This window comes from Podarcis pityusensis (assembly GCF_964106645.2).
Source record: "Podarcis pityusensis genome assembly, chromosome: 7".
NCBI lineage: Eukaryota > Metazoa > Chordata > Lepidosauria > Squamata > Lacertidae > Podarcis > Podarcis pityusensis.
This window is the reverse complement of record NC_138031.1, coordinates 49,314,702-49,446,191: the sequence shown is the minus strand read 5'-3', so window position 1 is coordinate 49,446,191 and position 131,490 is coordinate 49,314,702. Positions and strand designations below refer to the sequence as shown.

The following is a 131,490-nucleotide window of genomic DNA, read 5'->3' as shown; positions in this document are numbered from 1 at the left end:
TACAAACAGAAGAGAGCAGTGAGGCCTTTTTGAAACTGGAACATGAATCAACTGACAAAGGATGGAGCAGCAAAGTAGAAACAGAGTTTGCTGAGCTCGTTCCCACATTAAACAAATCCCTGATTTGTTGTGGTCAGTTGTTCTCAGTTACCCCTAGGTCTTCAGTGCATATCTAGAGGTGGAACAGAAAACCTCAGTGGTCCCAAAGTAGACAAGCATGTTTTCTAAATAAATCCTAGTTTAATTTAAAATCACCCCTGCATTTTGTTTTCACCAAACCTTTAACAGGCTTCTTTAGCACAATCTTAATATAGCAAACGTTGGCCACAAACAAACAGAATAAATGATAAAACTAAGATGCAAACAGCAACAATAGGTCCATTTGTTACATTGGTTGATGCTCCTTTTAATATATAATACAAGTTATTAATCCTATCATCTACTGCCCTTTTAGAAAGGAACAATAAGGTGGCATCTGCTAGACTGTCCATTGTCCTGGATATGAGCATGGAAAAGGCAAAAGGTACCATAATCATTTGTGCCACAATGGAACTAAATTGGAATTGGACTTGCTTTTGTTATGGTGATTCTTCCTGCAAACACTCCCTTCTTTTATACCAAAGATCCTGATTCTTTCGAGGATGTCCATCTGGCTATTATACTCCTATGTCTTTGAAATTAGCTTGACTGCTCATTTGTCACTTTGAGGTGCAGTAGCTCAAAACATGTGTGGGACGGACAGGGCAGTGCAGGCAGATGGTACTTAAGAATAAACATGGACAGATGCATTAAATAGGCATCAGATTGCTGGGATAAAATAGTGTCTGGGAGATGATGAATTAGATTTGCCAATTATATTGTGCAAAAAGGCCAGTATCTTGAAGAGCTGCATAGCTTTTTAATACCCTCTTTGCAAAAGTCAAAACAAGTTAATTAGAAAAAGAGCAATCAATTATTTCAGAAAAGAATGTATATATTCCTGAAAACTATATATTTTCCCTTCAGGGATAGGCGTACTTTACAGAATACACTGCATGTGTATTGCACAGTCTTTCTTATCAGCTCTTGCAGTTTATTTGCTTTGAATACAGTTTTAGATTTTGGCAATACATTAAAATGGAAGGAGCCCAACTCTGAGTTGTGAGAGAGAATACAAATACTATTAAAGGGCATTATTTCACTTACAGAGTTGTATATTTGTATTACTATGATATTATTGACACATCCTGCTGTATCTAGATTTTCTAAAGATGCTCAGTGCCAGTTCTACTAAAAGCCAATTGACATTCTGAGAAGCACAGATTTAATGGGATGAGAATCTGATTTCCTGGATCTCCCTAATAAAGAGACACCTTTAAAGAGAATTGAAATTTATGGCATATGATCTGCTTGCTGGAAAACACACAGAATCAATTATAAACAGCAATATAAGCAAGAGGCAAGTTGGATGAACTAGTGTGTACATTATGTTCTCAAGATCCTTTCTACAGATTAGTTTAAACCAGACATTCCCTCCCTTTTTTTAAAGAGTAAAGCGTTGTAAAAAAAAGTGTTACAGAACAGATGCAGAGTGGATTTTATTTTCCATGTTTAGCAACTGCATTATTTGCAATTACTTATGTAATATAACATTATCCTGAGACTGATTAATGTTCAGCTGAATGCTAAGGTCACAGCAGCTGATCCCAAAAAGAACATTTCCTTGATGAAAGGTCCAGGATTCTAAGTTTAAAAAACAAGAAGCAAAGTAGATTTTCCAGGATTTCATGGGGGGGGGGGATCTAATGAGAAAGGATTCAAATATTAAGGACAATTCAAGTAGATTACAGATATGCATAAAACCAGTTTAGCAAGTTGACAATGATCAATCATCATTAAGAGGGAAAGTCCTAGTTGGCTAGCTTCATAAAGATTTTGCTGGGATTGCCTTATGCCTGCCAATTTTTAGATCATTCTTTATGCCATTGGCCTCATGGCTTGGTTTATAAGAAAACCTCATGTTGCTCTTCTGAGTGCTACTGACCAAACTAGGTGACAACACCCATCACCATACTAAAAAGACTATTCCAGAGAACAGGTAGGATATGTGATTGTTTTACTGGTGGTGACACAACCATCATTCTTTATGATTATCTGAGATGATCAATAAATGAACAGTAAAACTATTTTGCAAGAGACTGTTACGTTTATTTTCTTTTTTTATGTTTCTGCCAGCAGAAAGTGGAGAATATTTCCAATTCTCCAGCTTATAGCTAAGATGGATTTATCAAGTAACCAAAATAATAATAATATGTGAGATCCATTGTGCACCCTTTATTCATATTGGGTTATTGGGAGGAGTCTCATATAATTCAGTAGGATTTACATCTGGGCTGGGTGGCTGACTGACTGCAAGGCTGTATTCCAGTGCTGACCTTATCTACCTCAGAGTAAGCCCCATGCAACTTATTGGGAGCTACTTCCAAGCAAAAGTGAGAAGGATCAGTTATTAAAGTTACGGTCTGATGCTGCCCTCTTTCCAGGGACCTCATCACAGATTAAATGATCTCTGCTGCTTTGCTCACCCACTTCCATTTCTGTGAAAACAACATAAAATGGGCAAATGGGGGGAGGGATTTTTAATTTTATTGTGGATCCAGTTTTTGCAGAACAGCTGTATTAAAAATAAGAATAAAACAAACTGTCTGTTTCCTGGCCAAGACAGCATGAGGCGAGATAGCAAATGGCATCTCTCTCTCTCCACTCCTGCCTTTCCTTCCCAGCCTCTGCCACTTCCTGGTTATATCCTGAAGGGCCAAATTCATTATTTATTTTTAATATAGCAGATTTGTGCAAAGGAAACATTGCAAACAACTCTGTTTAAAAGCCTATATGTGCACCACGAATGCTCCTTCTGGGACAACTGGTGGAAAGAGGCATGCTGCATCCTTTGGACTGATGGGAACAAAATGAGGAGGTTGTGCTCAGGCAAGGGGCAAAGGGAAACAGTGTGTAGTGACATAATGCAACCCTCCCAAAGCTCACCACATGCATAAAGAGCTGGCCATAGAAATGTGAAGGCATAATGTGCTTCAGTGCATCCATAGTCAAGCAACATGCAATTTTCTATTGGATTTCCCCACTTTTTTCAGATTATATGTGATCCACATTAAACTGTCATGTGGATGTTCCTGAAGTATCAGTGACTGAACACCTCCCCTCAAAGTGTCCCCCAACAGCAGGGCTGGCCCACCTATGAGGCAAGGTAAGGCGACCGCCTCAGGCGGCAAGATCCACATAGGCAGCAGATCTGGCCTCCAAGAAATGCATTACCCAATGCTGCCTCTACAGTGCATAGGAGCAAATAGGAGACACGGCTTAGGGGCTTAGGAAATGGCAGGGGCTGTCCTCTGGAGTCTCCTGGTCTCTGCACCCACCTGGCGTGATTCCGAGCAGGCCCCTTCCCCACCCCCCATGACGGCCTTTGATTTCCAGTTCAACCATTGGGAAAGGTTGATTTGACACCACCCCCCTTGTTCCCAATGTTAATCCTTTTCTCCCCGTGCTATCAGTGTATATCTTTATTCCCCTCTTGTTCCCGATGTAGATCTTCACTCACCCCTGTGAGTGAACTGTGGAGGAGGCACAGTTTTGTGGTTTGCCTCAGGTGCCAAAATGTCTTGGGCTGGCCCTGCGCAACAGACATTGCAAACATTACTTGCATTTAAAAGCATAGCTACTCTCTTCTCTTCCAAGTAGAGATATCCCGCTGAGGGGATATCAGTTCAGTTGTATTGTATCAAGGCACAATTCATGACTGGCCATGCAGAAAAACCCTTTTTAAAAAAAACCTTTCAACATCTGCCATTGTTAATATAATAATGGGATGAAATATCAGGCTGGAGTTGAATTTGCATGTTTCAAATCCAAGTGCGGCTCCTTTCTCTGGAACACACATGCTTACTTCTGCATTTTAAAACAACGCATTCATATATGAGGGTGTTTCATGCACGACATACACATTTTCATTTCTCAATATGAGTTTTTGATAAAGTGCTGCATACCAAAGGCATTTGAATAAATCAGAATGCCTAAAGTAGGTTTAACTGGATAAGACATGGCAAATAAGATCTGGTAGCACTCATACAATGAAAAGGAGTGCAATGAAACAGCAGTAATGTAATCATGGTAATGTACTTTATCTTTAGCAGGGGAAATGTGCTCTGGTAGGTTCAAGGTCATCTTTAGCAACTAAGGAGCTGCCAAGGCCTATGCCTTACAGATCCTCCTACAGCTTAAGTGTCCTTCTCTTCCTGCTGACATATTCCTAGTCCTTACAGCAGCACAGAGTTGCTCAGCTTTACACAAACACTTATTTGTACACAACTTTCTTATCAGCAATGCAACCTACAGTCTCTTGTGGACACACCAGCTTCTGTGCTTCCACACCAGGAATTTCATCTTCCATAGTGATGATGATCCTAGTTGGTCCAGGCTGGGGATGATCTCCACTTTGTCCACTTGGCCATGTCAGCTGGGGCTGATGAGAATTATGATCCAAAACATCTGGAGTGTATCAAGCTGGGGAAGGCTAGCTTAAAGTAATTGCTCAGGGCCATCAAAGGGGAGAGATGCAGGGGGTGCAGCTATAATGTGCCTCAGAGTCAGCTGGAGGCTCAGGCTATGAGCTTTTGCTTTAAAAAAGAGAGATCAGGACTCTTCTATCCCTTGTAAAACAACCCTCATGCTGCCTCCCAACTCCACAGTTCTATGACTCTGTGATTCTAAGTTATGAAGCAGAATGTACAGGCATCATTTGAAGCAATTGCTTTGTGAACTGTGACCTTTCAGTTTTTTGAGCTGATGAGTGAGGCCAGTGTTGTGATGAATGAACACTGAACAGAAATATGGAGTCATAAGACAAGGGGAAGGCCCCCAAATGTCTTCAAAATCAATCAATCAGTGATGCTTATGTTGAAACACATTTACCAACAAGCCATAACGTTAAATAACTCGTGCTTATCTAACCCAATGGTGAAAATGGTAAGTGTCCACAAATTCCATGGATTCTGAGGCAATTCTGAGGTAATTTCTGAGGGGAAAGTGGTAGGATGCAAGTTGCTCTGGAAGGAAGCCTCATTTTCTTACCTTGCTCATAAATCCAAGGATGGTGACTGACAGCAGCCGCTCTCCTAAAATATTCCACAGTGTCCCATTTGTTTCCCCCAGATTTTAATCAAAATGTATTAAGGTCTAATATAACATGGACTAAATTTTTGCTCATGGTCTTTGCCATCCCTTTGCAGGCATCGCTGTCTGAACATTTTCTGCATGGGCTAGTAAAATAGATTCATCTGACATTATGCAGGCCCAGGCATTGCAAGATACTGAAGCATCACTGTGGCTTAAAACTAAACACTGCACACTGATAATAATGGCTACCAATAGGTTCAGTCTTCTGTGCCAGGTACAGAATGTCACATTGGCTGTGACAGAACAAGCAAACATACCAGTCTGGGCTACTTGTAAAAGTGATATACACTTATACATCATTTCTCTACCACCACTTTGTGCTATAAGCCTTTTCTTTCAGTGAGAACCTCATGCCAAGTATAATTTCCTTTGTCTGTCTGAAACCTAAGATGAGGTGATAGCCAAGCGATGTGGTGCACATCTCTGGGGTGGCTTCTACTTAAACTCTAGCCTAATCATAACTGTCATACCAGAGGATTGCAGTCAGATCTTTTTTAATCTTACCAAGATGTACTGGCCATCTTTTTCTTAAAATGTAAGAGGATCTTACTGCGTGAGAGCTGGTGGATGTCACCCAAGAACATAGTTCTGCAAATCCATGCCCAGTCATACAAGGCAACCAAGCCTGGGAGACATTTATTTGTTTTTCAAGCTCCATCTTCAACATTTATTTATTTATTTAAATGGCCCTCTGGCCCTTCACCATTGAACCCTATTGCAGGTTTCTGCAATAAAGCACATGAAACAATAAGCATTAAAAGACAACAATAGTTTTAACAGTTAAATTCAATACCTTAGACTAAACATCCACTGTCTGTTAGTATTGCTGCACAAGCTGGTCTCTTAAAATTCAAAAGCCAGAAGGAAAAGGCAGGGTTACAGTGGTGCCAGGTGGACCTTGGGTCTGGGTGGGTGTTCCATAACTAAGGTGATCTTGATAAGAAGGCTCTCTGTCAAGTCACAGACCTAAAATGTAGCAATTGTTCAATGTATTAGTGTTAAAATTGTTTTGGAATATGAAGTCAGAAGCTTTAATGCAATGCACCAAATGCCAGCACTTCCCATATTGCTGAGGGGCATTGCAACCCAACCTCCTACCCTTTGTGCTGGGCTGGCAGGGGGTTAAACTGGGTGGAGGTGTCTGTCTCTCTGCTTAGCACTGCCAGCCTCTGCCTGTAGACTGCTGAGAGAGTTACTGCACTGACTAGAGAATCCCTGTTCTGCCTGCTGAATGGTTGGGAAAGCAGGGTTTGGATTTCACTGTAAGCCTTTGAACCTGTGTAGCAGTCACCTAGACAGCCATCACACAGCTACTGATAAAAGAAGCACTGGGTTGAGAAGCTTTCAATGCTGATTCAAAACATTTAGCACAGGTTCATGTCTTATTCCTTCATTGCCAACAAATTGTCAGTTGACAGACTGGAGGAGACTGAGAATCTAATTCATTCAATGCATTAGCTTCAGGCATCACACCTCTTCCATGACTTGAGCTGCTAGAAATAAGAGAAATGCAGAGAAATGGATTAAACAGGACTGACAATTTGAAATTGATAATTCTTTATCTTCATGCCTGGGTTAGTTGATGTTGTGGTTTTGGCATGAAATTGGCATTCCAATGTAGTGCTTATTGTGATAACCATTTATCGAGATATTATCGTGCACTCCAGTGCTATAGGTTTCTATACATGTCCCAAACATTACCCCACCCAAGGAAAAAGTTATGAGCATGGTGTATGACTGTCTAGAAAATGTACATTAAATAAGCATACAAAAATGGAATGGATTCAGCAAAGGCTATACACTAAATGTGACTGATTTTGACATGGGCTCCAAATTCTACTGTGGAAAGAAGAGTTATCTAAAGTTATGATAAGGGAAATAGAAGGCTTGTCTGAAATTGTAAACCAGTGTTTTGGGCACATTTCAACTGAGAAATAGCACAGATTTTCACAGAAGGATATACATGCTTGTCTCTTTGAAGAAGATTAGTTCAGTTATTATAGTACCTCTATCTGGTCCCTTCTTTGTCAGAAGTAAAGAAATATAAAATATAGCAGTTAGATCATGTGCAAGTTTTAAAGCAGCAGCAGCTGTCATTTCAGGATATACTGTGTAAATCAGTTCAGATTACATTGCCCAAACCATAGTAACCTTGAGCACAGCACAGGAGAAATATTGGCAGGAATATCTTGTGCCAATAAATAATAAATGGAATAGAGGGCTGCTGGGTGATTGAAAAACAGAGCAAAGAAAATCCTTTTATAGCATATTTTTAAAAGCTCTAACAAATGGATTCCTCCCTCACAACTTTGGCGTCTCTGTGTATGTGAACCAAAAGATTTAAACTTACCACCCAGCTTGACTCTGTGCTGGAGGTGGGAAGAGAACAAGGAACTGAAATGGATGGCTTTGATAAATAAATGATACATGAGCAAGTTGGAATTTTAAGCAAGGAGGCTTCATTCCTGAATTGGCAGTGCAAATAAGAGAAGAATACAGTATCCTTTAGTTTTCTTCACTGATAACTATGCCACATACCCTGTGATTTTTCCATTACTTACACTCTCTATAGAGAGCAATGATCACATCAGCAAATTCTCTTTCTCAGTAAGTGAGCAACGTGACTCATCGCATCCATGTTACTACCTGAGCAGGGGGAGAAGAATCAATACAGTGCTTTCTGCTGCCACAGAAGTGTGCATATGAGAGCTCAAACTTAATGGATGTGCTTACCCTGCCAGCAAAATGCATTCTGCATTATTTATTACTGATAGATAATTTGCTAGAACACTTCCTAATGTGCCAGAGATGCATTTATAGCGATGCCTTTGGAGTACAGTTTAAAATGGATTATTAATACATACATCATACACACTTGCTAACCTCTTCATGTAAGTTTGAAGAGAGAGAGAGAGAAAGGAAATCTAAATTTAAATTACATCAAACAATATTTGCTACCAGGGAACAACAGTGGGTTTTTTTTGTGTGTGATGGTAAATCTTCCATTCTTGCTGGCTATGGAAATGCACAGTGCTGTCTCCTAAGATAATTAAATTACATTATTTGCTGAAAGCAAATCTAGACATCTGAGCATATGAGGTAAGACTCCCTACGGAAGCATGAGCATTTGCTCAGGGACCCAGCCTTTCTTCAAGATTTTGTATCTCTTTTGTATCAGAATAGAGACCTTTTCTTCCCCATCACTAGTTATGTACTTCCCTACTTTGACTGAATAGTAGACCTGGGTGATAGCAGAACCATTCCTACTTTTGAAGAGGTATTAACTGGGAAGGGGCCATGAGTCTGAGGGAGATATGGTGTGGACAGGTGGATGAGCCAGACACTAGTTCTAATATTATATGTATTTATTTCTTTATTTTAAAAATTTACATTTCGTCCTTCTTGTTAAATGGTGTTGGTCATGGAATCAGTTTAAATGTTTGCAGATGAAAGGCAGTGGAAGATTGGCTGGTTGGATCCTTAAGGTAGTTCATGAGTCATTGTGCCACCATCTTGAAAGAGATTAATTGGTAGCCCCTCTTTAAAAAGCCTTCTCTGGACCCACTGCTACGTGATAACTATGGGCCAGCTGCAAAACTTCCCATTTGGGGCAAGGTGCTCAAGGGAGTGATGCCTGGTCAGCTTCAGGCATTCATGGCGGAGGCCCATTTCAGGCTCCAGGTTGGTACCAAAACAGACTTGGTCGCATTGTTTTATGCACTCCTCTGGGAGACAGCAGCTTTTGATACCACCAGCACGGTATTTTACCAGTTTTGTCAGTTGAGAATGGGTGGGTGGGGGGAGGTAGAATATTGCAGTGATTTTGCTCCTACCTACAAGGCTGGTTCAGAAGGATGGCATTAGAGGACTTCTGCTTGACTCCATGATCCATAGCATATTTCAGGATTCTATTCCTCTGCCCATGCTAGTCAACATCTGTAGGGATCTACAGAGTGAGGTCCATCAGGCAATTTAGAGTTGACCACTGAATATAAAAATAACAATCTAAGCAGTTTAGAAAGTAAAGAAACACATATTATGAATAAAAATCCAGAATCAAAATACTGAACAGTGCAATCTTTAAAAAGGCCGGCTTTGACAGGCCATCATAATACGTTTTTTTCTTCAAACCACCAAATATTTACTGATGTTTTTAATTATGTTTTTATACATATTTATAGATTGATCATATTGTATTTCATATGTTGTAAGCCACCTTGTTATATTTTATGAAAGAGCAGATTATAAATGCTTAAATAAATAAATAAATACATAAATACATAAATAAATGATATCTAAAACGCATCATAGTTGACACTTCTAGGATTGAATGGGAGGGTGCTCCAGATGTTAGGTGCCAGTGCAAAAAAGGTCCATGTCTGCTTTGCTCATTATGTAGGTAGAGTTTCTGAAATAGGACCAGTTGTGTTAAAACCTGGTTTAGAAAGTGACAAAAATTCTGCCAGGTTTCTCTCCACACAGTTTACTGACTAGGGTAAATGCACTGAGCAAAAATTCAGTAGTCCTTTTTCACATTATCTTTGAAACACGTCAATCCCTCTAAAAATGTTCTTCCTAAGGCAGCTTCAGAGCACTTATGTGTCTCTTCTCTGCCTGATGGGTCTATTTCCTTTACAATACAACAAAGGCAAGGGCCTTAAGCTTTCTTACAATTCTTCGTTCACCAGAAAGAAAAGCATTGGCTTATAGCAACCACACAGTAATATCACTCAAACGGTAAGTGGTGATGGTCATTCTGTTTTGAAGTAATCCTAAAAACCTAAAAATCATTCTGTTTTGAAGTAATCCTAAAAACCATCTTTTCTTACTTATTTATTATCTCTTTAACCTTGACTATGATATGATAGCAGGAAAAGGAGAATGTTTGGAGTCTGGCCAGTGCAACAGATGCAGGATCCTATTAACCTACCTCCTCTAAAGATGGACAATCTGTCAATTCCATATTGGGTTCCTAAAAGAAAGTCTGGCCATGAGGTGTTTTTTTACATATTGATAATGGTTCATTCCTCTTCTTCCTCTTTCAGGTGTGTGTGTGTGTGTGTGTGTGTGTGTGTGTGTGTGTGTGTATCTGATACAAAAATAGCACAATCCTATGCATTCCTATGTATATCCTACTTCGTTCAATGAGGCTTACTCCCAAGTATGTATTCATAGACTTTACATCCAAAATTCACAACAAAGAAAAAAATACTACAATAGTTATTGTCTAAATTATATCTAATATTCATGGGAAAGCCAATAACTAGCAACTATCATTTCTGAAACATTTCTGTTAATTGTGTAGCATCTTTTGAATGCATATTTTCAATCAATTTGGTAATGCCAACCAACTCCCACTAAAGTTCAATTGAACTCCTTCAATGCAGGAGGTTTAAGATCACCACATTTATTTGTTATTAGTATTCTGGTACCTACCAAAAGGTTTCAAATCAATTTGTAATGTTCAAGCTGTACTGCACCTTCCAGGTATTCAAGCAGAATGTTCAATGCGTTGAAAGATAAAGTGTAATTAATTATCAATACAGTTGTGTGTGTGTGTGTGTGTGTGTTTGTGTCTGTGTGTAGTTTCAAAAATATTTTTATTTGAGACAATGATAGTGGTGATGAGAGAGCAACCAATCATTATTTTATTTCTTAGAATATATTTAATTGATAAGGTCTTAAATGTCATTTAAAAATCTTTTTTCTTTTATGCTGAATAGGGAAATAGTGCAGTGCCTTTGTAAGCATCTTTTGCGAACTTCACAATGTGCTCCTACGTAAGTCTACTCAGCATTCAGCCCCACTGAGTTCAATGAGACTTGATTCTTATGGCTTGCATGTTACACATGATATAAGCAAGGACATGCATTCACATCCTTCAAACTCCCTCTTCTCAAATCAGTGTTATGTTGGACCTGGTCAGGATGCTGTCAGCGGCTCCTGACTGCTTGCCCAGGAAAGTAGAAAGACAAGGAAAGGTTTCTTACCGTCCGTTTTTATTCAGTATTTACAGAGAAAGGCTATAGAACCCAGCCTCTTGGATAATGGCGTTGTCCTGAGTGGAATCTCCACCCTCCGTCTCTCCACATCCTCATTTGTCTTTGAGCTCTTTGCTCTCCTACTTTCAAGGCTCGCCGGGTTCTGGGAGATGGAGGGTCTGGAATGCAGTCCAATGGCACTATGTCAGTCAGCTGTCACTCCGCTGCCTCCTCCTGTCCCATTATTTTCCAGCTTTCCCCCTCATCTGCCTCTGAGCTGTGACCTCCCGCAAAACCCCTTTTGTAAATCTATACTGTCTTCCTCTTCCTCCTCCCTGGAAGGATCAGGATGGGGAGGAGGTCTCCACCATTCCTTCTCTGCCCAGTCCCTGACAGACCTCTACATATAACAGGAGCAGAGGAGCAAGTTACTCAAGGGGGAAAAGGAAAGTTTATGTCTTTTTTGTCAGTCTTCAATATCTTTTTTTGCTGGTCTCTGGATGAAACTGCCATATAGGCACAATTACTTTGAGCTATCCTCAGAATGTCAGCTCTCTGCAACAACTTAAAAAGACTGCGTATAAAGCCAACGCTTGTAGTAAGTTTTGCAATGTAAAGAAACCTGTCCTAAGTCCTGAGTATCTGAACTGGTATAGGAGGAATAGGAGAGCATCTGCTTCTAACATAACAAGACGAACCCATTTATTGAACAAGTGGGACAAAGTCCACTTCGTCAGTCACCCCATTGTGATAGATAATTAAAATGAAGTATTCAAAGCCATGACACAGTTTCCATGAACACCTCCATCTTCCACTATTCACCCAATCCCTGCTGGGTTCTGTAACGTTACCAATATATAGTAGTAGACTCCGTCTCACTAATCCATTCTAGCCCGAATGGATTACTAATTTTCCAAATTATATTACTGCATCCCTGTATTATTATTGTTTAAGAATTCTTTGTCAGCAGAAGAAACACTGCATCAAGAGTGACTGCAATCACAGGGCATAGCTTGTTAAAAGGCATCAAAGCTTAGATTCTATCTATGGTTCTGCTGCTATATTAACATATTTTCCTAAGGCATCAGAGATACCGAAGGAACCAATTTCCAGGAATTGCTTTGAAGACCTCCTTGCTGCAACACCCGACATGAAAGAGGAATAGCAGCCCCCACCCCCGGCTCCACTTTCTTTCACACTGTGATCACCATATGTCAGCATACAAAGGACGGTGTGGAAGACGTTCAATTCTGATTTTTACACAAAAAATGGAATAATAATCATGCTGAATTATGATTGGCAATGACTCTTTCAAACCAGAGGCATAAGGAAACAGAAATCTATGATGCTTCTCTGGTGAAGTGGGGAGGGGAAAGCTGTTCATGAGTAGTATAGCTCCTGGTAGAATTGTTGAAAGTAACGTATAATATCCTTTGAACTTGTGGCTATTTTATCTTTATACTTTATTACCAGTATCATTGTTGTTGTCATCGTCATCATCATCATCAGATTTCATTGGTCAACCAAATACAGGTTATAGCCAAAACCAAACGAACAAAAAACAGACAGCTCTCAAAAACCTATTATGGGAACATTATAATGCACATCACGGATATATGAAAATGGCAGGAAAGGGTGGAAAACTCAGGGCACAAGACAGGACTCTTGGGCTTTCCTGAGCTGGGATTTGCTTTTATTGCAAATACCTTTTACCAGTTTCAAAGTTCTCACTTGTTTATCCTTCAAAAAAGCAAGTAGCAATCTAGAAGGTTTATTTATTGTCAGATCCATACCATTTTGTTTCATACTATTTGTATATTTCTCTAGTTCCTCTTTGTATTTGTTGATGTAATGATCTTAGAGATTCAGAATTTCTGGATTATGGGTTAGCTTATGTCCTTTCCTTATGATATTCAATATACAGTAAGAGCTTTATTTCTCTGTTTAGATTTTCTTTGTTGTTTGATTGTATTCAGTATGAGGACCCCTCTCATATATGCTTTAGCAGCATCCCGTATAGTTGGCCACTCTTCTTCTGAAGTAATGTTATGTTGAAAGTATATTTCCAGATGTTGTTTTCCAGTTTCTCTTATTTCTCCATCTCACAAAATTAGGTTATGCAATCTTCTTAATTTATTAGTTTGATTCTCTTGTAATTGTAAAGTGATAGCTTTATTTGGTTGTATGGCCTCTTTTACTGTTAAGGTGTTCAAAGGATCTATTACATCTCAAGGTTTATTTAATATTTTAGCTGGTTTTTTGCCCCATTTCAATACCTTCTGTTGTAGGTATTCAAGGGTATAGAGTACTGGTCTAGAAGAAAAGCACAGTGTAGTATATGATTATAGTGTTGTACTGGGGCCTGGAAGACCACAGAACAAATCCCCATTCAGTCATGAAACTCACTAGGTGACCTTGATCTACTTACTGCTTTTCACCTCATTCCAGAACAATTATTTTGTTTACCTCAGAAACTACACATGGGAATCATAAACAGTAAAGACAGGCCAAACAGTAAAGTTCAAGTCCCAATTTTAAGTGACACACATACCTCTCCCCCTTTTTGCTGCATATATTTCAGCTTCTGCTGTCTTCCAAGGATGGGAAACCTGAGATCTTGCTGTGGTGCCACCATCCCTGACCATTGGACTTGCTGGCAACATTCGGAAGACCACAGGTTTCCCCATCCCTGTTTTAGTACTTAGAATTTATATCGTGTTGGAAAATCTTCTTAAAGATCCATTGTAATATTGGAATGGAAGAATATGAGGCTAGGTTGGCCGCCTCATAGCTGCCTAAGGGGTACTTCTCACTCAGCAGTTGCCAAAGTAATTTCTGTGCATAATGCATTACTCTCCATTAAAATACCTGCTTCTAGGTTGTAATCACACCACCAGCATTTCTATATGCACTAAGTCTAATAACCTTCTCTGCTAGAATTCTCTGTCACTTCTATGAGGTAATAAACTCATTGGAAGTCTGAGGTAATGAATATCAATGTTAAAAAAATGTCACAGGACATTGTCAGATGTGTGCGCAGTTGACATTTTGTAAGCTTTTACAAAAGGATCTCACTGTAATGACAGCAGATGTTTAACAACTTAATTTACTATCACGGCTAGATCAAAATGAATTTAGGCAACATTTAAAATAGCTCCCATAAGGTTTGGAGTTAAAGGAGTTTCCTTGGTATTACCTACTTTTATATCAGGATCTCCTCTCTTTTGTGGGAAATGAAAAGTGTTAAAAATCAGAGCTATGTAACACATATCTTCCTACCACACTACTATAGTGAACAGTCTTTTTAATTCCTTAGGATGCTGCTTAGGGAACCTGCTCATCATTTTCCTTGCTGCCCTTTTCTCAAGACTTTTCTGATTAGAAGAAATGATTCTACTAAATTATTTAGTTCAGCCTATGAAAGAAGCTCTAATTATTTGCTGCTTAAAAGATAAGCTACATAAGTGCCTGGGTGATTAATGCTGACATGCCATAGTGGAAAGCAGCAGTCTATGTGAATAAATAATGTGCGTTTTTGCTTCCTTGGCCTTAAGCTTAATAATTCAGGAATAATGTCACATTATTTTTTTCTACTACAAGCTAATAACTTTGACCTTGGAGATGGCAACAGCTGGTGGGTCAGTTCTTCACACCAAGAATTCAGAAAATCAGGCTGTACATGTGGCAAGTTGGCAATGATATCTGAGGTCACAACTGCATTTTCTTCAGCAGCTGTGATCAAAGAAAGACCTGCCAGCTCTTGGCACTTTGAATCACACTGCACTATACATTTAAAGCAGTATCATACCACTTTTTTATAAATAGTAATATTATATTATAACAACATGAAACAAAAACCATTATAATCAGGCCACCTTGCTTCTCATGCAGAAAAAGTAAACAAATGAAACAAAAACAAAAAAAGACAAGAAACTGACATACGTGGACTACATGGAATTGGCGGAAATGACTGGCAGGATCCGAGACCAGGGAGAAGAGTCGGTGGAAGAAGATTGGAAGAAATTTAAAGACTATTTACAGAAATATTGTAAAATTAATGAATGTTAGAATGATGTTAGAATGAAATTAAGTGGTTCTAGTAGCAATGTCATAAAGGTGTATGTAAAAATGGATGGTTAATAGGTGAGAATCTAAAGTTATAATATATTAAGTTAAAGGACTAAGACATAAACAAAGAGGGAAAGGAATTGCTGAATTAACCAATTGAACTGGAATACAAAAAAGGGAGGTGAGAGGAGGTCAGGGAAGCAAGGAAATGAAATGTAAGATACGGAAGGATTAATTTGTTTTTAAGTGTTTTTTAAATTTTTTCTCTGTACTTTGTATTTTGTATGTTTTCTCTCTTTTTTATTTATATTTTCCCTTGTTTCTTCTCTCTTTAACTATGTAATTTTTTGTTTTTGAAATTTTAATAAATATCATTAAAAAAAAGAAAAGAAACTGACATATGAAGAGGGTGGAGTGACAATGTAACTGAAACTCTATAGTACCATGAATAAATTAAAATGAAAAATAACGTTATTTACACAGTCATTCCAGAACTGTAAAAACAAGGCCCACCTCTCAATAAATTTGTTTTCTTATTATGTACTGCATTGCTTTCATAGGTAAACTTTCTCATTAAGATGGTTTGGCAAGTTTTCCTTAACCAGCCAGTTATGGTAACATCTTTATTTCTCCATTTTTGTGCAATACACTTGTCTCACTGTTCTTAGCAGTGTAGTAACCAGGCATAAATCAGTATTAATGACTTCTGAATGAAGTATCAAAAGGAGAGTTATTTAGGGTTTGTTGGGAGATCATAGCCTATACAAGAGATTTCCAGTTGGAACAGCAGCCCAAAATGATTATTATCTGCAAAACTTCAGTTGTATGTGAAAATGCTCAATCTTCACACATATCACACACAGCCACAACAACCCAACAACATCTAACTATTATCTACATCAGATTTGTAAAGAGAAAATAAAAATAAAAAACTTATTGGAGGTGAGAAATGCTATAACAAAAAAGCAAAGGGAAGCATCATACTGAAAACCTACACGAGCCTGTTTATTTCGTTCCATCTATTTCTGCTCAGTCCTTCAGTTTGTAATTCGCCAGCACAATTGCACCCAGTGGACATCAAGCTTTCATAAAGTTGAGACAGAAGTTACCTTAAATCTTTTGCAGAACATATCAATGTTGCAGAACATATCAACCATATTAACAAAGAAAATATATTTGTTAAAACAGAAAAATAAGGCTGTCATAATTAAAACGTGAAAGCCCACATGCTTTTAAAGATCTTGGGCAACATATTTGATACTGTTGTGCTCAAGGATTTGACCACAGGGAACATAACGTTACATTAATGTGGGCTTCAGATCTTTTGAAGTGCTTTCCTTATGCTTTTGGCTCCCTCTCTCCTTTTCTTTTCTGGCTCCTTGGGTTCAGCCAGCCTCTTGTATCAGTCATTCCTGCAGTTATGTAAGCAGTTTACTTGACAACCCATGGCAAGCTGCTTATCCTGACACACCTTACTATTTCAGGATGGCTAAGGACTAATCCGATGGCTTGGCTGTGTGCACTGATTTCAGAGAGCAAACATCGCTTCTGGGAGTCATTAACTAGTTATGTGTGCCTAGTTATGTGTGACTCTTTCTCTCGTTTTCTCTCTTTCTCTCTCTTAAGGAAGATTGATTATGAATATTCAAAGAAGCCCTAGGCTGCACTCCTTATAATCTGTTTTCCCATTTGTATCTTTCTATATAGGAAAAAGAGAGCTTATGTTTCTGGGGTATCAGCTTCATCTTTTTTTAACCTGAGGAAATAAAGAAATGAAATTACATCTCCTGGCCCAATGCATTGGAGTTAATTGCAGAGGAGTGATTACACCACTGCAACTAGTTCTTTCTCTTTAATCTGATTGACTATTTATTTAACAAAATGTATACACCTCAATTGTATCAAAACCTCCAGCAGATAACAATATCTATCAAAAAGACTGCACTATCCAAGGTGCTTATTTCATAATTCTCATCTGAGTTAGAATTATCAAATTACTACTGAAATTCATCAGCTGAATCAACCCGTTTCTTTTGAGATTTGGGTTTGAAAAGACTGGAAATATCTAATGGAATCAATCCTTTCTCACTTATCAAACCATCTGAGACATCTCTGGCTGTAAGATTAACAAAGTTTTCCAGTACACATTGAGATACCATTGTATTGCTGATTGGGAACATAGTGTACAGCATCATCCCTTGAGCTCAAAAAATCAAAAGAAACGTTGGTATCACAATTAAAGAATTATAAGTGTGCCTATTCACAAAAAAAGACACAGAAACTGTAAGTTAGGGCACCTCTCTTAGCTTCTGCACCAACTTAGCACTAAAGATGATCTACAGTCTTCTTGTGTTTCCTTGCAATGTAGCCTCTATACACCACATTTCCCCTTTCTCTTTCAGCCCCTATTGTCTTCCTCTTTATGTTGTCCCTAACAATTAAAAAATGTGGAATACTTGACTAGTGTGCCAAGAGGCACTGAAGGGCAAATACTCAGGAGGCCCCTTTTAAATGCTCAGAAGTTCTGATGTGGCCTCTGGGAATGCAATAGGAGGCACAGTTGAAAAATGGCTCAAGATCACACAGCACTAGTCATCCTTGCGTTGTCCTAACTGCCCATAAATGCTTTCAGAGCAAAGATACTTGTAAGAAAAGCAAACGTCTGCCAATTCTTACCTGGTATGATACAAGAATGTGTTAAATCTGGCTTTTAAGTCTGGCTTTTAAATTTTGTCTGTTTTGATAGATGGTATCAGCATATGCTCATGATCAAACACTAAATATCAAAGGAAACATAAAAAAAGAAACTGCCACCCTAGTGAACTAGATTTTTTCTTTCTTTTGCAAACAGCAAAGAACACTCCCAACATAGTTCTTCATACTCTACAAGTTCAGCTTTTTGGAGGGAGGGGGATGTACATGTCCATTTGTTCATATTCAAATTTTTCTATCTTGTTAAGGATGTTTGCTAGCATTCATGTAATAGATGGGAAACAGGTTTAGGAATATCAAGCTTCAAACAAACTCCAGCGTTTTGTAAATACTGAGGAATTTATTTCCACACCACATGGTCTCAAACAGACTCTTAAAACAAGGCCAGTTACAATTTAGTATGCCCAGAGTTCTCAGTGCTTTCCCTCAAACAAGGGAAGTTTTCAATAAACACTGTACATAATCAGTTGAACTGTTTGAACAATTATTTAAAAATTTTTTTTGTACAATCATTGCAAGAATACCAACATTAAAAGTACAGTACAGATAAATTCACAACAATATAACAGGGAAAGAAATTGAGACACGGATGTGACAGTGAGAGTACAGTAGCAGTGTGTACATGCACTAAAGTGCTAGGAACCTAATGACATGCAAATCTTTTGTGTGTGTATGTATCGTACAGCTCACTTCATTAAGACTGTCTGAGGCTCCCCCCGCCCTCTTCTAAACATTTCATTCCATATTCCCTGCATTCCCCTCTAGTTTATTTAAGACAACTCTAGTCAACTAGTTCAATGGCTTTTTCACTACTTAAAAGTTACTGCTTCAGACATGCTAAAGCACCTCTATGAATTTTCTTTTTCAAACTGATAACCAACATAATTAACTTAAAATTCTAATTTAAAAAACAAAAAAACAAAACCCAAACCTTAACGGTGCAAATATAACAGAAGGCAGTCAGTAGTCAGAGAGTGGGAAAGAGAGAACACATTCAGTTTCCCTTGAAACATAATTCATGTTTTATTTAAAACCTTATCTTTATCTGCATATCTTTTAGATCCTAATATACTGTGTGTAGAAAAGATGGAGGCAAAAATAGTTTTCTGAGCTATGAAAAAAATAAGTTATTACAGGCACATTAACTGTTTCATTCTAGAAACATCTGTTTCTCAGGTACACAAAGCTGCTGCATTCTAGAACATTCTTTAACCTCTGCAACTTGAGCTCTCCTCGCTGACAGAGACTGGCCATGGTAATGGTGCTACTATGCAAAAGACAGTGAATTATTCTGTGATAATTCATGCAGGCTTGCATCACTGGTTTGGGTTCTCCAACAGCAGTTCCATGCTTCCATATTCCTCCCCAGTTAACTGAGATAGTGAGGCAGTAGGGGAATGTGAGGCCCATCGGGAAGGTGGGCGTCGATTCGCTGGTCTCTCTGGTCGGGAGAAGCAGGATTCTAAGGATGGAGCAAGTGCGGAACAAGGTAGTTCCTTTTTTGTGAAAAAATGGAGAGGAACAAAATTACCAATTTATATATCACACAATGAAAGAAAGCTAAATCCAAAATCTAAGCATATGTAATTTGGCAAGGAAACCAAAGCAGCAAAAAACACATTTTTGTAGACAGCTCTTAAATTCTTGACTTTTGCCTGTAACCAATGAAGCAAAATATGAAAGGATGAGGCAAGTAATTTAAGTGAACTGATGTCTCTGACCAATATTCACTTACTAGGATTTTGGAAGAAAATAACTGAGATGGCAACTAGAGGAGGCCCAGAGTCCTGCCAGTCTTCTATAATACAAGGCGGCGGGGGGGGGGGGGAGACGAATTTCCAACCCACCCCATTTTTAATACCAGTTTTATCCCAGTGAGGTTTACTTCTGATCTTGGAGTCACCTCAAAGGTTACTTAACAACAACGAAGTGCACCCAGGAAGAAGACTGGTTGAATAGGGGAGAATTCTAATGCCTCAACTTGTCTACTCATGCTGCTATTCAAATTGCACCTTCCCAATGAGCTAGAGAGATTTGGACCTGATTCTACACAAAATTCTCTTGCTGTCACATGCAGTCTGGCTCAAAATGTTCACATTCAGGAGAAGTATACTGTTTAAATATGTTCATAATTATAAACACTGGCTGTAGGCATAACTAAAATACTTGATGTGAGGCAGTTCCATCGTGTGAAGTGCCCCCAAATATCTTTAATACGTTTTCAGTGACGCTGGATGTTACATTTGCTAGTGAGAGGACAATTGGTCAGGTTTGTTCAAGTAATATTCTCTATAAAATTATGATATAATCATCAACTGAAGAACACTCAGAATAGAAAGCGTGATTTCCTCTCAGTGTACTTGGATTTAAAAATAATTTGGACTAAAGAGCAATGGTAGGCAATTGCTAAACAATATTACTGACTTAAAACTGACCTAAACTGACCTTTATAACCAAACTGAAAGTAGTAAAACAGACAAGCAGCTCCAGCTAACACCATGATATCTATTTACTTGAAGTAAAAAAATGAAAATCATCCCCCAACCTCTGGCTCCACAGTTCTTAATTGGAGCACCCCTCCCCCTTTTGTAATTGCACAAAGAGATCGATCAATCCAAGTGGAAGGAAAGAGTGCCACTTTTAGAAATCAGGCACATGAGGTACTACTTCAGGATGCTTCAAGGCCTTGTCAGCCTTGGCCACAGCCCAAATTAATCTGCAACCCAGGACTACTGAAGGAGAAAAGTTAAAGACCGGAAAAGTAAACTTAATGCAAGGCCTGATTGCATTTGGAGTACACAGCCTTTAACTGTGATGTTTCACACTGACAGTTTATTTATATTTTAGGACTGATGATGGCAGCTAGTAATTACAGACTTTCCTACAGAATGGAGAATTTTGCGTACAATTTGTACAGAGGTGTAAACTTGCCAAAGCACATAATCAGGTTTCCACTGTGTACCTTTAAGAATCTAAAAGCAAAAAGTGCTAAGATTATCAACACATAGAAGAAAAAGGTCCACAATGAGGGTGTAAATCACTAAACAGGTGAGAGAGTGATATGTAAGCTATACAAAAATCCAAATCAAAATGTACCCTGGCAGTAGACAAAGCTGGAAGTTATATACCACATAGTAAGAATTATGGAATAAGTTACTGAATAAGAGCCAAAGACACATGTTAAATGGAGTGAGAGATTTACCACACCATGCTATAAAAATGGAACAAAGGCAGTAAAAGACAGGAGGATGCTGAGCCTGGTAACATGATATAAAGCAGACGTTGACAGTTAAGTATTTTGCTCCACAATCCCTAACTATGTAACTCAGAAGTAAGTCCCACAGAATTCAGGGGGGACTTATTCTCAGGTAATTGTGCACAGGATGGTTGCTTCAGAAAAGCAAGGGCAGAAGAGACAGAAACAGACTGAAACAGGATGCACAAAACACAATGTCATGGAATGAAGAGAGGTTGCACTCGTGTTATTGTCTTCAAGCTACCCTTGAAAAAGCCCTTTCTCTGTGGAGAGAAAAGGACCACAACACTTTATGGGGGAGAGTGCCTGGAAACTGAATAAAGAGATGGTATACATTGGATACATATTCTGTATGTATCAGGCCTCTAGCAAGTGCCGAATCTCTAGCTGCAGCGCTAGAGACAAAATGCTACCCTTCAAGATCCCATTAAATTGAGAATTCCTAGCATTTTAAATCAGTAATAGAGCTTTTGTACTGGAAAGCTATCAAGAAACATCCAATAATAAGGTGAAGAATACATTCATGCCCATTGGAAAGAAATTATAAGTGTCCATCTTGTTAAAATACGGTACAATACTAAAACCATGCCCAGCGTCTACCATAAGAAAAGATGGACTGAGACTATGTTTTTCTAGATGTAATTATATGCGCAGCTCAGTTGAATTTTGGTTACTCTGACTTATTCTTGCTAAATACATGGCCACATTTATTAATTTATTTCAATGAAGTTACTCCTATTTCAGACAACTTTCTATCACAGCTTTAAGAGAAAGGCAGAATTAGGCCCACATTTATTTCTGCACTCCAGTATGTAGTACACACCATTTATAGCTGCTTTCAGTGAATAAAGGACTGGCAGGTTTTGTTTTGCCATACATGGTTATGTTTAAGTCTGCTGCTTAGAGTGTCTATAATATAGAGTGTCTATAACATAACAGGATAAATAAGATGCTTCAGTGCAACCACTTTACTAGTAATGGACAGCACTGGCCTGGTTCACACACAATCCTAAATGTAAATATGCCTCAGTGTGAACAAGCAAATGGGCAGACTCTCAGAGTGGAGATCACAACTGCTTGGCTCCTCTCTAGTTGTTTTGTTGCTGTGCAAAGCTAATCTGTGGTTTGAATAAAACCAGACTTTTTGTTGTTGCTTGGTCAAAGCAATGTAATTTACGCAAGCAACAACATTTCAACATTTGTCCCGTTTCCATTTACTTCTTTCACAACACATTTCATCCCACAGGGGAAGCCCACCTTTCTCTCACAGTTGCTATGCCTTTGGCAGGCATAATAGCAAGTGGCTTGAACTGACCCAGTAATCGATCTTGCTCTTCCTATATGCTTTGTTATTTTGAAGTGTTGCATGCTTATTTAGGTCGCAATGCTAAACGTCTTTACTAGGGTAAAACTCCCACTGAAGTTAATGAGATGATGAACTCAGTGAGATATAAAAATGCATAGGATTGTGCCGATACTCAATTTGTGTCTCTTTTTTCTTTTTCTTAAAGCAGGACCCATTTTAAAACAGATGAAAAGCTGTGAGGGGGAAAACTCATGCCATCATCACTTCCAGCCAATCAGTGCTGTGCACAGCCAACTTTTGCTGCAAACACAGAGAATGGTTTTTCATGTGTTTGTGCCTGCAGAAAAGTTTGCATGTCTTGAACATGTAATGAATGTGCACTCCCAGGAGCCCTGCCTCTCAAACTATGTATGTTCAAATACATCTGTAGGACAGACTCGTTCAGTGAGGCAACCATCTCACCTTGCGAAGCTTTCTTCCCATTTCCTTTCCATCTGAGAGAAAAGGAATGACTCACCATGCAATGAAAACTTTTGCAATCACAACGCTATCATGCTGCAATGGCAAATTCCTTATTTATGAAAGTCTGAACGCAACATTAGTCTTGAAACTAGGTATGTAGAGATTCTTTCCATTTTACTCCCAGCCTTCTATGGGGCTTTTACTGACCTTATCCTGTGGATTGGTCTTCAGTTGCCACAGCACAAGCAATGGAGCATGTTACTGCATCTAAAGCATGACCCTAACAAGGCAGCTGCCTCTGCCCTATTTATCTGGAAACTGAAGAATTATATTAACAGGTGCAATAAATGGTGGAGAACGAAAGAACAACAAGTAAAAATACCTTCAAAACTGCACTGTGGGCAGAATCCTATACCTAGCAAAGCTGCGTTAAAACTAATTTGGTTCAACTTAGTTCCATGGAATGGACCTGGTTGAAGAGGAAACATGCTGGTTTGAGAGTGTTCATGACAGTGACTAATGAATAATATTTGGTGGGAAATGTTTTAGAGGACAGAGCTATATGACTCAAAAGCTTCATTCTCTATTTGGAATCCACTGTCAGCTCATGCCAGTGACAGGGAATGCTGCTGTTTCTTCGGTTTATACTTCTACACCAAGTAAAAGTTGTTGTTTTAAGTAAAGAATTTTGGAAACAAAGGTAGAAAGGACTTACAGCAGTGAGGCAGGCAGGGTTAGGGTCCCCAGGGGGCAGTTAGTAAGACAGTTTGGTTCTGGACATAGACAGACAGAGGGAAAAAAAGAGGAAGTAGGTTGGAAAGAATATTTAAACCAGAGAAATGTAGTCAGCATTGAAGAGCTCTCCATATTTCACTGCTAACATTTATTATGCCACAGCCATAACTGGAGAGGCTATGTGAAAGATGCAGTAAACTGCTAACATCACACTGAGAAAGCAAATGGGAGACACCCCCAATTTTTAGCATTGTCTTTACATGAGGGTATGGCATTAAAGACTATATCTGATTGGTAAGCATGTATTCCACTTGTTCCAAATGTATTCCAAAGTCCGAATAAGTTTTGAAATTAGAAAGTTTCTGTCTATTTTTTTTTTTTAAGGCAAGGAATGGGTTCATATAGCAAGAATCAGAAAGACTGGGTGACAAATCACATCTAGTGGATATGAATTTGCTGTTTTGTCTTTGCCTTTAAGGAAGGGGAGAAAAAGCAGAAGCAAAAAAAGAGAAAGCATTCTGATGCCATCTGTTCTAGTGCTGGAAATGGTTGTCAGCAGAGAGGGCAGTATGCAGCGAGGGCCACGCAATTAGGAACAGAATATGAAGCATGACACAGCACAGCAGCTACAGCAGCTCTCTTGCCAAATAATGTGGCCTGCTGGACTTTCTTCAGGAGCTCTTCTCTTTCCCAGCTTCTTGAATAACAGAACTATGGCGGATGTATGCAAAGTTCTTGGCAGCTCAAGGAAAAACCAGACATTTTGTTTTTTGTGTGACCTGAAGAAGTTTCATGTATATAGATGCCATGACTTCCTAATCAGATAGACGTTTGGCAGAGGTAGGGTCAGGGCAGATGTAGAGGGCATTTCGAAAACAGCATTTTGAGGATACAAAACTTATCATATTGCCCTGGGACAGAGCAATATATATATACACATATATGAAAAAACCACCAGTGTGTATTTAACATGTGTATACATAATATACATATGCATGTGAATGCACACAAATATTCTATATTTTAGCAAGTATCACAGAAGGCATCCTAAATGGAAAATTTGAAGAAAACAATTGTAAGAAGCACAAATGAAATAGCAACAAGCTTCTAACTGGCATTCCATGCGGGTATTCAAAAATCAGTGATGCATTATTCCTGCAGAGCAGAAATAAATTATTCTTTCAGTATGAGCAGATTGGCTAATTTGGAACAGATACGTAAGGCACTCCCACTGCCAGAATCAAGAAAGGAGCAATACTGACAGGATGCTTTACTTCACATGGCATGCCATTTTAAGTTCAGCCCAGCCACCAAACGAGCAAAAATGCATTTGGTAATCTGAATAGAAGCCATTAGCAAGTAACTTCCTAAACTGACTTGCTCTAAGTGATTATTCCATAAACTTTTCATCGTGCTATCACATTTTAAACGTCCATCCTTTGGACTTGAGCCTTTCAAAGTTCACCATCCCACATATTTGTGGAGCATCACTCAGGGTGCTTCTAGAAAAGCATTTGCTGTGGGAGTGGTTCTCTTCCTGCATACAACATTTTTGCAGTGTCCCCACAATGTCACCGCCATAAAAATGCCAGCCTGTATCCTCACTCCCCAAATTAATTTGGATTTACCCTCTTTGAGGAAAATCCAGTAAGTTTAAAAAATAATCATTGTTTACAACACATTTACAATATTAAGACCTGTCTGGAAGCACCCCCAACGAGACTTGTATCTTTTTGTGGAACTATGGAAGTGAGCTCAAACAACATCCAAGCAACTGAAGTCAGTTCCTGTGAAGTAATTGCCATTGTGAAAAGATGATATAACAAGAGTAGTAACACACCACACAATGGCAATATTTCTTTTTCCCTGTATGTGACATTTGGTTATAAAAGTTGCCCACACAACGTGTTTGCCTTTATGTAAAACTTCTTAATTATTACTTTATGTTAAGGGATTATAAAATGTGTATATTTAAGGTTAACTTCAGTTACTAGTTTTGGAAATTGTAGTGCAATTCTATACATGCCTACTTAGAGTTCCATGGAGCTTACTCCCAAGTAAGTAGGTACAGGATTGCAGTCTTAATGCCACAACTGGTACAGTGAACCAATTTCAAATGGTCATTATAATGAAGATCCATTTAAATAGCATATTCACACATTTTTTAAAAAAGAATATAAAATATTTAGAATGCAAATGCAAATACTGCACTTATTCAAGAATAACAAGAGTTACCATGACATGCCCCTAAGTGAATTCATTGCTGAGCTGGGATTTAAACCTTGACCCAAGCCAACTTCTATCCACAAGACCATACTTGATCAGCAATAAACATTTCCTAATCATCTTTATACATAATTTTCACACAGGAGAAAAACCATACAACCTTGGGGAAAATCACATGTCTATTGTGCTGTTCTGCTTTCAAATACATGTAACCCAAGGCGCAACCCTCACATAGTTTTCAAACATGATGGCACAGGTGAACTATCCAGAAAAATATTAACATCTGGAGCAGCTCAAAAAGCAATACGGCAATGTTGCAGGATACTTATGAAGATTGTAGAATACGTAGGGGTTCAAAGATGTAGTAGGAAGATATTTGCTGGGATGCATTATGGACACTGTATCCTTCTGTAAATCTTCTAAGACCAAAGAAAGAGGCCCTGCTGAAAGTTTCCTCCATCCAAAAAGTAAATTTGTGGGCAAATTTGTTGTAGTCAGTAGCTTCCAAAGCTGTGTCTGGAATTCATCGCTAGCTGACCTCCAGAGTGCTACCACCTTCCAGACTTTCAGAAAGGCTCTGAAAACCTATTTGTCTCAGGAGGCTTTGGATCACAAAACTGGCTAGTTTCAAAGCAATTGTGCATGGATACTCGAGTGTGGTAAATAGTGCCTTTTGTGTATATGAAATCTCCAATTCCTAAAACAAATTTTTTATGTTCTACTGCATTCAGCAGAATTTACTTTTGATAAATAAACTTGCTTAAGATTGTACTGACATACATTAAAAATTGTCATGGTGTTACTGTATGAAATACAAGTTAATTAATATTTTAAATTATACCGCATATGAAAACTGCTGTGTTATCTTTCAGATATATTACAATGAAACACCCCTCAATATGATCATCTTATGGCTGGATCCATCATCATGGTGCATTCATTTAAAGACCCATTGCTACTTATATCTTTATGATATACAAATGCCACGTCCCCCCCACAAATGTGTGTGAAGCATAGAAAAGTGTTGCATTAAAGTTCTTCCAAAATACAGTCTCAAAGAAGCATACATTATACAGTCAATTCCCTTTTGCTTAAAAATGTTTGCACATTTATATTTTAATCAACATTCACAAATAACATTAATCATCTAAAAAGGTTTACTATACAAGGACAAAACTCATTACCTCAATGGACCCTGGTTCAACTTTGTTTATTTCTCCTGTGCTGTTCTCATTGCTAAGACTGGGAGGGCTGTATGAAGCTAGCCTTTTCTCCTCCTTTAAGGCATGCTCCATAAGTTTCTTGTTGAGAATTCTGGCAGCATTTTCTGTAAGAGTATATCCCGGAGGAGCTGATAAGTCCTGCCTGATACTTGTCGTTTCAGCTCCTTCATCCTTTTGTAGCTCTGTGCCAAAACGGAGGGGACTGGGTGACCTACCACGGATACTTGTGCACATGTCTTGCATAGGACCCAGTTCTGACCTGGGTTCTGCTGACCTTGATCGGCTGCTGGACCTAGAGCATTTTTGGAGGGTGTCATGAACCACAGGGGTATGGTCAATGATATTGAATAAACTGGAGAGGCCATCATTGATAGTAGTATGAACTGGACTCTCCCTTGTGGTGGTTGATCTGGCCCAAGCAGATTCACTGAACCCTTTCTGGGGTGTGCTTGGTAATGTCCTGTTATTTGGCTGATCTGATTTGGAAAAGGCTTTCTTCTGTAATTTTGGGGAGCCATATTTGGGAGAACAACATGTGCGTTCAAATTTGGCCTGGACCTTTTCAATAGCAGGTGCCACCTGCCTGCTCCTTAAGCTTCTTGATGGTGATGAGACAGGTGTAGTACCCCCTTTTGGTGTCAGACACCTGTGTGGACTGCTTGTGATGCTACGCAAAGTTTCTGTCTGTAAGCCCACACTGATAGTTTGAGTGGTCTGTGTGCCCGTAGTTCTCAACCCATTAGTCTGACAAGCTGTGTCTTTGAACTGAAGCTCTGTCGAATTTGAACGTATTGCATTTCTGACAGAATAAGCGACCTCTTTCATGTCATCACTCATGTTTTTGGACATCTCCAGGCTGTGCAAGGAGGACGCAAAACCCAAAGTAGTGCAAATAGGACGTTCAATAGGATGAATACCACTCTCCAGGAAATCGTTGTGGTGTTTGGAGAGGTCAGAAGACCATCGCCCAAACACTTCTGAAGAAGCACCTTTTGTCTCGCCCCCATTTCCCTTAACTTTGGTCATAGGGAACAAAAAGTCTGGTTCTGACTGGCTTTTCCCTTCATTGCTAGCTACCACTGAGGTTTCAAACCTGCGAACAACTGGTGGACTATGAAAGACCTTAACTCCCATTTTTTCTGCAACAACATGACTCCTCAGTGGTTGTTTCTGGCAGTGCTCAGGGCTGGTCATGGTATTAGTTGTCATAGTAACACTGGTGGTGAGGTACCATGAAGGTGGTTGGAATGGATCTGGAACTGAATTATTGATTGCCTTCCCAATCTCTGTCCTCTCTGCCCAAGTATCTCCAGGTCTTTCGACAGCTCCACCATTTTTTCTGGTAGTGTTGTAATCCCAGGTTTTGTTGAATTCCTCAATGTATTTCAGATCATCAGGAGACAGAGGAGGTGTTATCTCCTCCTTGCTGCTGGAAGAAGGCAGAGTCTTTTCAGGAAGAAAAGGAGAAATGTCCATCAAACGCTTGAACTCTGACATAGAGGAGACAGACATTGCCCTGAAGAAGGAAGCACATAGCGTCAAATTAACAAAATTGACAGGAAGTCTGTATTGAATTTGTTGTATCATTTAGGGTAGTAGTAACCATTATAGTGTAAACGTTCTTATTTAAAGCAACTTTAACAAAGTGAAGTTAACCGTCTAGTTTAAGTAACCATACACATAAGCATCACCACCTGCCAATATCACTATTTTAAAGAAAATGCAATCTGCTTTGTTTTCACTTTATATTTGAATCTCTGTGCTGTTTTGTCCTACACTTAACCACGGCTATTGATGGGTAAACTGAGGAAGAAACTAAATGTCATGCAATATATTAACAAAGGGATTCAAAAAATAAGAAGTCATCATTAAGGGAGGAAATCACATGTGTGACTGCTCTCCATAATATTATGTTACAGAATAGTGGGGAGTTTTATTCACAATAAAATTCTAGAACTGAACCTCTGGTATCTAGTTTTAAGATCTTGAAGCCAATTTAGGGTAAGTGTGTTAATATAATTCATGTAATTCATTTTGTGCTATGTTTCACCCCACTTTACTCACCTTTGAAGATTTCCCTTGTGCATTTCTTCTTCCTGAAAGTAAAAAAACTGTTAATTTTGAGCCTGCATATATGCCTATATTGGGCGCCCGTGGGCTGTATTTGCATTAACTTTATTCAATATATCAAATTCTTGAAAACCCTTTGAAGGCATATCTGACCTCCCCCGTGCTTCCAATATTTGGATAATTAAGAAGGATTTTTTTCTTTATATGCATCTGTGTATAGTATTCCCAGTTGAACTGACTAGTATAAACAAATAACCCTCGCATTGCTAAGACCAGACACACAGATTAATTATCTCTCAATAGAGCACAACTTTTTTTAGTTCTAATGATTATAAAGACAACTAGTACATATCTCATATTATATTTGCATGTCTGAAGCTGCTTTTCTGTGCTACTCTCTTTGATATTAGTGACCTTGTAGTGCTGAGATCAGATAAAATCTACTTTTTGACATTATTTCATTATAAATTTACTAGATATCGATAATTAGCATCAACTGAAACTCATTATACCATTGCTGTTAAATGTGTGGGCAGACCATTACGTTAATCATAGGGGGAATACCATAACGATTCCTCACAACATGCAGTGTAGGAACAACCTCCCCCTAGTCATAATTTTTGTGCCCAGCTTTTAAAAACTTCTATTTTATAGAAAGAGTTTGTTCTACAATTTAAAAAGATAACTGTTTAGAGCCCTATTAAAAAGACAAATGATAAACAATGGCAAAAAATGGAAGTTCTCCATAACCAATTCTAATTTTAATAGCCTAGATCAGGGAACACAGTCCCCCACCAAACTTCTCCTTATCCATGGTAGGGATGTGAGATTGTGGCATCTATATCACAATATATGTAAGGGCTGGCCCAAGACATTCTGGCACCTGAGGTGGACCCCAAAATGGTGCCAGGGAAGAACCAGTTGAGGGAAGAGATACATCAGAAACAAGGCGGGTGGGTGGGGTGAGAAAGATCAAAATCAGCATCGGCTGCCCCGGTAGATCCTGCTGCTTGAGGTAGTCGCCTCAACTTGCCTCATGGGTGCATTGGCCCTGGCTATATGCAGCATAATATTTGAATAGAGTCACTGCAAGAAAGATCCAATGTGCATCTGGCTAAATCATACAGTCAACTCCCAGAATGAACTGATTCACCAAAAGGCCCTATATAAACAAGCAGTGGAAAGCACGCTTTGACAAAATAGCAGGGATATGGGATTACAACTGAGCTGACAATACAAAGAGCAATGGACGCACCTCATTTGCACAAGTTAAGAACCTTTCTCGTTCCAGTTTCTGAGGCTGCCGTTCATCAGAATCATCCGGAGAATCAAGGGACAGTGTTTCCAGAAAGAGGTTTTCTGTGGCAGTGCACCTGTCACTTTCCTTCAGTTTCGACAGTGATCGATCTTCAAATTGCATGGTGTCTGAATCAGAGTAGGATCTTGACCCCATTGGGTGAGGCACTTGATTTGAAAATGAATGAAGGCTAGTTTCTTTTGAGTCACAAAAAATGTTGTCTCCTCTTTGTGGACTTGCTTTCTGAAGCTGAGAAAGAAATTAACCATACATCAACTGAATACAGAGTAGCTTTCACAGTAGTTGTCTGTTTATTTCATCTTATACCACTTTAGATATAGATATATATGAAACTTAAATATCATATTGATGTTTTCAAATAAAAAGGTAGAAAGATTGATTATTTCCATAAAATCGTTTCAACTCAGATGTTTGAAGAAAAGGCAGTTCCTAGTTTGTGTTTCTGATGGCAAGAGCACGCTTACATGGAAACTTCTTGTTCAATGCCTTAGGCTTCAATCCTAAATACATTTAATAGGACAAAATGGGATTTACTTTCATGTAAACATGCACAGGATTGCTCTGTTAGGCTGCATTCAAATGGCAGTATCCTCCAGCTGCTTTAGTGCTATACTTAGGAGGGGAAGGAGATATCAGAAAAGGTTCCAACTTGTATGTACCATCTGTTCTCACCCTAATATTTTTATTTGGACTAACACAGATCAGTGCAACAACTAGTGTAGTGCCTGTGTGGATTATAGGTGTCAGGCATAATTATTTAGCTCATGCTGGGAAGAGTAGAAAGCTGTTGGGGACACAGGCACCACATTAAGTGGGATTTTAGCATCTTTCCACCTGGTAGACCCTGCTATCAGCACTTAAAATTGTGAACTTCCCCTGTCTGCTGTGCATGGGGTGAATCTGTGGTCAACACAGACACAGGAAGACTTGCAGGGGTGGCATATGCTGAATCACATTTGAAGTCTATCACTAGTCTCCAGTATATGCACATGTTCAAGGATTTGGCAATGAACTGTGTACATAAATATACTAGAACAGCAAAAGGTTCCTCTTCATAATTAAACAGCAAAAAAACAAGAGCTGTGAAATAATTAATCTGAAAACCTAAAAGCGTGCAGTCACCATCAGTACAAAATTAGGCTTGATGTTGTGTCTCAAGAGATAACACTGTAGCAGTGAACTTGAAAGAGAATATTTGGAAGCCTTGAGAAATGTAGGTCAGCATGCTTCTATTTCCACAATTATCCCAAATGATCTATTTCATGCTTCATAAATCTGGGGATGTTTTGCTTTCCTACATTATGGTTAAAGTAAACAGAAAGAAAAATGGTCAGTGATTATGGTGAATACATATTGATTATGCCACAATCCTCTATTTCTGTTTTTAGATGCTTAAGATTATTTGCCTTCTTGTTTTACGTATATATCGCTGTGATGTCTCCAAACATGCAGAGTGCCATGCAAAATACCAGAGATAAGTTAATTGCTTCCACAGAAAGTACCATCTAGCTAACTGCTAAGAAGCTATATTGATCCAAAGATGTACAAATTTCTGAAAGTTTCCTAGGTTAAAGAGGAGTGCTGCCGCCTAGGAATTAACATTATGAAAATGAATTTAAATGCAAGAACGTTGTTCTGTTTATAAATTATTTGGTTTGTGAATAGTCATTTCCTCTTCCTCAGTGAACTGAAAGTTTGCTTTATTGAAGCTGGGAGATACAATGTACAGGGTTTTCCCCCCGGTTGGTAGCCTGTCATGAAACAGCTACGCTGATACGGTTACTAAAGAGGTGACTATCTGTCTTGTGAGGTTTTCTGTTATAACAGCTGACAGTAGAATTCAGCTTTTATATGACTCAGTAGTATCCAAAAGATCAACCTGAGGTAGGATATTTCATTTGGACTATAAGTAAGGTTCAATGAGACGTAGAGTTTTCAGAGACAGCCTTGCGATTGGTTAGAGGGTTATGGCTCACACATCACAACTACTCACACTAGGAAATCATTCTTGTGAGAGGAAACCACAGGATTAAAAATGAGAAGTAGACTACAATGTGCAGATCTTGATATTTTAAGAAGGAAAAGGAATATAATTTTGTGTTCTGAGAACAAGAAAGCTTTGCATTGTAAAGGTCAGAGTGACTCTGCCTTTGTGGGAGAAGTGAAATGACAGGAAATAGCCTTTAACCTTTAACTAATTTCCTATACACTAGTGAGGCTTCTAAAATTAGTTTTGGAAGCATTCTTCCTTAGGTCCCTTGGGCTTCTGTAATTATCTGTTATGAGAACCAATGAAGCAAAGAGTGTTCACCCTGTTTGTGCAGTTTTTTGTTTTGTATACAAAGAAAGCCGTATAGTTCCTTTTTAATTTTTGTAATATAGTTGTGCAGACACATTCCATCATGACCTGACATCCGAATTACCTGCTCTAGCCTTCTCAGCAGTTCCTTCTTTTGCCTCTCCCACTCCTGCCGGTCCTTGCTGAGCTGCTCCAGAAGCTCTACCTTTTCTTTATTCCAGTTCTTCTCACTGTGCTGGATTTGCCACTGCAAGTCCATAACTACTCGGTGACTGTCAGCCAGGAGCTTCTTGTGCTCCTCCCTCTCTCTCTTGAAAGCTGCTTTTGCTTCAAGACCAGTCTCACTCTGTGCTTTTTCGCTCTTCCCTTCCAGCTATAAATGAAACAAAGGTTGTTAGTGTCAACTTCTCTTTTGATGGCAGATGTAAAGGCTGGGCTTTGCTACCCAGTTGACAAGGGGATTCTTACAAACGTGCCTTAACATTCTGAAGCACAGCTTTGCTCTAAAAGAGGCAACTATAGTACAATAGTCATACAAGGACTCCATACTTGCCTAATTGCTAGATTAAGGCTGCAAATCCAATTAGACATGTCACCAAAATTTGTAATTCTTTGGCTCTGAATACAACCTCAGCACCTCATTATATTTGTCTTCAATCTAAGGCAAGTATTACAATCCACAGCTTTTCTTGCAGTTCAAGCTATTATCTGAGCTGGAGGATAGCTGTATTATGAATCAGAGTAAGCCTGTGAAGGGAGTGGGGGTGTTCTCCTATTTCTGTATCCAATGCCCTGTTCCTTGCAAAGATGCCATATTGAAATCACAGATATGCAGCCCTTCCCAAGCCCTATAAACACATCCTGGGAGCTTCCTTGTTCATTACCAATAATTAGGATTACATTCAGCTAAAATATCTTCCAATTGAACCAAGCCGTTTCAAAGAAGTGATCTGTCTGTATCTATGCAACAAAGCTGTGAAGCAGTCATCTCTGTCTGCTGTTCTAGGCATGTGTCATGAATAGCTTGATGGAGATCTTACACAGTCTCCCTATTCTTGGTGTCTATGGTGAAGAACTTGTGCAGGGAAAGAATGAAGAATCCTCATTCACTGGCAATCACCAGTTGCAGACACAACTGCATTTCTACCTAAGCTGCAAGATTACTATTCATGCCCCCCCCCCACTTAATTTATCATTCATTACATCCAGTAGCTTTCTGACTTTTATCCTCACTGAAATTAGGTAATGCTACCAAATGAATTTTTTTTAGGATTCTTGTCATTTTTGCTCTCACCACCTGTGCCTGATGTAAAATAATAGCATCAAATAATACATTTGTTATGGCTTAGAACATGCCTGCCACAAACCATCTGCTCTAATTTGCAATACTTTACTGAATAAATGCAATAAAGCACAATTAATAAATTACTCAAACATAAATTTTTTACATCAAATTAAAAATCAAAACCACTTACAACAGGGAGACACAAAACCACACTTTCTAGGACTTAATAAGATTCTACAATTTAATAAGATTAAATACAAGCAAAATGTTAATACTGTCTACTCCCATTAAATAGCTATTCCAAACAGCATCACATCAGGGAAACCATCTAGAGAATGAGGCACTAGTTATTTGAGTAAGTGCACCTGAATCCATCCTACAATTTGATTAAACAATAATAAGAGCTGGTGGTTCACTCAAAGTTGTTGTTTCAGACATATTTGCAGCTACCTTATTTGTGTTAGACAGCTGGTCCATCTAGCTCAGTGGTCTACACCCACTGGCAGCAGGTCTCCAGGATTTGAAAATATGGCCTTTCCCTGCCCTACCTGCAAATGCCAAATATTGGACCTAGGGCCTTCTGCATGCAGAGCAGATCTTGTGCTGCTGAGCTACTGCCCTTCCCCAATGGGAACTGTACCTGCTCCAGCTGACACTTCAGTTTAGTCCATTCCACTTCCCAAGCAGCTTTGTCAGTGGCATACTGCTGCTGGAGGCCATGACGTTCTCGTTCATCATCCCGGAGCTCAGATCGGAAGTCATCCAACAGTATTTTTAGGGCATGTAGAAGCCTGCGGTTTTCTCGTGCCTGCAGAAGCAAAAGCTATTTGTAATTTTAATACATTAAACTGTATTTTCAAACATCTCGGGATAAATAAGGGGTGGTTGGTTTTTTGTTGTTCTTGTTTTCTACGTTCTTGTCAAGGTGATTAGCTGCATGAAAAACACCCCGAATGCTAGCTTCCTACCAAAGAAATAGGAGGAAAAAAGCCTCAGAAGCCTGGCTTGTCTATAGTGCGATTTCCTGGTTTATAAAATAAACAAAACGATTCAGCCCACAACTTTAAGATACCAAGTCAAAGATGTCCATAATATCAAACTCAGCTGCATCCAAAGTGTATTGGTGCCTGGCACATCCAGAGTGGGAACCCACACCCTTATTACTATGTTTTCAAAACCTTTTCATCTCATCTTCTCTGGAATGCCTAACCCAGTGATTGCAAATCCAGCACCTAAAATGAGAAATTACCCTGCTGTACTGTTTAAGTGTTTTCATTTGCCCCTCACTGACCACCCCCCAAATCCTGTTAGCCCATGACAGTGTGAGAAGGAGAGGCGTACTTGGATAGAGAGAGTGTGTTCATGGGGAGAAATGTTTATATGAAGTGTGTGTGTGTGTAAAATCAATACTGTGATCTCCACCATCAGGACCTGCAAGATGTAGCTGACTTGAGGTTATCTGGGGCCAGGGGGAGCAGCAATGACTCTAAAGCCTCTAATTTTGTATTATGTCACCACCACTGCCCGCCATGGCAGTCATGTTGTGTTATGGCAAGTCTCCACGACAATCATTTTGTGACTGAGGCCCACGGCACTCTCTCAAAATTCAAAATATGCCTGCTGGTTCAAACAGGTTGCTGACCCCTGGATTAAAGGAAGCCTGCACCATAGCTCAGAAGAGAGATGAAAAGAAAGCATAAAAGGATGCTGCTTAACTCCTATGCCTGTGAAAAAATGTTATGGAAGAAAGTACATTTCTATGAAAAGCCATGAAATAGAGTCTATCATTGTGTGTAACAGTACTATGATGACTGAGAGGCAATTCTCAGTGTGATCAAAAATCCAGGTTCCTAGTTCAAAAGTCAAATAGGACCTTTGTTTTGCTTCTCTCATGAAGCGGGGCTATTACTAGATCTTGCCTCTACAGAGTCACAGAATGATAGAATTGTAGAGTTAGAAGGGATCCTGAGGATTATTTGGCCCAACCCCCTGCAATGCAGGAATATGCTGCTGTCCCATGTGGGGATTGAAGCTTGTATTTATCAACACCATGCTCTAAACAACTGAGCTATCCAGTAGTCACTGCAAGAATACATTCCTCTGAAGGTAAGGACAACTCTGAGGAAAAACAATGATATGTGCCCTGGTGCTTTGCACTGCGGTGACGCCCTACAAGATAGGCAGAGTGAAAATACACCAAGGCTAGCATCCATGGACACGGGTGGCACTGTGCGTTAAACCACAGAGCCTAGGACTTGCTGATCAGAAGGTCGGCGGTTCGAATCTCCCCGCGATGGGATAAGCTCCCGTTGCTCAGTCCCTGCTCCTGCCAACCTAGCAGTTCAAAAGCACGTCAAATTGCAAGTAGATAAATAGGTACCGCTACGGCGGGAAGGTAAACGGCGTTTCCGTGCGCTGCTCTGGTTCGCCAGAAGCAGCTTAGTCATGCTGGCCACATGACCCGGAAGCTGTACGCTGGCTCCCTTGGCCAGTAAAGCGAGATGAGCGCCACAACCCCAGAATCAGCCACGACTGGACCTAATGGACAGGGGTCCCTTTACCTTTACCTAGCATCCATGTTTACGTTTTTCTACTTTTGTTGTTTATCCTTTCCATTCACAATGAAACATTCAGCACGGTAGCGGTATGTGAATGAATAAAAAGCAAAAGTGGAAGCCAGGACTACCCTGCACTGTGCAGGACTATATAGCTTGATGTTTCTTCTGCTTATTAATTTGGACCAATAGGGGTGGTGGTAGGTTCTTCCTGAGGTCAAATGATATGGCTTATTTCAAGTCCTGATGAGTCAAAACTTAATGTGTCTGGGCAACCACTGTTGCTCCCCCATCCCTCCCTTCTCTCAAATTGATTCTAAAGAAAATGCCCTTTGTGGGCCAGAAGAAGAGAAGCTTCTGCAGATGTTGAAAGTGTCAGACAGCCTATAAAAAACAACACATGGGCTACTCTAGAGTGGCAGTTACATCCTTTCTTGTTTTTGACCTACTTTCACAGAAATATCATATACTGTAGTCCATTTGTTCAGGAATGCTATTCTGTGTCTTAATAGTCGCTGGATTACTACTGTCAGGACGTCCTTTCTATAGGCAGAGGTTCTAGAGACAATGAGTCAGGGAAGTATTGCCCAATTTTATTTCCATAATTAAAAATTGCATTAAAGGACCCCTGACCATTAGGTCCAGTTGTGACCGACTCTGGGGTTCCTGCGCTCATCTCGCTTTACTGGCCGAGGGAGCTGGCGTACAGCTTCCGGTCATGTGGCCAGCATGACTAAGCCGCTTCTGGCGAACCAGAGCAGCGCACGGAAACGCCGTTTACCTTCCTGCCGGAGCGGTACCTATTTAGCTACTTGCACTTCGTGCTTTCGAACTGCTAGGTTGGCAGGAGCAGGGACTGAGCAACGGGAGGTCACTCCATCGCGGGGATTCAAACCGCTGACCTTCTGATTGGCAAGTCCTAGGCTCTGTGGTTTAATGCAGTGCATTCTGAGTAAATAAAGCAACAGCTGCCAATTTTACTAAAAATGATGTTACACCTAAAGCAGTCCAAGAATGGGGAATGGTGACTACTCATTAGGATGCCTGAGAAGGCCTTTTTCATTACAGCCACAAAATTGCAGACCATCTCCCACAAGAAATCCACCAGTTCTGAAAGTATGATCTTTTTATTTTTAACTTTTTTCCAAATTAGCATTTGGTTGCTAAATATATCAGTGCTGTAATTGCTGCTTGTCACTGCTGTTTAAAATAGTTATTTGATTGTCATTATTGTTTGTTTTTATTTGAGTGCTTTATTGAATTGTATTAGTGTCATTGTATTGATAGTATTTTTTTTTTTACTGCCTTTGGAATATCTTATTAAACAGTGAGTTACTTCCCCTCTAAATACATAATTCTGACTCGTATATTCATCCTGAAATAGAGCCTTTTCAAAGACTTTATATCAAAGAGCACTGGATAAACAGCCAATGATTTTTAAAGGCTCTGCATTGCACCCCAAGTCACTGCTGCTATTTTGGAAACCACACTGCTGATTTAATGTATCTATTGGTATTTCCTGAGGCCAAAATGCTGCATATGAATCTAGGTCAAGCTCAAAATAGGTAAACCTCTCAATCCACTTGGGGTGGGGGAGAAGATATTAACATTAAGTAGCTTGTTTTAAAAGCACCCACTGCAGTAAAAGGGTTTTCTTGCACCATATCTATCTTTCATTAAATAAATTAAAGCATATGTCTCCTTCTTTAATTATTTATATGAAATAAAAAGCCCCACACACAAATGGTTATGGTACATTGCTATGATGCTTAGGTGGTGAGCCTGTAGATATTGCAAACCATCAGACAAATATATATGTTTCTGAGCAATAAGCCATGATAGGAAATGGAATATTTCATTTAAAGTATCAGTCAGAAAGGCACCAGCAATCATATCATTCCTTTTTATCCTGATTAATATAAACATAATAAGTGAAACACATTAACATCACTATGTAATTAGGATCACTGGCATGCTGTGATTAAATGAGTTTTACATATTGCAGAACATGAGGGATTATAACCAACCAAGTTCTACTCAGAGCAAACCCATTGAAATTAATGAACCTAAGTGAGCAGTGTCCATTAACCTGAGTGGGTCTACACTGAGTATGGTTAATGTTGAATACAATCCAAGGAAAGTAAGTATCAGACACAGTAAGCACCTGCCTTGGTACCTGCTTTTGATGCTGCAACAATTCTGCAGTCTGCAGTGGTGGTCCATGGTCCATTATCTCCACGGTGGAATGTTGGGAGTAGTCTGCCAGTCCAAACACTTCCTCCTCTTCCTCTTCGTCCCGTTCATCATGCTTTTGTTCAGACTGAAAGCTGAATTCTGGCAGGGACTCAAGGTGTTCCAACTAAAATAGCAAGTGAATAAAATCAAAGATAACATTGCTGTCTGAATGTTTGGATCCAGAAGTTCCGAACAAGCATGTGTTACACTGCATGTGCAGGGTTTCCTCATTCCCTTCCATGACTTTATTCCATAAGGAATTATACATTCCTTAGAAGATAAAGTTGGGATGGGAAGAAGGCTTTGTGCACACATAGCTTTGGTTCAAGCTGTAAATGTGCAATGGCAAATGTATATTTCAGATTCAAGGAAGAAGATCATTACCTATTTTAAACATGCCATTTGTTTAATTTTAATAATATTAAACAGTGTCTAAAACCTTGAAGAGATTTTGCTTTGGCATGGTAATATTAAGTGCAGACTAACTCCATTATGGCCAATATGCATACAATAGGCATTATAATTCATCATTATTAGTGATATGGCCACTACAATAGTGATGGAAATTTTATAGCATATATGGAAGCTTAAAAAATGTAAAATTCCACAGCTCAAACCTTTGTCTCATTCAAAAGGTAACATATTCTTCTCACTTTTGGTAATGTAGATATCTAGTTTAGTACAAAGCCAACAAATGTGAACGAACATAGCAGACATGATAAACATGTTAGCTACGTGCGAGACTGAATGATTTGGATTCAAAGGGTAATTTCCCCCTCCTGAGGTGGTTTAGTAGAGTAGTCTCAAAGCGCAATATGCTTTTCTCTTCCTTCCTATTTTCTATAATGCATTATTTAGGAGCTGCATAAGAAAACAGTTCACTCATGATAGAGCCAAATATTTTGAGGGTGGAAAACAGAATGAATGACAACCACTTCTACTTCCTCACAAAATGCTGTTTTAAGGCTCTTCTGTTAGTTTTCAAACAAAGCGTATTTTCATTATTCAGAGCACGTTTTACCTAAAATGCACAATATTGCTATGACCTCCAAACTGATCTGAAACTATTAATAGACTGATTATTGTAAATCTTTTCAGTTCAGTGCCAGGTTCTTGGGACCCTGGGTGTTGGGTGAGGAAAAACGGCCTATAAGGCTATTGATTTGCTTCACAGATTTGTGTCAGACAGGACTGATGTGGAGATAAGTAACAGGTAATTGAGAATAGCTGTACAGCTAGGCCCACACTGCAAATCTCTTTCAAAAAAAATACCAGAGACAGGTAGCTTCAGATTCCACTTCAGCATTTTTCTGCTCTATAATCAATGTGACACTGATTCCAATACTACAGTTCAGGATGCTCTGACACCTGAACTTGAAGCAAGGTTATCTCTTAAAATCTATTTTGTTCCTAGCAGAACTATCCACATAACTTTTCCTTGTAGTTTCACTCCATTAAATGACACGGGACACTTACCTTAAGAACATCCTCTCCTTGCTCCTCCAATTTCTTGCCTTGTCGCCACTGTTTCAGCAACCCTTTCAGTTTGGCATAGAGGAGAAAGGTGTTCTGCTTGAAATGCCTGAGTTCTTGATGCATCAGGTTTTTCTCCTGACTCCAGGTCTTCTCTTCCAATTTGTTCTGCAAAGTTAAGCTTTGCACCTCCAAGTCTTTCCTCCGTAGGCTCTGCAGATGGTCCTCTTCCAGCTTTGAACAGAACAACCATGCACAACATCAACAGGATATCGCCCTTGAGGGTTCATTCTTGTGTGTGTTTTTAAAATCTGGGCAAGATAAACCAAGGTTGCTCATTCTAATTATCATCAGCTAACTGTGTTTGGCAGCGGATCTGATTTTTGAGGAACCTGAAGAACACAGGCTGTAGCCTTAATTTAATTAAGCGTATGTGAATAATCTACTGAGGAAATACACAGCTCATTTACTTTAACAAGCTGCATCAGACTTGTGCAGCATAAACATTTTTATGCTCTATGTTCTCTTCATTGCATCCTTTCAATATGCTCACCATATGACGCTGACCCTGCTACTGCTGTATGTGAATTGCCTTTGCTAAATTTATTTTTGACTAGTCATTATAAGACACCCAGAACTTCAATAATTATAGCTCCTTCCTCTCCCTTTCTCCTTTCTGAAATATTACTTTCTCTGACTTAAGGAGAGAGAGCTACTTGCCTTCCAGGACCAATGCTGCTAAAACAATAAGGGAATCATCATTGGAAGCAGAAGAAATCCTATTGAGGGAGAATATGGCTACTATTGTATGCTATCTGCATATATCCAAATAAATAGCCTGGGAAGACCCAGGCTATTTAACCAACAAATAAAGAAATAAAACAGTCCACAATCTCAGAGTTGCCATAGTTTTAGAATATTTATGCTTCAGTAGGAAAGCATACTTGCCACGCAGTCACGTCTACCACTTTCACATCTGTTTTATCTCTACCAAATATTACCAATGAAACAATGAAAAGAACAAAAGAAAACTACTTTGTGGTAAGTTTCTGTTTGGAAAAAAAAAGTTATTTAAGTCCTATCCTGACTTCTGATCCTGAAAGATTTACTTTTAACATATATTGATTGAAATAATCATGTATATTTTAGTTGGCTGTAACTAAGGGGCGGAAATGTAACAGAGGCCAAATCTCCATGTCAATTGATTTAGACCCGATAACAAACCAGATAAATTTAATGCACAAAAACAGTTCTAGAACATACCCTACAAAAAACAATAATACTGTTTTCAGAGGCCATTCCTTTCATTAGATTCCTGGGCTATGTGAGTTTTACAACATTTTCAAGGGGTAGAATTGGGCTATAGAGAGTAGGAAAACTGCAGAACCTTACAGCATACGATATCTATGGATCTAGAAATATCCTTGTAACGTTGAGATTTATCATCTTGGCAATATGACTGAAAGCCAGAATTATAGTTCCTGTTAACACCAATTAATTTTCTCTTAATTGTATTTCCACAAGTCTGCCAATCCACAACAAAACTATCTATGAAACAGTACTGAAACACATTTAAGCAACTTCTAAATTCTTACCACAAACTAAGGAGTTTCTGATAGTCAGAAAAACAGACAAAGGTCTCTTCCAACAACTGCATTATGCATTTACCTGAATTATCTTTTCTGTAAATGTTTCTTGCTCCTCTTGGCGAAGTTTCACCTCTTGCTCAAGTTGAGCCTGAAGCTCCTGAATCGATATATTCTGTACAGGTAAAACATGGCAGTTCCTGAGCTGATCAGCAGGACAAAGGAGTAAGGTTCTAACAGGTGTGACAGAACTACAGGACAGACATCACTGAGACACACAACTACACAGTGAAAAGACACTTCAAATATGCATTGTGTTCATATTCAGTGAGATCTAATTCCAAATGAATGAAAAATCTGCACACAGATTCCATTGCTGGATCAGGAACTGCACATGTAGACCTGTGCCCTGTGTCCATATTAGGATACACATTAAGACAGAGGGCTTTCAGGCCTTTTCTCATTTGCACTGTCGATAATACCATGCACATCTCAGACTGTGTACATGTTGTGAAAAACTGTATCTGGATCAGAGACTAGGTATCTACTAGTCTGTGTGTCACTTGAAGGTTATGGAGGTCATCAAAAAGTTACTTATGTTCTTAGGGGCTCTATTTTATTTGATAGTAAAATGTCCAATTGATAAAAAAACAACATTATCCCTACATCTAGATTTTAATTTGCAGAACTTCAAATAGCCAAATTTCTATGTGTCATCAATCACAGCCCAACATCACGTTCAAGAAACAAAGGTAAAAGTATAATTAAATTTAAAATGTTAAATCAAGTATATATTTAAAGGATCCTGGCAGCCTTGGGCAAAATCTGTTCTCAGCCTGGACCCTTGGCTGCTTCAGATGTGTCAATAATTGGGCAGGAGGAGATACAGAAAATGCAACCCCCTCCACATTTCTTGTTTTCCTGCATTTCTTTGTTGCTTGGGCAGACTGATTGTTGTATTCTGATTTTGGAAAATGCCAAAGGGGAAAAAGCTACATACAGCCAACTTGTAAAAATAATAATAATCAGATGATACTAGTGGGTCATACCCAGGGCAGCTCTACTGGTGCAAAGGACTTGTGTGCATGTAACAGAACTTCTGCCTCCTCTCCTGTCCCCTCTAGGCCATTGCGTGCCCTCAAAACTGCCTTTGGAGGGCGGGAGACCCTCTGTAGCAGATTTTGAGGGGGGGAGGAAAGGAAAAAGAAGTTTCACTGTGCCAGTGGAATCCTGTGGGGCACAAGGACTTAAGATTGGAGAAATATTCCAAAAAACAAATATCAGAGATCTCTTAAACTCATGTTAAAACTAGATTATTGTATTTTTGAGATAGCTGAATATGGTTTGAAAGTAGGATGTCTGCTAGTGGTGTGTACACTCATTCTACATTGGCTTTGGTCTACAGGTTTTATATCCCCCCCCCCCAAAAAAAAACCCCTGTTTGACTGTACAGGTGATGAGGACAAACACGTATGCACAACTGTGAGAAGTGAAACTACTTTTAAATCTCTTTAAAAGTATTGCCTATCTCCAGCTGAAGATCTGACTTAAGCATGCTAACATGGAGGCAAGCTCCACTGAAAACAATGTCTTGCTTCCACAGGATGTATCAAAAATCTAGAAAGCACAAGTTAATCTACATGAATAAAGGAGCATGCTATACTCACAACACATGAACATTGCTCACCAAAAGTAACTGAAGTACATAAAGCTATGCTAGGGTAACATGTTATGACTATGATGGAGATAACATAAGGTGCTTCCCTGTGCAAATGACTCCTATCATGAGAGTTCCATGTCAGCAAAATGTAAAAGTTTCAAGTAATGAGGCTAATCTGTGAACTGCTTATGCATAGGTTTATTGCATTTTAAATGAACTGTTGTTAGCTTCCTTGAATACAGCTTTAATAGACACGAAGTACATGACTAAAATCTTTTAATTAGTAATTCCTGTCTCTAAAGACTTCTAGAGAGCCTGTTCCTCAAGCGCCCTTTAAGCAGAAGGGGAAACATGCATACCAGTCTCCCAGTCTAATAAATAAACAATGAAGAGCTAGTTAATTAATTAATTAATTAAAGTATTTTGCTGAATTTATATTGTTCTGCTCATTTGGAATGGGTTTTGCGTATTTTATAATTGTAATGATTTTATTTGTTTTATAATTGCATTTTCTGTTGTAGTAACCTGCCCTATAACTTTATAGTGAAAGGCAGTTTCACTAGAAAAAAAATAAAAGATTTTTAAATCTTCTAAATAAATATAGAACACATTATTAGATATTAGCAACAATAATTGGGGGAAACAATACTTCTACTGGCAAGTCTCAGCATCAGTGAGTCTAATATTTGTGGTGTTTGCAGTGTTATTGTATACACAACATGAATAAAATCTATACTTCCATGGGTAGAGTTTCATTTAGAGAATGTTGGACTGGAAGAAAGTGTGAGTCACAGTAGGTGTGAGGAGGGAAATGATGGCTGAGAATGGCAGGTGAAGAGTTGGGATAGTTCTGTAGGGACAGAGAGGAGAGGGAATGAGATGGCAATAAAAATGAAAGTATAAAGACCTAGGATAACTGTAATGGTATGCAAGTTTAGGCTATTAGCACTATTAATATTACTTGTTCCAGATTATTATGTTTACCAGTTAAATATATGTTTACATTTTAATTATCTGTGTTCTGGCCTGGGTGGATACTAAGGTTAGTATATCTCACCCCATATTGTATTGTGTGGATGTATTCACGTAAATGGGAGAGGGCCTTCTGAGTGGCTGCTCTCAGACTTTGGAGCTCCCTTCCTGGAGAGTTTAGACTTGCTCCCTCCTTGTTGTCCTTTCACTGGCAGGTGAAGACTTTCTAAGCCACTTGACTCCAGACTTAACATTAACAGCTGAGTGATTGACCCCCTAACCATCAGAGGACAGAGTCTTCTAAGGGATTCCGGGAATTTCACACCAATATAAGGTATGTTTCCTGATTTGTCATGAAAGACGAATTGTTGAAGCAATGATACATTCTTATAACTCTATTCACCCTTATTATTCCCTTTCTCTCTTTTGACTAATTATATATTTGATGCAGGAGAGGCGACATTCATCATTATGACCTAGTTACATCATAGGGAAAAGGGTGGGGTGGGGAGAGTCACAGACCCAGAAAAATAAACTCATACAATGCAGACTATTGGATAGTAGAGTCTACCACAGCACTGTTTAACATAATGCAAATGCAGAACAACACAACTCACAGGCATCCCAATCCAGGGAAATGGCTGTTACTTTTACTGGAATCAATATTTTTACATCTCCCACCACATCCACAGCACCAATTGATTATTGGGAAGATATGGGCGGGTAGTAGGGGGGGGTAAGAAAATAGGAAAAACCTGACCTGAATCTGGCCACACTACACTACTGCCTGCTCTCAATCCACCTAACAACATACCAGCACAGCAAGAGGTTTCTACTCTTGTCCCAGTCAACCAAATGGGAATGCTGTTGCACTTATAGTTCCTAGATTAGGTTCTAATGCATTGAGCACTATAGATTCATTTTAGAAAACTCAACATTAATTTACAAATATTTCTTTTTGTTCAATTTCAAAGCTTGCTTACTTAAAAAAAAGTCCTCCCACCTCCTAAATCCATAACAAACTTAAGACAGTCCTTTAACTAGGACAGTTAACTAGGAAGAGGGATTGGTTTCCATGTTTTCACTGATGAAAAGTCTTTTCCCAACGATTTCTGATTATAGAAAAACAAGAAAACTGGTATGTTTCTTACTCTCCAAAAGCTATAGAATTTTGTAAGTTTGCGGCACAGTGAAAATCAAAAGATATCTAAATAAAATCAAGAGAGAGACACACAAGAAACCGGTGGAGGGTCACTTGGACTCACAAATTAATGTACATTCAAATAATGATGAAGAGTGTTGCCATTTGGGGTTTGGGGGGGATGGTATCTGTTTTTAGCCCATGTGCAACTATTTTGAGAATTGTATTTCACTGATTCAATTTCAAACATGCATCAAATAATAAAAAAGAAAAGCTAAGAAAGTACTGGGGGAAAGTACTGGGGGAAAGAAAAAGAGATGAGCAGTTCCAATCCCCATTTGCAAATATAAATAAGTAAACATATTATGCTTTCACTGACATTGTACTGCATACCATGCTCTTATTTTATATTAATGTGATATAGTTTTAGCCTTTAAAAAGTATCAAAATGAATTAAAATGTGCATTTTAAGATAAAGCATGTTCAGAAATGCACAAAATGCATATCTGAGTATAAATTTTCACACATACTTTTAAAAATAAAAAACACAATATGAAAACAGGGCAGAACATACTTAAGAGTAATCACATCTAAAATTGATACGAATTTATCTTACCATTCAATATTACTTCATAAGTCCAAGTATTATACATAAATTATATTTCATTTAGTTAAAAATAAAGTCCAGATTCTAACTCTAATTTAGAACATTCCACTTTACGAAATATAATAATATAAGTTATTTGGTGCCAACAAGTCTATACCTGAAACTTTTGCTAAAATAATGACCGGGGATGTTGAGCAATATTATGCACCATTTCCTGAATGTGTTTAGAGTTTGAGTATCAATAATGATTTTATAATGGGTATTCCAAGACTATTATTTTGTCAGCTCCATGCACACTCTGGCACATATGTAAAGTATTTGTTCTTGCTGTTAGGGTTTTTACTAATGATTGCATAAATGTTTCAAGCTTATCTTGAAAGTGAATTTACAAGATCCACATGCAACCATTTAATTGGTGAAAACATACAAATACATACACACACAATCTAACACAAGAAAGGAATGTCTACACAGATTAGCTGATGGTTGTGCAACAATGAAAAGGCTATGGAATGTCTAATGAAATATGCCATTGGAAATAAAACATATATTCATATAGTACATTCTATGAAAGTTGAAACCATAAAAGAGGGAAATTCAAAAATTTTAGGTTTCAACTCAGTCCAATGTGATCTTTTATACAGAGAATTCCCTGCAGATACAAAATGAAAGTTAACAAAACAACAACTCTGATTTACAGATACTTGTGTTCTAGACTGTAACTTACAATACAAGCATATTAAATAACAAAACAATATATTCATCCATTTTGACTAAATGTCTTTACTGTTTCTTATTTAGATAAAAGGCATTTGTGCTTTTCTTTGCTACCACTAAGGTAGGGCAAGGGAAAGGAGTTTCTCATTTCACTATACTTTTCTTATGCTTGGTTCACAACATGCTACATGAATCTAATGTGTGAAGGCCAACCATTAAGCTTCAACAAAATTCATCCTTGCCCTGTCTAAGCTGCACCTGAGAGACAGAAATTGAAAGCACTTGTATAATGATGACAGGTGGAACCATGAAATGCAAGATATTCCCCTTGGTCACAGTTCTATCAGATATTTATTGGCAAGACCATAAGAAGAAACAGGATACTAAATTTAAGTATTATAGTTTTGAACAGGAGGATGTCTGTGCAAAATCTCACACAACAGTACAGCAAAACTTTTACTCCATTTCTTATTTTAGAAAACTAAGGCTCAAACTGGATGCCATGAGGAGATTTGTGATATTCTTCTCTGCAGTTTTGTTTTTTATTTTTAGAAACCCAAAGCTGGGACAGGCTCTATCTAAGCAAAAGATGGACATGAGTAAAAGGGCTGCTTAACTCTGACTTCTCTGGTCCCTTTTTCTAAAGCTAAAAACCACAACCTGTCCAATTTGCTTCCTGTGCAGTGTGAGGACATTTCTGTTTGAGAAAATTCCATCCCAAGGCACACAAACAGAATTAAGTAGCCCTGTTCTTTGATTCTGTGATATTTTTCTTCTTGTTGCCATTTCACAAAATTGTTTATGTGAAACTCCCTTCAGTTTCAAAAGTAATTTGTCATGCAGAATGGCAGAGGGCTTGTTTAGGAATTCCAAACATCTTAGGGCTTGTGGAACAAGCAACATGCTTGCTCCACATTAATGAACAATGTTATAATAATACTGAGTTCTGTCCCATAAATTAAAGCATTTTCTGAGACAGCAGGTTCACAATTCAAAAGACACAAAGAAAGAGGAAAAAGCAAGGCGGTGAAAGGACAATTTATGAAGTGGTATGACTGGCTATGGATCCAAAAGTGGTTCCTGTGTTCATATTTGGTCTCTGGAGATGGGAAGTAGATGGGAAGTTTTAAGTGAAGAAATTCAGAACAGTTGGACCTGCACTTCGTTCAGAGTTAGCATTTGACTAGATTAAGGACTATCACCTTGGCATATAAAATTTACTACTTATCTTTGTCACATTTCTAACAGTTTGAATTTATATTCCATGAGTTGTATCCCAAGTTGTTAAAGGCCTTTCTTGTTTACAAATGGGCTGGTTTACACCTTGTACTAGAGCACTGGGGGGGTGAACCGCCAGATCACGAACCATTCCCCAACCTCACCCACCTGCCCCATACCTAATATATGACACAAGGTATGGGGCAGATAAAGCTGCAGCTTCAAAGGAATAATCAGGATCCTTAAAATACACTCCCAATTGTTGTTTGGAAGCAAGGGTTGCTGTTGGTGCCAATCAGCTGGCATAAAGCCCTGCTGGAGTTGACAGGACTATGGAGTTCCCTGCCCAAAGTGGGGATTGCTGTGATTGGCAACTAGCTTATCAGCACTTGCTGGAAATGCCTCCTTTGCCCGTGTAGCTTGAAATCAAGCCACATGGGCAAGAAACATGTTTCCTAGGGAAACACTTGACCTTTGACGTCAGGTAACTGACAGGTGGGTAGACCCACTCACCTGTCAAAGTGGCCTGTGAGCCACTCTGGGGGTGGGGCGTTGGGACCTGGCCTGCCAGCTGAGCCCCGTTACCCTACTCCTGCACTAGAGTGTTGCAAATGAAACCCAAATGTAATCTTCTGCAAGGAAAAAGATGAGAACTATTACAGAATCCACATCATACAGCACAGTGTATATAAATGCAATAAAGAAGAACTCGTACTCTAGCACTTGCCCAAGGTTTTGTAAATCAGTGCTACTAGCTATTTCCCTTCTGCTTACAGTTCCTTGGAGCAATAGTTTGTTCCTCTTAAAGATTTAGAAATATAGTTCTCTCTCGCACAATAGCAGGGCTCTTTTCTATCTGTGAATAATGAGTTGAAATGTTTCAGTAGGCGTCTGTCTCCTCCCCTGTACTGAACTAGTTGAATGACTAGCTTTAATGAAGAAAACAAGAAGTCTGCTCTTAAGACTTTTTTTTTTAAAAAAGACAAGTTTCTTTCAAAGCATATACTTAACCCAAGAGTTTACCTACTAATAATACTGTATGCTAATAACTACTGGTGCAGTACAAATAATGACAGCAATTTAAAGTAACTTAAGACTAGAGGGTGGTTCCAAATTAAAGACAATAGACTTACATTGTCTGTCATCTAACAATTAATCTACCACAACACTACGTATAAAATAATCTGCAGTGGGAAAACAGACCTAGACATTTTTTTGGGGGGGGTTCTTTTTTAATTTTTTTATCTTCCATCTATTTTTATTTTATTTGCAAAAAGAAATATGTATCATCAATATTAAGAAAAAATAGCAGCAAATCAATAATTTAATTATACTCAAAAAGCAAGTATAAACCAAACTGAGGTTCACTTCCGCCTATCCGTTATTTATAGGCCCTATCCAACAAGACAAAAAATCTACAGATTTCCTAAGTGGCCAATGCGAAGACATTTATTCCCAGAGCAAAGCAGCTAAAAAGTTCCCTTTTGCCATTTTGATCTGGAAAAGCATCAATGGCACATCTACTCGGGGAAGATAACAAAATAGTGCTATCTTCAACATCATTCTTTAACAGTTTACTTCCTATTTTATATCTTCAATGTATATAATTTTGCTTAGTTAAAATATATTTTGTATCAACTGATTGGCAAATTACTGTGAACTGGGATATCTTCTATACTCTTGCCAATGAAGGAGAAGAAGTAGGATTAATGAATCTAGAATAAAAGAACTCATGGGTCTGTTCTCATAGTCACAAATGCAGATTGGAATAACTGATCCACCGTTCAGGGAAAGTTCTGAAGGAGCACTTAATGCAGATTAGTTAAACTTTAACATCTTGAAGCCACTCTTTTTCAGAGTCTTCTGTTAATCCACGTCTTTTATTCTTGTCAAATGCAAGTGGACTATTTTCCCCACAGTCACAAATGACAATCACCATTCCATGCTTTAAAAACACTTTATATGGCTAGTAAAACTCCAGTGCTTTCCCTTCTGACTGAATAAACAATGGGCTTCGTCAACTATTTAAGTGTTAATGCCCTCATAGCTTATTGCCCATAGTTATGAACCAAACTATGTTAACACAAAATCTAAAATCAACACTCAAAAATAATTTCACCACATGCAAATAACCTTGGTTTCCCTGTTTTATAATGGCAAAAAATTTGGCAAATTAATGCTCTTCCTGGGATCTCTAAACTTTGTATATAAATTTAATGTCAGTCTGCTATTATAGTACAATATAAAGTTTGATCAGTTGTTGACGTGGCCTTAAGTTTGACAAAACATAGAACTGATTGCAAAAAAACCCAACTGTTCGATAGGGATATCAAAATTTGGAGCTGGAGTTACTGGGTCTTCAAGACTCTTATCTCAGGCAAACAGGTGTGTTTTGTACACTTTTGATCCATGGATTAAAGTACAGGTTTTATTACCTGTAAAGGACTACCCTGTAACAAAAAATCTTATGTCATCTTGCAATATTGTGTCATATACATATCTGAAATAAATGGCTAACATTTACTTCATATTCTTATTCTTTGGGATAATTTTTTTTTTAATACACTGACCAAATTTATTTATAATATCTAATGTCTCTATGCCCATCTGCATGTTTGCTCATCCATTAAAGAAGGAATCTGGCACAGAGCTGGCAAGTCTGGGCCCTAAACAGACTGTAAAATAATATGTCTGTTCAACACAGGCCATTAGAACAAACTCTTTAGCATAATACCAACATGCTTCCAAACTCTGTTTATTTATCATTGCCCTCCTTCATTTCCCTAATTCTGATTATGCCTATTCATTATGTGCCTGGCTGAACCACAACAAAAGTTAATACATGTTGTGCACAAACATACATGCAAATTGAGGCTTGCTGCATTGTTCTCTCCTCTACATTTCAAATCTGCCTCCCCACCTGCCAATCTAGGCAATACATCTGACAGACTTGCTGGACTGTGAATCAAATACTGATTTAATTGTCTTATCTTGCTACTTCCTCCATGCAATCAGCCTTTTGTAATTTTAAAATGCTGCATGTAAATTTAAGGAATCAAATATACATTCATACCTCTTTAAACGGTTTAAAACATTTTAAAACTGCTTTTGGAAGAAGGTGAAGAGAATTGGGTTAGTGGCATCACTGCTTTTCAGCCAGTAAGGACTGGGAACAGTTTCCTGTCAACTCAATCCAGGATGAAAGTCATACATCTAAACAAAATGTAGTGACTGCTATTCTACAGAGACCACCACTCAACATCTGTACATACCCACGATTAAGAATTCAAATTTGGCTGGTTCCAGGACACAGCCAGATGGACTATGATGGAAACTAATGCTTTTGGAACCATTAGCAGTGACAGCTCACAATGTATCATCTATGGATAAATATACAAGTCATCATACTTATGATGCTTATGTATGCAAGCTGATTGTTGTTCTAGAGAATGAAAGTGGTTGATGTATACAACAAGAAATAGTTCTATACGTTTAGAGAGATGTTCTTCACAGAATAAAAAAAAAGGAAGCACTTCTGTGTGGGGGATTTTGGAGCATGTTCATAAAATCACAAATATTTATATGCTATCAAGCATGGAAAAAATTACACGGGCTTTCTGAAAGTTTTGTTGGTGAGAAATACAAGGAACATACTACACTGCAACCTTGTAGTGACTATTGCTTGATATAGTGTTGAGATATATAATGTAACTTCCAATGATTTTTCAAAGCCATCAAAGTGAACAACACAACAACCACCCACATTTTACACATGGCATTCTAGCTGTTTCTTTCCAGGTCAGTTACAGGTATATCAGGGGTGGCCATTAAGATCACAGAAGTCTAAGGGTGCAGAGGTTTTAAGCAAACATTGTGGGTTTGTTGTGGCTGGTTTTAGCTCAAATTCAAGTCATAATAGCCCATATGAATTATTTCCCACCACTTTGTCTTAGCTTCTGTGACAAACATGTATTGATCCCTTTGAAGGCAGCAGGAGCTTTTTAATAGGCTGTGCTAACCTCTAGACTGAAACAACCCTTGTTTCCTGGCCTGTAGAGTTTAAATTCTCCATCAGCTCTGCAGTGTGGTTCGGTGTTGCCTCGTTGATGATGACTCTCTCTCTCGTCTCCATGGTCTTGGCTGCGCTGCCACTCCATCTGATCCCTCAGTTTGGACTGTTAGGTGCATGGGTGGGGTTGATAACACAAAAAAAACAAAGGACAGGAGGAAATAAAAGAAACAAAAATGGGTAAGGTAGACGACTGAAAAAACTACAAGACAAAGAAAAGCATGAACAGAAAAACCAACTTAAATGCAGTGGCATAAGAAAGTGAAGAGAACAGAACTAAAATGAGGATGAGCAAAATAATGGGCTGAAATATCTGAAAAGCAAAAAAGAGAAAGAGAGGGGAAAGAATGCACACTGGTTATGAGGCGCATGCAATGAGGATGCATGAGTCAAACCAACAGCAAGCATACAAGTTATGGAGGATATGGGGATACAAGGCTCTTCCATCCTTACTTGTGCTGTGCAGAAAAGCCATATCCAGTGTGGCAGCTGTGGCAGTATAGACATGAGCCCAGGGGAAACGGGTTACGAAAGGCAGTCCTTCGCTGGCTACAGTGCTTCTTTGCTCACCCCTCGGTTATGTGAGAGAGCTGCAAGCAGGCTTTGCAAGAATATCTTATTTTATTTTGGATTTTTATGTTTAGCAAGACCTTTTGAGAACACATTTCATTTAAGGAATCAGAATAATAGGAGGGGAAAAGGTAATTTACACATTCATTAGCAAAGCTGCTAATGGCGTATGAAAAAAAAATGTATTATGATGGTGCCTCTCAGTAACTTTTTTTAAAAGTTTGACATCAGAACAAAATGGCCATGAATATAGCAGATCAAGGACGGAGGAAATGAAAAGATTCAGATGCCTTTAGCTTCTGTTAGCTTTTTTTGCCATGAGGAACAGCCTCTGTAGCAAAGTAGAAGATAAAAACCTAAAAAAAAGTTTTATCATTTATACTTCAAAATCATAACAAAGCAGCCATGTGTAAAAATAGCACCAGTGCAGCAGGAAAGAATTAAAAAAAAGTGAGGTGACAAACAAGAAGTCCACCTACCTGAAAATCTGAAATTAGCTCCTTTCCCTGATTACCAATGGGTGAGTCTCGGGATAAAGATGTCATTGTGGAGAGAAAACTAGAGGATTCTGTAAGGTGAGGGAGAGGGGAAAGGTCTTCCATTTGGTCTTTGAGGCCTTCCCCAATACTGTCAACCTTCTCTAGGAAAGTTTGCAGTTCTTTCTGGAAATTTTTCATTCTTGAATTAATATTATCCAAAAGTTCTGGCTCATTCTTACTCTCCGGTTTTCCTTCGTCTTTTTCCAAACCTTGCTCAGAGGAAGTACTGCTGGTTATGTGCACTTTTGATTCATATATTAAACTATCTGTGTCAATGATGAGACGGTCAACAGCTCTTTCGAGCCTTTCAGCCTCACGCCTGATGCTGATCAAAGACTCCGTATCCTCTTTGGCCCTTGTTAGTTCAGTGGAGCAAAGATCACTAACTTCTGATGGCTTCCCACTCCCAAAACCCGATGTCTTTTCATATACATCTTCTGAGTCACTTTCGCCCCCAATGGGTCCCTCTCTCTTTGGTTGAGGTAGATGGCCCTCTTCGTTGTCACACTCTTTCTTCCCTGCATCACTCTCAGCATCACTGTCCCTAGGGCTTGAAGTCCTCAGGCCTAGATGTGAGGCAAGATCATAGCGCTGTACATTGGATATCAATACACGATTCTCATACTGGAGTTTCATCACTTTCCCACTCAGTTCATTGATTTGAATTCGAGCAGATTTCAACTCTTCTTGTAAGGATCCACTGCACTTGGAAGCATTTTCATCAAGCCAGCCAGACTCTTGTCCAGGCTCAAATTTGAATTTATTTAATTCATTTGTTAACTGCTTATTATGATCTTCAATTTCAGATATCGATCTCCTCAGCAGTTCTGCCTCTTCTTCTACAAACTGCAAATGACGGCGAAGCTCTGCTGCTGACTCCAGAGAGTCACCATAAGGTGAGGTAGGAATGCTTGAAACATGGTCCTGGCTTAAACATGCTCTCTCATACTGGCATCTCATATCCTCCATCTCAGCCTTAATACCTCTGTTTTCTACCTCCAGCTCCACTAATTTTCTCCCCAGAATGTTAGCTTCCTCTTCTACTAGTTTCAGACGAAGCTTCAGTTCAGCTTCTCTTGTGCTGGGTGGTCCTCCAGCTTCCCCAATAGGGAGTGGACTTTCCACATCTCCATAGATAGACTTGTACTTTTGAAGTTCTTGTTCCAGTTCATCTTTCTCCCTGCCTAGTTTGGCCATCTTCTTACGCATCAATGCTGTTTCTTCTTTGGCAAACTGAAGCTGGCACTTTAAATCAGCGCTGTCTTCCTGCCAAGAAAAATATCCCAAAAATGAAGAGAGAAAGAGGAAATTGTTTAAAATACAAACACAATGGCTGTAACTCCATAAAGCAGGTGTAGGGAAGATGAGTTGTAGCTCAACATCTTTCTCTCTCTCTAACACACGCACACGCACATTCAATGAATACATAGCTGGTTAAGTGTGGAAAAATTGCCACCTTATAGATTCTCATAAAAATAACAGCTACAAATACAAATGTTTCAGAGATTGCACATGTTTTCAGCTACTAAAAATGAATAAATTATTAGTTTCTAAGTTTAGAAGCCCTTCCATGAAAAATTATGCATGCCACCCAAAAGAAGGCCGAAAGTTTGCAAGCAACAGTGTAATTCTGCACACACTTTTTCTGTGAGCTGCATAACCCTCACTATGTGAGGCTTTAATCACACACACTGAAGTGTACATGGCTGTTTTCCAGTGTAGGAAATGGTACAATAAATCATCTCAGCACTGTGTGATAATAAGTATAGAAGTTTTGTTGATTTTATAAGAGTCCAGTATTGTTGCCACTTGTAACTGAAAATCAGCTGCTACAAAATCCAATATAAAATATCTTATAGCAAATCCCAATATGTCCCACATGCCAGAGGTTCCCTGCTTTAGAAGGTCTGCAGTGACATGTAAGATTGCAGCTTCTGTCTGATCAAAAGCAATAAAATAAAATATTAACTATAAAATGAGAGATGTCACACACATGTGGAAAAAATGGTGCCCATGGGCAGAGCTTACATTTACTTCAACCTTCAGTGATAAAAAGTGCCTGTTTGTACATTACTGTACATTTATGGGAGCAATGTAGCTCCCATGCATCTCCTAGTAATGTCTGCTCCATTAAAGAGTGTATTGGCAGAGGGAGTTCAAGATTTCTACAAGGATATAGTAATTTAAGGCAGACATATGAAAGGTACTTAGACTCATAGTGATAAACTCCTGCCCAGAAACCTATGTCCCAACTGTGGAAGGACATGAGGATCCAGCATTGGCCTCCATAGTCACTTACGGGCACACTGTTAAGACCGTATTCATGGAAGACAATCTTACTCAGCCACAAGTGATCTCCAAAGAACTTAGACTTAGATTCCCTATCTATGTTTAAAAAATTTGTACCTTAATAGTATAAACCTACACATACATGTCTATTAAAAAATAAGCCTCGTTAAGTTCAGTGAGACTGACTTCTAGGTAAGTGTGTACAGAATTGCAGTCTGAGGTTAACTTCCTTAACTAAAACTTCTCAAATGGTATATCTCAATTAGTGCCAAAGTAACCAATTATGATAGATGTAAGTAAGTGTGTGTGTGTTATGTATGCATGTGTGCAGAGAGAAAAACATATGGCGACATCAGTTAACAAAATCAAAATGTTCAACAACATATATCTTATTTCAATTAGAACGATTAGGATTGTTTGTTGACATCTTATGTTAAATCTGGGTAAGGTTAATTTAGCATTTTCCATTTTCCTTTTTTTCATGCACAAAGCCTTAAATATTGTGAGAAATATATAAAGAAATATTAAGTAAGCATATGCTCATTACCAAACGGCATGCTAATTAAGGACCATCTCTGGTAGCAAGGCAGAGCTATTAAATGCTAAGCAGCAGGAAAATAACAGGATTATAGCACAGAATATGCAAATAAAAGTTCCATGTAATTTCTACATTAGAAATTGAAGTTAGCTCATTTGTTACCAGATAAATCTGTAATGTGAACCAATCTTAGAGTGACAGATTAGCTGCCCTGATCTATTGGACAGTCTCGTTTATCAGATATGAACTCCCACTGGTTGTGGGATCCAGTTTCTCTTAGAAATCATCTACAGCAGCCTCCTCCAACTTGATGACCTGCAAATGTTTTGAACTACAACTCCCATCACCTCCAGCTAGTTATAAGTGCAATAAACTAGGAAAAGCTGTTCTATTGTCTTATCAACACCATCCCTTCCTTGCCATCAGAATGCCCTGTTTTGGAGTTTCATTGGCCCCTGCTGGTGGGAATACCACCAGAAGAAATACTGCTCACCCAGCTCCATCTGGCCTGCAGAAGGATGAACAGTGGCAGGCTGGTTGAGCTGGTGGTGGTGGGGACATCTACCTAATCCAACCCCATCCCCCAGGCATAAGGTGTGTTTGCATTGTTTTGCCCCTTATATTGGCCCCAACTCTAGAACTGTTCATGCAAGATTCAGTCAACGCATCCACGAGAAGGTCATAGCATGCCCATTACCGCCTCCTCATCCAACCTCTGTATGTTGATGAGGTCTTCACAGAATCTGGGCACATACAGGGTATAGGCATGTCAGCTAAGTTTACACAATGTGTACTCTGCATTTTGAAGAGAGTTCTACATACAGATACATTAGCTGCCAAAGAGCTTGCAATATACACCAGATGCAAAAATGAAGGGGGGGGGGGCAAAAAGAGGAACATGAACAAATTAGGATTGCAGCGCAGAAGCTGTGATGAAATTGAGGGCTTGCTCATACTGCAAAATGTATATAACTATATATCTTTGTCCAGTAGGTAGACCTGAAGAGAAAGGGATGAAAATCAAATCTTCCAACTCCTGTCACCACCTTAATGGTCTTTGCCAGGCAGAATATGGCTATGCACTTACTGGGCTGTAAGCTGGATGAGATGGCAGCATAGCTGGTGCCCAGGAAATTGGGCTGGTGCCAATAATCCTACCTTGCGCTGAAGAAACAGTTTTCTTTGTGTCCTGACTGCTGCCTGGCACTTTCCAAGAAGCTCCATTCTGCAGCTCTGCTGAACAGAAACCTTTTTTTTCAATAAAACTAAATGCAGAGAAGTATAGCTGACACTCTCTTTGTTTTCACATCATTGGATTTTTTAAACCTGTGTTTCTAATATTTGATCCAAAAATTTGAGTACCTTAATGTAAGTGACAAAAAACACTTAGGAACAAATATATGTGTTTATACATGGAACAGAAATGCCACTTTCCCTCAGCTGGTCAGATAATGGGGAACATGTTGTCAATCTTTCAAGGAGGAAAGAAAACTTCATTGACACCACAAGCTTTGAGGCTCCAAGTTAAGACATCTTTATTCGTCTAGACATATTAAATTGGTTTTCTGGCCTCTGTTTGCTTAACATCTCTGTTGTACGGCTTGCTCTCAGTTGTTTGAAAGTAACTTTATTGTATTTGGAAAAGGGCAAATGTAGGTGGAAAATATAGTCCAGATACAGTCTGCAGTGAGCAGTAACATGGAGACTCACAGCATCTTTATCTGCCTGTCATTGTCTTCAGCTTCCATTGGCAACAGTCAGATTAATCATACAGGTGCATGAAATCTGTGCATACAGAGGCTTATTAATATGAGATTTGATAGTTGAAACACAACCACTGAGTGGAAATCTAATGCATGTGCCCAATCTATATAACAATTGTATAAAAACTGGGGGGTGGGGTTTCTTTACAGGATAGGAGTAGAATTCTAAACCAAGAGTACTGAGGAAATCCACACTTTAGGAATTTAATAAAAATTGAATGCAAGCGAAGCAAGTGGATGGCTTTAACTTTTCTATTTTAATCCGGTGGAAAGAAATGGATATCTTGCTATCACATGCTGTTCAGCTCTCATGAAAAAACAATGCCTCAAACTCTGAGAGAATAACACACTATGTGTTGTTTCAATGCGTGAAGTGGCAAGATGCTCATTAGCACAAAAACCTTGGCACCAAGGATAAATTTAGTGAACGTCCCTGAGCTCTCTTTGCTCCAAATACTTTGAGACAAGGTGCTTTATTTTCCATAAGAAAAGTTTCAGCTTTTGTCTATAGACATGATAGAAGCGGGGGGTGGGGGTGGGAATCAAAGGTGCGTATTATATAAAAACTACAAGCAATTCTGAATTGTAAGTTGATTTGAAGGAGGTTCTGACAACTTTAGCGTTTCAAAAAATTGTAAATCCTGCTTACCTTTCCCCTGTGAGGTGTCAGTTGTAGCATGCCATGACACCTCTTCTCTGGCTCCTTAACAACTGGCAGGAGACCTCCCATCCTTTCCCACTAATCGTGGGATTTAAATTTAGCCTGCCTGTGAATCTGGCCATGTCCTTGGCAGCATGTCCTTGGGAGGGGGGCAGACCCAACTTGGATCTCCCTGGCAGGGAGTCTTCACTCAGGTCCATTCCTTGGACATAAAATGGGTTTGTCTCTTTTTTTGCATGCATCTCAATTGAATCACGATCTCCCACCCTCTCTCCCTTTTTCGGCAGAGTTTCAGGTGGGTCTGCAGGAACACCTTGCTATGCAAGGTGAGGGATTTTTCCTCCAGGCAAACCGGATCCGTCTGGGTTTTTTGATTACCTCATAGCAACCGTCACAACTTTTGGCGGATAAAGCATTGGGTGGGATCCTTAATCAAGCGGGGTGCAAGGGGTGGAGTCAGAAGTCTTAGCCTCTCCCTACTCTAAGCTAACAGGGTGTCACACTGAATGGATCCTAGGGAGGTCCTTCTGTCCAAATGCCCAGATGGGGGCTGAGGGCCATAGAACTCCCTAGGGTGGCGATCCTGAGGGGCTGTTCCTATTTGATGTATGACATAAGTCAATCCTAACTCAGTATCAACCCCAAATTGTAACCAGCCAGCAGATGTATTGGATGTACTCAGTGCCAAAGCCTAAGCTTACGTACACCTGTAATCAATAAAAGTTGTGGCTTGTTTGATGCCAGATCGTTATACTGTGGCTATTTTGCTTCTCATCCTCCACACTTTAGGGGTAGCAGGCTCACTGCGCCTGGGCACACAGAGGAACAGCATCAATTTGCTCGGTCAATCTTCATGTGGACTTTATAAAACATATACTTGGTTGGAAACAGGTACCTGAGCAAATGCCTTCTTTTCTTTGTGAATATCCCTGCTGCCTCTTCTCTTCAGGGAGCTCTAAGAAACACACAATTGAGACCTAATTAATAACACAAAGTTTTAGGGAGAGGTCATCAAAGTGAATCAATGCAGTAGATCAGCATTAAGTTCTCTAGTACAGTCATGACATTTTATTTCAACCCCTGAAACCTGAAAAGCTTTTTCTCTCTCTTTCTCCCTCACAAGCCTTTGACATTAACAAGGAGTTTAAACATTGTACCAGGGATTGCCAACCCAGCACATGCGGGCACCATGGCACCTGTGAAGCCTTCTGTGCTGCCCCTGGAGTAAACCCCAACCCCCAGATTCCCAGCTTTCATTAGAAAAGAAAAGTTAGTGTCAGATTCAACTAAACAGTTGCACTAGCAGGAGCTTTCCCTGCCAGTCTGCTCCAACCTTTCAACATTTCAAACACACACACACACACACACACACAATTTTTTTTATTGCAGACACCCATATATATGAGAGGGCGAGATGGACATGTGTTGTGTTTAAGGGGGGAATGTATGAATGTGTGGTCTATGAAAGAGAGGGAGAGATGCATGTGTGTCTGTGCTCTGTATCTTGTATGCAAAAAAGTGAGTGTGGTGTAGCCATTTTGTATATTTTTCCTGGTACTGGATAATGCTCCCTGTTGTTATAGGTGTGCATGTAGGAGAAATCAATTGTTTGAGCTCCCCAGTCAGGACCAGATTGAGGTAGCTAATGTCGCATGGCAAGCATTGTCCCACGGGATAGGGAAATAGCAATGACTATGACTCTAAAGACTCTCCTCCCTGGAAGAGAGGGGAGTGGTTGTGGGCGGGAGCCCGAGCACCGCCCCTAGCAGGGGGCATTAGCCCCCTGCCTCCTCCTCTCACCTGGCTGGCGCCCACGCCCCCTTGGCAGGCATCCAACCAGGTGCCTTCGAGGGGGCGTGTTCAGCAGCCTTTTGCGGCGGTGCCAGCCTCTCCTCGGCCTCATTCTTCTCCGTCCTCTCGTCGTGAGTCACCCACCCTCCACTCCCTTTTAGCTCAGGGTCTTTGTTCTTTGGCCTTGCTATGGACCTTAGGTTGGTCGCCCTGGTTGTCTAGGGGGCCTGGTAGGAATTTTTCCATTTGGCATTAGGCTTTTTGGTTTTTTCGCCTACCTCGTAGCAATCGTCACAACTTTTTGTGGTATTGGTGGGTAGGTTAGGCATTGGAATAATGTGTTGTGGTGTGTCGAAGGGCTGGGTGTGGCCATCGCCTATGCCTTCAATTTTTGGGTATTCCGTTAAAGGAATCTGGCGGTCGTGTACTCTGTCCGATACCTGCTTGGCGGGAGGCCATGGCACGACCCCCGGTGACATCAGGGGAGAGCCTATAGTTGGATTAGCATCAACAGGCTCCACCTACTGGTGAATAAACCCCCTTGTTTTAGACATCCAATGCCTAAGCCAATACCTTTTCACTGCTGTAATCAATAAAGTTGTGGCCTTTTCTTGCCCATTAACCTTATATCACGTGTCCTTGTGTATTTATTTCACATCGCGGGGGTCGGGTCCTCGAACCACAATTTTGTGTTATGCTTTCAATTCAAACTCATAATGAGCAGAATACAACAGCTCTGCCTCCAATGGTAGCTATTTTGTTCACTTGTGCCCACAGCACTTTCTCAAAATTCAAAATTTTGCCCTCTGGTCCAAAACGATTGGTGACCTCTGTTGTAATTTAATTTTTTTTAGAAAAATTTTTTATTGGTTTTTCACCTTTTATAAAGACATCACACACACGAAAAAGACAAAGACAAAAACATGTATAATTTCAAAAATCTTACTTTCTTAACCTTGTTCCTTGACTTCCCCCCACCCCCCCTTCATACATCCCAATTCCCATAATTATGTCAGCAAGTTATTATTTCTCCTCCTTACCATATTGATATTACATCTTTCATGAAAAATTAAATTCTTTCCTAAGTTGGACCCAAGTTCCCTTCCATCGATTTCCCATTTTATATTAAATATGAATCATACTAACTAAACCCAAAAATCATAAATGTTTTTAAAGCTCTGTTTTCCCCTCCCTCCCATCCCCGGTTTCCGTCCCTTCCCAAATACGTGTCCACAATAACAGTTCTTAGCCTGGATTCCTCACGTCCGAGGCCTTCAAGTCTCTTTCAGGCCTCTGTTGTAATTTAAGGCCCGTAGCCAACGCTTCTCAGAGTAGCATCAAATTAAATTAATAAATATGATTAAATAAGTTCCATTAATTTCAATGGATCATCTATGTGTAGGAATTAATTGGATATAACGCTGTGTTTTTGCTTAAATAAGTACATTGTGAATGTGGTAATAATAAGCATGATTTGAGTTGAGAGGGGAGGTGACGGACAGAAGCCCACATGCTTCTGAATGCGTCTAACTGATATGTTGCACGGATTTTGCAATAACCCTAAACATAGTGTGTGTTTGTTTGTGTATGTAAATAAAAGCATCATACAGGTCCACTGAAGAATTCAGGAGTTGTGACATTTGCTTGGTTCACACAACATAAGAGGCCAAACTCATGGTTAGTGAGAAGACAGCTTAACAAGGAGTCCACATATGGATGGTAAGCTAAACTAAACCTTTGCTCAGTGGAGCATGGCAACAAAAAGGACCAGGGAGGAACGAAGTGTTTGTGAGATCGTCTCCAGGAGCCTGCACATTTATGCAGTGCCAGAAAGCCATAAATTGGCTTACCATGTTGTTCACACCAGGTCAATATATTGAACTATGGCTGCATTCCCAATTACCTGGGAATAAATTTCATTGAACTTAATGGGAATTACTTTTGAGTAGGTGGGCATAAGATTGCACTGCAAATAGGCTTGTTTTTGTAAATATATTCTTACTCAAATATGCAAAGATTAGTAGAAACATCTGTAATGTCTGGCCATTAGCTGTAAATAAGATTGTTGCAGTTTTCTTCCTGTCTGTCTGCTTTTTCTAATGCAAAAATATATTCGAATTAGTTTTAAAATGATCAATTGACACCCCCCCCCAAGCTATTGGATGATTTTAGCTGCTCAAATGCTGTGGGATTACAATTAATCCCATTTCCCCTGTGTTCTGACCATCATAGCTATTTACAGTTCACTCATATACAGCAGCATATGCTCAAAATACTCTACAATTTATTTTTATTCTTTGCATGTTCAAAATCTTAATCTGCTTTTAAGATTACTGTGATTTGTCATTGCTGTATGTTGCAAACCCTGTCCAAGAGAAGAAGTGTTTTTTGAACACCATACTATTTAGAAACATAATATGTTTTGCAATATTGTGCTAGAAAATTCAGAGTAGGTCACAAATGGGATTTATACTAGGATGACCATTACTTATTTCTCAGCTTCCATACATAAAGACTCACAAATATATTTTACCCAGAAAATAAACTGCTGAATGCAATATGAAGCACAATCCAGAATCACATCCAAGACCTTTAAGCACACTGGTAAGAGAAGAGTAGCTGCTATAGGCCTCATTTTAACAGCAATTTTTTTTGTAGTACTTCATCTATTTTATATACTACTCTGCAGCTAGGCTCTTAAATGATTATATTCCTCTACACATTCTTAGACTTTAATACAGTACACCATAATTAATAGCTTTGCTAAATATATAATCAATACCTTAGGCTACATTTATAGTCAACAGTTTTGGCTAATGCTAAATACAATCTTCATACATGCTAGCGTTCTCATTTAGGCCTTAGGAAAATATTTTTAGCAGCCAATTTAGTAACACGACTTCTCTGAAATCTAGTTCCCCATACCCAGTAATAACAGGAAGTATGGGGCTACATATGCATTATATATTTAAAACACTATTATACCACTTTAACAGCGGTATAATCCCCCAAAGAATCCTGGGAACTGTAGTTTGTTAGACAAATCCTATTGCCCTTGGAGAGCTATAATTTCCAAGAATCCCCGGGAAGATGGATTGATTGTTAAGCCACACTGAAAAAGTAGCCTCATAACCTCGTTTGTTCTAATTGCATCGTAAGTCCAGAGGGTGGCCAAAATCTCCATGGGCTAAGTAAAAGTGGTGGGAATTTCGTGGGAGTTTCCAGATCAAGCACCTCGTACCTAATTTAAAAACCTCCTACAGTTAAATCCTCATATATAAGAATCTTTTCCCTTATTTAACAATAAAATGTTAAACTTCATCCATATGCATATCAAAAAGATGGATTGCCACATCATATTTTTCATTTATCACAAAGCCTATTGTCATCATGTGCTAGCAGCAAGGCCAACATAATGTGATGGTAACAAAGGGACCAAGTGCATCCCAATTTAGGGATTGTAAACGCTTGGTAGAGTAGTGTAGCCATAAGCACATTCACAGCTGCACCACTGGTACCAGCTAAGGAAAAGTGGGGGGGGGGGTCTCCTTCCCTATGTCAGCTCCCAGGCTGGTGAAGCAGAAAGACCTGGGCCATTCAGGTAACAAAGAAGTGGCTCTATGCCAGCCAGCAAATGGGTGGGCCTCCTTCCCTCAACTCGCTGGTAGTTAGAAAGACAAAAGAGTCTTCCTCTGATGGAAAACAACCACCCATTGAAGACTCAGTCTTCAATGGAGATTCAGTCCACTGTGCACAGTCAGTCTGTGAACATATCCAGTCTGGGTACCTCTCCATTTCATTCAGTAAAATTTCTGGACCATCTGACTCTCTTCAAATCATCACGGAAAACGTTAATTTGACAAATGGTATGAGGTATATTCCATTTTATTACATATCCTGTATTACATTGCAAACCACATTTTATATCCCTTTAATGTGTGAAGGAAACAAAATTATTGACATGGGATTTTCCTTCCTCCTCCATCCAGTTTGGTTAAAATCATGATCTCATATTGATGTGCAATGGGAAGTGTGTCATACTGAGTGCTGCTCCTCTCTTAAATGAAGCAGATGCAAAAATGTGAATTCTCCATAGATCGTCTGTTCTTTCAGTTCCAACTTTACAGGCATACTTGCTGTAGTTCTTCCTGTTCCGTGGCTTTGCTTCAAGTTCACACATCAAAAGAGGAAATCAAAACCCATGGGCTATTATGGAACTTTAAGTGGCTTTCAAAGAATTGCCTGATTCCAAGATGAGGTGTATGTTGCACTATCAAGTTAATGCAAATGCCATTGCTGTTGCCTACTTCCTTCCCCCCCCCCCACTCTGATATCTCCCTCAGCAGAGCTACCATTACATAAAGGACAATCATTGGAGCCGGTGACCTTCAACAGATCCTTTATAGTCTGCCCACAGAAAGCTCATTGCGGGGGGGGGGGGGGGGGGAACAAAGCAGCCTGAAATCCAGATCCTGTATACTCATGCTTACAATAGACTAGTGCCAGGCAAAAACTGATAGTGGTTAAGGCTTTCTACATGTAGAATCCTTACATATGAAAAGTAAGTTCACATCAACCAGTCTGACTGCAGGATGTAATAATGTGAAAGGAGCAATGGCTAGCATTGTGATTTACATAGTGCACAGGACCCTGCAAATCCAACTTTTCATCCCTCTTCCTAATAATCTTGTAAAACAGGGTGTAATTATTAGTATTCCCAATTGCTCTGATCTATTTATTTGCACTTACCCACTGTTTATTTTGATCTCCTCATTCTGTAATGTGGACTACAATCAATTATGCAAATTTGTTATAAAAATAAAATTCAGAAAAAATCAGGCAGTATTGTTTATTTAATATTTCTCCAAGAAATTCAGAGCGGCAGCTGTTTTTATTTCAGAAGTGAACATATTGTACCAGCACTTTCATAAATCCTTTTAGGTGTAGTACCCTCAAAAGGTTTCTTGTAATAGGATATTCTAAATGCCAATGTGCTATGCCAAAAATCTTTGCCTATTCCTCTAATGATGTAATTTGCAGTCTCTTCCAAGTTCAGAGTTAGTAGATTCGAAAAACATTTCTTTAAAAAATGATACTCTTGATGTAATTTTCAAATTGTTCATATGATATTCAATATGACTTTCTGAGTTCAAGCTCCAGGATCAAAAGGACCTCTACTTTCTATGAAGTATTAGGTAAAATTCTAAGGAGTTGAGAGATTAAACAGGCAGCAACACAATCCCCTCTGCACTGGACATGCCCCAGATAACCTTTATAATCTACTCTTGCCCATCTATCTGCTTACAGTTGTAAAGCACTGTTTACTGCAATAGTGCTTCTGCTGTCTTTCCCATTCTCTCTCTCTTCTATTCCTCATTCTGCCCAAATCTCATAATACAAATGATCAGAATATAAACAGTCACAACTTTCTTACAATGGTGTTATTAATAAATCTCAGAAAAGGGGTTTTGAATACTGGTGGGCAGTTTTCAATTATGTTTTACTCAGAGTAGACTTATTGAAATTAATGAACTTAATTTAGTAATAATATAAGATCTATTGGGTGTTATCTGAGGTGCCTCCCATAGTCCATTTTCTTTTACAAAAATGGGGGAAAAAATGTAAAGAAATGTGTTGAATTATAGAAATATTCTGTGAAGCAGATATAAAACTGTTCCTATGTATTAATTTAATTGAAAACTTAATATAAAATAAAACAATAATATGTACCAGCAATTTGATACTTTTGACCATAAGTAAACAGCACAGAAATGCGTGATCACTTCTTTAATTGTCAATAAGAGAAGCTATAACGATACTCAGTTGCAGTCAGAAGTGGCAAAATAACAAGCAGTTAAAGAATTCAACGGTGCAAGCTTTGTCCCCTAAGGAGAGCTGCTGGATAGGATTATGATTAGCCAGGGGCGTCTCTCCGCCAGGCTCTGATGTGTTCTCCCAGTGGGAGAGAGGAGCTCTGCTACTGGAGGGCCCTGCTGCACCCTCTGAAGGCATGGGAATTTGAGAAGTTACCACCTGCAGTGTTCTCACCAACAGTAAACAGAATAGTGTTCTAAAAGGGGCCATTACTGGAGCAGGCCATTCGATCCATTCTTGCTATGCTCCCCTTAGAGGGAGCTAGTACTGGACAAAAGAAGGCAAAGGAAACCTGCCCACAGGTTTCAGCTCTACGAATGCAAGCAGCCTGGTTTCAGATGTTTCCCAGCTCCATATGGGAATGCTCAGTAAAGTTCCTACAATGGTGAAAAAGAAAAGTCTAGGCATCAGAAGCAGGTCTCAATGTGCCACAATGGCTTATACTTAGGTCAGTGCACCTAAGATTGCAGGCTTTATTTATTTATGTGACTTATTACCTGTTTTACATTAAAATCAATTCTAGGGTGGGGTACAAGATAAAAATATGTAAGACAATAAAGTAAAGCAGTATGCAAAACCAAAAAAACAACAGTCTAGTCATTTTAAAAATAATGACGCAAATTTTCAGTCTTCCAGAAGCAAAGCCTGAACTGGAATTTTTTTACCTAGGAATGCCCGGTCAGGCCAAAAAGACACCAGACGTAGAGTGCACTTTAAGTAAGTCTACATATGAATTAGATTAGAGGTGGAAAAGACATGTAGTCATCTTTCCTTGGCACCATTATATTTTAATATTTTATTATATTCTTGAGTGCTTTGCCAGTCCATCTTTTAACTGCTTCAGGCAATCCAACTTTCATTACTTCCTTCCAAACTTGCTTCTAAAAAACGAGCCCATGGTTTTAAGTGTACAAATCTGTGCAGGTCTAACAATTCAGGATTGTTGCATTTTCCCATCTCTCTTTTCCCAGCATACTCCAACACAGATAGATTACAGCCAGGTTTATAAATCCATATGTTAACATGATCACTGCTATGAAACCAACAGAGATAGTCAAAGGTCCGATAGCAGAACATACCACTGGAGTCCGCCCATACTTTAAGAAATAACCCCAATAAGTCAACCCCAGAGGACAGTGTACATTTGCCAATATCATAATGCTGTTATAAAAATATGTGGTACAACCACATTTGGAATATTGTGCACAGTGCTGGTTACCTCACCTGAAAAAGGATATTGTAGAGTTAAGAAAAGTTCAGAAAAAGGGCAAGGAAAATGAACAAGGGAGTGGAGTGAAGAAAGGTTGCAGCATTTGGGACTTTTCGGTTTAGAGAAGAGGTGACTAAGAGGTGACATGATAAAATAGAACAAACTTATGCATGGGGATATACACAAAAGGTTTTCTCCCTCTCTCAAAGCACTAGAACACATGGACATCTAAATAAGCTGAAAGTTGGATGGTTCAGGGCAGATAAAAGAAAACACTTCTTCACAGAGTGCAGAGTTAAACTACAGAACTCGCTATCACAGGAGGCAATGATGACATCCAATGTGGATGGCTTGAAAATAGGGTTAACAGCTACTAGCCATAATGCCAATGCTTTACTTCCACTTGTCACAGAAACTGACAGAAGGTGGACGGTGATCCACTGACAGACATTTGATCAATTTCCAGCAGACGAAGTGTGTGCTGGTTTTGGGGGTACTTTCAAAGAACCCTAGACTTGGTGGCCCTTGGTCTTGACCTAGAAGGGCTCTTATGTTCTTAAACAGGAACACTCTTGTGTAAATTTAAAACACATAGATTGTCCATGGAAATTCTAGCGAAAGACAGGCTCATGGGTGGGAAAAGCTTAGTGTCAGAGAGTGCATTCTTTGCATACAAAAAGGCCCTGGTTCATTCCCCAGCACCTCCAGGCAAGGCTGGAAAAGACTGTCTGAAACTCAAGATGGCAAAACATTTAGTGTATATATATACACACACACACACACACACACACACACACACACACACCTTCCACTTAAACCCACAGCCTCCCCAAGCTGCTTTTGGTTAAAAAGAACAACAACCAGAAGTGATCACATGCTATGTCTAGTCTGCACTAAGTGATGAGGGAGGAAACCCCAGTTACAGATCTTGCTGCTGCTTCCTCCACTCTGGAGCTTGTGTCCACAGAAAGTGCAGAGAGACAAGCGGCTCTTGCTTCAGTTTGCTTTGTGATGCAAATGCAAAACTTGTGTTGACAAGAATGGTCATTTGCATCTCAAATGCCTCTGCTCCACATTCTCTTATGCTTTAACCTTCCATGAGCTATTAACATAAATAGTGGAAGAGATGCACAAAAACTATTCCAGCCTCAAGTATGAAAGCACTCTAGGAGTTGCCCTGAGAACCAAATTAGGTGAGACATGAGCTATTTGTGACAGGATTTCTTGACATTTTTTTCTAAAAACAGTGGGTCAAAGGAAAGCAGAGGAGCACATAAATAGCCCTCCAATATGCTAGCCATCCTAAGAAAATGATATGAAGCAAAACATGCAGGTACCCAAGCAATTTCTGTGAAATGAGTCAGCCTGGCTGCCAATGTTTTTAGCCAATGGGTGAAGTACTGTAAATGGGTGATTGAGACATAAGTTGTTGGACCCTGGCTACAAGAATCCCTGACATACTAAAGAGCTGTTTCTACCTTCCTTTTAGTGCACCTTTCCTGCTTCTATCTTATTTTCTAGTTCTTGGATACACCTATTTGTTGCTCTGTTTGTTTTGTTTTGCTGCCCGCCAGCCACATGGAGCAGTCGGCAGGTAGCTACTTGAGAAGCTTTTTAAATATATGTGTCTTGCAGAAGGAGAATATTTTTGCTTGGTGCCTAACGGTACGTTCCTTAGCATTCCACAAGCAGGGAGCCACCACAGAAAAGGTCTGTTCTCTTGTTGTCACCCTCTGTACCTCTGGTGGAGGAAGCTACATAACAAACATCTTAAAAGGGCTCTAAGCAACCCCAGAACATAAATAATACCACTAAAATTTCTGTACTTTTCTTCTGTAAGCAATGGGGAGGAGTTAATGCTGAGTATAAATCACTATTCATGACACACTACTTATCAGGAAACAATACACTGCCCAGCAAGGCAACAAATCACCATGCAGCATTTTCTTTAAACTGTACTGAAACAATAAACTGGAATGCATTTGTCATTATATTTCTTTTGTGCTGTGCTAGGTAATTCTTTCTATTGAAAGCCAATTGTTTTGTGAACTGTTGATTATTTCTACATTTAAAAAGGGGGGTGCAGGGATCAGTCAACCTCTTTTCTGGAAATATATTTTGCCTGCACATGTGCAGTTTTGTGTACTCAGTTTTACTGCAGTACGTTTATCTGCAGTAAATTAATTTATAATTTTGTACTGTTATGAAATTAATGAAAAGTTGCTGCAGGTTAAAAATGTGAGTACATTCTGCTAGCTGGGTTCTTATTCTTATAGCACATGCTGATATTGCTAGTATTTCTGGCAACTTTCAGGCTTGAAGCATTATTTCTTTATGGTCTGTACTTGGGGTGTATGGGGTGTTAGGGGATGGGTAATACCTCTGGTGGGGGACATGTCATTCTCCTTCTGGGATAGTTTGTCCACTTTTGGTCCCTGCCCTGCACTTGGCTCTCCCCGTGGTTCCTAGAAGTTGTCAGTATGCAACTGCGGCCACACCCAGGAACAGCTTCAATTGGCTGGCTAAACCAGGTGAGGGTAGCCAATGGGTCTCAAGCTCTCAGTGAGTTAGGGACATCCCCTGCATGCAAAGACAGACTCTGGTGGATTGAGCCCAATGAGGCTAATAGTGCGTCCTACAGACAAGAAGGTGGTTTCTGCACATGCTGTAGAGGGAAGTGAGGGGAAGATGGGGCTTGTCAGGCTGGGAAGGTAGTCTATCTAGGAGAAGGAAAACTCTGTTCCTAAATCACTGCTGCCTTGAGAGATATCTTCAGGAGAAGAAAAGGCTAAGGAGTAAACTCTACAGAAATCCGGAGTGGAGTTCCTGACACAGTTGGATGATGCCTTGTATGCCTCCTTCCAGCAACTCCTGCAGCCAAATGTATTGCTCTGCTTTCCTTTGGACCACATCAGCAAGACTGAGAGGGGGGTATTGCCATCTGGGCAGCCCAGGACCTCCATACACACTGCTCAGGCTTGTTCCCCAAGGAAGTCACTCTGGTGCTGCTAATGAAGGGGTTTGACTTCACCCCCATAGGTGCACCCTATTGTTTCTCAAGACAGATGGGTGCCCCCTCCAAAAAAGTGTATTTGGTTCTCTTTGTCATTTTTTTTTTAAAAAAACCCAAACAATGGACATTTCCTAGTCCCATTGATATGATACAAAGAGCCTACACATTGCATCTATCCCAGTTAGGACAACCTCTGTTTCCCAAAAGGTTCATGGCACCAGAAAATTGATGGAAGCCCAATATGATCTAATGCAGCAGCCACTAACTCATAAAGAAAAGAGATATGCCATGCTGGGTTTTCTCTACAGTTCCTTACTCCTGTATATTTATGATGAAAAGAGTTCTAAAACTGCTGAGCCGCCTCAAACACATTGCATGTTCAGCAAAGTTACTGTACACAAGCCAGAAAATGCAGTTCCAGGTCCCTTGCAGCCAAATCCCTAATAAAGAAAATAAAAATTGCAAACCAAAGTATTCATACATTAGGACAGGGGCCGCCAGTGTGGCACTCATAGCCACATAGGAGGTTTACCCTCAGGCTTGGGAGCATTTACATACTGAATTAGGTCAATTGGCACAAGGTCTCCAGACATACTGGAATAAGGTCTGTGTATCTGAAGAAGTGTGCATGCACACGAAAGCTTATACCAAGAACTAACTTAGTTGGTCTTTAAGGTGCTACAGGAAGGAATTTTTTTATTTGGAATAAGGTCATTATGTTTTGGACCCTGAACCCTGTTGTTGTTGTTTAGTCGTTTAGTCGTGTCCTACTTTTCATGACCCCATGGACCAGAGCAGGCCAGCCACTCCTGTCTTCCACTGCCTCCTGCAGTTTGGTCAAACTCATGTTGGTAGCTTCAAGAACACTGTCCAACCATCTCGTCCTCTGTCGTCCCCTTCTCCTTGTGCCCTCAATCTTTCCCAGCATCAGGGTCTTTTCCAGGGAATCTTCTCTTCTCATGAGGTGGCCAAAGTATTGGAGCCTCAGCTTCAGGACCTGTCCTTCCAGGGAGCACTCAGGGCTGATTTCCTTAAGAATGGATACGTTTGATCTTCTTACAGTCCATGGGACTCTCAAGAGTCTCCTCCAGCACCATAATTCAAAAGCATCAATTCTTCGGCGATCAGCCTTCTATATGGTCCAGCTCTCACTTCCATACATTACTACAGGGAAAACCATAGCTTTAACTATACGGACCTTTGTCAGCAAGGTGATGTCTCTGCTTTTTAAGATGCTGTCTAGGTTTGTCATTGCTTTTCTCCCAAGAAGCAGGCGTCTTTTAATTTCATGACTGCTGTCATCATCTGCAGTGATCATGGAGCCCAAGAAAGTAAAATCTCTCACTGCCTCCATTTCTTCCCCTTCTATTTGCCAGGAGGTGATGGGACCAGTGGCCATGATTTTAGTTTTTTGATGTTGAGCTTCCGGCCATATTTTGCACTCTCCTCTTTCACCCTCATTAAAAGCTTCTTTAATTCCTCCTCACTTTCTGCCATCAAGTTTGTGTCATCTGCATATCTGAGGTTGTTGATATTTCTTCTGGCAATCTTAATTCCGGTTTGGGATTCATCCAGTACAGCCTTTCGCATGATGAATTCTGCATATAAGTTAAATAGGCAGGGAGACAATATACAGCCTTATTGTACTCCTTTCCCAATTTTGAACCAATCAGTTATTCCATATCCAGTTCTAACTGTAGCTTCTTGTCCCACATAGAGATTTCTCAGGAGACAGATGAGGTGATCAGGCACTCCCTTTTTTTAAAGAACTTGCCATAGTTTGCTGTGGTTGACACAGTCAAATGCTTTTGCGTAGTCAATGAAGCAGAAGTAGATGTTTTTCTGGAACTCTCTAGCTTTCTCCATAATCCAGCGCATGTTTGCAATTTGGTCTCTGGTTCTTCTGCCCCTTCTAAATCCAGCTTGCACTTCTGGGAGTTCTCGGTCCACATACCGCTTAAGCCTGCCTTGTAGAATTTTAAGCATAACCTTGATAGCATGTGAAATGAGCGTAATTGTACGGTAGTTGGAGCATTCTTTGGCACTGCCCTTCTTTGGAATTGGGATGTAGACTGATCTTCTCCAATCCTCTGGCCACTGCTGAGTTTTCCAAATTTGCTGGCATATTGAGTATAGCACCTTAACAGCATCATCTTAAAATTTTTAAATAGTTCAGCTGGAATATCATCACTTCCACTGGCCTTGTTATTAGCAGTGCTTTCTAAGGCCCGTTTGACTTCACTCTCCAGGATGTCTGGCTCAAGGTCAGCAACCACACTACCTGGGGTGTACGAGACCTCCATATATTTCTGGTATAATTCCTCTGTGTATTCTTGCCACCTCTTCTTGATGTCTTCTGCTTCTGTTAGGTCCTTTCCACTTTTGTCCTTTATTATGGTAATCTTTGTACAAAATGTTCCTTTCATATCTCCAATTTTCTTGAACAGATCTCTGGTTTTTCCCATTCTGTTGTTTTCCTCTACTTCTTTGCATTACCCCAGGTAAAATGGTGAATAATATACAAACTAAAATATGCAGTTTTTGAGCATCCGCTTTGTGAAAAGCTTTCATTAACCCCTAGTGTACCATAACAGTAAACAGAAACGATATATTTTTCAGGGACAATAACAATTTTTTTCCACATAGAGCAAATACCAATCACTACAATTATAATTAGTTGTTATAATCTGATGGGAGTCTTAGTACCCAAACTTCAAATTAGGAAAGGCAGATAATCTCATCCCCAGATAATATGGAGAAAGCATTCTCTTATTCCCCTGTTTTCCCAAGGCACCTCCATTTTTCTGGTTCTTTGTCTTTTTATTTCTTATTTTCCTAACCTTCCCGGCCTCTTGTTTCCCTCTTTATTATTTTTTCCCCTTTCTTCCCCTCCTTTCCTTTCCTTTCTCTTTCTTTGGCTTACTAAAAGTTTGGGGGCTTGAGCAGTTGGGGAAAAAAAAGCTTAGAATAAACCCTGCACCTGCTACTGCTGATGTTTGGTCCCAGTCAATTATCCTGCATCCCCAGCTGTCATGTTAACATTATTCAGCCTCTGGACACATTCATAGTAACAAATTTATCAGCCAGAGAGCTGGCAACTAACATATTAAGACTCCAGCACCTACAAATGATCAGTATAATAGTGGTAACAGAGAGCTCAAATCTTCTTCCTTGGTTGCCATTTTTGTTATACTGTACACACATGTGTATTCATTCCCCTTATTGAGCCTCCAATATTATTCACAAACGCCCTACCTGAAAACAACTACAGTATCTGAAATAAGCTAATGATCTCCTGTACGGCACTGATGAAAGCACATAATCTTGGCCTGACCTATAAAATGGACATCACAACAGACTTTCTATCTAATACTTAAAGGACATGGGTGAATAGCAAATGAATGCAAAGTGACCTGAAGATTAAATGTTCTATGTAATATATTGTAGATAGCACAGCTATAATTGCAGTTGCCTGAAAATTATTCAGTTAGCATTGAGGCTGCTACTTTATTTCCTGTAATTACATAAATCCATATTTGACAACATAAGATGTGGTTTTTAACATTGAATCTAATAGTTAATAGCTCAGAATGACTTTGCCCCCCCCCCTTTTGACTATATAGAATTACTATGTAAAAAGCCACAATTATATTAATATATTATCTCAAGATGTTGGAAAAAAGTGAATGGAACAAGTTCCTTAAGGAACAACCTTGGATCCTATTTAATGCCATATTTTCATTAGTGATACTAGAGAGAGAAATAAAAATGTACTGATGGGATTGTAAAAACAGAAATGGATTAAGAAATGATGAAGGTATAGCAGATGACCTCACCAACTGGAATTCGATATTTATATTCTTAAAAGTTGGTGTGTGTGTGTGTATTAAATGGAACTTTAGTCAACCACAATTACTATGAACCAATAAGTACTGTGATTGCAAATAATGCCTGTGCATTTCTTGGACTATTAAGAATGACATTTCTATGAAAGATAGGAAATAGAAAACCACTGTAAAAGACACCAGTAAGATTTCAGTTAGTACACTCAGTTCAGTTAGGTCACTCAGGTTCAAAAGGATGCTTGTGGATACAAGGATGCTTGTACACTCATATATTGGCTACTAAGCAAACTAGACAATTCCTTGCACCCAAGAGAATGCCACTCTGAAGGTTCACCATAACATCATGAGCAGAGGGTGGAAGAAAGTGGACTTCTTGTTTTCAAAAAGGATCTATTGCTAGAACATCTGGAAACCTTACTAATCGTATTTACTACTACATTTAATACCTGCAATTTACACCTACAATGAGGTGAGTGTGTAGGACAGGCAACAGATAATAGTCAATATAGCATTTCAAAATTTTCTGAGGATACCACGAGGCCCTTAAAAGTAGAATCACAGAATTGTGGAAACAAGGATATGAACGTAAGCTATGGAAAGATTGATCCATTCTTCTTCTTTTTTTCTTCTCTCTTTAAGTGTTTTTTATTCTTTTATTCTGTGTTTTGTATTTTTCTTGTATTTTTACTTTTTGTTTTTGTGTAATTCTTTATTTTCTCTGAAATTTTAATAAATATCATTTTAAAAAAATAAAAATAAAAGTAGAATCACAGAATTGTAGTCCAACCCCCTGCAACACAGGGCACTCAACTAGATAATACATGACAGATGGACGTCCATCATCTGATTAAAAACTTCCAAGGAAGCACTCTACAACCTCTCGTGGGAGTCTGTTCCACTGTTGAACAGCTCTGTTAGAAAGTTCTTTCTGATGTTTGTCAGAATCCTCTTTCTTGTAACTTGAATCCATTGGTTCAGGTCTAACCTCCAGAACAGGAGAAAACAAGCTTTCTCCATCTTCCATGTCACAGCTCTTTAGAGATTTGAAAATGGCTATCATATCTCCTCACAGTCTCCTCTTACCCAGGATAAACATACCCAGTTCCCCCAACCATTCATCATACTTGGTTTCCAAACCCTTTATCATCTTGGTCACCCTAATCTGCATACATTCCAACTTGTCAATATCTCTCCTAAATTGTGGTGCCCAGAACTGGACACAGTACTCCAGGTGTGGTCTGACTATGGCAGAATAGAGCAGGACTTTGACTTCCCTTGATTGGGACACTATACTTCTGTTGCTGCAGTCTAGAATAGCATTGAGGGTTTTTGCTGCTGCATCACACTGTTGACTCATATTAAGCTTGGATCCTTTTCACATTCTCTACTGGCAAATCAGTGTCCTCCACTTTATATTGATGCTGGACTGCCCAGTAACAGAGAGAATATTTCACCATGACCAAAATCGTTACTCTACTTGTTTGATCAAAGAAATCAACATTTGTTTATATCTGTGAAAGTAACAATTTGAGGACTGAGCCTTCCCCATCCCTAGAATGTGTTGCCAGCGTCAAATACTAGAACATGTTTGGCTCCCACTCAACAAGTATTCTTGTGAACTGCTCTTTGTGTTTTTCCCCATGAGTGAATGACAGATATTTTCTTGAATGGGAGGTCCATCTAGTTCAGCATTCTGTGAATGTGAGATTCCCCATGCATGCCCATAATACATTGCTGCAGGTGTTACTTTCTGCAGGAGTGATTGGGTTGTATCCAATTAGTGTGCCTTCACTGACAGAAGACTGATTCACCAGAGCCTTCTATCAATCCAATGGAACAGGACTCCATGGTGATTTTTCCTTCCAGAATATCCCACACATTCCCTCCTTAGTGGGGGGACCTTTAAGAACAAAGTAGGAAGAGTGGAGCTGCAGGGAGAACACTAAAGAGCATCTCGGTACCTGTTCTGCTTATGGATGGCTGCAGCAGTGGAAGAATATCAGATGGATTCAACTTAATATGGAACTAGAGGTAGTAGTTATTTCAGATGAAAAAATGTGGGGCAGATTAGACTTTGTGCTAAATGGGCATTTCATGAAGATGATCTGAGGAAAGTGACTACTTTTAAAAAATCAGAAATTAAAAGCAACACTAACCACATAAGGAAGCACAGGCTTGAGTTAAAGAACATAAAATAATCTAGCTGCAAATTATCTAATGTTAAATACTTTGTTGGAGGATTATATTGATTCATTGATAATTATAATGAAACAAAAATTGGACAAATGGTGCAAATTAGAGATATCATGGATGGGTAAAAGTTGCTGCAGGAAAAGTATGCCACTTGCCTAAATGTATACAGTGGTACCTCGGGTTACATATGCTTCAGGTTCCGCTAACCCAGAAATATTGCTTCAGGTTAAGAACTTTGCTTCAGGATGAGAACAGAAATCGTGCTCCGGTGGTGCAGCAGCAGCAGGAGGCCCCATTAGCTAAAGTGGTGCTTCAGGTTAAGAACAATTTCAGGTTAAGAACGGACCTCCGGAACGAATTAAGTACTTAACCCGAGGTACCACTGTATTTCTTTTCTTTTTTTAATAACTAGCAATGAAACTACTGAAGAAGCTTAATGCAATTCAATCCCTGATAAACAGTTTCAAATGGAATAAACCTCCAGGCTAGATATAAGTATAATACAACAAAATGATAAGGAAGGGCAACTATCTTTTCCAAACATGACAAAATATTATCACGCAGCAACTCTAACTGCACTAGGTCATTGCTCTAGAGATAATAATCTCTGTCGGGACTTGGCAGTTCAATCCTATTAAGAGAATGGATTCTAGAAGATAAGGAAGATAGAATCAAACTAGTGATAAAGTCTATTTTTGTGGCACTGTAGCGCAGGTCTTGGATTTTTCTAGACATTGCACCCATCACAGTTATATAGCCTCTGTTCCTTGGTCCATTTCACACAATAATACCAAATAAAATGAGATTGTCTATGGAATGAGCAGGATTGTGTCTTCTGTTTCTACCTGAAAGCTTCTGATTGCTGAGTTCCAGAGCTGTAGCCAGGCCCCCAAACTCTTATCTACATGCTAAGATTAGGGTTGATGCTGAGACTAGGACTACAGGCACACAGCAGTGTATTCCATTTTCATGTTTCCCTGTTTATTTTAGCACTGTATTGATGTGAAAGCCATTTCCTGAATGACAGTGAAATACCGTATAGTGAAACTATAGTGGAACAGAGTACAGTGGTACCTCGGGTTATGAACTTAATTCATTCTGGAGGTTCGTTCTTAACCCAAAACCGTTCTTAACCTGAGGCGTGCTTTCGCTAATGGGGCCTCCTGCTGCTGCAGGCTCATGATTTCTGTTCTCATCCTGGGGCAGAGTTTGTCACCCGAGGTACTACTTCTGGGTTAGCAGTGTTTGTAACCCGAAGCATTTGTAACCCGAGGTATCACTGTACAGGTTTAGCACTCATTTCCACATTTGCAAATTTGATTTGGGGGGATTTGCTCATGGAAATGTACACTAAACTTGCACGACATTCCACTCTAGTTCCATAAGTGGCTTTTAAGCCGTGTGAAAGCACAAATATAATGTGGAACTTGGTTGTGAGTAAGTTGTGACCTGTGAGGGGAAAAGTAGTATAGGGGAAATTCCTGGAGTTGATACTCTAGACCCTGATGCTTTTGTTTAATTTACACCATGTGTTCGCAGATTACGTCATACCATGCCTCTCCAACAGTACATTTTCTTGACACTTTTGTTTTCAGTGAAATAGGATTCTTTTTCAAAGTTCCCTAGCATGCTTGTATTCAGTTTGGAAGGACATAATTTCTGCAGGCTTGATCTAACCACCATCTTTCTGTCTTCTGTTCAGAAACATTTTCTACTTCAAGCCTACACCCTGTTGTTTAACTGGCTGCATTCTCACACAACATCAAAATACAAGTGGTGGCAGTGTGTGGATTTATAAAAACAACAAAAAAAATTGTTGCAGTTTTTCACCGATATCTTGTTTAGAAGAGCGAAAATGGGAAAATTAAAAAATGAAACTATTATAGGAAAAATGTGTGCCAGTTAATAAACAGGGTGCCATGCTGGTTCTAAGACTAAAAAACTCCTGAATATTTGAGCGTAGAGTCAGTGCAAATAATATGTTGGCTCCATCCTTACTGTCCACACAGCTGGATGTATGATTGGAGGGTTGCTGGTTTTTTAGGAGGACTTGTGGGGAGTGTTGTTCACCTCAACAGTATTCATTTTAAAGGGTTTTTATTTTTATGAAGCCAAAAAGCAAATATAGAATTTGAAGCAAACATGCCATAAGGCCTACCTCCCTCCCCACCTTATAACAGGTTAATAAATATTAATATAGTTCTACTTGCCTTTAACATATTGCAATCTAAACAAGACCAGAATGTCCATACAGCAATACAGTAATTAATATAATACAATACAATATATAATGAAAACAGCAACTAGTAAAAAAAAAAAGTATTCTGTGTGTGTCAGGGAGAATTCGGAGGAGCAAGTGATAGAAGAGGCGGAGCAGGGATGCTGTGGAGCCCTTCAACCGCCCAGAGACAGAGGAAGCAGAAGAGAAGGCAGAGATTAGCCAGGAGGAGGAAGGGCTCAGGGATGCACGGGAATCGAAGGAAACCACTCCCCAAATCTGACTCAACGGGTTCGGATGCATGATCCTGAACTGTACCTGTTTCTTGTACATATGTAATAAAGACTGTAAAGACCGAGCTGACTGTGCTGGGGTGTTAATGCGAAGGGGAGACACCACCTGTACAGTGTGGCATCACGATACCCATATTTGCTGATTCACCAGTGAACGCTTGTCTTTCAGTCTTGTTTCATTTGTGTATATGATAAAAGGGCGCCAAATGGCATAGAAAGTGTTTGGTTTCACAGATGCTTTTCAATACTTTAGCATCATGAGTTTTGAGCCAAGGAATTGTGAAGCTTGGCGACACTTATAGAAAAGAGAGAGCCAATTTTCTCAACTATCATTACATCTGCAATATATTGTTAAGTGATGTCTTCATATTGTAAAGTTCTAGGATTTTGTGTCTGATTGTGCGACACAAGTCAACATTTTTACACAGAGGCATTTGACAGAATAACCCGAAAGAAGATAAGCTCACATTTTGAGGAACTCATCTGTAATCTTAATAGAATTTTATGTATATATATATTAAAAAAGAATACTGCAGTTCTGTAAATGTCTTATTCTGTGAAGCTCATACTGAGGTAACTGAGTACAGGATTGTAGCCTAAATCATTGAAAGAATGTGTCAGTTTCCACTTTTTATAATTACAGTATGCTAAAAAAAAGGAAATCGTTTGTGACAGGAACTGCAACATTGTGTGTTAATTGAATTCATGGGTTTTGTATCTCAAACTCAATTTCATTTGCCTAAAGCAGAAAACAGTGTCTTAAGAATATGCTTCCTGAGGAGAAAGCAATTATTGAGGAATAGGTTCCCTTATCACGTTCTTAATGTGCGTGCTAAAAGCAGAGAGAGAAATAACAGTTTCGACATACAATTTCATGTATGTACTATCATACATAGAAAACAGGGATCACACTATATTTACTATGTGTATACATAATGACCACTGAAATAGTGCTTCTATTGACCCATCAGTTTTATCATATCTACACTAAGACGTCTCCTGTATGAGATCAGTAACAGAAAATGGATCCTGCTCATTTTTAAAAAATGTCAAAAGAATGGCACATTGCCCACATACACAAATCTGCAAATGTAGAATTAGGCCTGCTTGTGGGCTGACAATAAGCTACAGTTGTTCTCTGTAGGAGAGACCATTTCCTTTCCACCCCCCATAGAATGCCATGGTAGTTTGGAGTAAGGAACAAGTGGTTCAAGCAGTGCTTCCTTTCTGCAAGAACCAAAAGTACAGCATCCCAATCCCCACAGTAGTCAACTGGATGCTTCCATGACGCCCACAAACAGGAAACAGGCCTTTCCCGCTGTTGTTCCCCCAGCATTTGGCACTTGGAGGTATACAGTCTCTGAATCTGGAGGCTACACACAGCCATCATGGCTAGTGGCCACTGAATATTAATTCAATTTTTAATTTAAAAAATTTAGATACGTCGGCAGTAAGATTGAATGCATTATCAACAAGAAAAGGAAGGCCTTTCAGATCTGGCAAAGAGATAGAAACTGCGCCACTAAGAAAAAAAACCTATGTCAATGCTAAGGCTGAGGTTCAAGGAAGAACCAGAGAACTAAAGAACACCTGGTGGATAAAAAAAAAGCTCAAGAGATCCAGCACTCTTTAAATCCAGCTTCTTTAAAGCCACAAAGACCTTCTATGGGTCTATGGGCCAGTAAACTATGATATAGTTTCTTCTAAAAAATAAGGAAACTACTGTATTGCATTGCGCTGGAAAGAACATTACCAGCATCTCCTTAACCGCAGCTTCCCCATAGCTGCTGTCACAAATCCCACAAAAACAAATTAGAGATAAGTTTGCAGGATCTCCAAATCTAGGAGAGTTGTGTACAGCTATTAACCAAACGAAAGACAACAAAGCCAGCAGACCTGATGGGTTACCTGCCGAAGTCTTCAAAGAGGGCGGAATTGAACTTACAAGCTCATTAAAAAAAATTGAGAGAGAGATGAGATCCCAGCAGACTTCAAGGATGCTAAAATCATCAATATTTTTTTTAAAAAGGTGACAGAACGGACTGTGGAAATTATTAAGAGATCTTTTTATTAGCTGCGGCTGGCAAAATTCTTGCAAGGATCTTAGCAAACCGTCTCCTAACTATATCCAAGGATATCCTTCCTGAATCCCAAAATGGTTTTTGACCTTCTAGGGGGATTTTCCCCTTCTAGGGGAATTTTCACTGCTTGACAGCTCCCTAGCCAGACACTTCAGCTCACCAGTGAGCCCTGCAAGTGAGTCTTCTGGCTGCTGGTGTGGTAAGAGGAGACAGATGTGCACCCTCCCACTGCACCAAAGGCTGAAGAAGAGAGGCCAGTCCAGCCATGGCCATGCTAGGGCCACAAATGCAGCTCCCAACGAATCTGATGAGAATGAGCATTAACACAAGGACATTTTAATGGCAGTTCTGAGCAGGCCCCACTCAATACATAAAGGAATGGAGTCTGTAGATGTCTTTTTTAGGTTATTTCCCACAATTTTGTAAAGTGAAAAATAAGCCATAAGGTTACAAACTTTCCCATGATGACACTTTTCAAGTCATTAACTTTGGAATACTGCCAAGGAAGCCATGGAACTCTTATTTTAGTGAGCCTATTGCAGGTTAAGTGCTTTAAGGGGTGACATGGGACAGGCAGGCTGAGCCTACAAACAATGATGAATGTGTGAGGCTCTGCATGAGTACAGTTTTATGTGCACTAATTTGTAAATAAAAATCACATTTCTCCTACGCAACACCAAGATTAGAAAAAAATATTTTCTCTCGAAGACACAAATGGTTGGTAACCCAGCTGCCTTATTATACTTCCTCCTTTTTGTATTATGTCTTTCTTCATAATTTTTTAATACTTCAAATACATTTGCCTATTTACCTGGGCTGGTTTTTGCTAGATACTTTTACTTTATCCAGAAAAGCTAACCACAATATTTTTAAATTAATAATTTTTTTTGTATTTTCATATTTTAATTTGACTTCCTCAGAAAAGCACTTCAAAGCCACTCTTGTCAACCAATATGATTATGATGTCAGGTGACTGACAGGTGGGTGACCCTATCCACCTGTCAAACGTGGCTCATGGAAGCTTATGAAGATGAAGATATTTGTTTGCCAGTCTGAAAAGGGTCCTCAACCCTGTTGGTAAAGTTGTAAAAGCATTATAACTGACAGTGTTCAAAGCATTATCTCTGGGAAAATTACATGAAACCAATGCTGGAATTGCTTTTTGACATGTGCATAAACATATAGAAAAATTAACATGTGACCCGCATGGAATTACCCTCAAAGGGAGTGAACAACTCCATGAATCTGGTTCTAACTTCATTAGAAGACACTTTCCCCACCTGGTCCACCTCCAGATGTTTTGGACCACAACTGCCATCATCCCTGACCACTGGCAATGCTGACTGAGGCCGATGGAATTTTTAGTCCAAAGCATCTCCAAGGTTCTTGTTGAGGAAGGCTGAATTAAAGTGATATTGAGGAGTCTATATTTAAAACACATCCTTACTTTTTCAGGAGGAGGAGGAGAACTTTTTAAGATGATTTTTCTTTTTGGCTGAGCAAAACAAACCATGGTATATCTGAATATAAGAAGCTGCCTTATAAAAAGTCAGACCATTGTTCTATCAAGCTCAGTATCAAGCACAGACTGGCAGTATCTCGCTAGTGTTTCATACAGGAATCTTCCCCAGCCCTACCTAGAAATTCCAGGGCCTTTTGCACACAAAGTGAAGCATGTGCTCTACCTCAGATCTAAAGCCTTAACCTGCTCTCCCTTCCAATGGCCTCAAAGCTGTAGTTTAGCAACAAAACACCCCTGAAATGCAGCTGGTGAAGTTCATAACTGCGTGGAGATTTAAATCTGGATCATGTCCAAATCTAACACGCTAGCCCAGGCTCCCTCAAACTCGGCCCTCCAGATGTTTTGAGACTACAATTCCCATCATCCCTGATCACTGGTCCTGCTAACTAGGAATCATGGCAGTTGTAGGCCAAAAACATCTGGAGGGCCAAGATTGAGGAAGCCTGCGCTAGCCAATAGAAGGCATGCTGATCCACAATATAATCCAGGGAAACACTGGTTATCACATTTTGTTTGGAACTGGTATGCCAGCCCAGCCCCCCCTCCCCCATTTATAAATGCCCACATGTCTCAGCTGTTCTACTGAGGCTTTCCTGACCTCCGCTTCGTCTGTGTTGCAAGTTATTATCTACCTCTCTTCACCTTTGTCTTGTCTGTCGTCTATTGCAAAGGCTTTTCAACAGCAGCAACTGTCTCACTTCTGTGCTATGTAAAACGCCCAACACTAAACAGTAAGTAGCAGGGAGAACTTCATGAAGTTTAGGAATATAAAAAACACCATATTGGATAACCAGTCCACACCTCATATTTTTCAGATGAGGATGTCAGTATATTACAATATGCACAATGAGATAATGTTTGTCTGTAGGCAAACTCCCTCCTAAACTTGAGCGCTTAGATACTGACTTTAAAGTCTGAGTCATAAGGGCTTAGATCAAAACATTTGCAATGTGGAAATTACAACCCAATGGAAGCAGGGAGGAAAAGTAGAGCTGCTATTATTTTGAGGAATCGCCTTACTTTTCAATTCTGGGTTGCTTTTTGAACAGCATGTGCTTGTTTAGGGTTGCCATATGTGGAATTTCCAGGACATACCCAGAATACTGTGATTGAAAGCAGCGTCTGGGTGGAAATAAGCAGAATCCGGACATATGGCAAGCCATGTCAGCAGTGCCGTTTTTGCTGATTTTCGTAAATTTGCGGTTTCCAGGGATACTTCCTGGAACCTCCAATAAGTCCACATATTGCTAAGAGGTCTTTGCTCTTATCAGCCATGACATACAGACCCAAGTGTATTTCCTATGTAAGGGTTTACAGATAAGTTATGGCAGTCATGCACAAGCGACTATTTTCTCAGAAGATTGGAAGTAAACAAAAATCATCCTTCTTCATCTCCTGAATAAGGACAAGATAATGTTATTAGAGCTGTTATTAGCAATGTGACAAAGAGTCACAAGAAGAGAAAAAGGACATGGACAGGAAATGGAGAACATGGTCAAGCCACATTCAGAACTACAGGCTTCTCATTGCAGAAGTACTCCTGAGACTGCAGACATGGAGTTACAGCTAAAATAGGAAAATGTTTGAGGAAAGGAGGAGAGAGAAAATAACAGCCTTGCTAGATTTTTCTGCTTTCAGGCAGTTGCCTGTGATGTTCTCATCCCCCTCTGCAGTTTAGAACTTTTGTGGGTTCCTTTATGCTTGGCTGACATCTATTAATGTCCTCTCAGCCACCCCTCTCAATCGTGTCCCTTGCTTGCTCATCTACCATGCAAATCCTTTGTACTAAAGGCTACCTTACAGACATGCACCAAAGTTACAACCAGTAGAAAAAGCATCTGGTTCCTTCATTTAAAAGGGAAATGAAAATGAACGGAAGTGACAATAACAAGTGGTACAAATGCAGTTCTAACAAGTGAACAATGAAGCAATTAATGAAAATGAATGGAGTAACAAAATGACTTTTTTATGCACACATCTAATTGAATTAAGCTTCGTGTTTATCATTCATTATGTAATATTGACACATAATTTCCATTTCATTAAAATAAAAGGAAATCTATCGGGCTTACACTGTTTAGAACCACAGGCATTATGCCTTTAAACTCTTAGCATTTCTAGCAAGATACATGAATGGTTTTTCAAGACTGACTTACATGTTTCACATGTGATACAAAAAGGAGAATGTCTGAAAGCAAATCCAAGTAGTCATTGCCTGTAAGGGATAACTGAATCAAATTTCTTCCCCATCCCTACTCTTTCCATTGGTGGAAAGGACGGATATTCAGGGCAGGCTCTTACTGGATAGGGTGGGGCGGCAGCCAGTGTCCACTGATTCACTGTAGCCCCCAATACCACCTCCCACAACGTTCTAGAGAGTCCCATAATGGAACAGCTTTTCAAGAGGCTGCAGGATGACAGAGGGTTTAGTGAAGATTGGCTCCAACCTTTCCTCATATGGAAGCATTCCATGAGTGGAGCTCCACTCATGGGAACTGTAGATTTGTACCAGAACAAATATCAATATAGGTGCTAAAAGAATGACTTGGCATTTGCTTTCAACCATCTGGTATGGAAAAACCCCTAAGAAGTTTGATATGAGCACCTTTATCCATTCCATTATAAAGTATTCATTTCTTTATAAATCTGGCATCCACTCCATGTGGGAGTAGAAAATGCTTAAGAGATTCCGGCAGCTAAGAATGCCAAGTATTTGTTGCCAACTGTGTCTACCCCCCCCCCCAAATAAAGGGCTCCAGCAGACACACTTTTATGTTTATAAAAACATACACTCTCCCCCTCAAGTTATTCTTTCAGTAACAGAAAAGCAGGTAATAGCTGGTACATACTTTTAAGGCTTTGTGCTGACCTACTGCTTTTCATTCAAGTAACAAGAAGAGGGAAACAATATTCTGCTGCATTTGAAAAATGGGCAAGAAAGCAGAATCAGGCTTATACGGTTGATAAAAATATTTTTTAAATTATTGGAGAGGTAGCAGTTCTCACCACCTTTGACTCAAATCAAAATCATTTTCCCATGAAAAATCTTTTCCAGATGCTTCAGGGATGCAACTGTACAGAAATGTGAAATAAAAGCAATCGCCCCCTCAACTTGCTAAAGTTCACTAACTGTGGGAACAAGCCTTTAACAAAAAATGCTCTGCTAAAAACATTGTAAAGCAGATTCCTGAACTGTTGCCTCTGTGTCCTCCATCCCGTCCCCGCCTTTGGATCTTCAATTTGAAATGTCTGTGTGCTATTCAGGTTCCTGGGGCTGGTTTCAGCTAATTAGTCCTAATAACAGAAGCCCATGTAAGGGCTTCTGCTAGTGCAATGAGACTTCCTCATTCTCCCCACACTGCCCCTCAAATTGGCTTGGGGAGTTCAGGAGAACCCTAGAACAACATGCATGGAGGGGAAGGGGGATCGTTTAATCTGGCAAGCTGAAGCAAAGCAACATAAAAATGTGATATATACTTCAACACTCAGAAATAATTTTCAAAGGCATATTACTAAAAATATTAAAACTAAGTTTGTGTCGCAAGATAAAAGTCATGTCATATAGAAGACAGGGCAGCTGTATTTGTTTAGAATGACAGCTTACAAAAGCAACAAGTGGCGGTACCATGTTGCACACAGGCAACATCCATCTTCATTAAACTGATTAGTAAAGAGGTTTGTTCTATGGGAACAACACTCCTTCTGTCTGCAGCATTGCTGTTCTAAAAGGAAAAACCTCACGCAGGGCTTTGGGCTGCAGCTGGAGAGAGGTGCAGACAAGAGTTTCTACTGTAGCCTCTGCTTCCTTAAGACTGTTCACACCTCTTTCTTTTGGTTAGTATAACCAGGAGAACAGTCAACAAAGTTCCATGGTGGAAAGTTATTTAATGTGTGTGTGTATTAATGGTGAGATGAAGTGCAGAGTGGTGAGCTGCTCAATTTTGATTAAACTTCACTGCTTGTGTTCATCATATTTCACTTCTAAATTGATAATACATAAAAGCATTTACAACAGTTTCTAACCACATAGATTTTTATGCTGCTCTCCTGCTGACCCTTACACTTTCATATCCCCTCCCCCATAAAAGTGGGATCATCAGCTGCTCAATACGGCTGTTGCACATAAAATAAATCCTCCTTTCTTACTAGTTACACAATCTCATTCATTTCTTGCTAAACTGTTTTATAACATTCATGTCAAATCATTCTGCAGCTGCTACCCAATTCCTAATCCTCCCCATGCTTTGTCTCTTTCAACAGGGCTACCCTTTCCAAAGCAGCTTGAACTCTGCCATTGCACTGTTTGCCTTTTTCTCTTTGCTGGCTCAAAGTTTCCAGGCCAGACAAAGAATACACCAACACACACCCTAGGCAGCTGCAAAAAAATATAGCAGCTTTACTGAGGAAACAGAAACAAGCTCCATATATTTTCAATGCTTTTGTGGAATGCCGAGTAGGAATAGCCCACTTCCACTTTTCACTGGCCAGCAGTATTTGAATAATGGATGATTGTCAACAATATTCTGTCTCCAACATTATCAGGTTTAACTTGCAACTGTTAGATCCAAATCCAGAATCCCTGAGCATAGATGAGGAGCTAAACTATACAATGGATATATCGTTCTGCCTGGACACTGAGGTCCAGCGCTGAGGGCCTTCTGGCGGTTCCCTCGCTGTGAGAAGCCAGGTTACAGGGAACCAGGCAGAGGGCCTTCTCGGTAGTGGCACCTGCCCTGTGCCCTCCCAGCAGATGTCAAAAAGAAAAACAACTACCAGACTTTTAGAAGACATCTGAAGGCAGCCCTCTTTAGGGAAGCTTTTAATGTTTGATGGACTATTGTATTTTAATATTTTGTTGGAAGCTACCCAGAGTGACTGGGGAAACCCAGCCAGATGGGCGGGGTATAATTAATTAATTAATTATATTATATTATATTATATTATATTATTTTACTATTATTATCCCATTCCTGACCACTAGCCATGCTGGTTGATGGACCCTCTGGAGCAGGTTTTGGGAGCACACAGGGAGAGGAGAGGAGAGTCCTGTTATAAGAGCACAATGCGGCTCATGTAGTATATATTGCACAATATTTTTTTTAGAAAAACGAACGAACTGCAAAATGTCAAGTAATTCTGATCACCAAATTCTCATCAGCAACCAGTTCCTTGACATCCTGCTTGCCAATTTCTGTTCTCATAAACCTTCTGGTCACAGAATAGAATGCATTCATCTGTTGGTGAGCTCCTGATGTGCCAACAATATTCAACCATGCAGGCAGCAACTGAGAAATAGCCAGAAGCAATATTCAAGAATTGAGATTATCTGCATGTGTAAAAATGCACCAAGAGGAGAGCTGTTTAAAACAAAGTTCAGAGATGGAATTCAGAGAAGCTTGTGTGCAGAGCACACCCAAAAAGAGGCCCCAAGAAGAGCTAGAGAACCTGGAAATAGAAAAGACCTCAGATCACCTTTTAGTGTTAGTGGAATATACCTTGGAAGGGCCCTTCTTCCTTCCCTTACTACACAGTCAACTAATTCCACTGCATACTGAAAAGGAATTGTTGAATCCTGTGCAAGGTTTCTTGATATCCCTTAGCAGGATGCACGCTGAAGGGTCCAAATCTACACTGGCACAAATGAAAGAAGGAGTAGTTCAGAACAAAACAAATAAAACAAAAACCAACAAGTGTAAGTACCTCCAACTGACTTAGTAAAACTGCAGGAGAGGGAGGGGGGATAACTGTGGTGTGCTATTTGTTGTTACACTGTATTTTCTTTTCCTTCCTTTGTGAAATTATGAAAATCAAATAAAAATATTTCTTTGAGGGGGAGGAAGCAATTCACCTCCCTTTTCAGAAGGCAGAAGGACAACCCTTCTTGTTGACGCAACCCTACTTATCACAGGATTGCTGTAGATATGCATTTTTTCTTTACTTAATAAACTTTGTATACTGTTTAATCATAAAAACTTCTAAACTGTTTTCATCAAAAATGTACATTATTGATTTTCATTACAATACTGATGTGTATCAGTGACTAAACACATAGTAACTTTGAGAGGAATGAATCACCTTTTTATTATAAAAGAAGTATTTGGGCAAATCTATCAAGAGCACCTCTGCATATACTATATGCAGCAAAAGTTGAAGAGTTTCTTAATTATTATTATAAAAACTTTACTGAATAGTCCTTGAAAGGAATCTTTCTCTGATCCCTCTAAGGCTACGAAATATTAGCTTTCATCCCTGCATGCCTAACATGGTTATTTCACAGCTCTGCATCTCTGAAATAATCCTGGAGGGAAATAGCATCTTTCAATTACAGTGAGTTCCCGATTATCCGGAAACAGTTTATCTGATTTTCAGATTATCTGTGCCCGAAGGTCAGGAACTGGCTGCAAAAATGAGGGTGAAAAGCCCAGGCTCTCTAAAACCTGAGAGAAGTAGGTAGGACTACCTTCATTTGCTGCTCCCCCCTTACGATTGTGGATGTGTTTGACACTGGGTTAACTAGGCCTTTCTTGTATGCAATCACACATTGTACATTATATGTTCTGCAGAACACGTGACTTTGAAAGAAAGAACAAATTTAGTCAAAGTTTTACAATCCCTCTCTCACTAATTCCAACAACAACAACCCAATGGTGGGAAGAAGTACAGTCATTTTTCTTATCCACAAGTTTACAGTACCATGCACAGGAACAGATTCATGTGGCCACTTTCTGCTCCAGCACATGGCAATGAATTGCTAAGTACTATAGAACAAGGATGAGGGCTGGAAATGCCACTTAAATAGGCTCTGCACAATAGGTTCACAACGTTAATACTGTACCTGATACCATATGTCAGGCACGTCCAACTCCCAAGAGACTGCAATCTACTCCCAGTATAAGAAAAACTGGCAGTGATCTACCCATTGTCATTGGAGGGAGGAGGAGCGTGCGTGGGGTGGGTGGATTGCCCAGAGTTCTTCAGCTTTTATTTGTTAACTTTCGGTAAACTTTATTTAATCCCACGATCAACAAGGGTCCCACGATCTACTAGGATCAGCCAGGGATCTACCAGTAGATCACGATCTACTGGCTGGACATGCCTGCCATATGTAATTAAAAGTGATTTTTATTATGAAAATATTTTGTAAGCCAACTGGAGAACCTCTCAGGACCATAAAGTGGTATATAAGAATTCTCAAGAAACATAAGATACAAATTCCTTGTTCACTGTATCTAAACCTAGCGGCTCTACAGCTCACTGCACATCACTCCCCACAGAGACCTCTCCATGTCAATAAGTCATTGTGCTGTAGGAAACCGACAGATTGTGCTTGAACAGTTTTCTGGATCCAACTCCAAGACTACCATCTGGAAACTAAGTAGAAGTACAGCCAGTTATGTCACAATGAACATATTGCATTAAGAAAGCTTCACTGTTTTCCAGTTTAACCATGGACATAATTCAACTTACTATTTTTTTTTAACATTTAAAGCCCCAAACAGTCCAGAGTAAATGTATTTGGAATACTGATTTCTTCCCATACAAACCAGCCCAGCAGCTGAGCTAATTATGGGAAGCCTGTCCCTACTTTTCACCGCCTTCAGAGGATAAGTAGTGATCTATCAGGGCTACCTCAGCAGTTGGACTCCAACTGTGAAACTCCCTCCCTTGGTAGATGTGCCCAACACATACTTTATTATTTTATTAGATGCCAGATGAAGGCTCTCATCTTCACCTGAGCTTTCTCTTGATTGTATTAGTTACTAGGTAATAATGTAAATGTGATTGCTTATCTGTTATTGTTCTGCACAGTCAAGCTTTTATAGTTTCATCCATCTATATGCCTAGTTTTCATTTGCTCCTTATTGTTTTTATTGTTGCATTTTTTGTGCTAGATATTTTTACCTTTTGTGAACAACCTTCAGTGTCACAGCAGGCACAAATGTGCCATGGCAATATAACAACTAAAATAAAGTATGAATAACACTGGTTTCTGTACTGTGTCACTCACCTTCTTTGACAAATGCCTTTGGAAACCAAACATGTAAGTTCTATATTTCAGTTCCTCCATTCCCTGGTTTTATATAAGTGCTTCATTTTACAGACTCACATATGTTGCTTTTTACGTAAAAAAATATATTACATTTTATTACTAAGTGAATACAACAATTCTTCTTGTTTTGGTCATATTTTCTTTCCTGTCATATAAGCTGCCCAAAGTGTGGTTAATAATAAATATATTGCTATGGAACAGTAGGCAAACAGTTGACAAAGACATAGAATCATAGAACTGTAGAGTTGGAAGAGACCACAAGGGTCATCTAGTCCAGCCCCCTGCAATGCAGGAATCTTTTGCCCAATGTGGGGCTTGAACCCATGAACCCATGAGCCTGAGATTAAGAGTCTCATGCTCTGCCAACTGAGCTATCAATATGGATTTTATCTGAACCTGTCCTTTATTAAGATCTTCATCAGATGCCTTGTTAAGAATATCCCCACCTTTGAATGTGACATAGGAGGTGACAGGATACAGGGCCTTTTCAGTTGTGGTGCCTCTGTCGATAATCATTTTTAATGAATATCAGCTGAGTTCAGGGCTGTTTATGGAAAATTTTAAGTGTATTTTTACTGGTGTTATAAATATTTGTTCTTCTGTTCTTATGTCTTTTAAAAAGCTTTATTGTGTTGACTGTTTTTAACTGCTGACTCTCCTGTTGTTGGTTTGTTTATTCGGCTTATTATATAGATTTTAATTATGTTGTACACTCCCTGGAAGTTAAAGTTTAGAGGCAGGATTTTTTTTTCAAATAAACTAACTAAGCATATTCAGGTCTATTGATCAAGAGCGTCAGCAAAACCCACCTTTTCTTATAAGCATAATGCACAAAGAAATTAAGTATGTTTTGCCCAATTTATAAAATAGAAAACAGCAACATGCTACTTCTCATAAGTATTGTTTGAAAGATTAAAATAAATAAGTCACGGCTAGTTTTTGAGTGTGTCTAAATGTCCCATGCCAATCTGGTTTTAAAATAACCCAAGACTGTACTTGCCAAAACAATCTGTGCTGGCACAAGAAGAAGGATGCTACGCCATACAAGACTATGTAATGACAAGAAACTGTGCTTGGATTTCATTTTCTTTCATCCAGTCATGCAATCATCCCTTTGTACAATTTAATGTAATTATAATAGTTATTTAGATACCAAATAAAAGAACAAGTACTCTATGGCTGGATGTACAATGTAAATAATTCTCTAATACTAACTCTTACTTGTACATAAAGCCAGTTCTCTATTGCTTGGCAGCATCCCCCACCCCAGATTTCAATGAGGTATTAAACAGAAGCTTAGTCACACATGTCTCAATTAACATCTCTGATTTAAATCCTCCAGATGTATTCAGTCCTCCCACAGGAACATTAAATATGACGAATAACTTTCAAATGTGAGAAAAGCAAGCATTATAGAAACAAATTCCTACATAGTAAGGACAACCCATTCACACAACGTACTAACGGCACCAATAATATGCTTGGTGGTTGGGAGAAATAAGATCTCACATGAAGTCAAGAAGCATGTAGCCCTCTGGTGAACAAGAGGATCTCTGAGTCAGAAACAATGGATTTCTAAAATATAGATGCTATTGGACAAAGCAAAAAACCAAGCTGGGAGATGCTGTCACTCACAGGTATAAAGTGACAGGTATTTTGTTGACTGGAATTATATTATTAGTGAGTTTTATTTCAAATGTATTTCAGATTTCTTTTACTAGCAAGCCTCTCATTAGTTATCTGTCATCAGTCGCTACTTACCTCTTTCAATCTATCCAGCTCATTTTGCAGTGCCTGTTTCGATATTTCCATCTCAATGATTTGTTGACGAAGGATTTCATTTTCATCCTCTGCTTTAACTCGTTTCTCTTCCACATTCTCCAGTTCATGGTGCAGCCTAACGGATACATCTTTGGCTACCTATTCAAAAAAGAGTATACAAACATATCTTGTAGTAGCAACAGCAGTAGCAGTTTTAAAAACATTTTCCATTAACAAAATTGAAAATATAAATGCATAATAACGTAAGGTGTAAAACCTTTCCTGATAGCAGAAATGGATGGATATATATATGATCAATGGAGGGGCATTTAAACCTCCCAGGACATTCTGCAGCTTACTTTAAATTGCCCATACAGATAGCACATCATCAAGAACTTCAGTGCTATCACTTGTAAAGTGAATTGGCACAATAGATTTTTAACAAGCTAGATGTGTTAATTGGTTTACCAATACCAGGATGTCTGTGTTATTAACATAAACTGGCTTTTTGTGAAAGGCCACTTGCTAATAATGTAATTATCACTGCCTGCACTTTTCTGCATTTCATTACCTTCTGACTCTCACCATTAACAGTCCCCCTCACTGCCTCCTGAAGTTGTAGATTATACTCCACAAAATCAGATGCCATAAAAAAGTTAGTCTTTAAGGTACCAAAAAAATCTTTATTATTTTTGCTGCAAGGGACTAACCGCTCTGGAAATAATCAACCAGTATCATTAACTAGGGGACGCGGGTGGCGCTGTGGTCTAAACCACTGAGCCTAGGGTTTGCCGATCGGAAGGTTGGCGGTTCAAATCCCTGTGACGGGGGTCAGCTCCCATTGTTTGGTCCCAGCTCCTACCAACCTAGCAGTTCGAAAGCACGTCAAAGTGCAAGTAGATAAATAGGTACCACTCCAGCGGGAAGGTAAACGGCGTTTCCGTGCACTGCTCTGATTCACCAGAAGCAGCTTAGTCATGCTGTCAACATGACCCAGAGAAACAGTCTGCGGACAAACGCCGGCTCCCTCGGCCAGTAAAGCGAGATAAGCACCGCAACCCCAGAGTCATTCATGACTGGACTTAACTGTCAGGGGTCCTTTACCTTTTTTTATCATTAACTAAGTCCATGATAAGGGACACGGGTGGCGCTGTGGGTTAAACCACAGAGCCTAGGACCTGCCGATCGTAAGGTCAGCAGTTTGAATCCCCGCGGCGGGGTGAGCTCCCGTCGTTCGGTCCCAGCTCCTGTCAACCTAGCAGTTCGAAAGCACCCCAAAGTGCGAGTAGATAAATAGGGACCACTCTCCAGCAGGGAGGTAAACGGCGTTTCCGTGTGCTGCGCTGGTGCTGGCTCGCCAGCTGCGGCTTAGTCACGCTGGCCACGTGACCCGGAAGCTGTCTTCGGACAAGCGCGGCTCCCAGCCTTTTGAGCGAGATGAGCGTGCAACCCTAGAGTCGGTCACGACTGGCCCTGATGGGCAGGGGTACCTTTACCTTTTTAAGTCCATGATATAATACTAGCATACAATTTTAGGGTATTATAGTATTAAATAACAAATCATTTTATTAATTAGATTAAGCATACCTAAAACTCTATCTCCCCTCCCTTTTTTAAACAAGCACAGCACAGATATGTATATAAATATCTTTTTTACAGATCAAGTGCACATACTGAAGAGAGAAAGTCTTCTGAAAACCAAGTTGCACACATAATTAGCACAATTCAGAGCATTAGGGAATTTTCAGTTTAGGCAGTGGGAAACATGGCTCGGTTTGGATGCATCTATTGTGTATACATTTTAAATCAGTCCCCTACTTCAGAAGGAGGTGAGTGAAGCCTATTTGGTTGCTCCTTAACAGCCAAGGCTCCTTTCAGGTGAAAAGTTAGTATTTCATTGGGAGGGTTTTTTAGCCTACACCTCCTCATAAAATGCTAGGTTTCCAAATGCAGGGAATATTCAAAGCATATAATTTAGAGTTGGGAGGAATATAGAGTTGAATGTCATCTAGTCCAATTTCCTGCTTAACATAGAAATTTTGTAACTGACAGGTGGCCTCTACTTAAATATCTCTTGTGAAGGAGAACCCAACACCTCCCAAGGCAGTCTCTGTTCCACTGTCATACAACTATTACCATCAGGAAGTTTATCCTGACATTTTAGCCAAAATCTGCTTTCTCACAATTTCCACCTGTTAGTTATAGTCCTGCCCTTTGGATCAGAGGACATGTCTGTTCCATCTTCTGAGAGGCTTCCCTTCAGATATTTTACAGCTCTTTCTCCCCCTTAAACTTCTTTTCTCCAGCTGAACATACCCAGTACTTTCAACCATTCAATATGGGGCTTGATTTCCAAAATCCCTCACCATCCTGGTCACCCTCCTATGGATGCACCCTAGCTGATTCCTGTATGTCTTCTTATAGCAAGTGTGATTCTCCTATGTGCACTCTGAAATGCCTTGGTCCTTACTGCCTGACAGTGGTGTTTCTGAAAAGTGAGACAGACAGTTCTTCAGGACAAGGTCTGCTATGCTTCACATAGGAACAGTGATGATTTCTATGACCAGCAAGAACTTCCATTAGTCTCTAGATCTGCCTGTGCCAGATTGCTTTCACAGAAACCATTCCCCCCCCCCCGCCAAATACTCAGACATAGCTGTGAAATGTGATAGGCTTTTACCAATTACTTATCAAGGATTTTATTGAAGGCACTGTAGCAGCCAATTGCACATGGGACTCTGACTTGCCTATAGCAGATAGCATGTGCAGAGCTCCATGACTAACTTAGATGTCTTTATGCATAAAGCCTTCACTCACCTTTAGATCTTGCTCTAAGCTTCTAATTAACTCCCCATCCACTTGACCCGTCTGTGCAACTTTCAAGCTTTTCTGTTCTGCTTTCCTGAGACGATACTGCAAAATGCGACAGTTCTTGTTTGCACGGTCCAGCTCTCGTCGAAGTTCCTGAAGTTGGTAAACATCTTCTTCAAGGTAGCTGTCACGCATCTCTTCCATTTCAGCCCGCAGTTCATCAAGCTCATCCTGCCATGACCCAAAACACTATCAGATATCAAAAAGGCGATTCTGCTCCCTCCCCATCAAGAGAAACATCAAGATATGATAGGAGTAATCCAGCACTCACAACTGCTGCACAGTCCCTATTTGCTGTGCAGCAGACAAGGAGAATCCCGTTGAAATGATCTTGCAAGCAACATCAAGCTCATGTTGATCTTGCAAACTACAGTGGTACCTTGGGTTACATACGCTTCAGGTTACATACGCTTCAGGTTACAGACTCCGCTAACCCAGAAATAGTACCTCGGGTTAAGAACAGGATGAGAACAGAAATCGTGCTCCAGAGGCGGGCGGCAGCGGGAGGCCCCATTAGCTAAAGTAGTGCTTCAGGTTAAGAACGGTTTCAGGTTAAGAACGGACCTCTGGAATGAATTAAGTACTTAACCTGAGGTACCACTGTAATACCAGTTGTAACTTAGCTCTTCAGAAATAATAGGAACAGCAAAAAAAAAGTTATATATCAAAGCTGTCAAATCAGTTCATATGGAGTTGAAACTCCTTGTCTATTGTGCTGCTATGTTTCCTTACACCAGTGATGGCCAAACTTGGCCCTCCAGCTGTTTGGGACTACAACTCCCACCATCCCTGACCACTGGTCCTGTTAGCTAGGGATGATGGGAGCTGTAGTCCCAAAACAGCTGGAGGGCCAAGTTCGGCCATCACTCCCTTACACAAACACACATACAAGCTTCCAAATTTGAAACTTAAATATTATGCTTTCTAAGAATATATTTTTTTGCTAAAGTTTGCAATACAGTACATTCTTCTAGAAAAGAATATTCTTTTAAAAAAACCTCATTCCTATTAATCTAATCTGTATATACCTGAATCTCTCAAGCTAAAACCTTTATAAGCAGGTCTTCAGGCTCAGTGGATAGGCCATTAACTTGCTGGAGGATGACTCCTGGGACACCAACTATTCTATTATTAACCTAGCTCTGTGTTTAAAAAGAAAACGGATGATGGAAAGCAGCAATAAGATTAGTTCTCACATAAAGGCTTCCAACAAAGATTTAGATACCTTCAATTTGCAGTTTATTGGCCTCTTCAAAGAGTAGCAAAACCAAGCAGTTCTGCCTACTGGATATTTTTCAAGTACACGTCTACGCCTATAATTCTTTAAGGATAGCATAGGTGCCAACTATAGGGGGCCCTGGAGGCCTGGGCACCCACAGCACAGGCTCTTACATGACTTCCGGTTTGTACTGGAAGTTGCATCAGAAGCCAGACGTGACCCCCAAGGAAACGTCAGGACGCAACTTCTGGGACGCAACCACACGAGACCTCATACGTGATCTCCAAGGTGCCGCAAGACCTCAGAAATGCCGCTGCAGTGCGTTGATGTAATGTTATGTCATGATGTCATGACGCTGTTACATCACGGGTGCAATTAGGCACCCATAACCTGGGGCCTAAGTTGGCGTCCCTGAAGGATAGCATTGTGTGTGTGTGTGCGCGCGCTATACACACACATAGGTTTTCACAGTGCTTTTTCCTGGGGGTGCTCAGGGGTACACATACCGCTAAACATTTTGTGAATCTTTGTACTTTTGTCCATTTACTGTATTAATTTTTCTCAATTTGAACTATAAAACAGTAATTTTCTTGAATCAAAATGAGAGTACCTCTAAACATTTTTTTTGGGGGGGGGAAGCAGTGGGTTTGCACAAGTGGAGTAAAGAACTCTGGCACAACAAATCCAATTTTTAAAAAAACAACCACTGAGACAGAAGGGGGCAGGGAACTGTCCTTTCCATTAGCACAGTACTTTTTATGCGATAATCAAGAAAGTTACGCTTGGTGAATGCTGAAACACTCTCAGTAATATTTAAACACTTATCCTTCGAGTGGCTGCAAATTTATAGACTCCCATAGTAACTCAAATAAGGTCTGGTGTAAACCTTTAAATACAGGAGGAATAATTAGCTTTGGCAGTGGGTGCATATGGTTGCTCAGCATCAGTGCAAATAAACAGAAAGTGAAATTAGGTCACTTTTATTTATGTTATTACAGTAGGTGTCAAACTTTGGGATCTATGTTTGGAAATGTCGTTAACAGTCATTTTCCACTCACAAGCATTCTTCACAGAGCTTGGTGTCTATGACATCAAGATCATCAAAAGATCCCCCTTCAGGATAGTAAATAAGATCCACATTATGTCTGAGATCCTGAATCCACTTGGCAAACACAGAGTGCAACACAAACCTATGCCTGTTACTCAGTAATAAAGCCCAACAAGCTTGGTGAGGCTTAGTCCCTGGTGCTTAGGGACGGCAGCCCCAGTTCCTCTGAAGCCTAACTGAGCATAAGACTGCCATCTAAATGCTTAGTACTTTGCGACAATCAACCTGACCATAATGTGAGTGCACAGTTGCCATTCTATTTAATCAGGCTGTGGCTGGGCTGCCCTTCAAGCCCTATTGAACTGAATGGAAACTGCTGAGCAGCAATGCTTGGCAAATTCTTTGCTGTGTTTCCTTGATAAACCCACTGAACCAAGGTCTGCTCAAAGATATTGTGGGAAGGGCAGAAAGAGTGAGGCAAAGTATCCTTACTATTTAATAACAGTCAAACCAGATGGAAGCTTAAAATCGAAAAAACTAGAAGATCTGTCATGCCTAACGCACACACTACTGATGCAGTACCGCACACAGTTATTTATGCTCTTTTGTTTTGCAGTGACCTTATTATTAACAAGATTCACCACACTTATGTCAACGTAAACAGAAAAACCAACATGTAAATCTACACTATAGTGAAAATAAACATGCGGTGAGGAAAGTGTGTTGAGATTGTGTCTGCTTTTGAAAAATGCAAAGCTTATAAAAATTCATGAGAGTGACTGTTGTAAAAAAAGAAAGAAGGGCACTGTTGTGATGCAGAAGATGCTATTCATTTCTGCTACTTAAGTGGCTTCAAAGGGTTTGAACCAGTGGCAGCTTCAGCCAGAGCTTATATATTCCTTTTCTTCTCTTTTTAAAGAAGACTCAGTACTATACATTTGCCCTAGGAAACTTTTGAATTCTAATCTCTCCATTCTTTAAATTACTTTAATGTTTTTAATCTCGGGGGGGGGGGGGGCGGGGAGAATCCAAAATAACTATACACATCAATATTCTCATGCTCATGTCACCATTTGTACCAGTTACAACGTATATGGTTAGAAGCGTATTTATTTATTATGGCTCTTCAGGCTTTTTGGTAACATTGTTTTTGTACAATGAAACCCTCTGAAAGGTCATGCATGTAAAGCCAATACAAAAAATTACCAGAGCTCTTAAGAGTGTCAATGTGTTTTCAAATTGCTCCCAGTTTTAAACAGTTGGAGATATATATATATTCACTCTGCTTCCCCTGGACAATGCCATGTTTCAGCAGAGCCACAGCTGTGGCTAAGAAGATAGACCCACAGCCATTGTTTACCAGGCTGAATTCTCACTCTAGCAGCTGACTGCCCCAGCATTTGCAGATTGTTGATGTTATTCTGATGGCTAAGGTTAGATTTATCTCCTCTTCCCCATGACTAATACATTTAAGATGCAAGAGAATGGCAAACCCTACCCAAAGAAGCAAGGCGTAGCCTTTGATATATATGTTTTTAAATAATCACCATCAATTCTAGATATTCTTACTGTGGGGGAAAAAAAAAAGATTCTACAATACAGTATACACCAGGTAATATCCACGGTTAGCCACATTTATCGGTAAACCCATTGAAATGAATGCATCTACTCTAACTTAGTTGGCTATCACACAGGATCTTATTTACACCTTGGTAAAAAGGTGTATAAATTCAACAAATAAATTTAATAAAATGTATTTGACATTTTATATGATATTTGGTGGTTTCATGGGAAATTTCATATTCTTTATAGCAGAGGTGAGAAATCTCCCCTACTCAATCTGTCAGGGACCATGTGCAAGCAGTGTTATGGGGCCAAAACCAAAAGTGGGTGGGGCCAGAGCCACCCCACTCTCTCTCCCCTTCTCACCCACACATACCCATCCATTCAAATGCATGTCCATTCATGCAATTCTTCCTCCCCAGCTGCCTCTCTTCCTTGCCAACATGCAGAGCAGCTAGTCATAGTGGGTGGAAGAGGGAGTGGCACAAGAGGGAGCACAGTCTAAACAGTGAGGCCCCAGAGACTGCGTCACATCCATGGGCCAGAGGTTTCCCACCCTGCTTTACAGGATGTTAGGAAGCCTTGGATACCATTCAGATGATATGCCTAAAACTTCTGCTGCATAAATAAAGTCTTGCGGAAAGTATCTTAAGAGTTGAAGGAGACAGCTACCGTGTCATTTTGGACCAGATGAATAATGGTCCAACTATGGTCAGGTGCAGCCAATGCTGTTCTTCACAAGCATGAACTGGACTTTTTCATGTCTTAACTGTTCTTGATTGGAGGGGCAGTGTCTAATTTCAATACAGAATATGAGGCTGAGGGGAGCTGAACTCTTTGCCCTCCCACCACCTTATTTCACTTGGCAGAAAGGTTTTTCAAAGTGATGGAATGCACTGATGCAAAATGAAGGACCACAGCTTAGGAAAAGGGCTGTAGCTCAGTGGTACAGCATTTGCCTTGCATGCAGCAGGTCCTTGCCATGCCCAGGTAGGTCTGGGAATGTTCCTTGGCTGAAACCCTGGAAAGCCATTGCCAGCCAGAGTAGAGAAGATTGAGCCACATGAACCAATGGTCTTCATAGCAGCTTCCTATTCTCCTATGAAGAAACGTTCATCTCTCACCCATTTGTATGTGTTACATTACAAATCAAACCCCTTACTTTAAATGCAAATGGGGCTGACAAGGCTACCCTACCCTGTCTAGGCCTGCAGTAAACTAATCCAACCTTATAAAACAACCGCCAGACTGATGCCCAGCACTACTATACTGTACCATGTTGCTTCTATAAATAACAACTCCCTTTTTCAGCTTAAGCTTTACTTACATTTAATCTACTCTTTTAGGTCCAGTTCTAACATATTCCCTCTCCAGGCAAAATTCACATAGTCTCTGTAAATAAAAGGCTACAGACTGAAGCATTTGTTAATCTAAACCCAAAATACTATATTCACAAGAAGGAAAGTCAAATGGTACAGTATTTGTGGTTACTCAATCATCTCAGTTTCTTTTATTTATAGATCTTTCTGAATGTAGCTTCAGTAGTGTGCCAAAAGATCATATTGTAAATACAAACCCTTGTAGAAGTTCCAGCACATAAAAATTCATGCAGCAGCATTTTGAACAGTGACTTCTATTTATGGATGGGAAGACTTGAGAAATAATTTTAAGCAGCATCTTTATAATAACATTTTTATCATGGCTGTTCTTTATCCTAGGGGCCTGCTTAATGTGTTAAGGGAACAATCCTAAATATGTGAAGCTGGCATAAAGTACACCAGATCCAAACTCTGTTCAGGGGTGTGGCTGCTGTCAGTCTAAGTCTGGAAAATAAGCCTTTAAAATTGAGTTTGACTTATTCCACCCTTTTTGCCATCATGTTTTCTGCTGGGTTGCCAGGTCATGTGACCAAGCTAAATGGAGTTAGGATCCCCCTGCCCAATCCTGCCACTCTTCCCTATTTGTTAAGGTTCATGCCAGGGTAAGCTCCACTGTTCTCATTTTAGTCCTTGCTGAGCCAGGATGAGGAAGTTATGCCCATGGATCTCTGGCTGAGTGAGGGTTCTGCAACTGGGGAGCCTGGCTGAGCAGGGAACTTGATGGCTGACCTGGAGCTCTGCCACATCTTCACTCATTCTGGCAGATCTCAGCTTAGTTACTTACTAACAGGCTTTGTTACAGAACAAATACATGAATAAGATAACAAATTATTTGAACCCCAAATTAGGGAAGGGAGAGATCTCATTTTAACTGATAAAAGCAAGTGGGGTGCTTTGTTTTTTTTCGTTCAAACTTGGTGATGAAAAGAAGCTTGCTCTCTCCTGCTATATTTTCACCCTTACAAAGGCTAAATTAAACAAAAGCCTACATACCATAGCATAGACCATACAGTTGGCTAAAATAGATGGGTCTGGCTATACTTTTTCCTTTTTCCCAAAAGAAAAGTGAGGATGGGTGAAATGCCACCCACTTCTTTTTAGACAAATAGAGCCTGGCCTAACCATCCTACTTCCCTTTCTCACCTACTTTGAAACTATCCAACCCCCTACAAAACCATTCCATTTTGTGCACTGCACCCAGTCACTAAGTGGTACTCAAACTCAGAATACTGGGAGGGGGCATGACTGCTTACTGTGGTATGGTACCACTTTAAATGCATAGTGTGGATGGGGTCTGTATTATAGCCCACAGCAGGCATAGACAACATGGTGCCCTGCAGATGTTAATGGACTACAATTCCCAACAACTTCTGCAGGCAGCCATGTTGGCTACCCCTGGTCTCTTGAACACTCCAGGTTTCTTTGAAAAAGACAAGCTATAGTCAGGTAACGATGGGAGCAAAAGTGCCTGATCTCTTCTTTAAGGCCATGCTAAAGAACAGAGCAAGGGGGGGAGGAAGTGTGGTCAAGGCTCACACAAGCCTTTTGATTTAAAACCCCACACTTTATGTTCTCTCATCCCCTCCCCTGACAAAGCTATTCCCACATGTCTCCAAGGGACTCTCCCACAATCAGTTTTGTGCATTAAATACACTTTTGTTTCCTATACAGTGCACACAGCAAGGCTGACTATTGAACTTCCCTTACAGGAATATCACATTTCCCCTAACAAAGAAACCATTATATTTTGGAGCTGGGGAAATGCTATATCCGCCCCCCCCCCTTGCCAGGTGGTATATTTGTTTCTTGTGCAATTCTGGCACCTGTGGGATGATCTTTGTGTTCTGGTGGATATGCTTCTGCTACAAACTGCCGTTCCATGTACCCACACTATTTTGTGATCTGTTTTAAAACATACAGTACTTCTGATTTTTTATTTTTTTTAAAGATCTCTGTAAGCTCCTCCACAATCCAATTTAACTCATCTAGCTTCTTCTTTTAGCTGGCAAATCTGCTATGAAGTTGCATATATACATATACCTGTATAAGTACACATATACCTGTACAAGTTTTTCAAAATTCTTGGGAACATTTGCCTTTCCTTGCTCCTGTTCTAGAGCACACATTTAATATTTTTTAAAAAATGTAAATGTGAGAGAATGTCAATAAACTGCTGCGTTTTCCCCACCCTGTTTTGTGTGCATGTGATATCATACTGCTGGCATTGAGAAGACTTGCAGCTAAGTTGTAGTGTTGAAGCAATGATTCTTCAACATCAACTTCGTTGGACTGGTCATGTTGTGCAGATGCCTGGTGATTGTCTTCCAAAGCAACTACCGTACTCTATTCCAAACTTAAAAATGGAAAGCGTAATGCTGGTGGTCAACAAAAGAGGTTTAAAGACTGTCTCAAGGCAAATCTAAAAAAATGTAGTATAAACACTGGCAACTGGGAAACATTGGCCTGTGAGCACTCCAGTTGGAGAACAGCCTTTAGCAAAGGTGTCATGGGCTTTGAAGACACTCGAACTCAGGACGCAAGGGAGAAACGTGCTAAGAGGAAGGCATGCTTGGCAAATCCACACCATGATCAACTCCCGCCCGGAAACCAATGTCCCCACTGTGCAAGGACGTGTAGATCCAGAATTGGCCTCCACAGTCACTTACGGACTCATGTTAAAACTGTGTTTATGGAAGACAATCTTACTCGGCTATGAGTGAGTGATCACCAAAGAAGAAGACGACAGTTGAGGCACACTGCAACTGATTATGCAGACTAAAAACCCCTGTGACTTTATCAGCTGCCCGGCAGACTGAAATCTAGCACAGAAAGACTGCCTATCAATTTCCATGGCAGGAAAAGCAGAAAAACAACTATTTAACTTCTATCTTCGTTCTATTTTTTACCATTTCATTTTGTTATGGGGGGGAAATGTTATTGAAAGCAGGTATTTTATATATCAGTTATCAGAGAGATTAGAATACTGTAAGCCAGGGTTCAGCAAACTTTTTCAGACCTTGTGGGGGGCCGGACTATATTTTGGGGGAAAAATATGAATGAATTCCTACGCCCCACAAATAACCCAGAAATGCATTTTAAATAAAAGGACACATTCTACTCATGTAAAAACTGGATTTAGAAAGCGCTTGGGCCAGATCTGGCCCCCGGGCCTTTGTTTGCCTACCCCTGCTCTAAGCCATAACCAGCTTTTAGAACACTAGCATTTTAGCCAACCAGCTTGCCAGTCAGACTTCCACAGAGAAAAAATTACATATGTTACTGCGTTAGATCATCAAACTGCTAGTGGAAGGTCAAATATCTACATGCTTCTACTATGCTGTCTTATGTCTTTAAGAATATTTTAATAATAAAAACAACAATGAAGTTCAAAGGCAACTCAGTCCTCATTTTAAATTGGAAGCAAGTTCCACTGATGTCAACTTTCCAAGTTGCATTACAGTTTTTGGAAAACCACCATGCCAAATGTAAGTTAACAAAACAGTTGTATGATTTGCAACCTATTTACATAACTGAAATCTAATAGAATGCAACATATAGTGGCTTGTAAACAAAGTAAAATATAAAAGTGGGAAACAATTGTTCACAGATTCCAAGAATAAAACATCTATTCTTCCTTATGGATTGTGATTGTGCTTCAGCAGGCTGAATGAGGCTACAGTCATAGACAAACTTCCTTGGAAGTAAATGCCACTGAACTTATTTGGATTTCCTTCCAGACTTTCCTACTAAAATGATTTTTTCCTTACGAAATATTACATACTACACACAAAGCTGCTTCATGACTACCATACTTTCCCAAAGATTTAAATCCAAAGTCCTACACTACTTTGAAGTGGGCAGCATCCAACTACTATAAAGAGGAGCTGAAAGGAATTTGGAAAGGAAATTGATGTCAGTACTGTGGTACCTCGGGTTACATACGCTTCAGGTTACAGACTCTGCTAACTCAGAAATAGCGCTTCAGGTTAAGAACTTTGCTTCAGGACAAGAACAGAAATCGTGCTCCGGCGGCACGGCAGCAGCAGGAGGCCCCATTAGCTAAAGTGGTGCTTCAGGTTAAGAACAGTTTCAGGTTAAGAACGGACCTCCAGAACAAATTAAGTACTTAACCCAAGGTACCACTGTAGTATCTAATTCACAAACATCTCACACAACATCCAAGCATAAATAACTAACTGCTTCTCTCATGCACATCCTGGAGGTGAAAAAACTGGCATCCTCCTTCTCCAAGAGCCACACTCCCTTCCATCCACACAAACATTTTTGGAAACGTCTCTACAGAACTGGTCTCTCTCTTGTGGAATTAAAGTGCCCTGATAGAAGAAGGCTGCAGGGCCTTTGATGGAGCTGCAGGGTTCTGATCTGGACCCCAGCACAGCAGCACCATTCTGAAGAGCCCACATGTCTCAATGGCAAGAAGAACCAACGCAGAGTCTCGCTTAAAAGGCTAACTTAAAGGGGCCACAAGACTCTTCTGGTTGTTTTTGCTGCAGGGGACTTATACACCGCCACCCCTCTGAACGTAAAGAAGTTTGACATTACTGTGCTTCAACTGCAGGACACAAAACGAGCGCATATTTCTGCAACCATGAGACATGGCGTTTGTATGTCTTTTATAAGAACATCCGTTAGCAGAAAAACTTCAGGAACCACCAAGTTGAACCCCGTTTGCTCTGGAGAAGATGGGGCGAAAGAGGGTACAATATTGGCATCCCTCTCTCTCCTCCTCACCAGAAACTACTACCTCTGGAGCAGCACACCACTATTATTACATCCTATAATAGCTCGAACTGGGAAGGAAACTTCCCAGCCGTCCAGTCCGGCTTGTCAATGCTCCTTGCCCCAAGGAATCCCCTCCCTCATTGCCAAGAAACTGCCCTTATTCCAGATGGACGACCCCACCCCACCCCACAGTCGGTGTCTGGAGTGTCTGTTACTTTTCCGAAGTTGCCCCCAGGTCAGCCAAGCGCTGCCTTTCCTCGGCGCCTCCCTGACCCGCTGGCTGCCCCCTCAGGCCCTCCTCCTCCTCCTCCCTCTTCCCGCCCTTTACCTTGAGGTAATCGTTCTCGGAGCGCAGCTCTTCGATCTCCCTCAGCAGCTCCTCCTCGTCGACCACCAGCTGCCTCTCGCAGGAGGGAAGCACCACCAGCGGGGCTTTGCCGCCCAGCCTCAGGCTCCCCGCAGGCGGCGCGCTTTTGGCGGGCGCCGCTTTCTCCGGGGCTCTCCCCCAGTTCGCCTCGTCGCCCGGCGGCTGCTCCACGTTGGCGGTTCCCGAGGGAGCCGGGGAGGCAGGTGGCGCTGCTGGCGGCCCTTTGCTGGCGGCGTCCGAAGAAGGCGAGGCAGGCTGAGGGGCGACGCCTGGCCCCGGGGGCAGAGCGGGCGCTGGCTGCGGCTGCTCGCGTTCCCGGTCGCTGGAGCCGGTGCCGGACTCCGCGTCGCTGCTGGCGGCCTGAGCCAGCCTCTGCTCGTCGGAGAGCGGCTCGGACGGGCAGTCGGACAGGTCGGAGCTGCTGTCCGTGTGGCTGATCCTGGCGCCGGGTCCGCTGCCCAGCCCAGCGGCCGGGGCCAGGGAGCCCGGTGGGGCCAAGGCGGCGCATCGCTTGCCCTTCCTGCCTTTGCTGGGCTCGCCCCCGGGCTGCCTCCCGCCGGCCTTGGCGCCCGCCTGTTCCTGGGCCCGGGCTGCCTTCTTGCTCGAGAGGGCGGATTTGGCGCTGCCCGCCTTGCCGGCAGCGAGGCAAGCCGCCGCCGCCGCCGCCGCCTTCGCGCCCTGGGCGCAGCTCCGCCGGGAGAGGCGGCTCTGCGTGGCCAGCAGCCCCGGCGAGTGCGGGCGGGCTCCCGCCTGCGGGGACTGCGGCTTGCCGGAGAGGCTGGGGGATTTGGGGGGCACCGGCGGGGGCTTGGCGGAAGCTGCCCGGGCGTGGAGGTCCTTGAGGAAGGGTCTGGCCGGGGAGGGAGCTCGGTGGAGCCTCTTCTTCTCGGCGAAGGAGCGGTGCGGGCTCTGCGGCGACGGCGGCGGCTTCAGAGCCTCGCCGAGGCTGGTGCCGTTCAAAGTCTCCATGGTCCCGGCTGCCCGAGAAGACGCCGGGGAGGGGCGGACACTTGCGGCTCCTCGAGCCCTTCCCGAGCGCAGGAGTGCGAGTGGCGGAGGCGACGGTCCTCCCGGCAGAGCCCCGCAGCAACAGCGCCTTCCTCTAGTTTTCGCCTTTGCTCTCTCATCACTCCTGTTTCCACCTCGCCCACCACAAAGCTCACACTTTTTCCTCGGTCTGATTCAGCGAGACGGGCTGCTCTCCTCCACCTCTCGGTGAGAAAACACAAACACACACAAAGCACAATCGGTGGCAATCTCCCCCCCCCCCCCACAGCTCTTTCCAATCCGCTCGATGCAGCTCACGGTAACGTTGCAGCCTGCAACATCGACTCCCTTTTCCTTATGCCCGACGCAGACAAGTGTTTTCCGGATTCCTTCTCCGCTTCGCCAGCTTCGCAGACCGAGACCGTCATTCATTCATCATTCCCGAGCCACCCTCTCCTCGCCGTCCCTCGCTTTCGTCGCCACTGCACCTCCCGATCTCCCCAAGCGAGCTCTTTGCTCCTCGCCTTAGCTCCTGAAATAGAGAAAACTGCAAACGCTGCTGTCTCCCGTACTGACGCTGCCCCTCTGTGCGCATGATCCTCCCCTTCTGTCACCCAGCCAAGCTGCTCTCAGCGCGAGCCACTTTTTCCTAGAGCTCTCTCTTTCTGCATGCGTATTTATTGAGGCTCCTCGGCCAGTTTCAGCCTAGGATAAACCTGGATTGCGCGGAGGAGGGGGGAAGAGATGATGGAAACTTAATTATGTAGCCATCGGGGTGTATTGTTGCAACCTATACACTTTCCTAATGTTTATTCCTTGGCAAAAACAAGCCCTTTGGTGTTGGGGCTGCAGCCGCAGCAGCAATAGCAATAAATCTATTCTGCTACTTCTGCTTGCCTGTAGCACAGGCTGGCATAAGAACAGGTTTTATTGCCCAGAAGATAAGCAACTCTTGTCCAGAGGATGAGCACTAAGAAAATCTCCAGTAGACTGATGTTGACTGCAATCCCCAAACTGATATCCTTTGCACTTAAACTTGATAAAGCTGTTTCGGTGAGCTGGAATGCCTAGAACTGCAAGTCAAATACGTTTGGGCCTATCCATCGTCAATTTTAGAACCATTAAAATATAAGAAACAGAATGATTAAAAGCAGAACTCAATACAAGATAATCAAATCATTTTTAAAAAAATCCACCCTGCTCCAAAAATATGTCTAACCCCAAAAGGAAGGGGGAAAAGAACATTTTGGAATCCTATCACTGTGATCTGAGCTAGGTAAGTAGACAACTTCCCCGTTCATTTCTGTGGGACCTTCTCAACATACAGAGTTCCATGATGCACCAGAGTGTGCATAAACTGTGGTTCAGGGTAACTACTATATGAAAATGAAAGAAACAAAGGATTACAAGTAAGCTTTACTCAAAGTAGACCTATTTATATTAATGGGCCAATGTTAGATATGTTGGTTAATTTCAATGGGTCTACTCTGAATAGGACTCACATTGGATACAAACCATGGGGTGGTATTCAACTACATTTTACCCAGTGTAAACCCATTGAAATGAATGAGCATATCTATGGTCCATTAATTTCAGTAGACCTATCAGTGAAACTTAACTAAAGAACACCCATCATTTTAATTTTTTTTAAAAGGTTACATTAAGTGAGCATTGAAAATATTCTGTTAGTCATTGAGAGTATTCTTCTACCACTCTTATCAGGAATTCAGAAGGGTGTGGAAAAAAGTAGTTCATGCAAAGGGCTTCAAGCAAGAGATCTTTTAATTAAAACTAGGCCAGCCAATAAAAAATTCAAAAAGTTCGGGGAGAAGGGCAGAATCATGCTGAATGTTGTTTATTATGGTAGAAAAGCTTCTTGCAAGTAAATAGTGAAAGCATAGGAAATAAGGTAAAAATGAAGGACAATACACTTCAAGCAATATAGTTCAGTTGTGGGCCTTTAGACAAGTGCCATGGTGGTCACAGTTCTTAAGTGACAATGATTCTCATCTCTAATCCTTCACCCCCAGAGGCACACTCCATTGTCCCTTGAGGCAGGCGGATGCCAACAGCAACAACAACTATTCAATGGCACTTAATCATGATCAATATTTCTAGAACTGCCACAGTAATTTATGCAATGTGTAGAAATAGGAAAAACAGAAGATGAGAGTCTTAATAGCACCTGATTAAGCTGGGAGATAAAAAACCTCTATTATTACAAAGTCAAGGTGGTCTCATGAAAGATGATCCGCATCACCATCGTTGAAATGTGGGAGAATCTGATAATCTCACACAATACAGAGTGGGCTTATCATTGGATAACACCTTACTGAGGTCAATAGCTAAAATGCTAGTGTCACTCTAATGTCATAAGACATGTTTGCACTGGGTCTTATATTGATACACAAATAATTTCACCAGCCTTGTTCCTACCTTGTGGCTTGGCAGTTTGCAAATACAGTGGTACCTTGGGTTAAGAACTTAATTCGTTCTGGATGTCCGTTCTTAACCTGAGGTACCACTTTAGCTAATGGGGCCTCCCGCTGCTGCTGCTGCGCCACCGCACAATTTCTGTTCTCATCCTGAAGTAAAGTTCTTAACCTGAGGTACTATTTCTGGGTTAGCGGAGTCTGTAACCTGAAGCGTCTATAACCTGAAGTGTCTGTAACCTGAGGTACCACTGTAGTGAAGTAAGTGTGTGGTATGGTTATTTGAAAAGAAAGAAGGAAAGAAAGAAAGAAAATAAATAAATAAATAAATGATGCTTTGCCTGTTAGAATAAGTAGTACAAATGTGTTTCTGTTTGATTTTGTAGCACACTAGCAGGATATTATAGCCTAGGTAAATTGGCAGGACACTACTATAGGCAGGGTGTGGTAGAATGTCTCCAGCAGCAGATTTTGGGGTACAGATTGCAAACATTCAAAATATCTATTCCCCTGTCTATCCCAGGAATGAGATCTCTAGGACAGCTAATAATCACAATAAAGTGAATCACAATAGCACTGGGAATTTGTTCCAGTATAGCTGTGGTCAGCGGCTACATATCAGGCTTTGGAGGAGACTTTAAAGACTCATTTGTTTCATTCCCCTTTCCTGTGTAATTTTTTTCTTTTTTGGACCCGCTTTTTTGAACCCGTAGGAGCCTGTTGTGTCAGGATTTAACTATTGTTATGTACTGTATGTGGGAAGATTGTTATGTGCTGAAGATGGTTCAGAAGCCTCAGTGGTGCAGAATGCAGCAGCCAGAGTGCTGGGGGACACTTCTGTCTGGGCCACATATTACATTAGTTCTTAAAGACCTATACCTGTTTGCTTCTGAGTCCAACTGAAGGTGCCCAGATTGACATAAAGTGCCCTAAACAACTTGGGCCCCAAACTTCCTCTCATATAGACTTGCCAGGCTGGCATATCCAGGGCAGGCCTATTGGCAGCTCCAGTTCCCTGCAAAGTTTGTGGGGTGGCGGTGCATGAGAGGGCATTCACAGATGATGAAACCCTCTCCCACCCTCATTGCACCTGGCTTCCTCATTGTATACATTTTGATGCCAGGTCAGACCTTTTTGCACAAGACTTTGGTGGTGGAAGATGAGATCAGAATATCCCTCCCATTTAATATATTTGTATTACATGGTTTACTTGAGATGAACTGTATGCCATCTACTCTGGGGCCAAACGTATTAGCCTACCCTTCACCAAGCAAGTCTTAGGGTGCAAAAATGGATTTAGGGCAGCACAAACAGTGCAGGGGCACTGGGCATGCAGCCGAGGAGGGTGCCTTCTCCAAGCCCAGTAAGTGCTTGCCCAGCTTCAGGAAGGAGGCATGAGAGCTCTAGGACTCTGCCAGAGCCTCACACCTCCTTCCCCAAGCCCAGCACCTGGTTTGCCCAGCTTAAACTGGCACCACAAGGGCTGGGGGGAGGGTGTCAAATGTTGGCCTCACACAGGGTGGCATATTACCAAGGTCCGCCCCTGCTAGGGAGGTACGGTATACAACAATTTAATTCAGAATTAGAAATGATTAAAATACAGTGCAGTCACATAAATAGGGTGGGCTCTGAATAAGCAGTACAGACAGCAACACAATTATTTAACTAAAACTGTTGAAACAGTTTTTTACCTTCCTAAGAAAGAAAAAGAGGGTCAGATTTCCTGGGACAAGATGTTCCAACACCCAGTTGCCCATGCCACCACTAAGAAGGCCCACCTACCACTGCCACCTGCTGGGAACAGGACAGAAAACAAAGCTCTCTCTAATGACTACAGTGCACCAGCCAGTTCATACATAAGTAGATGATCCCAAACCATTTAGGGCTTTAAAATATAGTGCCAATACTTTGAATTGGGCCTGGAAATATATCAGGAACCAGCAAAGGTGATTCAGTAGTGTGCAGCCAAGGTCAGGCTTTTGCTATAAGCCTACCTGTTGCATTCTGAACTAACAGAAATTCCAAGATACTTTTCAGAGTCAGCCCCATACAAAGCAGGTTTCAGTACTCCATTGCATGTTAGCAAGGTCTTTCTCCTTCAGGAAATGATGCAGCTGGTACACCAGCCTTAGCTTTCCAAAAGCATGCCTTGCCCCAGCCACCACCATTTGTCTACGAACTTCAGCATGCTAGCCAAACCCAATCATTCATGGATACTCAGGACCTCAACAGCTTCCCCGTGGTGAAATGAAAGAGAGAGAGTTGGGTATCATCTGCGTATTGGTAACACAAAACCCCGATTCTCCAAGTGACCTCTCCAAGGCTCAGTGTTAAACAACATGGGGAACAAGGTGGATTCATGTGAGGATCTCATTGGGAAGAGGAGCTGCCCCTCACAACCATCTTCTGAAATCTACCTTCAGGAACGAATGTCAGTCATATTTTTTGTTACTATAGTTTTGCCACCATCAGTTCTATTTGTACTTTCTGCTTCAGGCACCAAAATGTCCTGAACATCTCTAGTATGCACTTCCTACACCTTTTCCTCCAAGGTGCTCTGGGTGAATGCATGGTTCTTTCACCCATAGTTCTTTCACCCTCACAACAACCCTGTGGGGGTAGGTTGGGCTAAGATGCACCTCTCTCTCTCACTTTCTCAGATAAGTAAGTTAGGGTTTGTTTTCAGCAAGGATTGTGCTTTTTTAATGCACCACGGGTAATTAGTAGCTTTCTCCTCCTCCTGCCATCTCCCAAAGCTTTAGGATGCGGTACACCATATCTTACAAACAAAGAGTGTAACCCAGAGTTAGGCTGAGAAAGAATGACTCATTCAAGACGAGCCATTGGGCCTCATGGCTAAGCAAGGGTTTTGACCAGAGGGACAAGGGTTGTGAAGGGGATGCTAATGAATTCATTATGATTGTTAGACTTGGTAGCATCTGCATTGTTCTGCTGGTATATGATTGTGTGCGTGTATTATTCTATAAAACCTGTAAGTGCTAAACCATTCTGCAAAACAAAGGTTGGTGTTATTTTGTATGCAATAAAATGGGTCTCTGCAGTGCTTTGCAGGAACCACTTAATCAAATCCCCAAAACAACACTTTGCATTTATTTGTTTGTGGAACATCTAAGGCGGGGGGGGGGGGGTTGCTTAGTGACAGTCTCAGCTGTTACAATACCATTCAGAAGGCTTCCTCAACCTCCACCCCCATCCCATCCCAGCTCAGTTCCGTTTTTGCTTTCTGTTCACCACTGAGGAAAAGATCTTATGAGACTATTACATTTTAAAGGAACTTGAATGTCCAGTAGATACCTAAAAGTGCATGCATTACTTTCTGTCCTGCACTCTTAGTATACTGGTCCACAGTCTGTAGCTATTAATGGTTACCATGGCTCCCGCCAAACCATGGCTCTCAAAGGAAGCATTTCACAATTTTACCATCTTCCCAGTGAGATGAAAAAAAGGAAGAAGCTTGCAGCAGTTAGAAAATATCATTTTTTCAGTAGGGAACCAACCAATACACCATAAAAGTCTTCTGGATATGATCCCAGACTGATGACAGTGGATGCTGGACTAAACACAGGAGAAATAGTGAGGGAATGTTACTTCCAGGTCAGTCATTAAAACTGAAAGGGATGTCGTAATTCTATCTTTATAAGCAAGCAGGGAAGGAATTGGCAGAAACAGGGATCTTATATTGCCCAAAAGACTCTTGCAATGAGGTCAAAGTTGGAACCAGGGAAAGAACAGGGGGAGTAACTACATCATTTTTTCCTTCAGTGGTACATACTGTATATATATATTATTTATTAAATTTCTATACCACCCTTTATTCCATAGATCTCAGGGCAGTTCACAACATTAAAACAAAAGATAAAAAACACAACTAGTAATGTGGCATCCCTAATTATGAAAAATTGTGACTACTGCGAGCATAGTGGGAATTATGTCCATTTCTTGTTTCTGTGTGAACATTAACATTGTTTTTTACTGGAGGATTCTTCTGTGGATGCTTTAGAGAAAATATGGATTGGCTTGCCATTTTGGAGGTTTACTGATCTTGCAGTCAGCTGATGGGCAGGTGAAAAAGTGCTTTGCCAGCCCTATGTTTGGCACTGCCCAAAGCACTGAGCATAAGGTTGGCAAAACCCTTTGTGCTGAGGAAAGGAAGTTTTCTTGCACGGACAAAAGTGTTTGCAGAACTGTTTAGTTGGCTACCACCTACATTGTCCAGAAGTCACAACATCTAAAGCAATTCACCTATAACTCCAGTTGTTTTATCCTGGTCTACTTCTGCCTTGACTTAAGTAAAAAAGAGAAGAGTCAAATGTATAAATCAGCCTATAAGAAAATTGTAATTAGAGAATTAAATTTGATATATGGGAACATTACAGTTTTTTGATAGAAATCTTCCTGGTTAGTTCATGACATGCCTGCTACTTGGTTATATTTGGAGTTTGTTATGGCTTCCAGACATAAAACCTGACAGTAACAGTGATACTCAAGACATGTCTTATCCTGCTCAATATCTCAGTTTCTACCAATCTTATACAAACATAACATCAGTATGAAATATAACAATAGATATTCGAAGAAGCAATTGTACTGATGATGATATATCAGAAATAGATTTTACATGACTTTTACATCTTATGTACAAGATTATTTACATCATCTTACATAAAAGCTCCCAAGTCCAGCTTTGATATATGTCTAATTTAAATGTCATACATAGGGATGATTTTAACTACTCTTCTCTCAGAAGAATTGGTTGGGTATACTCTCAGGGTCACAGGCTGTGTTATTATGCATTCATATAAATTTTAATGCAATTGAAGCTCTGTTTAATGGTCCTTGACTAAAGCCTCTAGGAATGGCTAAAATGTAAACAACCATAACTGTAATTTAATCAGAGGGCAACCCATTACCACCGCCACACGATTTCTGTGACCTACAAAGCAGCTAGTACCTACTTTCCCCCCACTTTTTTCACTTTGAAGAAAGCAAGCTAACTATATTCCTTTGTAAAGTTGCTACTATATGTGACTTCAGGTTGCTGCCGGTTGACTGAAGGTTTTGTACTTCTTGATTAGCTTGCTTTAACTAAATTAATTAAGAAATAAAAGCTTAGTAATTTGATATCAAAGAGCATACAATACTTTGCATGAATAAAAGACAAACATGCATTACACAGAATAATTTTACATATATTGATTAAAATTTAAAATGAGGCATACATTCCAGAGAATGAATTTAGACAACCTAGTCATCTATTGGTGCTGGCACATTTGGCAGCCTGTGTACACATAACCCTAATTTTTAAACATTTGGCTGCTGCTGATTACTTTATGAATCACCTTATGCCCAGAGATCTCAAAGTAAATTGATAGATACAGATATAGATATAGATATAGATATAGATATAGATATAGATATAGATATAGATATAGATATAGATATAGATATAGATAGATATAGATATAGATATAGATATAGATATAGATATAGATATAGATATAGATATAGAACTAACAATAATAATAAATAAGGCCCCACCTGAACCATGCTTTTAAAGCAGTATATTAACATTTGAAACAGTCATGGGCTTTCCCTAAAGAATCCAGGGGAACTGCACTTGGCTACAGGTGCTGAGTGATGTCCGGCAACCCCTATTTCCCTATTCTCCTCACAGTGCTCCTGAGAAGACACCTTCAGCCTTTATACATATACAATTCTTATTCAGCATGTTTTGCCTGAGAGCAATGACTTCATATATTTATTTGCAAAGAATAACATAACTGAAATAAAACACTTCCATTTATAACAGATTGCCGTTGACAAACCGAGACATACTGTGATCAACCGATAGCTTTGGAAGCAAGAAGAGAGTGTGTTAAGTAATTAAAATAGATGTTAAAAACAGCCCCCCCAATGGCACTGTATTCATGCTAGCATCATATTGTACCAGATGTGTAACATCTCATCTGTCACTGGGTGCCTGTTCAAGAGAGGGATTCTGGCCAATGCTGTTTTCCTAGGAAAAAGCTCTTGAGCTTTAATGAAATTGGTTTTGCTACTTTAAAGAAAAAAACAGTCCCCCAGTATCCAAATATTCTCTATCACGTGCAGAGGTCTGCTCACCACTGCAGATTCTTCAGATTAAGCAGTTCTGACCAAATGCTGTCGGGTCACTTCAGTAGCAGTGAAGGTTTGTTGTCCTGGGCTGGAAACTAAATTGCCCTAAATTCCCCCTTTTCTTTTAACAACAGATCCCTTCCCATGGCTTGTATTCAATTTAGTGTTATGGTAACTAACTATCCTTTAAATACAAGGATTTATGCTTGTGCAATGATACTTTCTCCTACATAGGATATATAAGCCCACATCACAAGCTACTTTTGAAACTTCCCATGATTTTGAAATCAGTTCACACTGCATGTATGTGAGTGAGGCTCCTCTGTCAGGAAGACAAGCCTAAAGTCCCCACCCTGTGGTGCTTACAGAGCTAGTTTCAGAGTTTCTTGGATTCAGGCTTTGCTCCAGGCATCTACTCTTTTCCTACCTCCTTTCAGGAGGATATGGTTTCTGCTAGTAACCTTGCATTTGACTGTTCGATGTAATGTGGTGATTGCTGTGGTCTCCATGTGGGGTGAAAGTTTTACATGTGTCACAGCCCTGTACCTGTAAATAAGGATATGATACAACACTGGTTACCCATGTAACACCATAACTGTTGACATGGCCTTGGTATGCTTAGCTAACCCAATATGTCACAATTACGCAGCACTGTGGATCAGCAATGTCATAACTGCAGTAGCCATCGTTGCCAGATGTGGCATACTGTTGATGTGTAAAGGTGTTGTGAAACACAGACTTGAGTGGAAGGGTTGGTAGTTGTGATGAGACAGGACTGGAGACAATTTAGCAAGTTATAGAGAGAGACCATTATATCAGCACATACTTAGAAACTAGTTTTCACGTTAAGATTACAACTGATATGTAGTATTAGTAGGATAAACTTTGGCCACTTGCCAAGAACAGCAAGCGGCCATTGTCACATCAGCACTTGTCACTGTGTGGGTTGTTGTAGTTTTGTATCTCTCTAGCATTAAACTAGGATTGCTATTGTTACACTGCGGTACATTAAAAAGATGGCGCTTTTGTGTTTTTGCATGTTAAAACGTTTAATACATGCATTAAAAGGTGCTTTTATAAATGAGCTTTTAAAAGAAAGACATAAAGATGCTTATTGCTTAACAGAAGACAGAAGCTGTGATGTTTCTGGCAGCTGAGGATTCACAAGAAGGTGCCAAGATATGCACAGTGAACATGCTGTGTGGTGAGGTGTACATTATGGGTTGACATAACTCCAGCCTTTAATTCCACATCTAGCACTTCCGTAGGATGTTTTCAAAGCCTGAAGCAATTTTCTGTCTGAGGCAAAGGTCTAGTTGGTGGCCCCTTCCAATTCCAGAAACAAAAGCCAGCTGGACTGGCAGCTGACTCAGACCTTAATACTGGTGACAGGACAGACATCTGAGGGCAGCAAGCTATCTTAAGGGCACAGAAGGCAAGCTGTGCATGGCACACACCTTGTCACCATTCTCCACTCCCAGCACCTGGCACCTGGTGCATCTGTGTCACTTTGCCTAATGGTAGGGTCAGCCTGAAGGTGAGAGGATTTTAATTGTGCTTTGTTCCATTCTGCTTTTAGAAACTGCCTTGCCTTTTGTTTCTTCATGTGCAATCTCCTTTGACATTTGTGTAGTTTAAAGGGCAGCCCCCCCATCACAAACTACATAGTAAATTTACTTTCTAAAAAGTTCAACTTCAATGCTCCTTTTTACCTCAGGCACCACCTGTGCCATCAACAAACTGTAGTTCTCATGTCTTCAATATTTGTATAATGGTGACCAGCTTAGCTGGTTTCATTGCTCTTGTCAGTGAAGCTTTGGGGTGGAAGCAGCAGCTCCTGTAGTACCCTTTTCTAATGATATACCGTAGTTATTAATGTGGCCGAATCTTCTTTAATTTAGCAGTTTGTATTTCCAGGTGATCTGTAGCATTTCTTCAGTAGCTGAAATGTATTCTTCAGTAGCTAAGATTCATTTGTGAGGTAAACATATGTCTGGAATGCCACAGGAGAGGAAAAACCTTGAGGAGATTCCAGTTTCTTCTCTCCCTCCTGACCTCATTGCAGTGGGTAGAAAATAAACCAGAGGCTGGCATTTTGTTGCAGACAAACCAGTGTTCATAGCTGGTTCCCCCCAAACAAACTACAAGCGTTAAGTCAAGAACAAAAGTATCCCTATTCATTTATTGTAGATCTTTAGGAAAATGTTTAGGAGCAGAACCTTTAGAAGCTTCTATAAAATGTGTTTCTTCTACTCTTCTGGTAAAAACTAAATACATGCAGTCTTAAATTAGTCTCTCAGGAGCGTTAAATGAGTCTCTCAGGCAGTGGATGACTGGATTGAAACCCATAAGAAATTGTAGTTACTAGATGGTGGTAAACTTTAAATGAACATATAATTATGGGAAAGTGAATAACAGCCTATAGTCTGGCCACTGATCAACTGATAACACCTACCTATTTATTCAAACTTATTTCAAGGTTAAGTTGGAAAATTTGCTCCAGCTTACACATGCAAATTATGAGGTAGGTGGGATGTTATTCCCAATGATGTGAAAAAAGAAAAAAAGATGAAAGGGTGTTAGCCGCTTCTCTCTTTAATTATTCATTTTTAGCACAGTTACTAATTGGTAGCAACACCTTTCCTTGCCACCTGCCACTTGCTCACAGAAAACATTTCTTCCTGGTTTTGCTGAGATGTGAAGTGTATCCCACTTCAGGTCTTCCTTAAGAGAACAATGTTTTTCAGATATATATTTTAAAAATTACTATTATGAAATTTAACACAATTTACAGACATGTGCAGACACCACAACTATATCTGTAATATACAAGCCGTGCAAGAAAATATTCTAAAAAATAATCAGAAATGTATATGGTCTTTTTTCACACACAGTTTCTGTGAACCTTGGCTCCTTTAGAATTGGCCATAAGTGACTTACTCCAGCATAGTAGCTGCCCTAAGGGAACAAATTTGGACTCCTTTGTTTGGCCCCTGAAAATAATTTATTGCGGTGGGTTTGCTTGCAATGTGTTGATACTGTACAGTATCTTTAATTGAGGTAGCCTAACTTCTGTTCAGTTCAGTTTTGGAGCAGCCAGAACTCCAGAGTCTTGTATAAACTTGACTAATAATCTTTTTGGGGAGATAAACTTACCCGACTGTTCCTTGTTTTGTTCATGGAACAACATTGTTCTTTGCATATAATGGTAATGGCTCAGTTAAATAATAATAACCAGTGCTTTTTTCTAAAAATAATGTTTGGGGTACTCTCATTTTGACTCAAGAAAATCACCATTTTATAGTTCAAATTGGGAAAAATAAATACAATAGATAGACAAAAGTAAAAAGATTCACAAAATGTTTAGCGGTATGCGTATCCCTGCGTCCCCCCAGAAAAAAAGCACTGATAATAATAATTTTATTATTTGTACCCCACCCATCTGACTGGTTTGCCCCAGCCACTCTGGGCGGCTTCCAGCATATACAAAAAACATAATAAAAAATTAAACATAAAAAATTCCCCGTACAATCTTTTAAATTAAGATTGTTCACACGTTGTATTCAAATTATGTGTCGTGTTTTTTTAAAAAAATCATATATATACATATATACAGTCAAATCCATTATTCCATATGACGCAAATGGATTTATTTAAAACTTATAAAGAAAACACCAGCTAATGTGTTTGAGAAACATACTTTGAAAGTTATTTGGAGACATGATGTTCAGCTGTGTTTGTGTAAAACTTGTAGCACTATTATATACTGATGATAACATAATATGTTGATATATAATATTATGTCAAAGCATTGCTTAGTGGAAACAAGCAAGTTAGGAAAGTTTTTTTAAAAAAATAAATCAACAGATTTCTCAGGCATTCCCCCCCCCCCCCATCCTTCCTTATTTAATGAAACCATTGTGGTTAGCTACAGCTGTGTCTTCCAGCTCTGCTCTTAATATGGGCATGCAGTAATAAATAGGGAAGGGGAGTGGAGGAGCACATCAAATATTTACTTACATATGCTATGCAGCATGCTAGGCATAGACAGTTGGTGACATAGAAATGCACAGTCTCAAATCACTTGCCACATTAGGCCCCAGCTGTCAGACCTGGGACACACAGTTAAAGGCATAAGATTGTGGTCAGGTTCTCAGCCTGGACCTGAACGGTGACAATATGAAATTGGAAGGACGCCCCCACCCCTGCCCTGATGTCTGGTTAAATCTAGTAAGAGAAGTGGGCAGCAGGGAGAATGTTATCTTGAGAAATGATGCAAATATCAAGTGTCATACTAAACATTTACAAATTTGCATTTGGTACTTGCAGAAAATATATGTGATAGAGGGGCTCAGATTGTGCCTAAAACAGCAAACATGAAACCGCTAAAGGAATAACCATATAAATGTGCCTCTGCTGGCTGAATTTTTTGGTATTCGTTTTCCACCTTCTGCTTGTGAGCAGTGATTTTGTGAGAGATCATTCAAAAGTGAACATTAAGCTGGAGTTTCTCCTTTCAGAAACCCCCCTCCTCCTCTTCGTCTTTAAACAGCTTTAGATTCTATAATGTGGAGCTTCCCCTACTTTCCTGTATAGCACACAATAGACAAAGTGTCCTACATAATCAGTTCCACCAGATAATTCAGTGCTCTGTCTTTGTGAGTCACACTGCATAAAGAAACTAGAGCTGTTGACTGGAACTTATGCCTTTCTGTTACACAAGAGCTGAGTGAGGCTCTTCTCACTCACAAAGAGCTAAATTCATGCTAGCAGGGAACTAATACCGTACATGTATATCCATGCAACATGCCTGTAGGACTACATTTGTAAGTGCATCCTGCTGTAGAATGTGACATGCAATGACTGAAGGTGTGGTATGTAATGATTGCTTATTTTGTCACAAATCTGTTTAAATTGCTACATTTTCAAAACAGAGATGTTTTCATTTTAATATTTTGCCAGATATAGTACAGAGGATGTGCAGAGCAATGCTATTATGAGTGGTCAAGCACATAGGAAATCCTGCAGAGTTGCTGACAATACTGAGCTAAACGGACCAAACAATAGCAAGAAGAGGCTGGTGTCTCTCTGTTTCATTATTCTACATAACAAATGTGAAGTTCTACATAGTCAATTTGCCACAAAGCTTATCAGAGCCCAGAACCTTATCAGAGACCCTCTTGGCTATGAGTCCTAGAAAACCTGCTCCCAGCCTTGCAGGACATTTCCTACCTGGCCTGGGAGACTGGGAGACTGACTCCAGCTACAAAAACTGAGGCTGCTGAACAGATTATTGGGCTAAGGTATTTTCTAGTGGTTTTTGTTGAGAGTGGAGGTTGTTTTTTTTTTTTTTAAAGTATTTTGGACCTTAATATTTATGTGGAAATTGTTCAATTTGGTTGTGTACTTTTTGACATTTTGTTTAGTATTTATGAGTACTTTTGTTATGCCTGTAGTCGTGAATTTTTTTAATATGTTGGAAGCCACATTGAGCATGGTTTTAACTTTGGAAAGGTGGCATACAAATAAAATAATGGTTGGATAATGGACTGAGAACCTATTTTCATTGATAGGGTTCAGATCTAGAATATAAGAAAAAAATATCCTTGACCATGTACAGAGTGCCTTAACCAGATATCAAACATCTGGGATTAAATGGAATGAATTCTAAAACATACAATGTACAGTGTTGGCTCTTCTGGCTCTGGAAGAGCAGGAACAGTAAGAAGGGTTTGGAGAACAGAGCTTAGTGTGTCGTGCAACCTGCTCTTTGTCCTTTGAACTAGCCTGCTGCCATCGGGTGTGATGGAGGACACATTCCTCTCACCAGTGTTAAAGTAAGATTTGACTGTCTCTCTGGTTGACTTCTGTATATGGAAAGGGAGCGGTTGCTGTCTTGTCCTTCACCACAAGCCGCAAACTATTATGGGCCTGCCCTGAGAATGTGAAACCCATCATCTCTCGCTTTAAAATGTTTGTACTGTTTAATAGATGTGAGGACAGAAAGGCTGTACAAGCAGCAGCCAAGAAACAGGAAGCCTAAGAAAGGAGGGTGGCATGAAGCAAGTGCCCAAGAAGGAAGGATTTTTAAAAATGGAGTAGTGACAAAAGATAAAGAGACAGCAAAAGCAAGAGGTTCTGGTGTATCCACCAGCTTTCAAAAGCAATCAATGCTCATTGTGTGATGCAGTGACACCCACTGCCTTTAAAGAGGCTGTGGTGTGTATGTAGCTTCAAAAGTCTACCCTTGACCCAAACACCAATAGTCCTTTTGGGTGGAAGGTGGTGGAGAGGATTGCGGTGGACCAACTTCATGAGTTCTGGGTGACAGATTGTCTGGATCAACTTCAATCTGTGTTCAAGACTGAATTTGCTTTGGTTACACTTATGGATAGCCTTTATCAAGAGGAATATGTCCCTGTTACTCTTACTTGATCTCTCAACAGCCTTTGATACTATTGACCGTGGTATCCTCCTGGATTGACTGTATGGGATGAGTATTGGAAGCACTGTGTTGCAGTGGTTCAATTCCTACCTGTGCAGTCAAGCCCAGGGAGTAGCATTGGGGGAGTGTTCTTTGGCTGTCAATTGTGCCAAAGGGCGTCATTTTATCCTCAATGTAACTGAACAGTCATTATAAGTTTTAGAGAATACAGCCATCACTACACTGATGCCACACAGCTCTATTTGTCCATAACATCTGAATCAGGATACTGTGCAAGTCCTGGACTCAGGGCCAACCCAAGACATTTTGGCACCTGAGGCAGACCCAAAAAAATGGTGCCCTCCCCTCATTGCCAAAAAAAAGGGGGGGGAGTGAATATCAACATCAGGAACAAGGGGAGGGAGAATAAAGATTGGCATTGGGGTCTGCTGCCCTGTGGATCCTGCTGGCTGAAGTGGTCATTTCACCTTGCCTCATGGACCAGTACATGAATGCAGTGGTGGACTAGATGAGGCCTAATAAACAGCATTTGAACCCTGAGAAGACAGAGGCTTTGTGAGTAGATGGTTCCTTGGTTTGGAAGATAAGACTGGTGCCTGTTTTGGATGGAGTTGTACTCTCTCTGAAGGAATCAAGTATTGTAGCTGTATCTGGATCAGAATAACCTAGCCACTGTAATCAATGCATTGGTAACCTTGAGACTGGATTACTGCAGTTCAGCGTCTGCAGCAGCTAGACTGCTGATTGGGGCCCATGACTGACAGCATGTAATACCTCTGTTAAAGCATCTTCACTGGCTGCCCATATGCTTCCAGAATAGGTTCAAGGTTCTCTTATTAATATACAAGGCCCAGAGAAAATTGGGCCCAGGACACCTTAACTGCCTCAGTCCTTATATCCTAGCTCAATCATTGACATCATGAAGAGGACACGTTAGTTGTACCTGTGTTGCAGAGGTCTAAGTGGCTTCAGCTAAAATATTCTTCCAGCAGAGATTCTGCAAGCATTTTATCTATTTTTATCTATTGAAGACTTTTTTATGCTGAGAGGCCTATGTAGCTATTTAAACTTCCTTGACTAGACAGTCCTTTTAATTATTATTTTGCATTCTTTCTATGGTGTTTCATGTTTTAATCTATAGATTCACAGAAGAGTTGGAAGGGACCTCAAGGGTCATCTAGTGCAACTCCCTGCAATGCAGGAATCTTTTGCCCAAAATAGGGCTCAAAGCAGAACCCTGAGATTGAGTCTTATGCTCTATCCCATTATATTATTATAATAATTATTATATTATTATTATTATTATTATTATTATTATTATTATTATAAGCTATCCCAGGTGCTGTTGTACACTGCCTTAATATTTTATATGAGTTGGTATATAAATATATTTATAAGTAAATAAATCAGGCTGCAATCCTAGGCACACTTACTTAGTAGTTAGCCCCATTGAACAGGGTTTACTTTTAAATAAGCATGCATGGAACTCAACTGCAAAGCGTTTTTTTAAGCAATTAATGCCCATTAAACCCTAACTGATAATAGGAACTAGTGAATCGTCTCCTCCCTTGAAGGTCACAAGTATATATGCCTATAGTTGCACACCGACAAATGCAGTAGTAGGAATTTACCTCCTTTAGCTTATAAAATTTGGTGATAGATTGTTTTTACAAAGAATTGTTTAGTCTTGCAAAGCTGACACAAACTTAGGTAATTTCTCTGCTGCTTTACAAGTTTCTTCCTTTTATTAGACTTTTCTTTCTTGTTCTGTGTGTCATGGATCAGGATGTCCTTATATTTCACCAAGAATAGGTTTTTTTAACTTAGGAAAGAATTTGCCACAACCTGCTAAACTGTGCATATGTACAAAGCCACAGCATTAATATTTTTATGACAACCATGAAGCTGAAGCAGAGGACATGCTGCTCTTAGAGGATTTTCCTAATCAAATATGCTTGAAATGTTATCTACTTTTATCTTTCAAAAATAGCAGTCCATTTCAGAGATGGTTGACCACGCTAAAATATAGCAAACCAGCTCAAATGGTGTGGGTTCATCGTTAGAGTGAGCTTTCCAGTCAGAGTTATCGATCGCAATTTCTAAAGTGCTTCCTGTTCTGCTATTTCAGGACTTCTCTGAGGGTTTTTTCCTTTCTTTTACTTGAAGCTGGGCCTTTGCCAGTTCCTGTCTCTGGTTTATATTAGTAGGATGCTGCCACAGTAAGCACCAAATAGACAAGTCCCTTCCTCCCACTTTTTTTTTTTAAATGAAGGACCATGTCGTAGTAGTATCAGGGGCAGACATTGGTAATCTTTCATCATACGGTGCCTTGTGCAAGGCCAAAATTTGGCGTGCCCCCGAATGGATCTTCTCAATTTTGCACCCCCTCAGCTCAGTGCAATGTGAGGGGGAACTAAATCCAGTGCTGCTGAAGCCATCATGTCTGCAATGTGGTGTCTTCTGGAGCTTCTTCCAGGCACGGAATGGTTGGCAAATATTGTCCTCTACTGATAATGGCTTTTCACCAAGAACACATTAATCAAGTACTCCAGTGTCTGCATCATATCCTCCAGTGCCTTTGAAGCAAAATCCACAATACCAATTTCAACCTATAACACCCTAAACAGTTTTGAGTCCTACATACCTTCAAGTTCACCCTTCTGTTCACAATCTCTTAAGGCCAATCAGTTCCCTGTATGTAAATAACTTCTCTTCCCCCACGCCCTTGTAGAAATTTGCTTTTTGGAAACTCCATCAATGACAAAGCCTGAACATATTTGAAAATCATTGCACCTATGGAGGCATAGCTGAGGGGAGGCATGCCTGGTTTGTTCCAGGCAGGCTCCAAGGACAGGTTTCCTGACATAGTGAGCAACCGTCCCAGTATCCTGCTATACTTGGCTTACTTACCTCCCAGTCCACTGACATTCCATCTTCAAAGAGGCACAGCTTCCACCATGGGTGACGGAAGACAAGCAAGCCAAAGACAACACTTCACTTTGACCTTGGCTTCATACACTTAAGTTTGTTATTTTCCCCTGGTTTAGGGTTTTAAAAAGATATTCTATATCGTTATGTATTGTTTTCTTATTGAAGATACTATATATTGTGTATTTCCACAAAGTTTAATGTATGTGTTTGTGTGCCTGTGTTCTGAACCAAGATCTCTCCCTTGTGGAGAAGCCAAAATGTGTTTAAGAAAGCTTGTATTTCACTTCTGATGAATATATATTTATATGAAGTACACCAGTGACACCTAATGGCACTTGTCTGTTACTGCACATTATATCCAAGGCTTCCTAAAACATTATCATGATATATAGCAACTGAATCTAATAACCTACTCCCAACTTTTCAGCACTTTTACGTATTTCACAATTACAGCTGTGATTTAATAAATATCAGGTTTCAAAGTGACAAAAAACCCAGCAGAGAATAGCCATTCTTTTGTCAGATGTTCAGACACCATGGGTTTTTTTTGCAAGTGACTCACATCTGACTACCCACTATGCCGAACTTAGCCAGGTAGAGGTATGATAAGCCTCTTTTGTTTCCTGGAACTGCAGAAACAAGAAAGTTTGCATACATCCAGCAGGCCACAATACATGGTTCATTTTTAGCACCCTCAAACAAGTGTTGGAAATGAAATAGCAAGCTTAGTATACAAATTAAGCTACCTCCATGTGTGTTCAATATTGTGAGAATCAGCCAAAACTAAGCTGTAGCAGGATTGGGAGATCTTACACAAACTTTGAAGCATTTCACAGCAATGTATTTTGCGAAAAGATAGGTAATAATTTAGAAAAGAAATCGAAGTGCTGGAACTATTTATATGTTTGTTATGGTAATAACTGTCCCACATGACCAGTTACTAGCAATCACACAAATCTCTTGAAATGGCAGGCCCCACCTTCTTTCTGTAGGTGGCACCTAAATTCCCTCAGACATAACATTAGGTAATAATTACATGTGCCCTACCCAACCCTTCTACACTGAAGTTCTCCTGCCAAATTAGGTTATTCCAAGGTACAATTAACACCTAGTTAAGGAAGGGAAAGCACTCAGCTACCACAAATGAAATTTGCTAGACAAGGAACACTTAAGATTGGGCTGTTTTTATAAAAACTGCATACAAACAATTGTATTAGTAGGATGCAACTTGTATTAAAAAAGTTCTTTTTGGAATTGTATAGCCCACTACTTAGTAAGTATGTTGTGTTCCTAGTATATGTGGAATAGATGCATTTTGGTATACAGTAATCTAGTGTAACACTATGTCTAATTCTGGGCAAGAATGACTGTGAAAGAAAGCATTTCTCTTCATACTGGAATCACTATGGTTGGTTTTTGAAGATTTTGTTTCAGCTATTATAAATATAGGTCCTATAAGTTGCAATCTTATATGTACTTGTCTAGGAGAAAATCCAATCAAACTCGGTTAGGCTTATTCCTAAACAGACATGCATTATTAGTATTATTATGAGGATTGTGCTGTCGCTTGGGAGGTGATATCCTTTTCCTCTTTAGGACAGGAAATTAACATAAACTGGAGAAAATGGCAATATTCATTGAGTATCTAAAGCTATAGGGAAATTTCTATGTATAAACAAAGGGCTGTGTGATCAGGCTTGCACACAAGTCACTTTTTATAATGACTATGTCAGAAGACACAAATTGACATATGTAGGAGAAAATGTAACTTCAGTGGAAATCAGGTCATCCCCCCCTCAAGTTCTTTCAAAGTCATTTCAAGTAACCTAAAACCAATAATAATAGATCAACAAACTCCTTGCTTGGATGTACAAGTTCCTGATAAGATATAAGCATTTATCTACACTTGTTTTCTTACATTTTTATTCAAGAACTGAAAGCAAAAAACAGACTTTTAAATACAGGAAAATCACCTAAATATTTATCAAGTTTAAACTTACTGTCCCATAGGTTCCTTTCCACTGTTATTGCCCACAGCATTATTACAAGCCCTACCAGTGCTACAAAAATGGCAAACTTTGCCCAGCCAGTACTCTATGATATTTTGTGTGAGAAGAATAACATTTGTATAGGCACGTTGTGGTAGCAGAAATAAGTATACATTTCAATTGTGCATCTTTTATTAGTTGAAACTAAAATGATCCAAAGAGGTATACCAAGATCAGTAGAAATATCATATATTTAACTGCAACCAATTATTTAACATTCTTAGTTCCTCCCTGAAACCTGAGGTCAAAATGCCAGAAAAGCCAGTGGAACACACTGCTGGTCAGACTAATTGCTTAGTATATAGAACAGAGGCTCAGGCACTGAAAAATAAAAAGGAGGCAATTTGGAGTTTGAGAGCCAGTAACTCTTATTTTATGTTCCATGAGTCATCACTAGTTTTGCTACAGCCTGCTGAGACACTTTCAAAAAGCAAGTCTTACTGGCAATATAGGATGCAAGTTTGACTGGGGCTACAGTCCTAATCATTTACTGGAAGCAACTTTTGCTTCCTAATAAACATGCTTAGGATTATGCTAGAAGTCAACACATCCAGTCCTGTTTTTATAAACTAGAAAGTCACTTTTTAAAAAATTTCTCCTAAAATGGTCCTTTTTGGCCAACATTTGATTTTTGGCATTCTAATAAGAGATGCAGTTCCATTGTCATTCATAAATACAAAATTTTATTGGCACATCATTAGTTTAGAACGACAATGCTTTTCAATACCACAACAACATTTAGGACACATCAAGTTATTCCAATATGTAGCTACTGGTTTACCACAGCTAAACTATACAGTGCAGTTTTAATAAAAGATATACCAGAAAGATATGGTTCACAAACTGATTCAGACTAAAAAAAATCCTTTAGTACAGCATATTTGATGGGAATAAGCTCACCTATTAGAAAAGAGTATATTGTAACAAAGATGTCTCCCCAATTTGTTCAGACAAATACATATATATGAGACAGGAAATGTCTTGTCCTAAAAATGATTTAAAAAAAGAATGTGTCTAGGACAGCAGCAATGCCTTATATATATATCTATTTTAGGTTTCAAATATATCTCTGTTTTTTGTATCTTACAGAACCCGATTGCTAGCTAATTTATATTTGAGGAAACTAACTGTGCAAGTTGGCAATTCATTCTTTATAAACTGCACAGAATATAGTGCCTCCGCGCGCACACACATACATACACACAAATGACCTAGCATTAAAAATAATAAATAATAAAGAATTGCCGGAAATGTCAATTGTGTGTTCAGGGCTCAATGCACTGAATCCTGCTGCTATACGATCCATTCATTTCAATGATGCTTGCATAGAACCACATATACAAGCCCCATTGAAATGAATGGTTTGTGTATAGCAAATTTCATTCTCTGGCTACAATCCTAGGCATACTTACCTGGGAGTGAGCCCTCTTAAACACAGTGGGTCTCACTTCTGAGCAATCATATACAGGATTGTGCTGTCAGTCATTTTAATATGCTACAGTAAACACTTTTATTTTGAATTTGTAAGTGGGAAACAATGCTTCTTAAGAAAGCTTTAGAAAGTCAAAAATTTAAAAATTATCTTAGAAAAAGCTAGCAAAGCACCATATACTAGGAGAGATTCTGTTTATATCAAGGACCATTACAACATTTATGTTCAGAATAAGTGAAGTATGGATTTAATTTCTTACATCCTAGGTTTGGGAGTGCTGCGTTTCCCAGCCAAATGTACAATATTTATAGCACTGGGAAAGAGGAGTGAAAAACCACTTGTGGGAAGGGCAATACTTAACCAGCTACAGCTGAATCCTACCCAGGCTTGCATATTTACAAATTAGTGTATAGCTCTGACTCTGAATCAAAGTGCAACAAGGAACTGCCACATGATTGTAAGTGCAGAGTCAGACAGGTGCTTCCTGCTCCCCTTCACCTTTCCCTCCTCCCACTTATCATTTGCACACTGGATGAAGCAGCCGGTCAGCAACAACGGACATGAGGTCTTGGAGGCGGCAGTTCTGGTGGGATTTCTGGCTCTGGTTGTAGGGACAGGATACTGTTGGACAATTCGTTTCTTATAATATCCAAAGGCATCTTAAAATGGGGAAAAAATCCTGTTGTAAGCAATGTCCTGCACAGAATATTATAGAGTCTAACACAGTCCAATGGTATAGCCTAGAAATATAAGCATTACATGACCTAAATTCAAATCCTGGCATAATATTCATCGTTAATTACTTTAGAAGGGCAAATAATACCCATAAAGCTCCATCATTCATTTTAAACACATATAGCTCTGCTAAATCAAGTATCAACTTTTCCTATTAACAAACTATCATTACTGATGGAACTTAAAAGCATCAAATTTTATCTGGATTGTGCCTGCTACATTTTGGTGAGCTTATTGGTCAGTAGCATGAAATTTTGTCCTTTACTCCTGGCCTCACAGCAACGAAACAAAACAACCCATCATGCTAAAATCAAACTATACAACTTCATTCCCTCATTGAAGCAAGAAGAATTACTGGAGCTGTTACACTGATACCAATTCCCATTTAAAGGAGTATTAAGTACCATACGTATGAAAGAAATGCAAAGTATTCTGCTGAAAAACTGGTTGTAGCAAATAGCCCAAAAGGTGCACTCTAGAAACTGAATTTATTCAAAGAAACATTAACACAGTACTTTAAACAGTCAACATTTTAATTCCCATTAACTTGCAGTATGGAAGCATTTTACCTTTTTTAGAATGTCATCAACCAGTTTCAGAAATATTTCATCCACATTAAAATTATCCTTGGCACTAGCTTCACAAAACCGCATCCCAGTTATCTGCTGTGCAAACTGATGGGAAAAATTAAGAAATCATGACATTTTTAGTCTGGCTCAAGGAAATTTCATTTGATCAAAAGTATATTTAGTTCCATAATAATTTAAATGATCCAGTTTATTTAATAGTACATTAGGATGAAATTAAACAACAATGAACAAATGCAAAATAAGTTTGAGAATTAATTTAAATATTCTGACTTGGATCTTATGATAAATAGGAAGATAAGCCAATTTAAAGATAAAGAAGTTAACAGAAGGTATTTTTCCCATGCTTTCCTCCTCACTGCAATCCCCAAAAAGTCAGGAGAGATGGTGGTGCTTCTGAACTTTTAAAGAAAATGAATTAAGATTATAGTAAAACGGTTCCAAGGCATGAAGTTACCCAACATTAAAATTAAGATCAAAATGAATGTAATGTTAAGGTTCTGCACCATTCACACTTCCACAGAAGCAATTTTCTATTTTCATCAGTGTGTGTTAATTTTGTTTCACCTTCACCTACTTTTTCTCCCTGTTGCCGACTGATCTCTCTGTCCACTTCACAGTCTAACTTATTTCCAACCAGTAGTAGCTCAGCATCTTCTGAGGCATACTGGGGGGTGGAAAGAAGAAACACCAAAGCATAAAATGGCATGTTTCCACTAGCTTAGGCCTTTTGATTTTAAATTTCACATTGGTCAAAATGAAGTTATTCAGTCAATACATTCATAACAGTTCTAGGCTGTTAAGCTACTTGTTAAGGCGGTCTTGATCATTTCCCCCTTAGTTTAGGCTTCACTCTACCAGTACAATTTAGTAACTTCTTGATTATTTGAGAACTGTTGGACTGTGCAACCTCCTGTAACAAACACTGCACTACTGCTGAATGTTAGAAATGAATATAATCCTTATGTTGCACTGTGACCATAATGGTTTACATTGTTTCTACTACCTGAATATAGCAATTTTAACTCAAAAATTTGGCAGGATTCACCATAAGGTCTCAGGGTCAGTCACAGCAATTTAAAATAAAACAAAACACAGTTGACAACAATTTAGTCACAACAATAGGGTGGGTGCTAAAAATATAAACCTCAAGTGTCAAAAGGCCAGGTCATAAAGGTGTATATAGTATCCTATACAGCAAATGCACAGTTGAGGCAAACATTTTTGTTTCAATTCTCATATATTATTAGGCAGGAAACACAACTGCTGATTTAGTGTTAACCCTTGTTCAAGAAGCCAGCCCCTCTCTCACACCCACTGCTACCATTTACAGTTTTGTGCTACCAGTTGGTGTTTAGGTCTAGAGCTCTAAAGCACAGAGCAACACAGAGGTGGCTTGATGAGCTACATATGTGGTGATGGCAATGAATAAGAGACCACAAAGCACTGCAATTAACCAACATTCATGAGTTTAGAAAAGTGGCCATATATCTAGTATAATGAATTCTCTGGAGTGTACTGCCACCATGCCATTTGACTTTATTACTGCAAGTTCAAAACCACTACTGCTTATTTTGAGAGATTAAAGCTTACCTTGTCAATCATTTTCATCCATTTTGGCAAATCATCAAATGTCTCCTTCTTCGTGATATCATACACCAATATAATACCCTTGGCACTTCTGTAATAAGCTGAGGTAATGCTGTTGAATCTTTCCTGACCTGCTGTGTCCCTGAGAAGCAGTAGGAGCAAATATTGGTATAACAATTTTATAACTTCACAAACTGCAATTATAAATTCTGACACTGGAAATTTCTACTGCAAGGAAGTCCATATATTGAATCTGTATCTTAGTCCACCAAACAAGTAAGAACCACCACCAGTTTTATGAGGTATTTGTCTAAGAAAAATAGATGAACTCACAAGGAAGAAAAATAGCTCTTGGTAG

The 131,490-nt window shown here is 39.9% G+C and overlaps 2 protein-coding genes and 2 long non-coding RNA genes across 12 annotated transcripts in view; 2 read left to right on the top strand and 2 right to left on the bottom strand.

The window, feature by feature from the left end:
• Positions 1-18,313: 18,313 nt before the first annotated feature.
• Positions 18,314-106,475, bottom strand: MTCL1 (microtubule crosslinking factor 1). 9 transcript variants are annotated; one of them, XM_081014100.1, is made up of 17 exons: positions 105,769-106,475; positions 95,435-95,659; positions 92,618-92,776; positions 59,662-59,721; positions 57,501-57,578; positions 53,456-54,781; positions 52,357-52,512; positions 42,105-42,227; positions 40,440-40,670; positions 38,905-39,087; positions 34,814-34,981; positions 33,013-33,261; positions 30,527-30,817; positions 29,266-29,297; positions 27,163-28,717; positions 23,733-23,790; positions 19,383-19,489 (listed from the first exon to the last, which is right to left on the bottom strand). In XM_081014100.1, exons 2-16 carry the CDS (start codon positions 95,630-95,632, stop codon positions 23,752-23,754), a joined length of 4,848 nt encoding a protein of 1,615 aa, XP_080870226.1. In that variant the 5' UTR covers positions 95,633-95,659; positions 105,769-106,475; the 3' UTR covers positions 19,383-19,489; positions 23,733-23,751. The 9 variants fall into 9 exon arrangements, with proteins under 9 accessions (XP_080870219.1, XP_080870220.1, XP_080870221.1 ...); XM_081014093.1 differs by lacking the exon at positions 23,733-23,790 and having other exon boundaries at positions 18,314-19,489; positions 105,769-106,471; XM_081014094.1 differs by lacking the exon at positions 23,733-23,790 and having other exon boundaries at positions 18,314-19,489; positions 57,501-57,575; positions 105,769-106,471.
• On the top strand, positions 20,439-26,755 carry LOC308481691. Its single transcript, XR_013988813.1, has 2 exons — positions 20,439-23,169; positions 24,231-26,755. It is a non-coding gene; the product is annotated as an uncharacterized lncRNA (long non-coding RNA).
• LOC308481689 lies at positions 76,266-79,268 on the top strand. The gene is made up of 2 exons (XR_013988810.1): positions 76,266-76,530; positions 79,030-79,268. It is a non-coding gene; the product is annotated as an uncharacterized lncRNA (long non-coding RNA).
• Positions 106,476-126,646: 20,171 nt separating the features above from the next.
• The window catches only part of RAB12 (RAB12, member RAS oncogene family), a 16,535-nt gene continuing 11,691 nt past the window's right edge, over positions 126,647-131,490 (bottom strand). The window contains exons 3-6 of the mRNA XM_081014303.1: positions 131,136-131,274; positions 130,120-130,209; positions 129,525-129,629; positions 126,647-128,879 (exon numbers count right to left, since the gene is read on the bottom strand). Coding sequence (XP_080870429.1) covers positions 128,766-128,879; positions 129,525-129,629; positions 130,120-130,209; positions 131,136-131,274 — 448 coding nt within the window. The 3' untranslated portion in view covers positions 126,647-128,765. The remainder of the gene's footprint in view (positions 128,880-129,524; positions 129,630-130,119; positions 130,210-131,135; positions 131,275-131,490) is intronic.

Coding starts and splice junctions, on each gene's coding strand:
- MTCL1 (XM_081014093.1), bottom strand. CDS start 95,632: ATGGAAGAGATGCGTGACAGCTACCTTGAAGAAGATGTTTACCAACTT. Junction 92,777..95,434: donor GCTTAGAGCAAGATCTAAAG/GTGAGTGAAGGC, acceptor TTTTTTGAATAG/GTAGCCAAAGATGTATCCGT. Junction 28,718..29,265: donor CACAAGGGAAATCTTCAAAG/GTGAGTAAAGTG, acceptor TTCCTTCTTCAG/GGCAATGTCTGTCTCCTCTA.